Below are 144,179 nucleotides of genomic sequence, written 5' to 3' on the forward strand. Positions count from 1 at the left end.
TTATTACAAAAGTTAAGTTAGTCTTATTAAGAGAATGTTGTTTCAATAATTTAGATGTATGTCCTCCACTGATGCTTTTAAAATTCTGTGAGTTCATTTGCACATTTTCTTTTTTCATGTGAGTGCATACAGTGCATCAGAGAGGGGGAAAAGAGAGAGCAGAGGAGACAGAGAGCGATAGATGGCAAACATAAACAGCCACTCGCCCGTGACTCATCCATAATAGCTATCATCATGGAGCAGTATGGTGAAGGTCGTTATCTGACGCAGAGCAGAAAGAATGGACTATTATAAGCGGCAGAGGCAGCTGCAGGTCCGTGTTACGTCCTCGAGGCTGTGATGATGAACACGTGTATCACAGCCTGGCTCTCTGAGAGAAGGAGGCCAGGCAGGTAATTAAGCTCTTCGTCCCGCTTTATTAGGAAATTAAACAGCACCTTTGCAGATATGCCATTATTATATGCATATTTTATTTTCGCAGTTTGCTCTCCCGAAAGTATACTTGAACTTTGAGAAATTGCCTGTTGAGCATACATTACGGTCAACAATGACTGCAGCCGATGAACCAATGTTTTACTGTCAATCATAGACGTTGTGTAAGAAGTTGCTGCAGCCAATCTGATGTGACCAATATGTTTGATAAATGGGATTTCAAATGTGTTTCTACGTCGACTCTTTCACTCAGTGTCTCCATGAGTAACGGCAAAATTTGGTGCAGAAACACGACAGAAGTCCATGATGAAAGTCGTGATGATTCCAGTTCACGCTGTGTGTTTATGTGCTGATTGTCCCTTCTCCCCTACTGTAGTCTGCAGCTTTGCCCAGGTGAGGCTACTGATTGCTCAACGAGGTGCACCTGGCCTCAGTCCTTCAGGGTGTTTTCACACCTATAGTTTGTTTACTCTGGTCTGAATGATGAACCAATTCATGACATTGTTGCATAATTACCTTATGAAGATCAGTCTGTTTTCACATGGTGACATCAAGCGGACCAAGGTGTGTGATGCACTGTCTCTCCAGTTGGTCGGAATTTATTGCTGGAAAAATCCCGGACATAATCAAAGACTTTCTAAATGGCCAACAGGGTACCCTGTGCACAGCCTCCACATGTGCTCAGGTGAGCACGGTTGCAGGAACAAATCACAAAAAATAAGTCAAAAGTCTGTGGCACACTGAAAATAACTTTATGCGTTTCGCCTGTAGCTTCCTCAGGTTCCACGTGCATGGCGAACCTGAGGAGGCTACAGGTAAAACGTGTGGTCTTTATCACAAATTCATATATATTGCCCGTTTCCATCACTGCAACACCTGTTGGTTTGCAATGATAACTGGTGTCATATCTGGCAAACCGAGGGGCGTCCAAAACGGCCGTGTGTGGGGGAGATACCTTCTCTGGTGAAAACAAATACAGAATATTACAGACAGAAATCTAAACTTTAAAGGAGGACATACTCTCTGCTGCATTGTTGTCAGAGAAGCCAGCACGTCAACTCAGCATGTTTCCTTAATGTCTGATCATATAGTAAGGACATTTTATAATTTAATTCAGTAGATATCTTACATATTGCTCATTTAAAGGCCTGGGTGTTTGAACTTTCTTGAATTATTAATCGCATTGGTTCTCCTGTAATGTGAGACTTAAAACAATAGTACAGAGCAGTATGACACTTTGTATTACACTTCATATTTATTGAGGGCTTCAGAACATAACTCTCGTCTTGATATGATCCTGAGCCTCCGTATCCACAATTACTGCTCCATTCATGCGTCACATTTTCAACTGTAGTGATGACTGCTGCAAGTCGCTAGCGATTAAACGAAATATTTACACACTCTCTGCTCATGCCCATCAGCTAATAATGATGTTCTCGCAGCAGGCGACAGCGAGCGATAAATAAAAGGCCGCAGCAGAGAGCTCAGCTGCTCTCCCAACTTCTAACCACGCAGCGGGGAAAAGTGGATCAGAGATAGGTCAATGCCTAAAGCCTCTGCTGTTCTCTTTCTTCTTTTACACCCTGATATCTGTTCTCTTTCTCCTCTCTTATCTCTATCCCTGAAAGCTTTTCTGAGCCCCCGTGTTCTGAGCACTAAATCCTGATTTTGAATATGACAGCTCCTCTGGCAGTATCTGAGAATGTGATAGGGCGCTGGCTAACAAGTTTTTGATTCACGGCTTTAGCAGATTATGTCCTTATCTGACTGTTACAGTCTTTTCTGTTGTATAGTTTACACTTTTCAGTATGATGTGATAGCTGATGGGGGATGCTGGAAAGTTGCTCTTTAGCCCTTTTCAGACTGTCGTCATTACGACTTTGTACTTTCATGTTCCGCAACTGCAAAATGCATCGCGCCTTGAACGGGCAGTCCTAACGGGGTTAATGTTTTCCGTTCACCAGTTGTCCTTCTCCCCTCTTTCCTTGATAGCGTGACTATGTCAAACTAAATCAGCATCGCTATTAAGGCAAATAATGAGATTGTTAAAAATGTGTAATGCATGATGTCATTCTTGTAAGATTAAATCTGATGTTTTTTTGGATTGATGAGTATGTTGCATTTATCTGCTTATGATGTTCAAGGCTGTGTTCATTTTAACTGATTCATATACCATTGCCTAGTTTAGTCTACACTGACTAATGCGTCATAATATATAAATCTATTGTATGAGTAGTGTCACAGTTTTCCTCATCTGCTAATCTTCCCCTTCTCATTTCTTTCATCTCCGCCTGCCAGACATTCCCAGCTCACAGCGTCCTCAGCTCACCTGTGCACACAGCTGCTCCTCATCAGTAATCAAGCCAGTATATAAGTCTCTCTTGCTCACTCACTCTGTGCCTTATTGTCCTTTCTTATTTTCTTTTTTTTTTGTATCCCATGCAAGACTCCCTAGGATTGATTACCTGCCTGTAAACCTACCTACTGGTTTCTCAGACCCTCTGCCTGGTTCCTTCCTGCAGTCTGCCTTTCCCTCTCTTACTTTGGTACAGATGAGTTGTTGAATGAGACTGATATGGTTTCTAGCCGAAGCAAGTTATGGCAGACAATCCTTTCTCTACTACTGTTCATAACTTGGGTTTGAAGCAAACCAATTCTGTTACAGTTTATACCTGCAAAACAGCAGATTGTGGTAAATATTTGAATAATATATTATTTGGGGTCTAAATTAATCTAATTTCATTTTTTTAGTCCATCTTTGTTTGAGTTGTTCTCTAATAATTACAGCCATAAACTAAGTGATGTGAAAGTGATCCATTGAATGAATTCAGAGCTAACTTTAACTGGAGTTTAGAAGCTGGACTGTTTAAGAAGACAAGCGTGTTGCACGGATGAAAGGTGAAAAATAAACTCCATGTGAACACTCAAAAGTTCTATTTTGCCACAAGAAACCCAAAGGCTACTACTCGGAACCACATGCTAAAATCGAAAAAAGAAAACTGTGACTCTGATAACTTTTTTTCAGTTACTCGCTCACAGAGCAAAATCAAATCAACAGTAACAGAGAGGACGAGGATAATAAACGAGTATGTGTACAAAATGTTTTTACCCAAACTCCCCTCTCTCTCCTCACTCATAGCCATCTGTGTGGAACGTCTTAAACTTACTGGGGTGGCGTGGCAGACTGGGAGCCAGATAATTATATTGGGCAGATAGAAACCAGTTACTGGCGTCAGTTGTTTCCTGTCAAATTGAGTCAGCCTCCACCCATGAGCCTTCGTCTGTGTGATGTTACCACAAATAAAAATCAGAACATAATAAAAGAGTAGATGGGCTTAAAAGATGGGGATTGTGGTTACTATATTTGAAACACAAAACACTTAGATAAATATAAAATCTTTATCCCTTCATGCAGCTCAGTAACAGCTTCAGCTCCAGTGTGTGGAGTGTGTTTGCTATCGTTCAGGTTAACACACACACACACAGTGTGGTCCTTTAATACAATGCTGCTACTGTGAAGATTCATGTGGAGTTGACTGCTGTTCTTCCTCTGCAGCACCCTGTCAGGTATTTACAGGTGAGCAACATGGCGGGAGCCGACACATTAGCCCCCCGCCTGTGACATATTAACCACATGCCAGTCTGCTAGGTGAACAGCAGGAGTGCACCTACAGCCTGCTGAATGTTCATGTGTGTCTCTGGTTGCTTTATTAAGTGCTAAATCATTCAGCTTCAATAATCTATCTCCGGTAGCTTTGGGCCAAATACCCTCTCAAATATATTTTGTCATTTTTGGCTGCTGTTTCATCCACGCTGCACATTCTCGCTCTCAACTCATTCAAAATGTTAGCTTGGTCAGCTGCGTTACACTTCAAGATGTCACCGTCCATCGTGCCCCTGCTTTTTGGGAAGGCAGCCACTAACTACAAGCTTGTTAATGTGTCATTTGTTCCTGCCATGAGATACTTTAAGGGAAGGAGATCACATTCCTGAGTGGTATGAATAATGAAAATAGGTCCTGTCTCCTCCTGTGGAAAGCAGGCGGCTGAGTGACATGAAATCGTCCTGGCTCGTCTGGTTTCGACTCCCAGCCCTGGCTATCGTTGCCTGAAGAGCTGCCAACCAGGCTGGCACAGCTGATGCTCCTGACTCCTGCACTGATCCTGTGTCTCCAGCATGGCCGCCTGTCAGCCTCTGACTTCACTCTTTCCTTTAAGCTGCTAAAACCTGTGCCAGAGCAGCAGGTTATTATTCCAATTCTGCTTTCAGTGCAGTGAATAACTCAAAACATTATGGTCAGTGGGCCGTTTACTCAGTTATTCATGCCACCAGTTAGATTAAATTTAAATGGGGTCTTATTGTTTTAAATATGGTGGAAGTCATGGACCAAAAAACTTGCATTTGGCAGCAGTTTCCAAGACGTATCTGAATAGATTCTTTAATCTCTAGGTGTGATTTATATCTAAGATTGGAAGTTTACATAAAAACTGAAATTTGGGGGCACTAGTGGAGTAGTGGAGTAGCGGTTATTGCGCGCACCCGATGTACAGAGGCTGTAGTCCTCCAGGGGGCGAGCCTGGGTTAGAATCCGACCTGTTGCTCCATTCCCTTTTTAAATAAAGGTCTAAAAAGCACTGTTTTAAGACAGTGCAGTTGAACTCAGAGACCTTCAGTGGGCGCCAAAGTGTACCTCTAATTTTCCAAAGCATTGGTAAAAAAAAACAGGTATAAATGTACATTGAGCATTAAGTTCTTGATTAAGACTTGAAGTCTTTGTTTGCTTTTGCGTTGGAAGTATCTGACTCGCCAAACATTGTACCTTCAAGTTCCAGCTGTAAATCTAAAACCAATCTGCTGCGCCAGTGATGATGTATGTATCCTATTAAAAAAAGAGTGCGTGGAGATAATGAGTATTGTGTTTGTTTTAACTGCGATTACTTCAGGTCACGATAAATGGAGCTGAATGTTCTTTATTGGTGCTATAAATCAGTCGCAACTGAGAAACTGTACCTACGACTGCAGGGTGCAAACATTTACAGTGGATCTACATGGTTGTATATGAGGAAACCTACATGTCCTACACAGCTCTCTACGATGGGATTTATGAGCTTTGCAGTTCGTTGGAATCTCCTCTGCGGGCATGCCTCTTTTGCTCGTGACACACGGACACCTGCTGCTAAACTCTGGAGCTCTCACCTGAAATGATTTGGTTTGCCCTTGAGGAGCTTTTGAATGTGTTTTTTTTTAAAGTGTTTGGAAGGACACTTTCTTTCCTTTCAGCCTGAAGTAAGAAAAGGAAACAGCTGTGGAGCGCTCAGTGAGGCTGGAGCTCAGAGTAATGGAAAAGAAGAAGAGCTCAGTCACATTTAAGGCTCAGGTGTCATCATAGCTCAACTTTTTTTGTGATTACTGAATAAGTGATTTAAGTGATTTACTGAATAACAATTCAGTCAGCAGCTTATGTTCTCATTTCTATTCCCTCCCTTACTTTCTAACCCCCAAAAAACATGTTCAAATATTTGCTTTTAAGGAACAAATTGCAGACAGAATTAGGTTTTCTAATGTCAGTGTACTAAAGCAACTTTCATTGACTTAAGAAATATTGTAAAAGTTCGACCACTCCCACCCAAGCAGGATACTGAAAACTTGTTCATGCATTTATATTAAGTTGATTACTGGTCTTTCAAACTAAGCGAATAACAAACTATGATTAAGTTAGATCTGCTGCCAGGCTTTGGAACTAGAACAAGAAGAAAAAGAGAACATAGCAGCCCAGTTTGAGCGAGCTGACAGTAGCTGCCAGCGTCTTTGGGGATTCATTCTGGTGTTATTTTACTCATTGACATGGCTCTTAGTGGTTTGACACCAGCCTACATCTCTAATTCTATGTCCTTTTATAATCCTTCATCAGCTTCACAACAATCTGCATTCAATCGTTCAAATAACGACTGTCACAAAAATGAAAAGTCAGAAGCCTTAACTGTCACTTTGTTTTGTTCTCATCAATCAGAGATTTGTTTTGGAGGGGAGGGAGGGGGCTTTTTGTGCCTTTTATCGAGAGACAGGGCAGAGGATAGAGGAAGAAATCAGGGAGAGAGCGAGAGTGGGGAATGACATGTGGGAAAGGAGCTACAGGTTGGACTCAAACCTGGGTCGCCTGCTTTGAGGACTACAGCCTCTGTACATGGGGCGCACACCTAACCACTCGGTCACCGACGCCCCCAATAAGAGATCTTTGTGGGTTTATCATTATTCATATCGTAACACTATAACCAAAGAAACTGAACTGGCAAGTCACAGACATTTTGATAATAAATCAGTATTTTATTTTAAGGTGAAGTATTTTATTTCTTATGGTAATCTCGCCAAACACCATTCACTGGTGACAGTGGGGAATGACACGCAGGAAAGGAGTCGATGGTTCAGAGTCGACCCTGAGCCACCTGCTTTGAAGAATGTAGCCTCTGCCTCAAACAATCAACTGTGAGACCAACTAACACCCTATCAGTAAAATCATGTTAATATGACCAGCTGTGACCGCCCTCTGGCCTGTTTGGTTGTGCTTTCTTTTCTGTTCTGTTGCAGGTACATGTAATCAGTAACGATGAGCCAGAATCAGTGAAGGTCCAGGATGCAGAAAGGCATGGATTAATGAGGTGAGCACAGATCATTTTTATATCTGAAATATGCTCGTTATTATCTGGGAATTAAAAAAAAAAGAACATCAATTTTGATGTCATGTGCTTCAGACCCGGCCACCTGAGCCCCTAAAGCTCCGATCATCTTCCTCTGCTCCTCCCCGTTGGATTCATTCACCGAGGCTGTGGCTTCATTTCAGTCAAACCTCTGTGATGTATATCAAAATAAAGCAAAAAAAAAAAACCTTTGATTAGTGGGATGGGTTAATTTATTCCATTACTCCATTTCAAAGAATTCTCAGCACAGTCATTTCAATTAGTCAAGTTATTTGCTAGATATTGTGGAACCTTGTCTCTTTACTCACAGGCAGCCGGCAGCACATCGGCGGGGGGGCTGTCTCTCGCTGTCTCACATTGAGGGAGGAGGCGTTAATAGTTTGGCAGTGTTTCGTATTTTAAACACCTTCTTACTATACATCAGAATTAATCTTAGAACCTTTACTTTTTTAGATGTATGTGTTAATTTCTTCCACTCAAAACACCCAGTCGTAGTTTAGTTTAAACACTGTATTTATCAGTCAGGGGAACACTGTCACGCTTTGAGGAGGAGAGCGGCAAAGGAGGAGCTACTGTAGGCACTGGCAGATGAAACCCTGGTGAGGCGACAGGTTATACCAAATATCTCAGTCCATTTTCATCCATTGAGGATGTAAATCCATAAATGTTTTAATAAATTTTGACTTAGCTTCCACTAAAACCCGAGTAGATTTCTATGGTCATTTGATGTAATATCTGGTGATGTTATATCAAAACAAATAATGATGTAGTGGTTAAGATTTAGGAGAGTAGTTTAGTAGATTACAAACATTATAAATAGAGGACATGGTTGGCAGAAGATACTCCTTAAGTCAAAAAAAAAAGAAAGCAAACTGTATTTAAATCCATATTAATTCTGTTTCTTGAGATTTCACTAACATGCAAGGTTGTTGAAGGATGACTGTGTGAATGTGCATTAAAAAAACAGGCTTCCTGAGAGATTATATCTGTGCTGCAGTCAGTCAGCCTGCCGTTCACGTCAGCTGTCAGCTTTGCTGCTTTCACCTCCAAAGATGGAACATCATGTTTTTTATCCTGCAAGGACACACAAAGTCTGAGGAATTATCAGAGAAAACAAGAACATTTGAGTAGGTGTTTTGGTCAAAACCAAAAAAAGGAAAAGCTGTGCTGCACATTATGTTTAAGTCAAAACCACTAACTGAGACCAAGACATACCTGAGACCAGAGTGCTCCGAGACCAAGACAAGACCAAGACATTTAGGGAGTCAAGGCCATAGATATCAATGAAGTGTGCAGGGGGCGTGTCACTCATTTATAATAACACCGGGAAGGTTGTGGCCGTAACCAGGGAAAATAAGAATTTAAGTTATTTGTTGTTTTACAAAGGGGGCGTTTTGCCTCTCGTCGCAGTAATGACTGGGAACAATCAGAGGTGGTCTTGTCAGACCGTAAATTGATTTTCGTTTCCACATGTGCAGAAATATCAGGAGTCCTGAAACAATATTATGGAGGAATTCAGTTTTGTGCACTTTGGCGCCCACCAAAGTTCTTTGAGTGGAACTGCATTGTTGTTAACTCAGTGTATTTAGAAAGCCAGCTCGGCGACAACTTGCAACCTATTGTTTGTCAAAGCTCTGTCCAACGTGTCAAAGCCTGTCCAACATTTACTCTAGCCTGGCTTCTTCCTTGGTCACTCTCAATTTTTCTTAGCTTCATCTGTCACGGTCCTCTTCCTTCTCTTAGCCTCAGCCAAAGGTTAAAACAGGCTAACTGGCTTCTTTTCAGCTGAAGGCTGGTCTGTGAACTAGTGCCGTAGAGCCATAAGCACTTCTTATGAGAGCACCGCGGCCCGCTGCCAAAGGTTTTATGGTGCTGAAAGTAGAAGACAGAGGCACTCTATGGAAATGGGAACACCATTCTACCTGTTGAAAGTTATTTTACCAGAAGATCGCAACCACTATTAAAAGGTGGACAAGTTACACATTGTTGCTTTAAGAAGTTACTTCAGAGGCTAACTTCCTAACATCTCTTTTCTTTGGCACAATCAGGATACAGAACATGGAGTTTCTTTCCTCATGCACCTGAACAGCTTGTCATCGCTCTTCTCTTCCATCTGTGACAACCACTCATTTAGTGAGTGAGTGGTAGAGAGAGGGGGGGAGAGCGAGCGTTGAAATATTGAGCAGCAGAGGGAGATGTTACTAGGGAAGTTGTCATCTGGCCATACATTTACACTTAACATCATTTTAATGGCTTCATTCAAATGTGAGGCTTGCGTCAGCTTTGAACTTGGGGCCCATAGGCAATCACCTTTATCTCCTATGCACTGAGCCGACTCTGCAGCTGGATGCTGGGTTAGTGTTGGGGCTGAAATCAACACAATCATTTTTTTTTAAGCATTTACGACTCAACTATGGCAGGTTTCAATATTCCCCCTTTCAGCTAGTTACTATTGGACCTTTGTCTGGTTGATCTGGCTAACAAGTTTGAAAGCTCGCAAACTGGAACAGTGAAAACAATGGACAACTTTAAGGATCTTTACATTTAGTGGTTTACATGCATAGTTAAATCAAGCTATGGTTATAGCTGGATTAGAGCATTTAACTGGACTTCAGTCCGTGTCCCAGTATACATGCACCAGAGGAGAATCCATTTATTGACAGACGTATGTTTCACTCCGCAATAGGTGGTGAAATACCCCTCTTCAAGTAGTAACTGTTGGACCTACTTCCAATTTAACCTTACTAACAAGTAGGCAAGCAGCAAAAACCATTTTGGTCTGATTAAAAGCAGGTTTGGTAATTTCCTCCAGAAACACTTTTTTAAGATTTTGGGTGAAATTGTCAGTAGGACTAACATGTTTACATGCATTTTTAAAGTCAATTTTTGATGCATAAATCAACGTTTTCTATCTTCATGTAAACATACTGAATGTGAAATCAGTGCAGCTTGAGTGGCCTTCTTGAATTAGCTTGCAGGCGTCGCCTCAGTTCAGCATCTCACACTGCACCCTTGCTTCAGAGGAAGATGGCTGCTGTGTGAATATGACGAGCAGGAAAACTTGTCTTTGTGAATTTGTCTTCTGGTGAACATGAATATCTGTAGAAAATGAGTACTTCAAGATGTTTTATTTCCAACCAACTGAGCGCCCAAATTGTGCCATCGCTGGATCTGACTCCATTATGGCTTAAATGTCAGAGCTAAAATTATCAAATGTCTTTAGGCAGGAAGGCCCTGGACCGCCTTCCTCTGAAGCCAAAGGAACATCCTACTTCTCACATGATATCTGACATTATAATTTGCAGTCAACCAAATGATTTTATGCATTGAGTAAGTTGAGGTAATAACACCCAGTATGACCACCCAGGGGTGTAATTAGCAGCGTGTGTTCTACCGCTTTCCAGTTTGGGTCTTCTGTGAAGAGTGAAATATTTATCACATTTCGAGCACATCATAATGTGTGGAGGGGAAGGTTTTCAATCTGGTGTAAAACTCAGACAATTAACGCTGTATTCTTTAAAGTTAATATTCAAGCAGAGCCGGTCACACTCCAGAGGTGCGTTCAATAAGGTGAAATATTCATGGCTGCCTCACAGCCGAGTGTGAGCTGTTATAAATCTCACGCTTATTTTAATAATCTCATTGCTTATTGTCTTAACAGTACTTAAGCACTTATTACATGGGCTAATCTCTTTTTTATTGTTATTTATCATTTCATAATTTCTTAGTCAAGATTAAAATAATTATTAATCATCACCACCGTAATTCTAAAGAGGTTTTACAGCCCACCACGCCCGGCTGATTTCATCCTCTGTCCTTTGAATTGTTTTCTGGGCTTCTTGGCGTCTCCCTCCTTTAAAAGAAAACATGAACATCATCCCCAGGGAACCTTTACTCTGCGCTCTCCTTCTTCTGATGGAAATGTGGGGATGTCAACAGTGTGTGTGTGTGTGTGTTTGTGGATGAGGTAATGGTACACCACCTCATACCTTATTTATGCTGATGTCTCTGCACTGGCTCCACAGGCTCAGAGGGTAAAAGGCAGAGATGGATGGAGAATGCTCAAGACGTACGGTGGAAAAAAAAAAAAAAGAGAGAGCAGCGGGACGGAAGAGACAATAAAATGACAAGAAAGAAAAGTGGTGACTTAAAAACATCAGGAGATAAGCATGCAGAAGAGAGGAAAGAAGAGGAGGAGCGAACGGAGGAGGAAAAGGAAGCGAGAGAGACGCAGAGCAGCTTCCTCTGCAGCCATCCATCCTCATGAAGAGGAGCCTGTTGGAAGCTGTCTCATTAACCGCTGAACACACACATCCTCCCTTAGGTGCATCGCTATAACAATGATGAGCAGTGTATCATCGTAATCACTCTCTCTTTCTCACACACACACACACACACACACACACACACACACACACACACCTTCACAGGTGAAAGCTGTGACAGCGGTAACGAGCGAGCTAATCCTTGTTCTCCAATTCCCATGTAGAGATGTGAAATCTGTGTGGGAAATATTTGTGTGAAATAAAATGACAAACTTTCTCCATCTGTTAACAGCATGATGAGCCAGTCTGAAACCAAGAAAATGCATTCCTCATGTTTACTCGTGACCTCATCACAGCAGCTGCGGTGTGTGTGCGTTTGCTCCGAGCAGCTACAGCTTCCTGCTGAGCTGTCATGAAGACGCTGTGTGGGTATGACATGAAGGTAGAGGTGCTCACCTGATCAAGAATCTGACATACGTGTTACTGCTCGACAAGGGAGGCTTTCTGCTGGTGGTGTTAAGAGCTTAATTGTGCAAATAAAATACATTCTGGGTAGAAAGAAACGTACATTCATTAATTCATTTCTTTATTTGGCATGGACATCACAAACCAGATGCATTGTTTAAGTGTTTTAGCAAGCATGCTAGTTGTCAACACCTGTCCACAGGAGGCTTTTGAAAGGAAAACAATTAAGATAGGAAGGTAAAACAGAGAAAAACAATAAGCAGAGAACAAATAAATACACATAATACGCTATTCATGTGAGCACTGTTGTTTTGATTTTAGCCATTGTTTGAGTCATCTGTTAAAAGCATTACTGTTGCTCTCTAGTTTTATAAAACAATTTAAGAGTACCAAAATTCATAAAATTGTCAAAGGTGAAAAATTGTAACGATGATGAGAAAATAGCTGCATTTGCACAAAGAGAAAATGGTTCTGTGTTCTTGTTTATTGGAGAGCAGGGTTGGGAATTCTGGAAAGCTCGCAAGATCTGAAGAAACATCTCCTCATAGGGCTCTGTCTAAAAAAAACCCCACCCACTCCCCTCAGGGAGCCATCAAACGCCACGCCCTCCACACACATGAGTCGCTGGAGAGGACCTCAAGCAACTACAATTCCTCATTCAGGAGTATAAAAACACCCGACATTAACAGGCTAGGCTGAATGTGAAAAAAAAGCAAACACGGCAAAAGAAATGCAGCAACCCTTCAACTCCCTCAACGCCATCTGAAAAGCTTCATGAATGTTTACTCTAGTTTGTCCTCTTGCTTTATCTGAACTCATTCTCCTCGCCTTCTTCTCTGAGCTGAGCTTTTCCTGCTCCACGTGGTTTACCTCCAGTGGTGATGAAGCTTTTTCAAAGCACATGATTTATTGATAGCTGCCGGATGTAGAGACTGTTTTAATGAATGTAACAAATACTGTGTACTGGATAAAAATCCCAACCATACCTCAAAGAGGGAAGACTTCCATCTACGTTTACACAGGACTCCTGTTGTGAGCAATGATGGGAAGGTTACTGAAAATGATTTATAAAAGGAACTAGTTACTTGAGAAATTAACTTTGGGGTTACTTTATTTTGCTTCAATATTAAGCAGCGTCTTGGGTGGCAGTAGCCCAGTCTGCAGGGGCTTCCGGAGGACTACAGGTTCAAGTCCCGGTGCGGACCAAAACTGGAAATTGGTCTGGTAGCTGGAGAGGTGCCAGTTCACTTCCTGAGCACTGCTGAGGTGCCATCAAGCAAGGCACTGAACCCCCCAACAGCTCAGGAGCACTCGCTGTGTGCAGCCCCCTCACTCTGACATCTCTACAGTGCTGCATGTTCACAGGATCCTGTTTGTGCATGTGTTGCTGAGGCAGTGTGAGGGGAAACAACTCTCACATTCACACAACATTGAAGTCATCTTCAGTATGTATTTTGATAATTAGTTCTCTGAAGGCAATGTAGTCAACACTTGATATAAAGCACATTGTCATCAACATACCTGTCAATCAGTCTGCTTAGTCCTGGCTTACAGATTGTGAAACTGGCAGGGATTTCAAATAAAGCCTTGTGTGTCGCTGACGACTACTTTAATAGAAGTGTGGGGTTTAGCTATCAGCATCGTGGCATTGGAATAACCGCCCTTAGAAGTAGACACATTTTTCCTTCCTGCACATAGACAACAATAGAACGCTATATTCTTGTTGTTTAACACAAGTAAGGAAAAATAATGTTGCTATTTCTAAGACAGAAACAAGTGCACAAGGTCGTTGTTCCAGGACGCTACTGTGCGGACAAAATCAATGTCATAAACCTGAATCTCATGAAGTTGTCGGCTATGTCATGTAGTCTAGATTAATGAGTAACGAGTGCCTTTAATGTTTCTGTAATGTTTAAGTCATTAGATACACTAATTTCCCCAAAGTGGCAGTACATTAAGGCGTTTCTAACTAATGTTTTATTCCCGACACTGGTTGTAAGTGCATTCTTACAGTTACACTTTGGTATTCTGTCAAATGAATACTTAGCCATACCTTCCATGTGATAAATATTGGTGTTGAACTCGTGTTTCATAGTTTTGGATTATAAGGGTTACATCATTTTGACACATTTTAAAACATGTCATGTACTCATGACGGTGCTCTTCTTGTATGTAAATGATGTGAAAACTTTTTTATTATGCAGCCGGCAGCATCGACAGAAACTCTCTAGCATGAACTTTGCACACTCCCTGCTCGGCCCAATCCCCCAAAGTCACCTTAACCTTTTAACACAGATCAAAGAGGGGCAACACAAAAAGAAAAATACAGAGAGAAACACAAGAAAGCTTAAGTCACAGTTCAAAGCACTGGTATGTGTGTGTGTGAGCAAAAGAGAGAGAGAGTGAGAGAGATAAAAAGAGTGATGAGGGAAGAAATGGAGAGTCAATGAGGCACAGCACTGACTTCAAACACATACAGATTAACCTTACACCCCTCCCTCACAGCAGCACAGTAAAAAGCCAGAGACCCATTAATGAGTCCACGCTCTCTTTTGGTAGATCCTGACGCAGTTCAGCAGAATACAAATCTTACAAAGGAAAAAAAAGCCCACCTGAAAACTGTTGACATACAGCGGGTTGCAGCTGTGAGCATTAAGGGTTCAGGCTTGATTTGTACCGATGGTGTGAACCAGCTAGCCAAAGGTGAGAGAAAGAGGAGTCAGATCATCAGCGGTGTCATCAGGAGGTAAATATAACAACTGCTGTGCTGGTGGTGAAAGAAACACATGGACCTGTTGCTTGTTCTGTTTTTCAAACATGTACTGCATTCACTGTTTAAACCTTGTTTAAATATCCGTCTTGTGTTTGACATTATTAAGTTTGAAGAATAGCTCTCAGGTACAGCTAATTGGGATCCTAAAGAAATAACAACGAGAACCCTGGCTATAAGAAGACATATTGTGCAAAATGCGAAAATGAGAAGTCCATCCTCTCCGTCTTTTGCCTGCTCCACTTTTCGGAAAATGTGTGCTCAAACAGGCCATTTGGAGATTTTCCCTCTGTGACATCACAAAGGGCAGTAACCCCTCCCCCAGGTGGGTGACACTCCCACAGCTAGGTGTTTGTTCTGCCCTCTGAGTCTGCCTTCTCACCGTAAACAATAGGACATGGAGCGAGAAAGCCCGAGCAATCAAAGTCCTTCCAGAGAGGGGGGGCGTGGTCAGACACAGCTCATTTACATATTTAAAGGTACAGACACAGAAACAGCCTGTTCTGAGCAGGGCTGAAATAGAGGGGTTTATAGGTGTGATAACATACAGCAGGGGACCCCAGACTGCGGTCCACAGGCCGGATACAGCCGGCTAGAAACCTCAACAAAATAAGAAAAATGGCAAAAAGGTTATGGAAGAGAAAAATTGATTCGGAATGCAGAGCATATAACCCACATTGGACAAATAATTTTTTTGTACAATGCAAAGAAAAGGCTGTTTGTCTCATCGGTAGAGGCGGTGGCTGTGTTCAAAGAATACGATCTGCGCCGACATTATGAATCTCGCCACACAGACAAGTACGAAAGCTTGCAAGGCCAAATGCGAGCAGATAAACTGTCAAAACTGAAAAGTGGACCGTTAGCTCAGCAAACTACATTTGTACGCCAAGTTCAGCTGAACCAGTCATCCGTTAGGGCCAGGCCAGCTATCAGGTTGTGTTTTCATGAATTCATTCATCTTGATAATTTTATGGATATATCTTTGAATTGTGTCAACCATCTTAGGTTTATTCTTTTAGGTTTGTGAAGCTGTAATACATATGTGTAAGAGACCTCATAGCAGCAGAGTTATATTTGGATTGGAGCCAAGTGTCTGCTGTGAGCTGGAAAGGAAATGTGACTCCGAGACTGAAGAAATGTATATGTCTTATATTTACGAGTCAAGGTGATGTCTTCTTTCTAGCCTTTTAGAGATATATCCAAGCGGACAAGAATTTGTGGGCTGTACCTTCTAGCAGAATATAAGCAACACTGTGAAGATGAAGACTTTGTCAATGATTGCCAGCGATTGTGAGATCTTGGTCAGCATGGGTCAGCGATGGTCAGCCATGTGTGTTGTGTTTCTATGTTGTCTGACCATGGCTGAATAAATCCTAAGATGATCCACAGTCTGTTTCACGATTTCATCATTGTCCATTTAATACAGAAACAACCCCAACCTAACAGGTTGAGTTTGTAGAGAAATTTGTATGAGTGCCGTCGCAGAGGAGGTGTGCCCCAATAAGAAAGATGTCTTCAATGCAGTGAGTCTGTCAGTGAGTACAATCACTAGACAAATTGAAGAAATGGGGGTAATGTATGAGAGCAATGACTTGCAGGACACAGCACATCTGCTCATTTTTATTTGTGGAGTTGGCGCAAACTCTGAAGTGTCCGAGGAGCTGGCAGCCCTCCAAAGTCTCAAAGGTACAACTACAGGGGAGGATATTTACGGTAAAGTGTGCCAAGCCATGGAAGAGTTGGATCTTGGCTGGTCAGAGCGGGCCAAACTTTTTGGCAGCACTTATATCTGCGAGCAAACATTTTCACACATGAAACTACTGAAAACTCCGATGAGATCAAGGCTTACTGATGAACATGTGCATCAGTCTTTGAGACTGGCTGTGACTAGAATAGAACCTAACATTGAACTCCTCAGCAGCCAGATGCAGGAACACAGTTCACACTAGGGTAGGTAGTAATTATGGAACTAATAATGCTCTTAAATAGGCTACATATCTTTCTTGTTAAGTAATGCCCACGTGTCAGTAGGCTAAAGTGCATAACAAAATAATAACCTTATCCAGCATTAGGCATAATAAACAAATACCTATAATACAATATCATAAACTAATCTAGCATCATTAGGCATAGCAAATATATAATTATAATAAAATCTCCTGGGATAAAATCCATCTCCAAGATAATATCGGTAGTCACTCCAGCACGTTATTTTCTGTTACAGACAGACCCTGCCAGAGAAAAGGCAAATTTATGTGGACCTTAAAGAAACAAGTTTAAGGACCCCTGACATACAGGATCAGAGTGGATTTATAACAAGAAAAGTCACAGACATGTTTTGTGGAGCTCTGAGACTTATTCAAACTTGTTGGAAAGGCGGAGAATATGTAACCTCTAAAACTACATTTTGGAAGAAAAAAAGAAGCTTTGAATAAAACAAGCTGGGTTGTATTTAGCACCTATTAATCAAAGGAATTTTACTGTGTTTTAGATTAAATTGTCAGAGATTTACATTAAATACATTCATGATTTTTCATTTCTGGTAGACTATTATGTACAGTGACAGATGATGGCATATCAAAAAGTACATGTGTCTGGTCAGTGTTGCCCATCTGATCCAGCGGGTGTGACTGTTTGTTCCATGAAGCAACATTGAAGAGAAATTTAGTCTGATATGGTTTGGCGCTCATGAATGGTTTCTGAGTCTGTCGTAAAACACACATACAGTAGTGAATTGACATAGCCAGCTCGGCGTCAGTCTTAGCCTATAATTTTGCAAAGATCTGAACAATATGTGAAAGCCTGTTCCATCCCATCGTTTCAGCTACTGTTTCAAACAACTGAGACGGGATAACTGTCTTCTTTTTCAGCTGATGGCTGGTGTGTGAACTTTCAGCAGGAGAGCTGTGTCCAGCAGCTAAAGTTACATAGTGCTGAAAACATGCGACCAGGGCGCTCTGTTGAAATGGAATAAACCATTCTCCCTGTTGAAGGTTATTGTACTCTTAGATCAACTTTGATACATGTAACAATGTAACGTATAAAAACTGTTTCAGCCTTCACTTTACTGGGATGTTTTCTGACTGTGGGGCTGGATGAGAGTCTGTGTTATGTGGGGGAGGGGAAGGCAGGTACATTGTTCATGAGGCGAAGAAACTGTTCTTGTGGCGAGAGGTTTTGGTGCTGATGGACCGCAGAATCTTGCCAGAGGGGAGGTTCTCAAACAGTCCATGTCCGGGGTGAGAGGGGTCGGCCACAACCTTACCTGCACGCCTCAGGGTCCTGGAGGTGTACAGGTCGTGGAGAGACGGTAGATTGCAGCCAGTCACCTTCTCTGCAGAGTGGATGATGCGCTGCAGCCTGCATTTGTCCTTTGCTGTGGCTGCAGCGTACCACACTGTGATGCAGGAGGAGAGGATGGACTCGATGATGGCAGTGTAGAAGTGAACCATCGTGGTCTTTGACAGGTTGAACTTCTTCAGCTGCCGCAGGAAGTACATCCTCTGCTGTCCTTTCTTGATGAGGGAGGTGATGTTTAGCCCCCATGTGTACCAATGAGAGGTACACTCCCTTTACTGATACTATAGGTTCTGTCTATTGTGAACGTATATGGGCTTTTTAAAAGTCTGGAACCCCAATGTGAGACAACCCCTTTTTTACTGTATATTCTAAGGGGAATACAAAAAAAACCCTTGTATTTGGACCAATACAACATATAACATATTATGGACCTCTACAATCACTGAGGTATCTACTGACAGGGTGTTCTGAAATCTACAAAGGATACAGTATATATATATATATATATATATATATATATATATATACAGTATATATATAATTACGAGCTTAACCACACTTTCTTGACGTTGTGATTCTATTTCCTCCACTAAAAAGTTCTCTGTTTGTTTCATTCTGACTCTATCTTCATCTTCCTGCAGCCTGCGGGACTCCTGCAGGGCCAGGTGTCTGATGTGATCTGAGAGAAAAGCCGTCTTGAATCCACTCATGCTCCATGAATGTCAGATCAAATTAACCGGTAATTTAGTTTTGAAAGGCTGGAGCCAAGCAAGACTGCATTACCATCATCCAAATCGTGAGGAGAATCTTTTTTTACTGACTGAAATGATTTGGTTCTCAATTATAAATCATCGGAGGTCATCCATTAAAAAATAATGTTTTTTTGTGAACGAATCACAGCTTCTTCCTTTTTCTTTTTGCAACCCAGTTTGCAAAAAGGTTCTAGACGCTGTTTAAAATGTTTAAAAAGAAACTAGTGCTCTGGCACAGTACGAAACATGCAACAGGATTCACAGCCTTCTTACCTCAGTGGGAACACCAAATCTAATGAAACACTGATTGGAGGGCGGGGGGGGGGGGGGACAGATTGATTTTCAGGTAATTACAACACTAATGATGACAAATGTACTCTGGAGAGTCAATGAAATATTCAACTCCTGCAAAGAAACGGAGAAAAACACTTATGTCCCCGATGCATGTGAGATGTAAAATCAGGTCTGCAATTCATCTGAGGCACGGATCACGTTCATCCTCACAGATATGCACCCTGTGAAATACGTGGCTGATGTATTCCCCTTTCATACCCACCTACTCTTATATGTACGTGCACACACACACACAGTCCATTACACAGCAGTCCATCTCTCGGTGCTGCCTCTACTCCTGCATCGAGGAAAGGCCACTGTCACTTAGCCCCGCGCTGCCCATCTGCACCTGTCAGGCGGCATCTTGTCTCTGCGGTTAAGCTAGCAGAAAATAGCCTTGGGAACAGAGAGCACTGTGGGAATTGAAGAGAGAAGCTGACCGGGAAAATCATGCCCATGGTCCTGGAGACCTGATAGCTCTCCTGTGCTGCTGTGGGGACTTTTAAAACTCAAAGACCTTTAGCTGGGATCTTTTTGCATATTGTTGAACACCCATTGTACTGTACATACAATGAAAACTTTTAACCTCCTTTACCACAAAGGATTTGTATTGTTATAGGACTTTCATGCTCGTACACACTCCTGAAAACCCCCCTGATATTTGCAGGAAGAGATGTAAGTGTGAATGCAAAAAAATATTTCACTCTGACTTCACCTGGAGTTTGTCCTGCCAGCCCCGAAGTATTTATTACAGCAGCGAGTTTGAGTTAGCTGATGAGAGAACGCAGGATATAACCGCAGTGAAAAGGTCAAAATCTTCTAAAGCATCAACATGTCAGATACATCCTTTTGTTCAAAAGTTCAAAATTCAAAGTAATCTTGTGGTGGTGTGGGAAATCCTGCAAAGACACAATGTCAACGTAATTTATTGTTCTTTTAAAAAAACATTTATTCAGCGCTTTATGGGCTGTGCGGTGTTAACTAGAAGGTTCAGAGACATCATAAGTAGAGCAGTTATAAATATTCCCCAGAAGAAGAAAAAAAAAAAGACTGTGTATGCGCAAGTACTGAGGCTGTGCAGAGGTCTGACTGCTGAAACAGGATGCTGACAGTTATTTAATACCTGACAGGAGGAGAACCTTACAGAAACATCGGTAGATAGTATTGGACTGGCTGCAGATGAGACCAGGTCTAATCCTGCATGTGTGTTTTTTTATTGGTACAATCATTTTAGTTTCTATAAATGAGACGCTTCTTGAAAACGCTGAAAATGTGATGAATCTTGTGACAGACGCAGATTTCCATCTAGTCCAAACATAGTGAGAAACCTTTCACTTTTCAACATGTTTTTAAAGTCATTTTAACAGAAGAATGCTCACGCTCAGATCAGAGTAGCCATGTTCTCAGTTCTCAGCAACTACTTCAGAGATAAAGTTGTTAAAGGTTGATAAACTGTTAGAAATAAACATTGAAAAAAGACCCAGTGACTATAAACAAGTGAGTAAGACTCAAAGTTCTGATGAGACTGTCTCTAGCCTCATAGTGAAGCAATTTTCACATATGCACTACTTTTTTACGTCACGTTTTACCTCGCACCTGAGGTAAGACCAACACGGAGGTAGCGCACAAAGCAACAGAGTCCTCTATACGACGCTATTATGACAATATTTATATCCTTATAGACCTTTATATCGATAGAATCAGGATAGAATCGTCACTCTCCCTCCTATTGGCTCGAGCTGAATTCCCCGGAGAATATCCTGCGGCGTTCTCACATCAGCCCACTCAGACTTGCTGCAGTAAAGATACTCGGGGTTATTGCTCTTTGTGATGTCATGAAGGGAAAACCTCCAAACGGCCTGTTTGAGCACACATTTTCTGAAAAGTGGAGCAGACGAAAGATGAAGAGGATGGACTTATATCATAAGTAGAAAAACATCGAAAAGTGTATTTTTCATAATGTGACCTTTAACATTAAAGTATACTGTACTCTCAAAGTCAGAAGAACTGTATATTCAGGTCAACATTTTCAAGGGTGCTTCAAGTTGGCAGACACACACCTCTCATGGATGCTTTCCAAGCCTGCCTTTATCATTTTTTAATGAGTGTCCGTACATCTTTAATGACTTTCACCCCTACTTTTTCAAGCTCATCAGCACTTATTTAGAACATTTCCCCCAAGCCACCCAACTATTTTAGGTTAGTTATAAGAAGAATCTTAAAAATCTAAAAAAAAAACCTCTCACCTGTGAGGTAAATGACACATAACATAGGACCATGGCTGGTTTAACCTGAGCAAAAACCAGTAGCTGGGTTACCCTCAACTAAACACACATACTCTAAACTGTACCTAAGTGTATTTTATTCACATGAGGAAATACAATCGTCTCTATTTTTCTTAATTAACGTGATACAGGTTCTTCAAAATCCCAACAGAGAGTCTCATTTAGACCATTTAAATTAACAAACATTCCCAGACTGTTTTGTGTAACCCAGTTTTATCTTGGTTTGGGTTTGGTCTTGGTTTGGTCTTGGTTTGGGCGGCAGTAGCTCAGTCTGTAGGTACTTGGGTTGGGAACCGGAGGGTCGCCGGTTTCAAGTCCCGGTGCAGACCAAGTTTGGAAGTTGGTCAGTTTGGTCTGATAGCTGGAGAGGTGCCAGATCACCCTCTGAGCACTGCCGAGGTGCCCTTGAGCAAGGCACCAACCCCCTCTCCACCATCAGCTCAGGAGCGCCCACTGTGGGCAGCTCCGTCACTCTGACATCTCTCCATTAGTGCATGTTCATATGATCCTGTTTGTGTGCACTTATGTGTATACTCTTGCACGACTGCAGAGTGTAAAAACTGAAATTTCCCCTCACAGGGATCAATAAAGTAAATCTTCTTCTTGACACATGGGGAGATTCTCATGTCTTAAGGCAACATATAGGGCTTTCACACTTGAAGAAAACTCCTGAAAAACTCGCGGAGGAGCTGTATGTGTGAACGAAAACAGCCCAAGTTTCACCTGGAATCAGGGATAGTCTCCCGCTGTGAGGAGCATATGTGAACAACCAGGTCAGGAGAATCTCTGGAGTAATCCTCCTGAAATCATGTAGATATTTTCAGGAGTGCAAATGTGAAAACGGTTATACTGTAGATGGTTTCGTTATTAGTTCTCTGCAGTTCAGATGCAAAACCCCACTCTCATCTGTCAGGAGTGCTGATAAGAAATGCCTCACTGCCTGTAATGTGATGTGATTGTTTATTTAACCAGAAAAGTAACAAGAGTGGTCTGGCCAAGACAGGCGCAGCACAATTTCCGAGTTTCACACAAAAAAAATGAGCATCTGAAATTCATTCAGGCTGGCTATGTGACGACTCAAAACACAAAAAGGCAACCGCTGAAAATACTTGATCCCTGTGAAGTGCAATTGAGGCGCTGGTGTTGTGTTGAGAAATGCAAGCACCACGTTACTCATAATTCTGAGATTATTATCTCCTTCATTCAGAATAACAGAGTAGCTCTATAAGCCTCCTGAGACCGACAGGGAAAACATCTCGCTGTGAGACATAACCAAGGTTTCAAGTGCAGGCTGTCCAGAAATGTTCCAGAGATTTTCAGGAGTGCATGTGTGGAAATGTACGGTTTAGCTTGTGTGTTTAGTTTCTTTAATTTCTAATTCGCCTGCTTTATCGCCTGGTTATGGATTGCAGCTATTTGATAAAACACATTAAATTGTTATGTAACAAGAGCTGTAAACCATAATGAATTTTGAAATTAACATTTCAAGAGTGACTTTTTTTTTTTTTTCTTCTTCTATTTTTGTACTTGAGCTGCACATAAAAGTCTAATCAGCCTTCATGAGTCACATGTTTTACCTGTACTGTACGACTTTCCCAGAGTTCTCTACAAGTGCTGCTGTCTGCAAGACAACATCCCATTCACAGACGCTTTCACAAAATGTTCTGACACAAAACAGGTACTGTAAGAAATATGCTTCTTTAATTCAATCACAGCACGGTTACTGAAAAAAGAAACTCAAACTATTCGCTAATATAGAAAACAGACTCTCGTTTCACTCAGCACATACTGTACGACGCCTTGCAGATAGCCAACAATACAAACACATACAGTACCAAACCATCGCATCCTGCATCCACAACAATGGCTTCAAAATAATCTCTTAAACATGCATCGACAGACACAACTGCATTTGAGAACTTTAGCGGAAAAATATCAATGTCTGTGAAAAAAGTGACACAAGGGATGTTTGGCAAAAGGATAAATGAAGATGTGGGGTCAAAAGGATCTTGAAGACATTACAAAGAGAGTAATCAAGCAATGAAAACAGACATGACGTCTAAACAATGGTAACTAAAAACAGGATAGGTTGGTGGAAATGTGCCATCCCATAAAACATCTTTTGCTACATCTATTCTACAATATACTCAAAACTCGAATTCAAGTGTCAAAAAAACAAAATACATTTTGCAGTCTAGCTACAAAGAAGCAGCATTTAAAACATGACACAATAAAACGTTTCACAGCTGTGGGTGTGGGGCTGCCCCTGACCAAAGACGTTCCTGTTCCTTGTGTACTGATCATTGTTAGTATTGTTTTTTTTTTTTTGGAGCAACATTTTGACTTTCAGGGTTGTTAAAGTGTGTTTCATGTAACAGTGTCAACAGTGTGCTTCATTACAGAGAACTATAACAAAATGTTAAATTAGCCTTTGAATCATTGCAACCTAACAACAATGGTAATTGAATATCTCATTTTGGATGACCCTGGTGAAGCTCAGGAGCTGAAACGTGTCGGTCTAACAAAGTGAATAAAGGTGATCTTCATACCACAAGTGATGGTGGAGCTTCAAGCCGTCCACTCTCCATGCACCTTGTTAGTCTGTGAAGCTGTGCCAGGAAACCCTACTGTGCTTCTTCAACATTGCTCATCTCTAAATGTGTCTAAAAAGATTAGCCAGAGGATGGAACATTTATTTTCAACTACGATATAGAGATGCAACGGTTGTGAAAATCAGGGTGGGTACTGATTCCGATGTTTGGTGTGTTTCATTTATTTTTTTAAGGTGTTAAACTCCCTGCAGGCCGACATTTTCTCTCATGTTGGACCATGTCAGAGTTGGTCCAACATGTGACTTCTTCAGCCCAATAAAAGTCTCATGAACTATTATCAGAATCAGCAGTTTGGTCTACTAGATGCCAGAATTTCATTGATATGACATATTAGATAACCATCGGCTGCTGACATCGGTTCATGCCACCTTATTTGAAGATGGGCCAATGTCTGTCCACAGGGCCAAAATCTTCCAGTACTGATGTTAAACTGAAGCATCAGTACATCCCTACTCTTTTAAAAATAGAAAATAAAAAAGGCCTAGGCCTACAACCAACCAGTGCACAGTACAGAGAGAGTAAATGAGCACATACTAACTCATCTAAAACACAATGAAAAGCAGAAAAGAAAAGAAAAAAAAGAGTTAAGACCCATTTAAAAATATTCAATCTCAACTATCCCTCCTCATCCAGAACCTCTGTCTGTTATTTCAGATCTTTTCATCATGTAGACATTCCCGGCTGTCAGTCATCGTGTTGTGATGCGGAGCTCGTAGCCAACAGTCTGCAGACGGGACAAAGAACATCATCACCGTCTGTCTGCACCGCTAACGTAACCTGTGCGTCTTTATGAAATGACAAAGGCAGGTGACCACGCCTCAGTATGTGTTGACCTGTGAATGAGATGGTTTACTGTATGGAGGGCAGAACAGAGAGCTGAGAGGATGAAGGCTGCATGTTAACAGAATTCAGCACCTTACTGTAGGATACTGTGGAGGAGCCGAGTTCTTTAGAGAAGTGGTTCTCAAACGGTGGGTTAGGACCCAAAAGTGGGTCGGAAGCAGAGCCGTTTAAGGTGGGTCGCGAATGTTTGCCTGTGTCAGGAAAATCCGTGTAGCGCTACTAAAACATATTTTTTCCTTTTTTTTTTGTCACATTTTGCACTGTGTTAAGTCCAAACTGCACAAATGTTTCGTTAAATAAATCTGATTGTTGAAAAATTTGGGTTGGGATATTTCATGAATGAGTTGGGGGTGGGTCCTCTGACACATGAGAGCACTGCTTTACTGTGTAAGCACTGAGAAATAATCTGGGAAAATAATTATTGGTGGTCAGTTTCACCGCTTTTATAGGGTTCATCATTTCATTTTGTGTCACAGCTCAGGGACTTTCCAATAACAACCCGTTGTTGCTTGTTCAACTGTGTTCTGGTTTTGAACGCGGGTGGCAATAATAATAATGTTTTAAAATCCAATTCATCAAATTATTAAAAAATATAATCACCCAATTAATCTACAGTATTGTTAAAATAATCGTCAGATGGGCCTTACAGAAGAAGAAAAGGTGCAGCTCTTAGACAGAGCTTGTGGCTTTTTTCTGCAACTAAACAAATGAAGACAATTTAATTGTTCTTTTAAATCAACTAACCCTCGGTCGACCAGCAGGGGCAGCCCCGCTTCGTCCTTTGTTTCAACTGAAGATGCAACAGCTGAATTCTTCTGACCAGCTAGAAAACATTTCAAACTGTAAAGTGATACATAATGAATAACTTTGTTTAATCTAATAACCAGAGCTGGACAGACATCTGAACTATGTGGCATCATGCCTTCTCATAATAAAGATGCTTTAACACGTTCACATTCAAATCCAACTTTCCAGCAGCGTTTGAGAACAGCTTACTAATTATAACTTATGGTCACAGATTCACTCAGAACTTTAAAACAGATGTAATTTGTGTGACAATTAGAAAAAATCTTTTATTCATGCATTAAAATGGACTTGAATTATTTGTGGCTGCGTCGAGTTTGTCTTTCTTTCAAAAGGCTCATTCAGTATTCTGACTCCAACAATATTACCCATGGCATTCATTAAACCTCCTCCTGGAAACTTTTTGACACAACATGTACAGTTTCTAAGTCAACATCAGAGGTATGAGAGATCTATAACATAAGAAGGTAATGGCATGAATGATGATTGGCTGAAATCAGGTGGAAAAAGTTGCTTTGGTTTTGGCTAGTTTCTGCAGAATACTGAGGATGTAATTGAACAATTGATAGGGAAATGAGCCACACAGGTATCACACACATACACATACACATACACACACACACACACACACACATACACACATACACACATACATACACACACACACACACGACACTAGACAAGTCAGAAACATAAAAAGTCTCTCTATTCTAAAAAATCTCTCTCAACAGAAAAGCTACATTGCATACTGTAAAAGGTTAAGAATCAGTGTTTTTGACTAATACTATAGAAACATTATATATTATTTTGCACATAAATAAATCTGTTGATTTGAATTCTGGGAGTTTCCGTACAGACACGGTTTAGCTCTTTCTTTCTTTCAAAGGTGCAGGAAATAACATTTCCATTCAATAATGGCTGTTGCCATTGAGTTCAGACCCTGTGCTTCAAGTTTTTAATTTGTTTTGCAATTTATCCACTCAGTCTTTTATGTTTCATTTGGTGGCCAAAGAAACATGACCTTGCAATAGTTCAACAGCCATATCACCTGTGTTGGAAAAACTGAATTTCCATCATGATTGTTTGGAACAGGCAGGACTCCACTTCTGTGTTAAACTTGCACAGCAACCAACAGGAAAGGTGCTTGCCCTAGGTCCTGCACATGAGAACATCTGCGAAAGGGCCCAGGAGGTTCTTGTTGAAGATGCACCTCACCCACACCAGGTATGTGGTGAAGGGCTTAATGTTTTCTGAAAAAGTGTAGTTCTGTTGGGGGAGGATATAAGGCATATAGGTGTTCTCTCCCTGCTCCTGGATCCAAACCTCGTACTTGACCTCCCTCACTTTTAGGTACTTTAGATTCCACGGGATCTGCCAAGACACGGTGAGCTTCGCCTCGTTAGTGGTTTGTACTGAGGTCTGACACTGTGGTTCTCTGACCCGCCCTGGGTGGACTGTGCTTGCCGTCTTTGACTTCTTCATGCTGGGCTTTGTTTTCATTCCCTCTTTGAGGACTTCCAGGAAAGAAGGGATGTCCACCAAAGTGTCCTGGTAGATCCGGTAGAGCCACTCTGGGTTGCGGCAGCAAAGGTGCCTGGGGACATCTTTGCTCGCGAGTATTCGCTCTTGCTCCTCCTTCTCCAAGTGAGCGATGCCCCCTTGCTCCCACGGTCTGTCTGGGTGGGTGATGGTGTTCTCCTCCATGGTGTTTCTCCAGGAGATATAGTGCAGGTCCATGCCTGGAAGGGAGGCCAGGGTTTTATAGGGCGTGTACTGCTCCGGGTTCACAGCAAAAGGGAAGAGCTCCACAACAGTCGCTCGCCTGGGGAGGAAGAGCGAGGTGACCAGCTGAGCCCCGTGCATGCTGACCAGTATGGAAGCACCACTGATTACCTGGACAATACTGGGGAACGATTGTTCCTCCAGGGATACAGTGACCACTCTCATCTGGAACTCCTGGGCCAGCACCATGATGAGCTCTGCTTCATTCAGTATCAGCCTCGTTGTTGAACGACTAAACACAACGACGTATTCGTCCTTTTTCTCTTTTTCCTTCTCATCTTCCGCACTCGCTCCTTCCCTCTCAACCTCCTCCGCCCTTGTGATGTTCATTTTCTCCATAAGAGCCACGGCAAACTGACGGATCTCATTTCCCGACACCAGCATGTTGGCTTTGGGCCCCTGTGGCTGGACGAAACCATACTGATACCAGGTGGTCATCTTGGACAGACCGATGTAAGACTTAGTGAAACACATGAGTTTGCCAAAGTTCCTCAACTGTTCTTTGAGGAGAGGTTGCTTGCTGCTGAGAAGTCGGTACAGGTCGAAGTGTGGGCCTTCACCCCAGCCCTCCATGAAAACCAAACGTGCCTCATCATCCAAGTCTGAATACTGTTTCATCGTGTAGAAAGCTGGGATCAGGTCATCATGGAACACGTGCATTAGGTTGTCGGGATTAAACCGGTTAAGAATCAGTGTTACATCTGGTACGAACACAGGCTTAGGCATATACTTTAAAGTAGCAGCTGGGAGTTCTAAGAAGTTGAAGTATTGGGTGTTGTGGTCCTCTACTGAAGACAAGTCCAGCAGAGCGGGTTGGAAGCGCCTCGACCCCAAGTTAGGCAGCATGACAGAGGAGTTGGAGTGGAAGAACACAAATTCCTCGGCCTCTGAGCTGTAGCAGAGGTAGTCAAAACGGCAGATGCGGTCGGTGTGCATCTTCCCAGTGCAGACCATGTTGGTGCCGTGTTTCTGAAGAGCCTGCAGGGCCACATGGTAGTCAATGCGGGCCTGAGAGACTTCCTGGGACTGCCGCGTCATGTGAAGCTCTTCCTCCAGCAGGGCAGCGTGCTCGCTCAGCTTGGAGTACTTCCAAAGGAGCGCTGCGACCACAGAGACCAGCAGCCCGTTCAGGAGCGCGCCCACGCTCATCCTGCAGCCTGCCACTGAAGCGCGCATCACTGCTGAAGCCCAGGAGCCACCTCCCGACTCCAACTGGCCTCCGACCTCAGGCGGAGGCGACGAGACATCCACCGCCGGGCGACAACTTTGGAGAGGGAGAAGGGTGAAGCGAAAGAGGGAGGAGGCGGGGGGGATCATAAAGGGAATGGGGAAGGACAGGAAAGACAAGAAAATACAAAATGACATGAGTACAAGAAAATAAGTAATCATTAAGTTGACCTCCAAACAAAACAAATAAAGATATCATCATATTACAAGCACAGAGAAATAATAACACTGATATACTTATACAATCAATAGTGAAGCCTATGATACTGCAGTCCTCTTTAAGCAAGCAACACAATGCAGTGATACCTCAGAGCAGGTTTCAGCTCTCACCTTTGGGAATAGTGACTGTTTGCCTCAGCAAGCAAAAGAGACATTTTCCTAACCTTACATCTCCCATCACCCTCCCTGGATATGCCGAGACAAATTACACTGAGAGGAGGCGCACAGACAAGAGCAACAGAATTGCTCTCAAACTCATCTGCATACCGAGAGAACAAGTGAGTCATTGAGGGACTCTAAATCAACCAACGGTTAACGGCCAGCAGCTGCCTGCAAACACAAGACAACTAGCATGCTAAATACCCACCAGAGGGCTAGCTCTCTCTCTCTCTCTCACCTTGCAGCTGAAGTTTCATTTAAATTAATTACTTGACAACTACATGAGGTGTGTTCACATTTCTACATGAAACTACACACTGAGTGGAGGGAGAGGGGATTATCTGTCTGTGTTTGTGACGAAATGGGATTTAGGAAGCCAGTCTTTGTAACTGGCCTTCTGGCAAAAAAATAAAATCGAAACCAACACACATACACTACGCTGCACATATTCACATAATCACATAATCACATATACACATAAGAGACACCACACACAAAGTCGCACCCGGCTGTAACTCATCAATAAACTTGTTTTCTTTATTTCTGAGTCAGTCCTGGATCAGTAATGGGGGTGTGCAGTAAACTGGTTTCAGTAGGGTCACCTGTATTACGGTCTGCCACGACATGGACTTTGCCATCCTGTCATCACCGTTTGGTCATAAAGTACACAGGAGGCAGCACTCATTGCTCAACCTACCAGCCACGTTGGAGGGTAAATAGAAGTAGTGTTAAACAGTGATTTGTGACGGTTCACAAATCAGCTCCAATGAGTCCTCCGGTCTCCTGCATGTTTCACTCCTGCACTGTGAACAGAGCCATGTGGTCTCACACAAACATGACGGCTCCACCTGCTCCTAGAGTCAGAGTATGGAACAACAATCAGGCAAACTTGTATTCGCCCCGCTACACGTTTCGGCACATAATGTTAAGGTGGTTGTTCTCGTCTGTAGAGCTTCTCTTTTGGTCCGTCTGGGGCTTTGACACTGGCTATGTGCTGGAATGCCTGCTTAAAGGTTTGTATTTATTCCAATATTATTAAAAGAAGCGGACTGTGTCTCTGACTCGGAGTAAAAGGAGCGCTGTAAAGACTAAAACTGCTAATTACAGCTAAATCGTTCACAACAAAAGTCCACACTTTTCAAGCAGTTGAGACGCTTTTATTAAGATATAGTCTTATAAGGCCACATAGAGTCTTATCAGGAAAGTTTTTTTGCAGCAGATTGACAACTCTGCATGATAGAAACAACATTTAAAAACCACACAGATTCAGTTAGAAGCTACTGAGAAGTAAACACTTAAATAACTGATAAGTTAGATATTCCATCTAGAGCCCAACCGATTGATTGGCCGGCCGATAATATCAGCCGATATTAGCATATCACCCACCTCTTATCAGTAATAGTTCACATTCTACTAATCAAACTTTTCTCTAACATACTCTTCACTTTAATTTTAACTTGTTATATGTTCCATTTTAATCTAAATGACCATCATAAATGATTAACTCTGTTCTGTTCTGTTATTTTGCTACATAGTTGTTGTGCCTGTACTATCCAATGGCGACATGGTAACTCTCTGTGATCAAACCAATTGGCAACCACTAAGTGTTGAAAAAAATGAAGCCAATGTGGAAGTGCAAAAAAATTCCAGATCTGGGTGGTTCCACTTGAGGCTGCCTCCAAAAGCCCCAGAAGTCCCTTTAACGCCCAAATCCATTTTTACAGCAAAATAATCCTGTTTACAGATTGGTTCATTTAAAAAAATATAATTCTTGTTATTGTCACACTACAAAAAACATACATTTCTTAGTAACATTTTTGCAAAATCGAGCTCAAGAGAAAGAAGTGACTCTTGATAAACAGCTGAAACAAACATCAAGTAAAGCATGTATTATATATGCAAATAAATGCACTTTACTGAGAGAAAAAGTACATTTGGGTGAGGAAGATAAGAGAGAAAACATTTGTCCTCCATTCCTCAAAAATCAGTTGCTGCATTTCAAGCAAATGTACAAGCTGATGTTATTTTCCATGACAAAATGTCCCAGACGGCGGATGTCAATCAAAGCAACACAGACACCATGTACTGGAGTATCGCCTTGATGCTGACGCAGCACACGGAGGAAAGTGAAATTAAGTGTGAAGAGGAAACTGCCACTGAGACTAACATTAGGTCTGCATCCTGCATGCTCCTTCAGTCCACAAGGACAAGGGCAGTGCGAGGCCAACACTGCCAGCAGCACTGCTCAAATCCACTCACTGCACACACTGGATCCCACAGGGACATATGTGAATGCCCTCTGCCTTCGCCTGAGCCGAGCAAGCGAAAGATTCAAAATGTCAAAGCCGTCGCATGGCACCGCGGTACGCACAAAACACCCTCATTAGCAGCCCCTCGTTTAACGCGTTCCAAACAAGGACCTGGACACACGGAGCGGTTTTCTGGTACTGGCCAGATTGTTTAAACAAGCAGGTTAAAATGGAGCTCAAGGAGTGAACACAGTGTCTTATTTCCGAGTCCTGGGTGTGGGTGTGTGTGTGTGTGTGTGTGTGTGTGTGTGTGTGTGTGTGTGTGTGTGTGTGTGTGTGTGTGTGTGTGTGTGTGTGTGTGTGTGTGTGTGTGTGTGTGTGTGTGTGTGTGTGTGTGTGTGTGTGTGTGTGTGTGTGTGCGCACAAACACATAAGTGTATGTGCACTCGTTTAAGCTGACCTTGAAGACAAGTGGCTTTTGTATCTCGTCAGCAGTGTGAAGAAGCGAGCCAAGATACTCGCCGAGAATAAAAATGTTCAAATCAAGAAAAGGTCACAGCAGTTCCAAAAATAATCAAATGTGAGATGAGATTCATCTACTGAGCTATGCTAACACTGGGGAATGGTCTCACATCCATATCCAATTTCTAAGTGTGTATCCAGTTAAGTAACTAGCTGATACTGTGACCAGATCTCCCTATCCTGATCCCTCTCCCATCCTGAGCTTCCACATCAGCTCTGATACCCTTTTGCTAAACCTGGGTGTGACACAAAGGCTATGAAAAAGAAGTGGAAGAAGTCTCTTTGTTTCATACGTGGCAGAGCAATTTGTCACACGTTGTAAACCCACTGACCGAGAGAAAAAAATGACACTGCAGCCGAGTGCTAAAAAGACAACAAATGACTATAGCTAGCCAAAAACAAAAGATTTTAGCCTGTCAAAGGACCATGTTATCTATGGGGCTAAAGAAAATATGCTTTGTGATGCTTCTGGGATATATCATTTTATAAAACGTCATACACTGCACCTGGTCAGGATCACAATTTAATGATCATTTTAATATTTATATCCCCGTGGACCTTCGTAATTAGTGTCAATAACTTTGAATGCTGTATGAATGGTTATTTTATCTTTTTAAACAAAAGATGAGGAAGAGAACCAGCTCAGGGTTTTTCCTGCATTCAAAAACTGGATACTGCCGCCGCCGCCACCGCCTGATTTAGTACCGCCACCGGCCCATTGTCAAAGACCGATTGGTGTTTTCACAGATAACACAGTGGTCCAAGTACAGCACCTGGTGAATTTGTCATTTCTAACTGCACAGTCGTAATTTTACTTCTCTGGAACAGTGGTTGCTGGTGCATGACCTTTGTCACTGCCATTACAAGTAATCAGGTTAACGCTCAAGTAATCAGGTTAACTGATGAAAATAGATTAAGACTGGAAATGAGAGAATATGTTTGTCCAGTAATGTAGAACTCACATTTACATGCAGCAGTAAATCAGATTACTCCAGTATCACAGCAATAAAGCATAACTCAGCAAGGCAGCGTATTTCAAGAGAACATGGCATGTGTTAAAGAAAAAGGTTTTCCTTTTTAAATGATTGGCTGTGTGGGCTCTATAATGAGAGACAACTCACTTTTGTGGCAGAATTTTATAAAAAGGCTCTGACAACAGAGACTTTGAGGTCACATTATTATACTCCTTTTCAGCTAATTTAAATAAGTCTCAGAGGTCCCCAAAACCTGTCTGTGAAGTTTCTTGTTAAAAATCCACTGTATTGTATCATGCCTATAAACCCCTCTATTTCAGCCCTGCTCAGAACAGGCTGTTTCTGTGTCTGTAGCTTTAAATGCAAATGAGCTGTGTCTGACCCCTCTCTGGAAGTGGTTGTGCCTTCGGCTTTCTCGCTTCATGCCCTATTGTTTACAGTGAGAAGGCAGACTAAGAGGGCAGAACAAACACCTAGCTGTGGGAGTGTCACCCACCTGGGGGAGGGGTTACTGCCCTTTGTGATGTCATGAAGGGAACATCTCCAAACGGCCAGTTTGAGCTCACTTCTATTTTTTTTTAAGAAGAGCAGGCAAAAGATGGAGAGGACAGACTTTTATCATAATTGGGCGGTTTGTAGACGGACTAGAGATATTAGTGTTGGAAAAATATAGTTTAGTGTATTTTGCATAATATGTGACCTTTTAAAGTTTGATCCAAACTCATTATTTAGTGAGGAGTAAGGTCCGAACTATAGGAGTCAGTACTTCTATATACAGAGTTTGGTCTGAGAATAATTTCGCATTTTCAGCACTAAAAGAACTTCTCGTTTTCTGGGATTACTTTTAAACAAAGACACGCTCAGTCAGTTATGTCCTGCAGATGATGAATGCCTCTCCCTGTTTTAGAGTTTGGATAAATTAGCTTTTCAAACAATAAACTAATGGCAGTCAATGAAAAAGGGTTTCCTCATTTTACCAACTTACTCAAACAGTCCAACAAAATTGCTTAATTTGTATGGCTGTCAAGGCTGCTTATGTTATTTCTAAGGCTCTACAGCAGACTAACCTGCAGCTTATTTCCTCAATCTCTAAAGGGAGCCATCATCTACAAGGGAAAAAAACTTGTTGGTGCTGCTGAACTGCAAATTATTCTGTGTTCATTACTTTAAGAAGGCCCTTTCACATTGCTTGTGGTTGTATGATGTAAAACTGATTATTAGAGCTTTAAAATGCTTAATTTAATAATACACTTACAGCTTGTTTAATGATGAACATTTCTGTTCTAAAATGAATTATCTTAGATCAGGATCCAGATGTATTATGCTCAGCAGTGGAACAGCTGTTTGATCCAGTAACAACAGCATGCTCAGCCCCTTGTTAGCCTAGTTACATCAACTTTTGACTTTGTAATGACTATCATTCGTTACAGGCTAATAATTACAAGAGATTTAAAACATGCAAGGGCGATTTCAGTATGATGAAATTTATGCACCAGTTTTGAAACCAAATTCCTCAACATTTAAATAAAAAATTCAAAACCAGATCTGAGCACAGCCCCAGTGCGCAACCCTGTGCGGCACAAAGAGCAGATCAGAACATCGCCAAAGGCCAATGGGAAAGTTAGAAAGGAAGCAACCCAACAGACCGTCAGCACCTCTGCAGAAGGATAGCACCTACCAACAAAACCCTTGAGGCAGAACGCCTACATGTATGATGTTTACCCTTCAGATGGCTGAAAGTATGCAAAAAAACAGCCCCGAAAATAGTTCCAAAGCCGCCATGTTAAGGAGCATCCCAAAGACCCTACTGCTCAGAGGAGAGAGGATACATGGGAACAGACTCCACTGTAGTCTTTTTGCCAGCCCTTTAATCGGATTTCACTCAATGTCGAGTGTCCGCTTGAGGCTGGCTCCAGGAACACCGGAAGTCACAGACACACCACAGGCAAAAAAGCCATTTTTACAGCATTCAAAACATGTTTACAGCTCAGCTCCAGCTCTCAGCCTGTCATTAGGTTGACTGAAAGTTAGGCTGAGACAGGATTTCCAGCATGGTGGCTGCTGCAGATGAGCCTCCAGAACCCCCTGCAGGAACAGATAATCCATCGTCCTTTAATATTTACAGTCTATGGAAACACTGCATGAATTTACTTCAAACTCACGTCTACACAAAATAATTGTGAGAAAATAGTTTTGTTAATCAAATATGCTTATTGTTTGGAAGTCAAGTGTGTTATTTATGCACTTAGGGTTAGGATTTAGTAAACATCTCTCGAGTGGTAGCTCTACTTTAGGCTCAAGTCCACTGACCTGTAACTGTCGTGCTCCTTCACCCATTTAATTCCTCATCATTGTGAATAAAAATCCATTGAAGACCACCACAGCCCCCTCGTCTACTGTCTGTCAGTCACTGCTCTCTCAGCGCTGCTTCACATTGAAGCTCCAGCTTTCCAGCTTCCCCTGTGTTACCGGTTTAGCATATCTGTTTGCTCTGGAGATGATAAGCACCCCAATGATGTGGTGGAAGGCGGCGCAGGGCAGCCCAGAGAGTCTAATGCATTTTAATGAGAATCCTGGAAAGCCGAAAGCTAGAGGGAGGGGAGTGGTGGCGTTTGTGCTGTGCGGTGGCAACTCATTCAGACGCCCAGTGTTCATCATTCTCTGTCCTCCACTCTTCGGAGTTGATCGCTCTTCTTTCTCTTTGTTTCTTCCCTTTCGAATCACCTTTGCAGAGCCCCGACATGCCTGGTCAATAGAAAGAACCAAGCAAGAAAATAAAGACGTCATCAGTCCTTTTTCTTCCTTCCACTTTCTGCTTTTATTTTCTTTCAGCCTATAGCCACGTGATTGCTGATCTCCTCTGGCTGTAACGATGTGTCCTTATTCTTTGTCATCTTTATTCCGGGACCAAATGTGGCCTGTCAGTTTGGATCAAGCAGCCTGGAGCTCAGTGTGGCACTTTGGAGAATTAATGGCCCAGCAGCCATTATCGTGCAATACAAAGACAAGTCTCATGCCCTCTCTCTGACTTAGCATCTCTTTCTCAAACATGTTTGGACAGACAGTTACACACACACACATACACACACATGCACAGTTCTGTTAGCAGTGCAATGCCATCCAGTCTCGCAGAGGGAAACAAGGCTGTCTGCTCTGTAATGAGTGGCAGTGAGTGTGAGAAAATGCCCCTGGTCCGTGTTAAACATACCGCATGTCGGACTACTCGCCTGTTCCAAAGTGAGACTGATTACTCGCCTGATTGATAGCCCGTGCTTAATAACTTTTCGCCCTCTTCTATATCATTCACGGACAGCGGCCTACTATGCCTCCTGAAATACGGCAGAAATAAGACCCAGATTGTTCCCTACACCGACTGCCGTCTCTACTCCCAAGGGACTCAGGAGAAACAGAGGCTGATGTGGACATTCTGCAAACTGTGTGTGTGTTTGTGTGTGTGTGTGTGTGTGTGTGTGTGTGTTTGTGTGGAAGTGACAGAAAGACAAAGAAGAACAAAGTGAGAAGGACGTCCTTTAAAAACACCACAGCCCCACACTTCAGCCCTCCTCGTGACAACAGGCAATATTCCAGAGAGGGACGGAAATAGAACACCAAAGGTTGGATGTTCATACTAAAGCTCTTCAGTTGCTGCATCCCATCCAGTTTTGGAAATGTTGGGAAGCTGAGAAATTGCTGAGCACGCTCTGGTGAATAACTAGGAATGTAACAATCCCTGCGATACAATTACAAATATGGACAATTCAAATCAATTTCACAAAAAATATAAATAACACAATATTTGTTCTTGTTCATCAAAATCTGAAGCAGTAGCATTTATCAATGTCATTGTTAAAAAAAATGCATTGTTTTATGACCTTATATCAGCTCTACCATGTTAGCTTCAGCTAGAAGTAGCTTCACAGACTGACGGGATTTTTTTTATGTGCAGTGCAATGACAAATAGAGTCTTTAGATAATTCTTTCTTCAGAGTCTCGACTGTGTGAATCTTTTTCTGAGCTAGTGAGGAATTCAATCTGGAGTATGGAATTTTAGTTTCCAGGTTAAGAATAAAATATGAAATCACCCATCTTTCTTTACTACATCTTTACACCATGTGCATTAGGGTTTGTTTTTTTTGCACTGGCACTACAATCTCATTTTCAGAGCGCTTCTCACTGGTGCTAACTGTTGCTAGGAAACGAAAGTACTTTTGCTTCTCTCTGTAGTGTCCTTTAGCTCTGTTTTAGCTATGTCTGCTTTTATACAAATACATGTTATGCAGTAAACATGAGTAATGTAAAGGGGCCATGTCCTGGTATAAGCAGTAGCTCTAGATCTGGAAATGGTACCCTTGAAAATAAGAGTCAGACTAGTTTTACTGTTTCATTGTTGGTGACAAAGTTGATACCTTCTTGATGGCGATCTGTCAGTGACATTGACAAGCGGAGCGGTGTTCCAAAAGTTGAACTATTTTCAAATGTGATGCAGCGACAAAAGAAAACCCAAGCTGGAGCCAAGGGAGATTTATCACTTAGAGTGCTGAAACACTGGTGTGCAGGCCCTTAGCCTTACCAGGAAATAAATGAAATTACTTTTATAGTTCAAAATGGAAAATGATCATTGCTTACCAGCTGAAAATCACAACTCCTGCATCCCTTATACAAAGAGGCACGATACAGACATCTATCAGCACAAGGCAGGCGTGTGAGTGCCAGAGGGCTCAGCCCAATAAGCAAATATGGACATCTAATTAAAAGATTAAACTACAACCACTTGTTGCAGTCATGAAGGAATACACAAAGCCCAGACTGACAACAGCATGTTATTAGACGGACCTCTTTTAGTTCCCCTTTGAGGTCATTGTTCCAGATATCCTGCTTTGCATTTTTCCAACATTGGCAGAAGATTTACTGTACATGTGCATCAGCTCCTTCAAGAGCCGCGGCCTTCAGAACACTTTACAATGTATTCTTGTCTGTAGAGACATGTGCACCTTTGTATAGGTTGATACTTATGTAAGGGAGGGAGTGAATTCATCCACAGCGACACTGTTGAAAAGCCAAGTCGGTTCTGCTCAGCAGTCAGTGAATGTGGGAATAAATGAAAATCAGTTATTTTAGACGACTGCGAGTGTATTTTCCTCTCTAAAAATGCAAGGGTATTCACAGAGGGTTTACCCAGACTCTTCTTTTCCTGCATAAGTCAGCATTTCCGTTTTGTGAAAAGTCGCAAAGAATGGCTTTGAATTATTCCCAAAGAAAAGAGCGGAAATGCAGATTAAAGTGAGAGCATAATGGGGGAGAGCAACACGAGACCCTGCTGCACTTCTACACACATCGCAGACGATGAGAGAGGGCGGGGGGCGGGGGGGGGGAACAAACAGACATCAACACGTGTCGAATCACATGTGCTGATAAAAACAAGATGTGATAAAATCTCACATCAACATCAACTTACAGCGACGACTTCCTTTATCTCAGAACGTATCAGAATGGTGTGAAGACTAGTACAGACGGCTGCCAACATTTCGTACATTCAGAGTGGTCAGAAGATACTCGGGGGGAAAGCGTCCCCTCCCATCCTCTGCTCGTTGTTTACAGTCAGACTGCAGACACGTGGATGGAGTTGAGAGAATTAGGGATGGGGAGCGTTAACTTGTATTGGTATTGCTATCATTATCCTTAATGATCAGAGTCTTTATCGATACCACCTTGTAACTTTTCTATAACTTGGTGGTAAGACGAGAAAAGCTACTGATTAGAAAATAATTTATTGTATTTCATATTTGCTTTGCAAAATCTTGGCATCACTCGTTTTAAGGACACGTTTATTGGAGCTCCTGGTTGGAAGTTATTGTAGGTTGTGCCTCTTTTATATTGCTAAGAAAACAAAATAAAAGTCTCCTCCAAGATGTATTCTTTCAAGTTTCTCGCTACGTCTCAATCATCATTTTCTTGACGTAACATTTGAACCATACACTGTAAATATTAATGGACGAAGTCTGAGTGACGTCAGCCGTCTGTTACTGCAGTGGGGCTCATCTGCAGCAGCCGCCATGATGGAAATGCTGTCTCAGCCTAACTTTCAGTCAACCTAACGACAGGCTGAGAGCTGCAGCTGAGGTGGGTTTTAAGCCTCTTGACAAACTTTACATCGCGCCCACGTGTCAATCATGTCAGCTACTCGCCTAACTATGGGTAACACGTAACGTTCATAAAATCTAAACTGAGCCGTTTAAAAAAATTCTCCCCTGTACAGTGTGTTTCCATGATGACAATAACTATCAGACCTATTTTGTTTTTTGTACCAGGCTGTAAAGGTGTTCATTTAGGCTTTATAACAGGCTTTTTGCCAGTCATGTGTCTGTGACTTCCAGTGATGGAGCCAGCTTCAAAGACACTCTAGGAATTGCAGGATTTTGCACTTCTGCGTTGGCTTCAATGCTCAAGACCGGAGGTTGCCGCTTGATTTGAACACATCGAATTAGCTTTTTTTTTTTCCTGCTGATTGCATCACAGATTTCAACATTGGATTGCTATTTTCTAACTAACAGAACTTGCAACAAAGTTTGCAGGATGACTGTCCCGCAGCAGTATCAGCTGAATTTGATCAGGGGTTTTTTCAACCCAGAAGACAGCTAACAGTATTGCATTTTGGTGTAATGCAACACAATGTTGACTTGTGCATTAAATTACAGAGGTTGTCTAACCGCTTGCAAGAACTTATTTGGTTGATTACATTCCACTTTCTCCTTAACTTTTGCTTTATTAGACAATCAATGCATGTTTGTACACCGGTGAGTGAATTTAATGAAGTGACTTGGCTAGATTTACACTTTATCTTACAGGACTCATCATGACTTCTTTAGTCCCTCAAATTAAAAACATGGCTGAAAGACGCTTGAAAGACTCTGAAAGATCGATGACTTGAGGTTAGCTTTAACATGTCAAATTGTTAAGCACATCATCACCACACCTGTAGTACAAAACACATCAACGTCAATGGTAGTTTTTCTAAATGTAATCTATCATCTAACTAAATGAAGGAACACAAGAGGCACATGTGGTCTATAGGTCTGCATGGTCTGAGAATTAAAAATGCAATGCATGATAACATTGTGCAATAACACTATAGAGATTGGAGCTTTCACTTTCTGCGTCATTCTGCTGTTCTGTATGTTTTACAGAATCTCTTCTGAACCCAAAATCCTGAACCCACTTAAATGAATACATTTTCCAAAGTCCACATTCTTATTTAGTGATTCAGGATGTCTTCTGTGATGTGTTTAATTTTAGTCAGTGTGTATTTTAGTGTGCAACTACAATCTGGTTCATCATGAAGGTTAGATTGTGCTCAGTCAGATGATGTTTTCAGTACATGTTACATCTGCTCCATTAGTTTATAGTCATGTCTCTCCTCTTCAAACAGGCTTTTAATGTATGATTGTGATGTATTTTCTGTTTTCTGAAGTTTACCTTTATTGTTGTTCTCTTTATGATTTGTGTGTAATGTCGCAAAGTCTGTCCTTACTGTGCTGTTCTTTCTGTTTGTAACTAGTGTACAGTGTCTTTGAGTTTTTGAAAAGCGCTTATAAATAAAATGTATTATAATTTGTATTATTATTATTGTCATGTCAAGTCAAATCTATTCAATCACAGGGCTGTACTTGAATTTTAAACTTCATGATACCAGTAAAAAGCTCAGATATTGATATCTGTTTTCGACAGAGAAAGAAGAACTTGGCACCCAATCCTGGGTCATTTCTCATGTTTTCACTCCTGCACACTAATTCAATTGGCACATGTTGTTTGTGCAATTTTAAACAGGGATCTCTCTCTATCGGTTAAACCTAAGCCTGATGATCTAGTGTTCCTAAAGCTTTGGTACTTTGGTAACCTTTGGTTTAGGGCACTGGGTTATTTTAGCTGTCTGTTCACTCTGTTGACAAATATCATTAATTCAGTCTTTAACTAAAGTGAAGCCTTTATTTTATAGTGCACACAGTTTTAGAGTGTGTGATGTTAACAGTAGCAGTCAGAGGTCATTGACATGTATTGGATTCTATATTTTCTACACACAGAGATTGAGCTCAAAGTGTCAGTCAGCTGGACTCACTCATCTGTGAGATACACCGACGACTGCAAAGGCAAAAGCTTAGTGATAGTTAGCCTGACAGAATTAAATCAATACAACCCACAAAAACAAACATAAAAAAACAGTGTAATATTTCTTACCTCAGATCTCAGTGAAAATGTTGCTTTATGTCTCTGGAGACAGTAGAAAAAGGTTAGCTCATTTAGGCAGCATCAGTGTGTCTCAGTTCTGTGTACCAGCCTTTTTTTTTTTCTTTTGCAGAGACGGTCATGAACGGGAAGACAAGACATGTAGTGGGAATGAAAAAAAGCAGAACCCTGTGACGGATACCGAGACTATTTCTCAAAACAACGGCGTGTTCAGTCATTACATTCTCCAACACTACGCCGGAGCTTTTTTTTTTTTTTTTTGTTGGTGTTGTTTACCAGCTAGCCTAGCTCCTTAGAAAGGCAGAGAGACAGAGAGCAGCTGCCTGGATACCGACTCCACTCTGCTGTGTTGAGTCTCCGCCTACCTCCGAGGGAAATCCCGCGCTCAGATCTCGCGATGACACTCGACCTCTCTCATTGTAACATTTGCCGTTGATGATTATTACTTATCTTGAGCCTATTCACTTATTCAGACTTTTTTTTTTTTTTTTTTTTTAATTAAATTAATCTTGATAAGTCACATGCATGTACCATTTCACAAAGGCCAGTGGGTCTTCAGCCTTTTCTGCTGGGCATTTGAAATATTTGTAGATTCTAGATTCAAGATTCAAGATTTTGATTTGTCACATGCTCATACAGATGTGCAGTGAAATGTAAAGACTGTTCCGCAAAGGCCATGCAATAAACACTCAAATTGCTAATACACACATATACAGTAAAATAGAATATAATGTAACATTTAAAAAATAAATATTTGAATGTACAAAATATAGAATAATGTAAACAGTGTAAAGTGTCAGTGTGTAAAGTGTCCAGGGTGTCAAAGTGCAATGTGCAATTTGTATTTGCATACATACTATACAACATACTGTATATCTACATGCACGAAACGCACTGTCAGTCACGCTCTTTTCTAAAAAGAACAATCCTATATTTTTAGAACTATAGTTTGAAACGTTGTCTGTAAAAAGTGGAGAATAGCAACTTCAGTGTGATAATAAACTGAAAAAACTAACTTTAAAAGAAGAAGTAATTTAAAGTGATACTGTAACAGGAAACTTCCACATTTGTGACTTCAGGTGTAGATTAATTTTTCTGGATGTTCTCTTAACATTTTCCAGCATGCTTTATCAGCAGTGAAAAACAGTGTGCATTGTTTTAGAAAAAAATGTTAACTTTATGTTAGTGATATGTTTTTGATTTATTCCATTTTCCCCTTGTGATTACTTTTATTAAATGTTATATAATAATAATTATTATTATTATTATTAATTGTCTATTTTATCTGCATAACCTTTTTCTTGCTTTTAAATGTGTTGTCCTTGAAACCAGAGAACTTTAACTTTTATTCCTTTGAGTCTGTTATAAAGACTTTTATAAAAGGTTCTTTTTTGCCTCAGAGACGGTAAACGAGGTAGAAAATAAAGATCTAAATCTAGAGTTTCTTTATCAAACTCCCCTGAATCTCTGGGAAAGCAAACATAAATAAATTGTGTACTTCTTGAAGAACAGTTTGTACAGTGCAGTTTGATGACATTAAATACAAAGCAACACTCCCATCTTGAGTCTGAAAATAAAAAAGCAAGGAACACTGCCAGCATGTTGTATGAAGGGTGCACTGTTCCCCTGTGTACCACCCTCGGGTGAGTGCCGCACATACATGCTAACATTTGAGGACTAAGCTGCACGATGTTCCAACCAAAATAACTACTGACTGCAGAAGATTGATGATCTTAAATCCAAACCAAATAGACTTGTCTGCCATTCACAGTAGGCCCAGTAAGATCTTAACTGCTTAGTGTCAGCCATAAGCACCTATTGTGACTCTTTAGTCATTTACTGAATTTTCTTCTCTAAATGAACCTTATCATTACTTATGTCTGCATTTCAAAAAGTTGACCACTGCTATGTTGGCCTATGTATGCCTGCTTGGACACTGTAGCCACCATTAATGTTATAATAATGTTATAATAAGAGGTAACTATTTGTCACTTCTTAGAATAATTTACCTGTTATTAGAATCTGCATATTTTGGTATCTACAGGTCTTTTATAAAGTCAGGTATTTTAACTACTCTGCTATTGTTACCGTGCACAGTATAGGCCTGCTTAAAGGAAAATGCCTTCAAATTAAAATGTTTTATTCAATTTAAACCCAGTACAAAACATCATGGGCCAAACAACAAGACACTCTTAATTTGATAATTCATCATGTCATGCAAATATGTATTGTGCGAAAATGTGAAGCAGGTAATTACTGAGAAACAGTGAAACAAATCGTCTATATGGGTTCAATTTAGGGCCAAACAAATACTACTATTTTCTCCATCACTAGATGTCACTGCAGGCCGTTTATTAAGAAGACCAAGCTGAACCTGACAGGCAATGTATTGCTCGCACAATCGGCTGTGCAAATCTTGTAGTATGAAACAAAAATATTAAATGGTTATCATATGGTTATATATGTTGTTGCTTTGTAATAAAATAAGGTGTACTTATGTACAGGAGCGATACATTGCACGTCATGCAAAGCTTATGCAAATCTCAAAACTCGTCATTTTTAAGGTAACTCGTCCACATCAATATCAGCTATAGTTTCTGATATATTTCTAAGTGATGGATGACAATTTTTCTGCACGCATTCGTAATCAAAAGAATTGTTTGACGTCAGAGTCGAATGCAGTTGGTGATGCTCTTATGCTGCGTTCAAGAAGCCCCCGTAACTCCCAAATTATGTTGAACAACTGCGTTCAAGAGACACGTTTTGCCAAAGCACCAAAAGTAGACTAAAACATGATTGAAGGTTTGGGAAATGTACAGGAAAACAATAGAAACGACAACGCAAAATTAAAAACTGAAAACAGCTACATGCATGAACGACATTATGTCAGGGTCCATGATTATGCTCGACATTGTAAGACGAATTAAAAAGGCCATTTACGCCTTATTTCTCGACATGGGCAGTTCTAGGCAGGGGCCAACAGGGGCCCCTGTAACACTGAGCTTGGTCCCCCCTGTGGCCACCCCTCCAAAAGGAAGAACCCCCCTAGTACTCACAATCTAGTATTAAATACTGTTACTGAAAGAAATATAAATCATGGTATTTTATGTTGTGGTATTTTGTGATGTGCACTATTATTTGGCATAATATATGTATATATTTTTTTTTAAAGCGATCATCTTTGTCTATTTTTCACCTGGGTTTAATGTTCCCCTCTGACAAAACAACTGGCCCCAGTTTGGCCCCCTCAGTGAAAGTGGTCTAGAACCGCCACTGTTTCTTGAGTTGAGATAAAACCTTTAGAAAATAAATTAGGTTTTTTTTTTTTTTTTTTTACTTTCAAAGACTAGCAATTTTCCTGAAACAGTCAGAAAAAAATATGTATTTTCTTAATTTTAAAAAGATCTAAAAGCTCATTGTGGATTAAAAATAATGTTGTTGCACTTATTTTAAACATGACAATTTAATATCTGAATCTGAATCTCTAGGCGCAATTAATTTCTACATGATGTATGTTGTTCCAAGTCAAGTCAACTTTATTTAAATAGCACATTTATAACAGCCGAGGCGGACCAAAGTGCTGTACAGTAAATTAGGCAAAATACATTACATCCAAAACATCATAAAGACACACAAAAGCAAAAATTAAAAGTAAATTAAAACACAAAACAACAGTAAAAGTTCTAGTAGACACTGCTGCTGGGATAAAACACTCAACTGGAGATAAAAGCCAAGTAAAATAAAGGGGTTTTTTAAAATGACTTAAACTGTTCAGTTGTGGCAGCAGATCTTATATTAAATGTATTAACAGGAAATTAATTAAGGAATAGTAATGTATTAGCTAGGAAAGTGTGATTGACTTGGAAATTTCGATACTCTTTCGCAGCACTTGAACGCAGCATTTACAGCCCCACACCGCCTCGGCTGGGAGGATAGAGCGACTCCGATTAGGGGGGCTGCCGCTGCCAACGATGCAATGCCTCGTTTTTACAAATGAACTCTGAGCATAGGCGCCTTCCGAGTGCCGCTGTCACCACCACCATCGGTTTACTCCAATAAAAGCAACAGGCTTCAGTAGAGATCAACCCGAAGGACCCAAGGCAATCGGAAAAAGGAGCGGGACTCGAGGCTTTATGTTTACCGAGGAGAAGCTGGAGAGGTGAGCCGTAGTAACTTTAGCTTGCCACATGCTAACTAAGGCTAGTTGTTGGGACAGCTTCTGTGTTACTAACCCTCTTATTACACGACGAGCTTAACCGTGTTAAGAGTTAGCAGTTTACCGTGGAAACACGACGTGAAACGACGGTTACTTGACGTTTGTCAGCCAGTAAAGCTAACACTGATGAATCAATGAACAAACGAACTAGCCTCTGCTAACGTAAAGCTAACATTAGTTGTTGGGCCCCGTTATGCAGCTGACTTCTCGACTAGTCTAAAAACTTAAGTGTGATAGATGCACAAACATACTCAAATGGAAAAATACTGCATATTTATGTAAGTTATAGCTGTGCTGGTTTTAGTGTAGCAACACGAGGAAGAGAGTAGTTAACATGAGAGTAGCAGGCTTCCTGTCAAAACAAGCACAACGCCTCTGAAAGCAGGATAATTATGCACAAAGTGCTTATGTAAATATGTCTGCTGCTTTTCTTTGTTAGGACTGCATGACAAACTTTTTTGATATATTAAAGTATTACTCTTGCTCAATGCCTCACTCTGTGTAAAAGGAGGAGGCAGGTGCAGATCTTACTCTTCTTAATGTTTCACTTTTGATTCATTTCTATATCACTTGAGATAAGATAAGATAAGATATACTTTAGGTGTCCAGCAGGGACATGTAGGTGTTCCAGCAGCCAGCATGCATACAAACACACAACACAACACATATATACATGCATATCCCACCCATACATAAAGGGCCATACAAATTGCGTACAAAATACTAGCTCTGCCAGTGCATAGTGTGATAGACAAACAAAGAATTATTATTAAAAAAAAGCAGTCAAGTGTGCAAATATACAGGTGCAAAATACAGTTTGATATATGCAGCTCAGGCTAAAGTTTAAAAGTTTAAATGTCTTCTGTCCTTACTTAAAGGAGAGTCGTTATAAAGTGCAATTGCAGTAGGTAAAAAAGTGTTTTTAAATCTGTCCTTTTTGCAGCCTCCCACTAAAAACACTCTTTTGTTCACACGAGATTGTGTAAGTGATGCATGTTATTGTCCATAATGTTAAACAGTTTCTGTATCATCCTTCTCCCCATCACCACCTCCAGGGGGTGATGGGGAGAAGGATGATACAGATATAGGAGACATATTTTGGTTAATAGTCATCTTTGCCCCTTGATCGTGATCATTGTTGAGTGAAACTGTAGTCATTTTGTGTGTGTCTTTGTGTCCTTTAGGAAGCCGGAGCCATGGGTTTCTCCCTCAGCCTTCGATGAATTAAGTTAAGCTGGACCCACGCAACTCAGCCAACCGGCCCCTGCCCGCAGGGGGGTCTCTCCTGTCCCCGTCGCCTTCTCCAGCAATGGCAGGCTTCAAGCGGGGCTATGATGGCAAGATCGCTGGCCTCTACGATCTGGACAAGACACTGGGACGTGGCCACTTCGCCGTCGTCAAGCTGGCGCGCCACGTCTTCACTGGGGAGAAAGTGGCAGTGAAGGTGATCGACAAGACCAAGCTGGACACTGTGGCCACTGGCCACCTTTTCCAGGAAGTCCGCTGTATGAAGCTGGTCCAGCACCCCAATATTGTGCGCCTGTATGAAGTTATTGATACTCAGACGAAGCTCTACCTCATCTTGGAGCTTGGCGATGGAGGGGACATGTTTGACTACATCATGAAACACGAGGAGGGCCTGAATGAAGAGCTGGCTAAGAAATATTTTGCCCAGATTGTCCACGCTATTTCCTACTGCCACCGACTGCATGTTGTGCACCGGGACCTTAAGCCTGAGAATGTGGTTTTCTTTGAGAAACAAGGACTCGTCAAGCTCACCGACTTCGGATTCAGTAACAAGTTTCAGCCAGGGAAAAAGCTGACAACCAGTTGTGGATCTCTGGCGTACTCGGCACCGGAAATACTGCTGGGTGATGAGTATGATGCTCCAGCTGTAGGTATGCAAAGAATTTAAGCCACGTAATGTAATGAGTCACACTGTTAATTAGAAAATGCCAGATATTTACAGTGAAGAACTAGCAGACAGGATGTGGGCTAGATGTAGCAGAGTCTGCTGCTTGCACACAGGCATGGTTTTGCCTGCTTTTGTATTTAATCCATTGATTATCTAATAACTGTTTTTTTATTCATCTCCACCTTAAAAGCCCCTCACTGTGTCATGAAACAAGACATCTCTTTTTTTTAGTCACATTACAACCTGGCTTCAGCACAGTGGTGTAATGAGGTCGGCAAAGTGGCTAGCACCTGTTTCACACATTTTTGTGTCAAACCCGCTGTAACACCTTGCCTGTTAGTGTCCTTGTGGGGCCTGAACACATGTTCAACATTGCCTCTTTTTTTTTTGTATTTAGAAAGCCTCAAAGCAGAACAGTCATCAGTCACATGCCAGAGCCCTTTGTAGCACAGTGTGCATGGTAGGACTTGTTCGAAATATCAAACTGTGTATTCCAGTTGCAGTATCCTGTGAAAAGCACTTGACACTGATCATTTTGTAGGCTGCCATAGGCCATGTGCTACAAGGTCAGCACTACTAGTACTGATGTCTGTGGGTGTCCCATTGCACTAAATTAACTGGCTCATTGATTTTCTATGAGGGCTGACAGAGTGCAGTCAGAAAGATTGTGTGTCCGCCCATGACTGATACCTTTCATATCAGGTAGCTTTAATGGTGGCAAAAACATTGGGCAAAGTCCAGATGGATGATCACAAGTGCCCAATTAAGCTAACTTTCCCGCTGTTGGGGTTGTTTGGAACGGATTGGCTGAATATTCATGAAGGAAATACTTTCAGAGAGAGTCAACTGTTTGTTTTCTGCTTCCTCTTTTTTTTTTTAACCATGGTTCTCACAAACTTAAGAAGTGAGGCGGATGCATTGAGGAAACTGCGGCCACTTTCTATATGTAATTATACGCACACATGCACACAAACCCACACATAGTCGCTCATCCTAAGAACTTAGGTATGGTATTTTTTTACCCTGCATAGTGACAGTGAGGGAGGTAGATAGCTCTGCACAACATCTCTGAGGGGAACATTGACCATTAACCAACAATCTTATAAAGTACCTAATGTCTGCGACCCCTCCATGAAAAAAAGAAGAAGCTTTTTTTTAAAGAAATACGCAAAACTCAGAACATTTTAAGAAATGTTTGGGTTGATCTTGGGGTGAACGTGAAAGGCTGTTTTTTTTTTTCATCTCAACTTAACCCAGAGTTTTTCCTGCCCACCAACTAGTAACCTTTCTGTGTGAAATTGAGTTGAGCCTGCAGCCTGAGAGCCCCCTCCCTCCTTCTCTTAAAAGGCTGTCTTTTTAAATGTACAGTAGAAGCAACAAACAAATGCACATGAAGATGTACCTATCATTTTTAGGCTACACTGTGAGCTTAAATAGACATTTGGCTGTGATAGATGAGGGAAAAAAAAAAACACCGGCCAAGCATATTTTTAACCGATAAATTGTGTTCTTGTTTCGCATGCACATTTGTTACTGTACATTTAATTATGTACAGTTTAATTGAATCACAGATTGAAGTCCTGGGTTAATACTCAGCATAGTTTTTATACATGATTTATAAATCTACCCGCATTTGCAGCTGCTAATTTCAGACCCTTGCCTTCAACTGATGCCCTGTTTGTAGTATTATACATTTATTTACATCCCTGAACTCCTGTGTATACAGCTCTCAGGTCTCTGATCTTATGTCTACTTGGTATGTAAGACAAACAAAGTCCTCTGAAGTTGTTGTGTTAGCTGTACTCTTGGCCATTGATGGGATTGCCTCTGGGGCTGTAATATTAGTCTGCCCTGATCTGTGTGCTATGATGCAGTTCAGTGAAGTTTTGCAGATGTGCATTGCTTGTTTTGGTACTTATGCTTCTCTGGTCAATGCCATTAGCCTTGTTTGTTTGTTACTGTGATAATGAGTGTAATGAGGTGACGGTGCTTATTGTTTGCACGTCCACATCCCTGGCCTCAGAAAGAGATGCTCCTGTTCCTGAATCGAGAGAAGCTGTATTTGTCCTTGGACTTGTCTGAAGTTAAAACAGGTATGCATCATAAGGTAGACTTGTGTTTTTGTTGTGTAACTCAGTTGCGAATTGCATTTCTTGACATTGCAATTTATCTTCTTAATGGCAGTGCAATCAGGATAAAAAGCAATTCAATCAACGCGTGTTAATAAGGAGGGTGACATCTAATCATGATGTTCCAACTGATAGTGGAGAGGTTAAAGCATGGATTTAGAGGTTCAGCATGTGTGCTCTTGGCATACTTAAGAAGATGATGATGATGATGATGATGATGATGATGATGATGATGATAGAAAGCCCTTGAATTACAAAATCTTTTCCTTGTACAAGTAGCCATGCAGAGCTGTTTGCCAGGCTATGGTGTCTGCAACAGGAGTGCATCAAAGCTGTGTCTCTAGAGAGCATTCAGATGGGCTCTTAATTGCAGCCGTGGTTACTGTTGCCTGCTGCCAGTGGATGAGAAGAACAGTTAATCCATGCTGTTGTTTGGACAAGGCCAGAGGGATGTACTACTAAGCTAGATAAATGAGTTAGCAAGGTATGTTGAGCTGAAAGCCAAAGTTTCAATGCCAGAAGGATGGCTGTCTTTCAGGTTCTACTAATAGAACTGGGTTTTAATTTATAAAGATGTAAAAGCTTGCCTCATCAATAAAGTTTTTATTGTCCTTACAATAATCTCTATGACAAATATAGATAGGTCGTTGAAGAAATAAATGATAAGCTTGCTCAACAACATGCTAGTATTGCCCCCAAAGATGTGCAGTCATAGCAGCGCAGACTAAAGTCATCGCTTTCCATTTAACCATCTAAACCCTTATTGGCTCTGTTTGATTTTTCTTACAGTAAGAGGTTATTCAGTGGAGCTACAACAGTTCAATAAATGTACATGTGTAGCTTCAATATTTACAATTCTTAATCTGACTATGATGGTTTCTTAAGCAGCACTGTGTTGAAAGTAGACTTCTGGTGTAATCCAGAGCTGACAGTTCATTAGTACAACAAACTGTTGATGGAGATTATGTGATGTAATATAACCACAAATTCATATTTCAGTATTTTATTATTTTTAGCTTTTCCCTTTAACGTTAATATCACGTCATTACAGTATTACAATGGATTGGCAAACACATTTTCTCACTCAGTCCCCCTTGTCCCCCTCAAAGTAACCTGTTTATTGTGATATGTAACTCATTTCTGTGCATGAGACCAGAGAAAGATGATTTTAAAAGTGGTTCAGATCTCTGGATCTTCTGACTGAATGTGTGTTTAAATTTAAAATCTCTCCGTCTGAGTTGGTGTTAATCTGCTGCTGAAAACACCACTATCATTATAAAGCGTCTCAACTACTTGAAAAGCACAGACTTTTATCGTGGAAGATTTGTTGGAAATGGAATATTAATCATATTAGCTTTAACGGAGATACAATAAGCGGAGAATTTTAGTCCTTTCACCACGAGTCAGAACCACACTCCGCTTCTTTGTGTGTTCCAGCACATAGCCTGTGTCGGAGCCCTAGACAGAGTGAAAGAGACGTGCTACAGGCGAGCAGGTAAACTTAATGTTTCTGTTAATTTGCTGAAACTTGGAAAGGGGAGAATACAAGTTTAACTGCTTGCTGTGCAGTTCTCTTTCATTGTAAACACAGACACCCGCTCTGACACTGGGAGGAGGCGGAGCCCTTTTATCAGTGTTTGGAGCGTAACATTCTGAAGACCGGGGGACTCATCTGAGCTAACCCTAACCCTATGTTACACTACTTTTGATTATCCGTCATTGTGGCTAACATGTGGAGCAATCTGTGTTTTCTCTTGTATTCTTGTAAGTGTGTATTTAAACCGGTGATGACAGTACGGCAAAAATCCGCGTCTTGGCAGATTTTTTATGCCGGTGGCGGTATTGATACCGGTTTACCGCACACCCCTATTGACCTGTTTTTGTGAATGAAAGGTAATGCTGACACATTGGAGTTTGAATATGCAAAGAAACATGTATTCAAATTCCCATGGTGTGTTAGTTTTGTGAATGTAACACATTTCATTTACACTCTAAACCTCTGCTCTTCTTGTTGAACTCGGGGCTTTGCTCTGTGCCTAAAGCATTTTTTAATGACAGACCAGGATGGAAAGGTGTGCGTGCACAGACGCACACAAATGCACAGTTTAGAACAGCCCTTTTCTAGTTACGCACCGTTGCTTAACACAGACAGGTCATAGACTGATGATCTTTAACATGGTACATGGAGGAACAGGTTCATCAGGAAGGCTGACATTAGGCAGCTGGATGAAATAACAATGTGCAGATCTGTTCACAATCTTAAAATCCTCTTCTAAGGAAAAAAGTCCTACCTGTAAAAATATATATTTATATCACTTAAAACATACACTTTACTCATATATCGTTTTGTTTTTTTACCACTTCAACTGGCTGTCATACAGCCCTTTTATTTGGCACTGTGTTTTTTTAAACCATACAACAGTTTCCATAAGAGAAACAGTAAGGGGTGTAGTGGAAAAGACAAAGTGTTTTTTTTTTTTTTTTCGGGGTCAGAGCAACTTTTGCAGAAGGAGACCAGCTGAAAAAAGAGGGTACTTGTTTGTGTGATGTTGCATGTGTTTTTTTAGCGTTGTCTTTCCACATAGTTGGGTACAACGTTGCTTTTCATCAACTGTTAATTTGGCAGTTTTTTGCTTTAAGATAGCTGGAAACAAAGTCTCAGTGTTCAGTGTGTTGTCGATGATTTGATTGAGTGTAGCTAGCTCAAAGCTTACTCAAAAGTGTGACTGTGACTCAAAAGAGAGCACAGTCAAATATCATGTCAAGGACTATTTTTCACTACTTCTTATCCGCTTAATATTTTGTGGACATCCGGTAGAGGTGGGTGATATGTCATCATGATTCAAATCACTCTATTCTTTTTGCTTTTTCCCATAACAGTATATAAATATCGCAGTAAAGGAATTGAGCATATGAATACATATTCACACACTCGGAGCCCTTCCTCCCGCTCTAAGAAGCCAGCTGATGGGACATCTAACTCATTTCTGTGCATGAGACCAGAGAAATACGTTTTTTAAAAGTCACAGTGTGTAGATCTTGTGTGGGTTTAAGTTTTGTTTCTCCCCTGCAGAGGTTTGTTAAGCTGCTGCCGTAAACAGCACATTTCCTGATAGGACTCTATCATAATTAAGAGTCTCACCAGCTTGGAAAGGGTGGACTTTTATTGTGAAATTAGTGCACGATTGTGATTATTGCAAATAATTAAGTTGTGCTTGAAAGATATTTGGTCACACACTGGAGCCCTGCTGAGCAAGAAGTCTTGAGTTGTCTCACTCATTTTTGACAGTGTGAAAATCTGAAAATAGATGTCATCCATTTGTTGAACCTCTTTGAACCCAAAACTTTCAGCTGAACTTTGATCTTCAATGAAGTTGGTCAGTTCTCAGTTTCCTTTTTGCTGTCTTACTCTTTTCTCTGACTTGTCTCTCTTCCTTCCCGTTTTTGCTTCTGAAACCCTTTAAAGATTACAAATTTAGAACAGAGAAGGAAGTTCCACCTTTATTACACCCTTGCACTTACACAATGTGTCAGCAGTGGCTTAATATTGGTGTCCCAGTTCGTGGTTTTGCATTGCATTTTCACATTGCAGAAGTGCAAGAGGCCTGTCGTGTTGACACACAGTGAGAGCTTCACACACACACTCAGACATGCTCACAACAAGAAGAAATGTGCAAACTCAAACTACGCCTTTCATTACATTTTTCCAAATGGAAGCCTTTTTAGTTTGAAAAGGCTTTTTCAAAAGCTGTATGTATTTTGTTTTTAAACACAAACATTATTTTACTAGAAGCAAGAGAGTACCCTCTCCACTTTATATTAAATCTAATACCATTGAATTAAACTACTAGGCTCCTTCAAAACATACAGCACTGAATCATAGCACAAGTTAGATATTATGATGCTCTGGACCTTCACTTGAGGACAGTTTCTAGAACCTGACCTTGTTGAAATGTCCCTGCTCTACACTGTATCTGTTTTCAACCTAAGTGTGAGATGTCTTCTTTTGGCACACCCTGTCCCACTGTCATCTTCTCTGTTCCTTTTCCACTTCCCCAACAGCAGTCCAGGTTGAGCTGGCAGGTGTGAGGTCTGTTCTGGATCTGACACATCTGCTATTAATACTCGCGCTGAGCCACTCTCTGGCTGACTTTTCCAAAAGTTCACATCTTAGAAGAAACAGCCAACACTGTGCTGTATCTGACCGGCACATAGTGAGCCTGCTAAACAGTGAGTCAGTCAGAGCAGATGTGTTCTCATTTGTGGTCTGTGTCTCTTTCCCCTGACAGTTCTCAGGAAAGTGTTGAGGATTGAGTTAAAAATTAAGTCTTTATTTTAGGTGCCAGTAGCTGATGAACTGATAGAAACCTACGTTTAACTATGAGATATTTGTATTGAATGAATTTAACTTCATTATTCATATTTTATGTTATCTTAAGGCCTATTTTTATTGAAAACATACATAATTGTGACAGCACTATCATGACAGACACAGCATGTTTTTCCGTTGCCATGGAAACACCGGGTGTTCCGTATAAAGACTGCATAAGGAAGGGGGAACTGCTACTGAAAGCTGTATGTGCTGCTGTGATTAAAAAAAAAACTTAATTGATACTTGAATACATTAGCTCGTCGGTAAACATATTCTCTTCTTCAGGTCAGTTTCGCCCGTTCGTCTTCACTACGGCCAACTCAGAGTTCAATTTCAATGGGGGTGGAGTAGCAGAGAGCAATTATGACGTTTTCTCTGAAGATTTAGCCACACAGCAGTTTTTGAATATCTTAAAATAAGCCCACCTTTACTCGCTTTGACATCGGAGTAAAGCTACATCTCCATATACCCTATATCTACAATGATCTCCCTTTTTCATGTTTCTAGCTGAGATTCAGCGGTTTGGGGCGCCGGATAGCCTAGTGGTTATGTCGTGTGCCCCACGTACGGAGGCTCTAGTCTTCATCGCAGTGGGTTCAAATCCAACCTCGGCCCATGTCACCCCCCCCACTCTCTTATACCAGCATTTCCTGTCTCTCTTCAGCTCTCTAATCTAACAAAGGCAAAACAAAGATTCTCTGGGTGAAGTTTTGTTGTGTTGTTGGCCTTACAAAAGACGGAGCTGCAGGATTTACTTATATCATAGTATGACCCCAGTGTAGAGTAAAACATGGCTGATGATGAGGTGTAATTACTTCATTCAGTGATCCAAATGAGAAGTAGTGCTGCTGTGTGCAATAAGGCTCATCATTCTGTATCATCACAGGCCACTGGGCAGGCCTCGCTGGCTGTTTGGCATGCTAATAGACTGATGAGCAGGCTTATGTTTGATAACTTCAATTAGTTTTCTAAAGGCAAAAGGTAGATAGTAAGTAACCACACACTTATTGTATTTACTTTTTCTGGCTGCTTCTTTAACATGTGTTAGTCAGACAAAACATAAGATACTACACTTAAGTTTTGAATATTTTAAGTTGTTTTGGGCCTAATAAAGTGCTCTGTTACAGAGTTTGTTTGGATGAGTTTACAGCTACAGCAGGCTGCTTGATATTGTTAAAATTGCTTGTCAAATGCAACCACCAGCTGATGCCAGCATGATGAGAGAAGACATGGTGAGAGAGAAAAGTACAGCTTGATACAAAGTCGCCCTACACAACGAGATGTCAACACTTTTTGACCCGTTTCTGTGTGAAAGTCTGAGAAAAAACTTGAGTTGTCTCCCTATTGGACAGCAGATCTTTATTCCTTCACACACTACCTAAATGTTGCCCTCTCTTCAGCGAGACTGAAGCTGTAGTTCCCGGACAAATGAGCAAATTATTTCATTGTGTATTGTGATAGAGTAAATCATAGGGAGGTTTCATGATTTAAAATATTCAAATCAGTCGTTCATTGATAAGAAATGGAAGTGTTCATGTGACTTTTATCTCATCTTGAAAAATATTTCTTATGCTAAAACTGTTTAATATCAATTTCCATTATGTGTTTACCTTAAGCTAACAAACTAAGTTGTACATCCATATCCATTTGTTAGAAAATCAGTCACTGGCAATAATTACAATTCTATTCAAATTATTGCCAGTGACTTTAAAATAATACCTTTAATTGTACATTGCTAGTAAATAGGTTTCTAGAAAATAGAGAAACTTGAAAGTGAAGAAAGGGTAGAAGTTGCACCACATCAAAATGCTTGGACCAGGCTGATTTTTAGTGTTAAAACAAAGAAAACCTTCATTTGAAATCCTTGAAACTGTAAGTAATGGAGTTATTTAGTACAGAAATGACCCAGTGTCTTCAACACACTCCCCTGTTATTGGTACTTCGGTTTCTGTCAATTCAAGCTGCTTCCTTGCTTAATCAGAGCAAAACGCCTGAATGCAGAGTAGCAGAGGAAACGATGCCAAGTGACAAATCCCACCATCACTAATTAAAGCGTCGCTGTGCTGCTGTAATGCAGAAAAGGGGGATGTTCAGGAGGTGCATGTTTGTGTGTCTGTGTGTTTTAGGGGAAAGGGGGATTTTGAAAGAGGAGGATAAGACGATTGGAACACGGTGGTCTTGAACAAATCTTTTGGAAAGATTACTGGATTTATAGATAGATGATCGCAGGAAAAAAAGGGTTGTGGTGGTTAAGGTTGAGCTTTGTTACTCTGCTGATGAGAGTTTGACACTGAATCTGGAGAAGTTAGAGGGATCTGCAAGGAGTGCTGAAGCTGGTGTGGAGGACAAGAAGGATGCTGGTGCAGGATGCCAGGACAATAGTGACTACAACTAATAAAGAACACAAGTGGAGGTGCATGAAATCCATTTTTGGCTCGGGGGTGGGGGGATCCCATCCTTACAAAGAAATATTGCTAAACATACCTGGTAGCCGCCAAATTGTGTTCTATGTGTGTGAAACTTGTTGTCAGACAGTCACCTATGTTATTGACTGCACACCTGCCCAAATGGATTTGTGTATTTATGTTTGTTGGACGACAGCGAGCTGATGTGCAAGTGATACTGACTTATGTTACTCATTCTTTTTCTGTGTTTTTGACCAGTCTATCCTGCACTCAGCCATCCAAACTTTTGCTGTGTGACAAACATTGTGTGAACATTATTGTACATTTAAGCAGGATTTTTCCTCATTGTTAGATCTTTTGTGTTTGATTCCTGCAATTCTCCCCAAAGTTCAGGCCCTGGTGTATAGTTGTAGGTTTAAAAGAAAATGAACTACACAGTAGAGTTGTGTAGAGGAAGGGAATTTGACAATTAAAGGGTGTAGTTCCTGTTTCTTCATACTGCATTGTTTGTTCTGATGGAGATGGGGATAAAGAAGGACGGTATTGTTTCTGAAGTGTCTTTAAGCACACTGGAGTTAAAGTAATTACTGTTATGATATTGAATTCAGACTCCTTTATCATGTAGATCTCTTGGGAACACTAAGAACTTGAATTTAAATGTGAGTCTGCCTGAAAAAGGGCATGTTTCAGTCTCTTTTTGTGATACAGGTATTGTTGCTGTGGCAACGCGTGCACGTGCAGGTGAGCCAGGTGGGAGTTAGTACTCCTGTAGTCCCTAGGGGTCTCTGCCTCCACTCTCCTCACTCCTTCATCTCTGTAACAGGCCAAACTTGGGAAAATGTCTACAAATGCAGACTCACACTAGAGAGAGTTTTGACCAAAAGCACAAATAGTTAAAAAAAACTAAGAAAACCAATAACTGATGAATGCAAAGTGTGTAGCAATAAAAGTTTTTAAACTTACCCCTGAGGCTATGGGGTAAAGATGGAACTATTAATTAATTGCCAGCACGTGAAGGAGTGTATTTGTTACAAGTCACGCCTGGGTCAAGCTCCTTGAACTCGGTATTTGGAAAGGGATTGAATCCCGGATCCATATTGACCTGGTTCTGCATTTTTCAAAACCTGAAAATCAATAACAGTTATTGTATCGAGTTAGTGCACATCATTAATATCAAGTCACTGCTGGACAAACATACATCTATCTAATCTGTCTAATTACATTTTTGAATCAAATGTAATTGAAAGAAAACAAGCACATCAGCATTGTGAAAAAACTCAGTCAGATCCAGCTGCTGCTGCAGGACAGTCATCCTCCTCCACTCAAAGCAGCCGTGGTAATCCAAAATAATTAAAACAATGAATTAATCCAATGTTGAAACCAGTGTTTGAATTGTCAGGATAAATCAGATCAGTCTGTACAATATTTAGCAAAGGTAAAGTAAACATCCTCATGATGTTTAATTGTGAGGTCAAAAAAAGAGAAAGTTTAGGGGCACCGGTAGCACAGTAGTGCACGCACCCCGTGTACAGAGTCTGTGGTCAGGCAGCCCTGGTTCAAATCCAACCTGTGGCACCCTTCACGCATGTCATTCCCAACTCTCTCTCTCTCTCTCTCTCTCTGATTTCTGACTATATCCACTGTCCTATCTTGGAATAAGTCATAAAAGCCAAAAAATAAAAAAAGAAGAAAGAAAATAAAAGATAGAAACTTTAGGTTTTTGGCAGTATTTTTTGTTGTTGTTGCTAGCAATATATAATAGATATACCAGTTCTGTAATAAACATTTTTTATTTTGTGTATTTCAACCAAATGTTAGAAAAAATATCAATAGTGGTAGTGATGAGTCTCAGAACATTAAGGAATTGTTATCAATTTTAATATAAATTCACTGTCCCCATCCTTTTATAGAAACAATACAAGACAAACTGAATTCTCCGACACATTGCCAGTTAATGTGCATCACATACCAGATCACACGTTCTCATTATAGTCCACCATCCGTCCAGTGTGGCTACCGGTTTACTGTTGTAAGATAGGACACAAAGATGACCACGAGTAATGACATGTTGTTTGGTTAATTAGCTGCGCAGAGAAGAAATGATGGATGATCCCTCTGCCTGGAATCAGGTTTGCCCTAGTTTACTGTGAGTTACCAGTATGGAGGAAGGCCTATAGAAACACCATTGTGTTCCCTCAGTCAGTGATAGATAGTGACTACACAGACATTTATTCACCTGAAAATCTTCTTGAATATTAAACGTAACGATACAACCCAATTAAAATACTCCATTAGAAGAACTAACCAATTTGAGAAATGCCTATTTAAAAAACATTTAGTGAATCCCTAATTTAAAACTTTCTTTTAATCATAAACATACATATCTTTTTTTACCATGTCAAACATTGATTGAAACTGTGTCAACACTTGTCCAACTTTAATTAAACAAATGTATGATTTAGAGTTTTTAAAAACCTTTTAAGTGGCCTCAAGTTCACAAACTAGTAAGGCTACAAAGACTCAAAAGTGTCAGACAATGTTGGTATTTGAAGTCCAGATTACTTGTGTGTTCCCAAAACACTATTTGAAGGCAGGGATGTTTTTAATGAAGCTTCAGACAAACCAGCAAAGGAAGGCCAAGTGCTCTCCATCCTGAGTACAGTTAGTCACTAACAAAGGCTTTGGAACTAAAGACCATAAGAGATTCTGAGTTTCCAACAGTCAAAGAAAAAAGCTCTTTTGATGTGGCCCTGCCTCACACTTTCCGATGAATAGCTGGATATCGGCAAGGATCTCACACTACAATACATAGGTCTATACGGTGCATGGGTCATCATGAAGGGGCAACCTCCAGTGTTGAAAAATCAGTCCAATGAGGGAGTGCAAAAATAATACAGTTCGTCGAGTGTCCCCTTGACTTTTTGATTCTGATTTTGAAATCGAAGACCTTAGTGGGAGTGGCCTGCGGTGCTGTGCATTCTGGGATTTGGTGTCTTTCATCCACATGAGCCAAAAAGACACTTTCTGCCTTTTCTCGGCGAAGAGGGCACCAACTTCAAAATGTATTTCACATTTCTACTACATATATGACCCAATGTCAATACAGATTCATGTTTCAACAAAGTATTAACTGCTATTGGAAGAGGTGATGAAACAGTCCAGTAAAAGTGGTGTCTCAGTTTATTTTCTCTCATTCTCCCACTCATGTTCTTTCTGTCTGTCTGTTAAACTCTTTTAAAAAAAAAGCTTGTAGGGTAGTAGGTTGCATAATACTTCTGAAGAAGTATTTTTAGAATAGTATTCTGCTTGTTTTATTTTCCTCAATGAAGCAAGTGTATTAGTCATTCTGAGCAAAGTCTCATATTTAGAACTTGATTCATGGGTTGTGATCTCATGGTTCTAAATAGCCACAGATATCATGGACGGCAATCCAGGAACTAAGTTATATTTCAAAGACAAAACTTAACATTTTTGATAGCTCAAAGGCATTGCGGCGGATTTTAGTTTTAAAAAAGAGAGACGTCTTTAGCCTCAGCCATTGTATGGAACAGTACCTAGATGGGCTAACTGGCTTCTTGGCACTTCTTGTGAGAGAACTGCAGCCTGCTGCCAAAGTTACATAGTGCTGAAAACAGGCGACCAGGGTGCTCTGTGGAAATGGGATTAATGCCATTCTCCCTGGTGTAAGTTGTTTTACTGCCAGATCAAGCTCTCAAACTACTATTTTACGGTGGAAAAGTTACACGTTGCTATTTTAAGGACCTCTTTGATTTAAAAAAAGCTGAACAGCAGGGGCGCAGTTGGCCAAGTGGTCAGTGCGGGCGCCTCATGTACAGGTTGAAAAGGCAGGTTGTAGTCCTCCAAGCAGGAGGCCCAGGTTCAAATCTGACCTGTGGCTTCTGTCCCGCATGTTATTCCCCACTCTCTCATGTCTCTGATTTCCATCTTATGTCCTATTTTTACCAAACAAAGCAGAACAGCAGTGTTAAGGGTGCAGCTGCTTCAGGTCTGTATGTGACAGAAAGAGAACTTAAGCATATCTAGTTGTCACCCACAGTGCTCTTTCCACTCGATCTGCCTGCAAATGACAGGACCATTTACGTTGAAGTGACGACAGCATGTGTGAGGGTCTGAAGGCTTGAAGAGCTCCTCTAGTTGACTGGTCTGGTTAATGTGACCATGGTGTTTCTGTGTGTGGATTGTTGGTTTTATTAAATCTGTAAATGTAATATTAACATTGAAAATTGCTGTCTGAAGTAAGGCTTGGTGATGGTCAAACTAGAGCCAATGGACTAATTTTTAATTATTCAACTGATAGATTTATCTGTTATCTGTCTTCCCTCTGCACCCTCTCCGGGTTACACTAATTAATAATATTTTTTATCTTTTACCAGCTATGCCAGTCCACTGCTATGTTTAAACTGTAATGTGGCCAACTCAGTCAGAAGTGAAGCATCAATTAACAAAGTCTTCTTAGCTTAGTAGTTTGTTTAGAAGCCCTCAAAGACGCCATCACAGCTGGGGGGGGGGGGGGGGGGGGGGGGGCTGCACTAGAATTAGTTAACAATTAATAATTATTTGTACAAAAATCTGAGAGAAGTAATTTGCTTTAGAAAGCATCAGTCTTGGTATCTTTGGGTTAGCAGTGCAAATCAAAGTAGAAAGGTTCATTATTTGACATATTTGAGATAAAGAAATTCATATATTCTGGTCCATACATGAGATCTGTAATATAAGCAACCTCTGACAGTTTTATCTGTTAAAGATGCACCGATCCACTTCTGATCTGATGTACCGAAAGTGATACTGATTCCGATTTCTTTTCCCCATAATTAATAGTGTTGTTGTTGTAGTTAGTATTTTGAGTAAGGCTGTACTCTACGTTGTGTTGGCTTCACCTACAAACAGGAAGCATCAACATCTGTAAGGTTTTCATAGTAAATATTTTAATCTCAAGTGTAAGAATTGTACTTTGGATCATATAGAAGAAGCTGTTCCATCTCGTCTGAACGTCGTCATGGAGACAATTTTGTGGGCACTTCTTACAGTTCAGTCTGAATATCTTCAGAGTGAGATTGTGTGAGTTTAGTATGTGCCCAATGATCTTTCTTGATCAGTGACGTAGATCGGCTCTGTTCCATCTCTAGTATCGGTCTCCAAAGTCCTACACTGGCGGGGCACTACTTCCAATGAAATGTTTGTCAGTTAATCCTTAAGAGTCAGATTGCCAGATATTATTTGCGTCTTCAATGGTGATTTCACGGGTCATAAAAAGTTCCAACCGCAGATTCCTCTGCCGGCCTGCTTTGTTTTAAATTTAGTTTGTCTGATGCTGTTGAGTGTGTTCCACTGATATAAACTAAAGTTCTCATGACTCTATTTTAATCCTGCGTTGAGTTGCACATCTGTTTGATCAAATAAACAGTTTTGGGAGCTGCGTGGCATTTGATGCTGCTTTTTCCTGTTTATACTTGCCATTTTTTTGCCATAGTTGTGTAACTCCTTTTTTTTTCTAGTTGGGGGAATGTCCACACACAATAAAGAACCATTATTAAGTCAATAATTATAGTAATAATAATAATCATCAATCAATTCATCTTCATTTGTATTCAAAAAAATCTAAAAATCCTGCTGCTGACACTACCACTCACTTTCACTATAACAGTTTGGTCACGATATCCAGACGTCAGGAGTCTATCCTAAGAAGTGTCAAGGAGTTCAATATACAGAGCTAAGCAAGCTACTCTCTGAGAATTCAAGAGATAAAGCTCATATTTAAACCATGAGCAGAGTTCAAGTCAGAGTCAGGCCATAAGAAACGGTGTGCATGTGACTGTCCACACTGAACATCAAGTCCATCATTTATGAGACTGCAAGCTTAATCGAATCAAATGTCCTTGCTGAAATACTCAGCTAAACACATGCTCAGCTGCAGCCTCCCTCAGTGTGAGACCAGGGCAGAGCCTGATCTGTGTTTGTCAACACATTGCAGGGCCCTAATTGGTACACTAAGCGGAGAGTTGTACACCGATGTCATGCTGAGTAACCTTTCTCTAAATCTATGTTTGTGTAAAGAGGAGGGAGACATCAGTACAGGCTGGAAGATATTTATTTAGAGGGTCCAAAATATAATAGTGATGGAGATGGGTACAATAAGCACCTGAAGTATTTCAACTGATATTTGGACATGTTTACATGTTTCCTTACCTTTTATTCGGGCAGTGGTTAGGTCTAGATTCATTTCACTGATAGCCATTACACACTGAAGGGCATATTCAGACATCAACGGTTTCAAAATGTGGTAAGCCACATGTATGTTTAAAGCATTTTTTATTTTAGACCATCAACGGCTTCTGTTTTCCTCGTAACACCCCATTTGCTAAGCTTTAGCAGTGGCTCTGTGTTACTAATGTCTTTCACTTTTTCCTCCTCTCAGAACACATGCCATCTGGATGTCTGACAGAAAACAAAATGATCCTCTAAACTGCTACGAAGCCTGTGCTTTGCTTGTTCAAACTATGCTCTCATAAGATGAGCTAAAGCCTGCCTCAGCTAGTATTTATGCATGCAGTGTCCAGCCTTTATATTGCCTTGTTATTTCAGTCCTGCTGAGTGAATGTAAGCAAATGGAACTGGTATAAAACATGCCTCGGGGACAGTCGTTTGCTTTTCCGTGTTAGGAGTGATGAAGCAGGGACCTTGACCCTGGATGCTGTGAGAGACGGGATAAGAGAGACTCTCAAAAGCTGGATCAGAGCCACGCATTGCTATAAAGCCAATGTGCTATAGCACTAGTATGTTGATGGCGTACAGGTGTGTCTTAAGATGAACTTCAATGGATTGTTTGGGGGGTGGAAAGGGGGGGACAACCTTACCATCAATTGGGGAAATAGTGAAAATTCCCAGATTTAACATTTGTTATGTTGTCCTTGTGCTATTCTTAATTAAATATGGGGTTCCAATGTTTTGCCAGTCCTCGTATTTCTATGTACAGTAAGACAATATCCCAGCTTTTATTGAACCAGCATTCTAAGAAAGCTGTTCCACACTTTTTCATTTATTTATTCAGGAACATTAATCCATTTTGCTGATCCTTTCCCTCAAACAAGTGCTGTAAAAAACACTGAGCTCCACTTCAGCTCATCTGCTCACTCTACTCTAATTAAGCACAGCAGTGCTTAGCCTAAAGCTAAGTCCTTCAGTGCTACTCACCCAGCAAAGTTGGGCCTATATATAGGAGTAGCTTAATTCGGGAATGCATCTGATGGCTAACTTGGGGCTGCGCTTGTGGCTAAAATCATGTGAAAGTCTTTATCTTGCTTTTCCAACTAAAAAAAAAAAAAAAACAGTTTTCAGAGATGGATTTTTTAACTTGTCTGCATTTTTTCACTTGCATCATCATGGCTCCATTCTGTCGACCCACTAAGTATTGAGGGCATCTGAGCTTTAGAGCTTAATTAGAAAGTTACTTACAAAAATCCTCATCATGGTAATTACTTCAGAGCTGCCAATATTTGACTGGAGCTGCTGTGATGTCTTTTTCCTCCCAGTCAGAGTCAGTTGGCTCTGCTTCTCTACTAATCAGGGGATTGTAGATGGAGATATTCAAACCAATTCTCAAGTGTTTCAAAGCAATAATTTGAGTAGGTTTGGACATGAAATAGTGTTACTAAAAGAGAAGTGCTCTGTGCTTTAATGAAGCTCCTCATTTTTCTGTCCTCATGTGTTTAAGAGAGAAGGTAAAGGACACTGCAAACTGTAGTGAAATGATCGTGATTCAGTGTTTCCCACAGGTTATTTTGAGTGTGGCTTTAGTTGTATATTACTTTGAAATAAATATTTTTAGACTTTATAGTCACCAAAATGAGATCTAAACTTGATGACAAAGGTGTGCATTGTGTGTTCACATTTTTGTACGCTAAAAACATGTTAACAATTTCATGAAAAACACATATCACATCGTACAAAAAGAAATGGAAATGACACAGCCAGGGTTGTCACTATACCAGGGCTGTGTCCATAATCACTCCCTATTCACTATATAGTGAAAACGCTATTTTGTAATGGTGTGTGAATTCTGAGTGTGCATTATTACACCCTAAATAGTCCACTAACCCTATTGTAAAAGGACTTGAGAACCGTCTCTGAAAACTCTGGACATTTTCTGGAGTTTCTGTATGAATATGGCTCTAGTAAAAATTCTAACCACTGACTGGTTGAATAAACCTGACTGACTGTAGGTGAGAGGTGCTCTGCTTAACCAACGGTGTACAACATTTGTCATATTTGATGAAATTATGAGAAGTTACATTTTTGTTAGGGCTGAAAGTATACCATCCATTACAGCTTAGGTTATTAATGGTCAAGCTGGAGGCTGTTTCACACCCTCCTGCTGTTAGTCGTGTTGCCACTGTCCACACTGCTGAAGTGAGATGTGTGTGTATGTAGGTACAACATGCATGTGTTTTTGGTTGCATAAAGCCTGTATGGCCCAGTGCTTCTGCAACATACTGACAGGTTGCTTTCTCAGGGTGCAACCAACAGATATGCACACTTGAATGAGCTTACTGTACATTCACACGGTTGAACTGATTCGACATCCATTGCACAAACATAGTTTTCCATGATAACATAGTACAGCTTGTTTTAGATTTCTAAGAAAGGGACACACTTAGCACTCCGCCCCTTCTTTTGGTATACTGCCATTCCCTATTCCAGCTGTTATGAGAACGCTGCGAGCACAGGCTTGGTTTAAATACCATGGGAGAAGAGAGACGTAATTAAAGAGAGGACAAGAGAGAGCTGACATTTACTGTTGTACATTCCTCTTCTGTTAGGCCTCTTCCCTGTTTGTGAACCAACTCTCTGAGTACATCCCACTTCTCTTGCTTGTATTCTGGTTTTCCATTCATGGCATCTCTGCCATCTCCGTCATCCTTTGTTAAGACCAACGGAAAACATTACAGGAAAGAAACACTGAAGAAAATCATATTTGGAAACCGAGATGTTGTTTCCGCTTAAGAATGATGTGACATAACTTCAATTAGTGATGACGTCTACACAGCAGGATCAGCTGTCAGTGGGCTTTCACTTCTCAGTAGCAATGATCGCTGCCTTGGAGCTTGTATTTAAAATCATAATAAAATCTATAGACCAAAGAATTAGTGTACAGTAAATAATATTCTAGATCCTGCAGGGTTATTGTGTCATATTAAGAAAACTAATGAGAGTGGGAGAGGAGGCTGATCTGAGCTGCCTGAATCTGCAGCACTGTCTTTTCTTTTTTTATCCTAAAAATGTATCTAATGATGATACTCAATTCCATAGATTTATTATGACTCTCAAGTTGTGTGAAAATGACTCAGTCTTCTGTCCAAAGGATAAAGGATTCTTTATTCTGACTGTATAGAAATAATTGTAGTATCTGCATATTGTTTGAATATGTATTCTGTCATATGAAGTATTGATTTATTGATCGATTGAGAATATATACAGTATGTACATATAAATGTATTTAAATTGCTTTTGTTCCCTCCTCCTCAGATATCTGGAGTCTCGGTGTGATCTTGTTCATGTTGGTATGCGGCCAGCCCCCCTTCCAGGAGGCTAATGACAGTGAGACCCTCACCATGATCATGGACTGTAAATACACCGTACCGGCCCACGTCTCCGCCGCCTGCAAAGAGTGAGTGAAACATACGCAGCATGAAGTGCTTTGTCTGCTCTGTTGATGACTGATACTAGTGGGAATAAATCGGAAAGACTGAAGGGACTCTCATTTTACTGGAACATCGAATATATTACAATAGTTTTCTTCTGTCTTCTAATGGACAGCCTTTGAATTCAGAGTATTGCCGTTATGAGGTAGGACAAACAACATACACTTAGAATTGTAACTCTGATTTTTTTTAAAGTGTAACAGGCATATACTGTATCTCACTTTAAGTCATAAAGCATATTCCCGCTGATATGGACATTACCGGTACTTTTTCTGAAAATGATGCTGCGTTCCATTTACCTCGGATCTCGGAGCTGGGAATTTGCAAGTCGGAAAAGCAACATGGACGCCTCCAGGAGTAACTTTTTTTGGTAGCTAATACCAGACGATAACACCACACTACGGGATAGTTTCTGACATCTGCATCCATAGATGTGTTTGCATGGAGTGCATGACGATATAATGCCATATCAATTTTTTGAACACAGCCCTATATTAGGACTGCAACAGCAACTGAAACAAATAATTTATTTGAATTGAGTTTGTTTAATGGCTGTGATGGATTGAGAAATTGATATACTCCTTTTAAAATGGTTTGAATAAATTCAGTTTGAAACAGGCATAGTGAGGAGAACACAGACTTCAAGCAACAACCAGGAACATTATGAATGTTACTCTATGAAAAACACCAAACAGTAGACACATATTAAATATTTATACCTTTGTATGTCGGTTGTAGCTAAACTCCTTTTCTAAATTATCTGCACCGTGCAGATAAAGGCACGCAGCAGCCACACTGATTTATTCCAGGCCCTGTAGACCAGGCTGCTCCTGTAGCTGGCACAGACCAAAACCCTTCAAGCCTTTTGAGCTGAGCAGTGAAGTCCAACTGCAGTCCAACACAAAAACACGTTCCACACTCAAAATAAGTAACAGTAAAGCACACAAACTGGCAGTTGTATCATTTTCTGTGTTAGTGAACCACACTCTTGATTTTATGCAAATGTGTTCTCTCAGGATACACAGCGTTCATTTTGATTCACTGTAGCATTTTCTGTGGCTATAATTATTCAGGACAATATTAATGATGCTGTTTATTTTTTTTAACAATCGTTTGCCCAGAGAGCTTTTCTTTTTCATGTTAATTAAAGAGACTCTTTGGTACCTACTATTAACCTTTTGATTCTAATCTTCTTGAGCATCAGCAGTTCATGTGTGGGTTTGACAACATCCTTAGCTCAGAAGATATTCAGAATTTGTTTTGCACTCATTTTGGACTGATATCATTTTGAAACTTTAACTGAAAATCATTGTTGATCAATTCTACTACTGACCTCTGTGTGCTCAGCTGTGATGCTATACAACTTTGCTGTAGACAGAGCTGAAAGCATTTTGTTCAGAGGAGTTGGAGTGATGTCTCTTGGAAAAAATATGTGACTTCACCATTTTTAATCCAGCTGAGCATTGTTCTATATGTCTGAAATTAGCACCCGCCAATCTTCAAATGCGGGAAAAACTGCTTTGGTGAATAAAATAAATAAGATCAGGCTTCAGTGGCGGTTGATCCCATCAGTACAACATATACTCTAATTTGATGACCAGTTTTTGATTTCAATGCGTGTTGCTACTGTGTGACTGTTAATAGTTGTATTGCACTTCTTTATAGATCCTTGTGGTCCACCATCAGCTTTACCTTGCCTCCTTTTTTTTTTAGCAATCCAGTGTTTTCAAACTATCTGTTTAATGCCAGTTTACATTTTCACTGGTTGCAGCGCTGCACCTATTATGATGCAGGTTACAAACAGAGCAGCTGTTAGAAATGGGAGCTAGTAGTTGAAATCTTTTAATGAATAAAAAGTTTGCTGTAATCCACAGAGGTCTTTTTATTAACGCTCTGCAACCTGTTTTTTGTCTGAAAAATATAGGAACATATATTTTACAAGACTGTAATAGCAGGGGTCTACAGTACACTGCCGTCTTTCACGAAGACTTTGCAAAGGGATTTAGCGCTAGCATTTATTAGGCCTATAGGCTACACCATGTTTATACATTTTCCATCGATCCACGGATCAAGCTTTATCCATTTCACCACTACATTAAGTCTTGTGACCAATTTTAAAATCCTTTTTGCCATAAAATGTTTTTGCCAAAAAAAGCCAAAAGTTAGCTTCAGACCCTGGTCTTCCCTTAATCTTGGCAACCTGATACAAAGGTGGGGCTACAGCTGTGAGTTATCACCTACATCATTTTATACATTTAGCAAATAAACAATGAGTGTGTTCCATGGGCAAAAGCAATAAGACCCATACGCTCAACATGCTGTGAAGGCCAATTCTTTGTTTCCATTCTGACTGCGCATCTGAGTATTTTTAGACACAGGAAATAAACGCTTATCTCCTCTGAGTCGAAGGAAAGATCTGACTAGATTGAAGTGTTAAGCTGAAGCAGCTGCAAGCAATCTGATGGGCTTTGACTTCAGAGCAGAAGAGCTATTTGTAACATGCTGTGTCCCAAGCTTATATTTTCACCATGTCAGTAACTCCATCCAACCATATCCCAATTTTACAACAGGCATCTGCAGTGACTCTACTTTCAGAATTGATTTGTCTTACTCCACCCAACTCTCTTTACATCGCCAATTAAAGAAATGCTTGTACAAGACTCAGGCAGAATCGACCACATGAAAGTGCATCATGCATTTTCATGTGGTCGATTCTGGTCATGGATAACAGGGGAGGTAGGAAGATGAATAGAGGCTGGATGTCACATGAACAGCTTGCGATTGAAATTTTCTGTATGTTAAAGCTACTTTTCATGTCAGTGGCCCAGTAAAAAAAAACAGTTGAATAGAACTTTTTCTAGTCTTTCAACCACTTTAACTCCCATATTTATAGACCATGGTAGGGCCATGCAAGGCCGCTAAACAGCTAATCATTCATGCACATTCATGGACTGTAGGCTTTGCTTGAGAAAGCAATCTGGGTTCAGTATCTTGCCCGGGGACACTTTGACATGTAGACCTTTGATTGGAGGGTGACCTGCTCTACTTCAGAGCCCAAGCTGCCATATAACAACTATCAGTGCTTATCTGTGACAAAATGAAAGGACAAAAATAAGGTTTTGTCTGTATGGCATTCTCTTATTGAATAACTTCATAGTCACAATACTTTGACGACACTCACGCTAGTCTGCAAATGTAATTAGTCGTTGGTTAAACTAAGTATTAATGTTTTATTTGTTGGCCCACATTACTGTTCAAATGATGTGCACGAACTTTAAGGCAGCCATCCACTCCTTGCTGTAGCGATAGACTGGATGTATCCCCAGCTAATGGTCCTTTTTCTCTAGTCCTACTACCAGGATGTAAACAAGCTAAGTGAAGAGATGACATCTAGCAGGAGTAGCACATCTGGAAGTATTTTGATCTAGAAAATGTAGATGAAAATGTTTTAACACGTGTCAGGTTAAACTGGCATATCGTCCGGAGTAACACATAACCACATTTAGCTAAGGCATGTGGATGATGAGCACTGCTGACCACACTCACTTGCAAGCCAGTGTTATCACTTGCACACAATTTTAGATATATTATACTCTATTTTGACACTGCTGAGGTGCCCGGCAGTGCTCAGGAAGTTACCCCTCCAGCTATCAGACTAATTTCCTGACTTGGTCTGCACCGGGACATGGAACAAATGAGAAGTTCATGGACCGTCATTATAAAATCCTGCTATGACCAGGAACAATAATTGGCACAGTAAAAACGTAGATCAATATAAACGTTTTCAGCTCGAGTTCCATAGCCATGTTCCCAGGCTGGAACAACACAACTCTTTCTCTACATGTATGGGTGACTTGTCTCTGTGTTTGAAGATGTGTCCGGTCTATCTGTATCTGCACCCTTTTTCCTGTTGACTCACCAAAATGCATTCACACAATTCATTTGAGTAATTATTTTGCAATTCTTTTTGCAAACTCATCTCCCTCCTCTTTTGGACTTTTGTTTGTGTATTGTCCTCGATTTTAACTTCTAGGGATCAGACAGGATTTAAAATGTTTGTATTACATCCACCAGCCCTCCCTGTCAGCAACACCATTCACTCCATACACAACATGGGAACACACAAATATACTGTAGGTCTTTTTGAACCATTCAGAACACTATGTTCTTTCATTTCCTGTTATTACTGTAATCACACAGATACACTTGCATAACAGTGAACTGTTCTGTATTTGCATCAAACACATTACTGACACTGGATGTTTCAGAGCTGAGAGTTAGCCAGTTCGTCACACACTGATTGTCCTAATGTGAAAATGTCTTTTTCTTGTTTGGCACTGACTTGTAGGTTGGTTGTTTCCATCACACATGAGGGTACACGCGAGGTTCTTAGAATGCGTAGACAATAATATATTGGGAAAATGGTGATACCTTTACATCCCTAAATAGACAAACTGTGTGTACTGTTCAGCCTCTGTCTGAATTGTTCCACATGGAGGGAGTTACAGAGGGACCAGACAGGAGACAGACAACCTTGTGAGTTAATGCTGTACCACCAGGGAATAATCATATGTTTGTGACTTTACAGAGGCGCACTTCATTTTCTAGTCGTGTCGCCAACTAATGTTGGATTTACTCTACAAAGTAATTAGGCTGATTTGGGCCTGATTCCCTTTCGGACAATCCTAAACAAAGTCCAGATTTCTTGATGGTTTCTAAAGATTATATTGCCAGGTTTTTCTGCTGTGTTTGGTTTGTTAGGAGAACTCTGAAGAATGTTGAGCGGTACGGATTTTAATTTGTAAATATGAAACAATTTGTAAATACATTTTGTTAATGCCGAGCATGCACTCTCTCACGTGGAACGAAACCAAAGCGGATTGGGAAGTGATCTACCTGAAGAAGGAAGCACAACAACCAAACCAAAGTGTGGTAGTCTCTGAGAACCAATCGTCAATAGGCTCATGACAGCCCAGCCTCGGGGGGGGAACGATCATATTTTTAGCCATACCTTTTCACACGATGCTGATTAAAAATTGGTATCCGCGTCTCTATTGAACCAGCAAAGCTGTGCCGTTTTCTGTGTCCCAACACTATGCAGATTGTCAAACCTTTCCTGCTTCCTCTGTCTCCCCTCCACTGCTCCTACTGTATATGCAGTTTCTGCTTGTGGTCCTCGGGGAGCCAGACTAGCTCTGACTAATCCCCGGCATGACTGTCAGTCAGCAGAGCACTGTTCTGCCCAGCCTGTTAGTCTGTGGCATTCATTCCATAGTCTGCTCACACTTACGCACAAACACACTTGAGGATTGGATAGAGTTGGAAAAAACTGGTCTGAGTAGAGCAAACATGGACATGCACAGGCTCAGTTTCACAGGCTTTATATTGGATGTGTTTGGATGGTAGATGGATGTGATTGTATGTCACTCTCATAATACCTATGCCAGTAAAGGCTGCCTGTTAGTATTGTGGATCACTGATTTCAACAAGGACAGCACCATGAGTATAAGGCTTGGATTATGTAACATGTCATACATTTTTGTGTCCTCCTGTCATGTAGCCTGTACATGTTATACATCAAATAATCCATATATGTCTGCCTTTTTATGCAGATGACAAAGATGACTTATCGCTGTATTCATGATGTTTTTATACTGTATTAAAGTCAGCCTTTTGCTATATTTTATATCCTGCCTAATCCCATGAAATTGCAAGCTCAGCTTTCAACAGTGTCATTTGTGTGGAATTTAAGCTGCAAGATGACCAGCTGTAATTTCTGCCCTCTGCCCTGTCAAAGCAGATGTATGACACAGCCTGTGATTGTGCATTATACACCATATTTTCAATGCATCAATGCCTCCCTCCCCTTCCAATAAGGTAGATTGCTCTCAAACAACAAGTCCCTGCTCAGCAGACAGCCGAAACACAACAAAAGGATGGATCCACCAAGGGAGATTTAAGACGGATTTAGTGAGCCTCTTGCAAATGACTATTTGAGCTTTTCAATTTAAGCAAGGGTATTAGGAATAGATACCCCAAAGTGATCCTAGAGAGCCGTATGGTGGCCAATAGAGGCATATTTGGCGCATCAACAGAATCTGATCCTTTGATTACTTTCTTTTTTTTTTGTTTTAAATTCTTTAAGGATTTATACATGCAACAAGATTAGGCACAGGCAATAAACAAAACAGGTGTAAGGTATGAATGAGTATCACACTGTATGAGGACTATGATCAATACCAAAACTGACTATAGATACTGAAACATATTCCATACTACAATAATCATGACATCAAACGATATGAAGAGATTAAACCTTGTTTTTTTTTTTTTTTCATTACATTTTTGGCTTCCACTTGACTGACGTTGGCCATCATATTTTAAAATGAGTTCTTACTCTGTCCTGAATTGATGAATTGGTAATTGTTGCGCGGTAATGAATGAAGAAAATGTTTTGTGTCTGTGGGGGTCGAATGGGTTCAAACAATTACACCATATTCTGAATTCGTTGGAGGTTGTTTTATTGCAATGAAGGAAAAGTTATGAAAGCAGTAAAAACCATAAAGTTTATAAAGTAATTATAAGTACTGAATTGGACTCAGTATTGTCAGATACTTATTAAGTAATGACTCACATAAAGAACAAGGCTTAATAGCTTTTGCCTAGGCTGTCTTTGATGTTTACTGAAGTAATTTCTGTCCTCTTCACATATGAAGGAAACCTTTATGAGATGAAATTGCAGTAAATCAGGCAAAGCAACAAGCAACCTTCAGCATCTGCCTAAAAAACTGCAATCATCAAATTCAGAAAGGTTTGTGCAATCGGCTGATAGACTGCAGACAAAAGTTGTTAAAGAGGCTAATTCCTTCTGAGTAAAAGCATGCATTCGAACAGCTGCATTTCCGTATTTTATTTTTACAACCTTAAGATAGGAGTATTTTGCATGGCTGGTTTTATTCATTAAAATTGCAGGAATATGTGTTAATCTGTTTTGCACATCTGAAGGCAAACAATCAGATGTGACCAATGTGCTCAGACTCCAGCATAAAAAACAAGCTGAAGGAACATTTCAACACGGATAGGGCAAGAGGCACACCGGTCACTCGTCAATCGTTCTGACAACATGGTCCTGACAGGTCTGTTCCCCCAGGCTGAAGGGGTCAGGTGGTGGAGCAGGTTGAGACCTTCTAGCACCTGAGAAGCAATCAGACAGATTCTCTCCTTCCCATGCTTGAAGACATCCAGCTGCTAACTACACTAACTACCTGTCACTCATCTAATATTTTCTTAATGAGATTTAATTTAGTTTTAATCAATTGATTCACGTTTGTGTTTTAGGACATTACTATTCAGAGCTGTCAGTGTTTCCCTGAGCTCCCATAGCTCATTGTAACACAACAGTATGTTTTAGATACAGATAAAATGTCAGCAGCATGCGTTCGCTATTTATTTTTAAAAGTGAGGTGTTTGTTCAAAAACCATGCGCATTGGTCGACACTCTGTAAATTCTGGTGATTTAAAGCTTGTCTAAAGTCCATGGACACTAAAGCAGCAGCTTTCAAACGGAGGCATGCAGCCTAGTGGGAGAAGTGTTGTTGCACAACACACCTGCTGTAAATGAACTGACTTGAGGTGCTTGGTGTGAGGTTTTTTTTTTTCACTATTACTTTCACCCTGAATTCTTCACGCCAGCCCACAAGTACTTTTTCCGCTTCAAGTTGGAGTGAGCTGATGTGAAAACACAGCAGGAAATATGCAAGAACATGCACTGCAAGCAAGCAAGCAGGAGTGGGTGGTGACGTTAATATCCTGTGACCGGCACAGGACCGTAGACTGTATCCACGATACTGGTTGATCTTAGTGTACATAATGAAACTGCTTCTTTGTGTTTTCTGTTTGACAGTCTGTTATTCTCTGCACTGTTTTAAGAATATGTCTGAATACATCTAGCATTTATATAAAGGCAAAAATTGGCATTATAGCATTGAACACTGATCCTTTCTCCCCTTTTTTTATTGTAATGTCTTGTCTCCTGAGACCCCACCTGCTTACAGGGTTGGTCTCCCACTCTAAAATATGGAAAAGCAACTCAGGAACATTTGAGTGGCATGTCTAAGACAAATATCCTCAAGGGGACAATAAAAAATGTTGGAGGAGTGAAGTGAATGTAACATTTGTAAAAGTTTGTGTATTTTTTTTCTCTCTAATTCCTCGTCCTCTCCTCGTGTCCTCAGTCTGATAGATCGAATGCTTCAGAGGGATCCGAAGCGACGGGCCTCCCTCGAGGAGATCGAGACCCATGCCTGGCTTCAAGGGGTCGACCCGTCCCCAGCCACCAAGTACAACACTCCCCTGGTCTCCCACAAGAATCTGTCAGATGAGGAGCACAACAGCATCATCCAGCGCATGGTGTTAGGAGACATCGCCGACCGAGAGTCCATAGTCGAGTAAGTGTTACTTTTGTCTTTCCCTTTGGTGTTCAAACTGGAATATAGAGCTCAAAGACATGCTTCAGGTATGTTAGATATGTTGGTATTCGTAGTTGGAAATATGCTGTGACATTTCTTACAGCCTTAGTGACACGGCCCACCCCTCCCTCTTCAATGAGCACCTTCATTGCTTATCAATACATCTGTGTATTATAATAGTCACGTCCGGCACCAATGCAAGTATTTTCAAATCCTCAATACAAATTCACTAAACAGAGATCATCTATTCATCCAGCTGACAAAATAAATGCAGCCACATGCACTTATCAGTGACAGCTATACCCTCAGCCTGCACGCAGATGCATGCAATTACTGTGATGGCAGTCGCACTGTTTAAGTCTGTGCCTCCACAAAATGTGAATCAACCTGTTTCTCTTTTGCTGCTCTGACGTGTGAGGAGACATTTACATTTACACAACGCCTGAAGAGCGTGCAGACAAACGTTGACTTGAAGGAACGTCTCATCTTTTCCCCTGCAGCTACTAGAGAAACACACTGTGCTGCTACACGCTGAGAAAGAGCGAATAAAGGAAATAAGCGCTTTTTAATTCAGTCATGGCTTCTAGTTCACACTTGTTCCTCTTAACCTTGTCTCACATTTCACCTTACTTTACACGCAAACACCCACACACACCTCACTAACAGGGGACTTTTGTTCTACACTATACAAGTGTGGACTTCTCTTTCTGTGCCACATTTACTTGTGATGTCTTCAACCATAATATTACTTCAAATGTGTGTGTTTTTTTTTAAAGAAATTGCCAAGAGGGGACTTGCAGGCTCACACACACACACACACACACACACACACACACACACACACACACACACACACACACACACACACACACACACACACACACACACACACACACACAGTATACATAACACTTAAAGTGCTGACATCCCTCCTTGGCACCAAAGACAAATTCCTCATACATGTAAATGTACTTGGCAATTAAAATAGATTCTGATTCTGACATTCTCCATTTGCTCCTTTCACACCTCCCTTTCTTTCAGAGTTACAACACCACAACACATCCACCATCATATTTCTGTGTGCACATAAATGGGGACTGTTGTGTTTGCCTGTATGCCGACAGATGGGCATCCTCGTGGGCCTCCTTCATAGATACTCTGATCCAGTGTGTGTAATTGATACGATGACATTAGTGTCTTTTTCTGCCACCATATGGATATCCCAATACCTTCATTACATTGATAAAGACACTAACACACATACATTCACACAGAACAACAACACAAGTTATTCTCTTCTAATGTGCAGACATTATCTACTTCAACGTTATTCATCTCTGTAATTAGACTGACTGGTCGCAGAGCGTCTTTCAATGTTAGTGGGGATTTTCTATGCCAGCCTAAACTAACTTCACTGTCCTGATCTTATACATTTAGTCATTGAGACTCATCTCTCTGTTGTATGTTAAGTTTAGCTTGAGTTTAGACGATCACATTTTATCATGTTAAATAATCGTTTTCTGAACACTTGAACCATTCAATTCAAACCGGTGTACATTTCAAAGAAAGCTGACAGCAGTTTGCCGTGGTGCCTCAACATTTCCCTTATGTGTTATTGAGGTCTGCTCACCCACTGCGTTACACAACTCTGTGTTCTCCCTAATCTAAATATTGTGGTTAGATAATAGCTGCCCAGACTGTCAACCCCATGTGTTGCTTGTTACAATAACCTGCCAGACAAGTCTGACTTTTGACTGGTAGGCAGAACAGTTTTGGGTCTTCTTGTGTGGGGTGTTTTTCTTTTGGAGGATTCTCAGCAGCAGCGCTTGTCCATCACTTGTTGAGTCTCCAGTCTGCTGGTTGAGTTTAAGTAAAAACTGAACCCACATACAGTATGTACAATAAAGACATAATTAGTTTTTTGCTCTACATTTTAATTTCTGCATTAAAAAGGGAACTTTGAATAAAAGCTTGTGCAACCTGCCTCAAGTGGACAGTGGAGGTACTGCAGTTTTCTGTGCTTGGTGTCTACAACTTCCACATTGATTTCATTTTTCAACACAGGAGTTGTCCGGCCTGGTTGCCACAGAATAACCCTTACTTGTTTTGTCCTGATTTCCCTCCCTATATGTTCCTAATTTGACTTGTGGTTTTTCAGAGCCCTGGAGACAAACAAATACAACCACATCACAGCCACTTACTATCTGCTGGCTGAGAGGATCCTCAGGGAGAAGCAGGAGAAGGAGGTCCAGACCCGCTCGTCCAGCCCCAGCAACATTAAGGCACAATTCAGGTAAAACCCCACCCTGCAGAAAACACAGTCAGAGCAATAACAAGATGCAGTGACAGCATGAAATTATAATAGTGATGTGCTTGCCGCCTGTGCAGAAATATTTTCTTAAAGCAGAGGGTGAGTAAGAAAAATCCCTGCTCATCATCATAATGACTATCTGAGTCATAATGTAGGCAGAGGAGAGGGTAATTGACCTATCTCGCTCCACTGGCTCACACTGCTGCCTGTCTTGCTCCACTTTGCACAGCTCGCCCCATAGTTACCTAAGACTGTGTTACATCTCTAAAGGTTTCGTTTCCATTTCTGGGTTCACTGAGCCTCAAACCTGCTGGGCTCAGGGGCGATGGAGCAGATGAAAGAGGAGTGGAAATGGTTTGAACAATCAACACATTCACAATGTTTTTATTTATCTGAGCTGTGTGCACTCTCAAAGAAAGTTTTTTTTGCTCTGCTTCGCTTATGCACGTTAGAATCAGGGCTTTCAACATTAATGCATTAACACATGCAAATTAATATCATGATTTTCCAGCTTCAAATGCCAGTTACCACATTCCTTTACCCCTGAAATATCTTTTAAAATACATTAAATGATGATTCGAAACCGTGATGCAGAACTCTGGGGTTTTAATCATCACATTGATTTTTGCACATTCGAACTTTGCAACTTCGAAGTGTGAAAAATTGATTTCACTTGTATAAGATGCACTTTCGAAACCTATCTAGAAAGTTGGTTGCGTTCGGTATTCCGGTACTGGCGCACCATATACCAGTGTAAAATACTAAGGCACACACGGTCATTACCATGAGTGCAGCCCTCACCATCACACACTGCATGCGACAAGAAGCGATTGAAAATACACTCCCATTTGTTGTGTATTGCACAGTGTAATAAACGGGGGTAAACTCTAAGCATGTGGGATGCTGGTTTGATTGAAACACTCATCAATTAAAGTCAACGAGTGACCAGCAGAGGTTGGCAGCACGACTCGAGGGACGAGGGTCTGTAACTCACAACTTTCCCCGTAAGCTGAGAGCTTAACCATCAGTGTGTGAACAAGTCTGAATGTGAAGGCGAGACCTGCAGTGTAAAAGAGCAGTCGGAAGACTAGAAAAGTGCTATACAAGCTCAAGTCCATTTAACTACCGTACTGTAGCTAGTAGGAGTGCAAACTCAGTGAAAACAGATGGTATTAAAAGAGCTAAAGAGTTGTACAGAAACTGCACATTGTAGATGTCACTGAATGCACATAATACTATTGTCCTGCAGGAAGACAGTTTGAAGTCAAATTCTTTGTGTCTATAAGCAAACCTGGCAGATAAATCTGGTTCTGATACTCATATACCGGTGTGACTTACAGTCCGGACTTTACGCTAAGTGACAAAGGTTTCACTCCAGTCAAGAGTCAAATCGTTAAAAATCATACTTTATTCCTTTAGCTGTTAAAAGTATTTAGTCTTTAGTCTTCGCTTCCTTGCCAACATGTTCTTTCTAAAAGGAAAGCAGAGCTGAACAGTGCACAGACATAAAAGGAGCGACAGAGGAGAGGAACAAATAAGGAAGAGAGGAGTGAGGAGGCTTCAGCAGGACAGCTGGCACGACTCCCTCCACAGTCCTCTCTCTGCTCCTCAGAGGATGTGTTTTACTCCAAGAAAACCTTTAAATTAGCCAAAATAAAGCACGATGGCAAACAATTTTTGATAGCCAAGGTTTATTTCTGTGCTTGAAAAGCAAGAACAGAAGGGCTTTAGCGTTAGATTAATCTGATATCAAAGGAAGCACTTAGTGAAGGCAACACAAGTGCTGCTCGTCTGAGATAGAAGAGAAAACGTAAGAGGAAACACGGGTCCTTACAAAGACGGCTTTTACATAACAACAGTGCTCTGCAGAAACACTGTGATTGGGCTTTTAATACTTGAAGAAAACTGAAAAACTCCAGATTTTTCCAGGAGCTGTATGTGTGAACGCAGACTTCACTCGTAGTTTCTCCTACCAGACCCCTAGTAAAGTCCAAGTGAACTGATGTTAGAACGCAGCAGAATATTCTCTGGAGAATTCACCTCGAGCCAATATGATTGTGACTGACATTTCTATACTGTGACTGCTTCATGGTGCATAAACTGAACGCATGCTAACTCTTGTTCTCCGCTTTTTTGTTGATATTGCGATTGCTCTGAACTACACGTAGCATTGATAAAAAGGCAAATACTCTCATGATAACATTGTATGGTGGACTCTGTTGTTTCAGCCGCTACTTCTGCATTGTTTTTTTTGCGTCACGTCTTACCTCACTAGACCCCCCCCCCCCGCCCCCCTTCCTCTCTGAAGGGGATATTCTCCCGCTGAGAGGAGCATATGTGAACAGCCAGGTCAGGAGAATCTATCTAGATATTCTCAGGAGTATGTGAAAACTGCTCAAGTGTGCTGATGTTGAGGTCTCTGTGGTACCTGCATCAGTTCAGTAATGATAGATTTAACAGTTTTGTTCCTGTAGAGAGCAACAACATGATCAACGCAGCACAGATTAACGGATTGAAATGACAAACGAATTGAGTCCTGACTCTAAAAACGAAACAAAGAAGAAGGACAGATCTGTTGATTCATTGGTGGAGATTGCATGAACATGCATGTGTATTCATCATGTGTACCTGGTCTGAAGATGATGTAACAGATTGATGAAGACATGGTGGTGAAGGTTATATTTAGTCAAGTGTAACTGGCATTTCAGTGCAGAAACATGACAAACAAGTGTAAATGTATGTTTATTTTACCAAGAAACTTTCCACTTCACTTTTATCTGTCTCTGGTTGTGGATTTAGTCTTAGCCGTGTGCCTGTGTGTGTATGCGCAACACATGCTCTCTATGCAGATGTTAGTTCAAGTCAGTGAGGCAGTCATGCATGTGTTAAGCTAACAGCAGTGCCTCTCATGTGATTAATTGTTTTCCGATTCTCGTGTGCTGCCAGTTAGACGTTCTGTTTCAGCTCAACATGAACTCTGCCAGTCCTGAACAGCATGTGTTGTTTCAGAAGGAGGTGAATCACCTGAACAGTGTGCAGTGTATGATCACCTTTTGGACACAAATGATGTTTTATCTTAAAGCGCTTGTGTGGATTTTGGCGCCCCCTGTGGACATAGCCGTACTTCTTCTCTATTTGCCTGTCATAGGTACAGTTTGTGACAGTATTGAACTCATTGTGAGTATTTGCTTTGGATTTACTTTGATGCTGTGAATCATCTCAGAGTCACACCTACCTGCTCTTCTTTAAACTCACTTGTATCTGATAGCTTTGATGGTATGATGATGATAATAATAATAATAACTTTTTTAATTAATCCATCAATCATTATTTGTATAGTGCCAATTCATAACAAGTGTAATCTCGAGACGCTTTACATAAGAGCATATGGGATAATATGCAGGAAGGATTTCTCCTTTGTATTCCTCGCGTTGCTGTTGTCCACACTTCCTTCCCGTTGAGGTGGAGGTCAGAGCAGGTCATGCATTATGAGGACGGCGTGGGGGCGACAACAGTCCGATGGTGGTGGCTGGGCTTCAGACGGTGGGTGGTAGTAGTCCCAGATCACTTCACTGAAGGTTTGGGGAGCTCTGTCTACTCGAGAGTCTGACTTCTGCTGCTGGGATAAGGCCTCCTGGGCTTCTTTATGTAGTACCTTGGAAACCTGTGTTTTTAAAAGTGCTTTGACAGCAAATGCATAAAAGAGAACAAGGCAAAATAAACCAAACACAGAAGAACATAAACAACAGCAAGAATGTAGATGATGCAAATTAACCAGAACAGGAAAAGACAATCCAACAGCAAAGAACCGAGACAGCAAAATACCCAAACTAATACATTTAACCCACACATCATAAGAACCATCAAAAGAACCCAACAACACGAGCTAAGACGCACCAAAGAAGACTGAAGGTTTAAGAAGATGTAAACAACTAAAAGAGCTTAAAGCAAATAAAAACAGATAACATCAATAAAAAGTTCAAAGCAATGAAAGAGGTGAGAGCAATAGAAACCAGTAAATACATAATTATGGTAATTATAATTAAACAAAGTTATTAAGATAAAAAATGACTCATTTAGAACATGAATAAGAGCAGTTAAGGGAAATAAAACAGTAACTTGAGATCTAAGCATAAACAAAGAGACAGTAAAAACATCAAAAGCGGTGGTATGAATGCTTTCAAATAAATGTCAGTCTCTCTTTTTTTTTTTTTAATGAGTCCTAAATCTCAGGGTATTTAAACTGTTCATATAATATCAATAGGGTGTACAATCATTTGGTTTCTCAACACAGAACTCAATCGTTTTTACATTTTCCTTCATGATGATGAGTCTTTGATGGTAACCCGCCTGGAGAACTACCTCTGACCGCCAGCTGCTGGGTTTCAGTGACTGTCCTCAGAGTGACACAGTCTCCTCTGGTCCTCCACGTCTCCACTGTCTGGATCTAATTGGTGCATCATTTACTGTCATTAGATGGAGCTTACATGCTGATGAACACATGCAATGAGAGTTTATACAGCTGTTCTTGCCTTATTTTTATTTTTAGATATTTTGACCATATTTGTCTTTATTGAAAAGAACAGCTGAAGAGAGACAGGAACTGTTGGGAGGAGACAGGGGGGATTTACATGGGACGCGCAACACAACCACTGGACCACAAGCGCCCCCAGAAGCTGTTCTTTCCTGTTAACATAAATTAATTAAATGTGCTCTCAATTGTGAGAAATGAACTGCTCTGTGTGATCACATCAACAAAGTGGACAGTGGCAGCAGCCAATGAAAAGCTCTGTCATTGTGTTGTGTGCCTTTACAGTTTTTCTCCGGAGTGAGATCCAGTTCACGCAGAGCCGATGCCCCGCTGCGTGTCTGTTCCTCTGTTATTATTCGCGGTCTAGTTTTGGGTATGCACGCCCCAAAGCGCTGTTTAAATTGACTCTGCTAACACTGCCTATGTTGTAAACAAACGCCGCTATCACTGCACGCCTCCAGATATGACTCCTCCGCTCGCCCCCTCGCTGTGCGCTAGAGTTTTCATTCTCCTTCTCTCTTGCGTCTGTGACTTTGGATGCCTGTATTTTATTACTTTTTTTTTTTTCTCAGATTGGACCAACAATACTTTTTTCCCCTGCTGCTCTACCTTATTAATCTGCAAGCTCAGCAGTACATACGTCTCCCTACTTTCAGACATCCACATCTCTGAAGCGAGGGGTCAGAATGATCAGGAAGAAAGGATCCGACCAGCCTCTTCTGATTGATGTCGTTTACATTCTGATCAGGCTGTTGTTCTGAATATTAGACGTCCACACAGACGTAAACATAACAATCAAGCCATGGACGTCATGAATGACCCGTAAACTGAATCATGGATGTTTGTAGCAAAGGTCATTCACTATTTTTTTAATGAGAACCAGAATTCTTAACCTCATCAACCAAAGAAGGTTGATGTATTCATGCCTCCTGGGTCACACATCACAGAGACGTTAACATATTTCCGAGGACCAAATTATAAACAGCGTCTTTGAAGTCGTGTGTGAGCTCCCTCCTCTCTCTCCTCCCTGCTCCAGTCTACATCGGTCTGTATAATTTACCATGTATTTATCAGGGAGGAGGTTTTTAGAAGCTTCCGCAAGTCACTTAAAGAGGGGACGACAGTCACTGTGAGTCTTGTGTGAGCTGTGCAAATTTCTTCCAAGGACACAGCAAACTTTTAATATTCAAGGTTGTAAGAAACTTTCACATTTAAACTGTGAATCCCCCCCCCCCCACAGGCAGTCGTGGCCGACCAGAATGGACATGCACCAGGACATAGAAGACAGTTTGGCGGCCTCCTCTATCTCCCACGCCGGAGGCCCGCAGTCTCCCGCCCGCAGCGCAGAGAACCTGCTCAATGGACATCGCTCCAAAGGCCTGATGGAGCTGGGCCGACGAGAGGAAACGGTGACCGACTCCCCAGCACCGCCTGCACAGGTAGACTCATCCTCAGCACAAGTGGATGACTGACATCATGTTTCATTTACCTGGAGTTCATACAGACGGTTTATTTCTGCCTCCACGCAGGACACAGCCTTAGTCATCCATTTAGTCTATTTAGTGTGACCCGAGTTTTAATTAGAAGATGCATCAAACATCAAGGAACACCCTCAAGTCCTGTTTTGTTCTGCTGTCCTGAAAGAGGAGAGACAGAGATAGATGTTTTCTGGTATAATGTACCTGCTGTAACTCTTCTTTTGTTGTTGTTTTTGTTTGGGTAATCCATCATTTATATATTTTTGATACATAGATTTCCCCCGTCCTGCACCCACTTAACTCTAAACAAACTGCAACACAGTAATTTAAGGTTTGTTTTTGATTCCTCCAGGGAGCCTGTGCTGCAGCCTCGGGTTCTGCGACTGGTTCTGGGTCCATCAGGGCCGCACCACCACCCACCTCAGCAGCAGCCAAGCAGCGAACCTGCCTTTTCAGGTCTGTACATTCACATTCAGTCTGTATTAAGAAGTTTCAATCGGAGTGTGATTCATAACGATAGTCTGTTTTTAAGGAAAGATACATCATTTCATTTTATATATGGAAAAATATTTGATGGTGACAGTAAAGGTTTGTTGAGGCCCTCTGATGAATGCATATTAAATAAAGTCTTCTGTGTTCTCAGGGTGGAGGAGGATGAGGAGGAGGAGGACGAGCAGGACCCGTCCCCCCTCTCCAGCCAGGTGATCCTGCGCCGCAAGCCTCCATCCATCACCAACCGCCTCACCTCCAGGAAGAGCGCCCCCGTGCTCAACCAGATCTTCGAGGAGGAGGGCGAGTCGGACGACGACTTCGACATGGACGAGGGTCTGCCGCCCAAACTCTCCCGTCTCAAGATGAACATGGCCGGGAACGCCGGCAACCTCAGCTCCGCGGCCGGCACCTCCTCGTCCCCGGGGTCCACGCAGAAGCGCTATCACCGCCGCAAGAGCCAGGGGAGGGGGTCGTCCTGCTCCAGTTCGGAGACGAGCGATGACGACTCGGAGAGCCACCGGAGGCGCCTGGATAAAGACTCTGGCTTCGGCTACGGCTGGAACCGAAGGGACAGCAGCGAGGGGCCGCCAGGTAGCTCGGGGGGCAACGGAGGAGGCAGCAGCTCGGGCCAGGGTAAACCTCCGGGAGAGGGTGGGGGGACTTCTGGTCCAGACAGGAGTCCTCCTGGAGGGGGTGAGAATGGAGGAGGGGGAGGTGGAGGTGGAGGGGGGAGCGGTGGAGGAGGAGGAGGAGGAGGAGGAGGGGGGAAAGGACAAGACAGCCCCTCCAGTTGTTGTAACAACAGTAGCACGACTAACCCCTCCCTCAATTCAACGTCCCGATCATCCCGCACGGCCAGCCGCAGCACCGAGCTGGTGGAGAGCCTGAAACTCATGAGTCTGTGCCTCAGCTCCCAGCTGCAGCACCACCGCGGGGGGCGGGGCAGTCGAGGAGGGGGAGGAGGGGGAGGAGGAGGAGGAGGGGGGGGTAAGTTTATCATTGACCCTAACAATCTCTCAGGAGGGAGCGTTAAAATCCATGAGAAATCAGCTTGGAGAATGTGCATCGGCTCCACAGGGAGCCTGGACACCATCACCCTACCCACCACCACCCTCCCTAGAACCCACTCGGCCCCGCACCATCACCGCAAAACAGCAGGGCACGGCCCCCCCGGCCCGCCGGGCGGCAGGGACTCTCACAGCAACCTGAGTGCTTTGAAAAACAGCGTGCTTCAACTACCTCTGTGTGAGAAGACCATCTCTGTCAACATCCAGCGGGGCGGGGGCCCCAGGGACGGCCTGCTCTGTACCTCAGCTCCTGCCAACTGCTGCCAGGTCATCTGATTCCTCCCCCAACCAGCTGAACACAAACCTCCTCCCTCCATGTTCTCCTCTCAGACCCTCCTCACGTTCAGATCATCAGTCTGAACACTCTGCTCCTCTCTTCTTCTTCTTCTGGTGTTTATTTGCAGCAGGGGTGTGACCTCGTGTCACGTCTCTATCAGCACATCTGCCTCCAGCTGTTCCCTTCGCTCCCTGCACGTCTCCACTTCACCTGTGCTCTGTGCTTCTCTTACTTTTCACAACAAGCACTACTTCATCCTTTTTTTGTTTTTAAAGTAGTGAAACTAATACATATAATTTTACTATAATGAAACGATCTGCTGGTTTGAAGGGAGATAGATAACAGCTGTAAACTTTGATGAGATAAAACGATTCAAATATTACACAAAAAAATCTAAGCTTGATCCAAATGCAACTGGATCAACCATATCTTCAACCAGTCCAGTTGCCTTTGGATCAAGCTTCCATTTTATCACGACCTGAATGACTGAGAACCTACACAGACATATTACAAGAAAAAAAAAAATCAAATACGAGCACAAGATTGAATATTAACTAATTAATTAATTTTAGAAGAAATTGGTAAATTTTAAAAGATTGTTCTACTGTAAAAAAAATATATAGTATAATTAAAGAAATAAAGGTTGGGTCATATTTTTTTTTCAAATTTAAACACAAGATTACACATTCTTGTTATTGATTTTAAATGAAGTCAGAATTTATTTCTGGTTGAGTACGAGTCAAGTCAGAATTTTTAATAAAGCACTAAATTAAAGAAATTACAACAAAGTGATCTTGAGCTCACCTCAAGATGTCAGTGTCTGTGCAGGTGTTTCTATGGAAGCCCTAAGAGGACATACATCCAAACATTTTATTTGACCCATGATAAGTTCATTTCTAATTTAGATATTTTCAGAGTAAAATCAATTGTATTGATGCATGTCTGCTTAGGGCTTCCGTAGTTTTCTGAGATAGGTGGATATCAAAATTCATTATGAGAAACTGTCATACGGACAACAACGCTCAGGCTGTTTTCACCAGGTAGTCCACTGCGCTCCGACTCCATCATTGACACTTCTTCTGGATGAATTGATCATATCTTTAAAGATTCATTTAGAAGTTATCAGTCATAAAAACACAGCCCTCTGAGAAGATGAGAAGACGTCATATTGGTACACGTTTCACATGAAAATGCTTTTTTTAAATTGAAATCTCTCCATTGACAGCCACACTGTTATCTACATGTTTCTCCTTTCAAATCAACACAGGCATCAGCCACATTAGAATAAATCCAGTATTGATTTGAATGGCTTCACACTGCACACACAGAGGAGCTGTGGACTGTCATCCATAAAGATACCACCGTTTTAAAGTGATTGCTTTTTCCACTTTTATGACTCCATCTTTGAATATTAAAATTTGAATCTCTGTTTTCTGATTTCCTTGGAAGAATGACGACTTCAAGCTCCTGTGAGGAGTTTTTGGCTTCCAGTGAAAGCGACTGGAATTAATGTTGATGACTCTTTTTAAAAGAGCAAACGAGTCCGATTATTTCTATAGGAGTTATTTTAAATACCGGAAAGGTTTTATATAGTTCCCACGGCAATGATAAGCTCTTAAAGAAAGCAGAATTTGGTCTTGGAAAAACACAAACAGGACAAGATCAGCAAATGCTACGTTGTCCTCTAGGGGGCACCAAAACCCACACAAACCAAAAGTTCCTAACAGGAGCTTTAACTCTTAACATTTTTGCTTTTTCTTTCAAACTACTCAAACATGCTTTAATATCTTAATTCTTTTCCTAATGGTTTTTAATCTATTTGTATTCTGGATAAGAACATTTCCTGTTTTTTTTTTTAAATTGTCCTTACACTGTGTTGTGCTCGGCAGTAGCTGGTTGTCGAGCAGAGAGGTTGAAGGTGGAGCGCTCTTAAAGAACGATGAGGAGGAACAGTTGGAGTGCTGTGCTGAAGCAGGCAGCTGACAGGAGGAGGAGGAAAGAGAAGCATCTCCATGTTGATACAGACAACTCACACTCCCCACCATCCTCCACCTCTTACCTCTGAATAACTCATCCGTCAGATGGATTAGAACCTGGATCACATGTATGTGAATCCATGCAGACAAGCTTTTACGTTAGACTCCAGTCTGAACTCCATGTTGCACTCAGACAATCTGTTTTCTGTTTTTATGTTAAAAAAAAAAAAAAATTCTACTGGTATGGATTCAGCATTCAAAGCAACTGGCACACCTGTTATCAGTCAAAACCCTTTAAATTTGGAAAGTGTCTCCGTAATGAGGTAACCCAGTGTTTGCATTTTAAGCTGGACAGAAGCTAAAGTTTTATCAGCGTGTGTGTGCACTCCTTAGTGGCAGCAAAATCACATTTCTACTGTAGCGACTTAATGCTAATCACCAACAGGTCTGAAGATGTTCCTGCTGACCATGTATTTAAAATGTTATTTTTTTATTCATATTTCAATATGTTGCTGATAGACAACATTAGTTGCGTCGCACCACCGATATCCGAGTGGTTCGTTTTCCGATTTGACCTCCGTTGGCTTCTTGGCGGTCGCACCTGCACCCGCATGTCACCCAAAGCTCACTGCACATGCGGGTGCAGCGTGTCGACTCGACGTGTATCAAGTGTGTATATACAGTACATGTAAAAGTAAAGTTTATTTTTTAAAACTTGTACATTTTGTTGGAGTGATCTGCTGTTTGGAAACGTCGGTGAAGTTTGGTTGAACTCACAATGAAGCTCCAGACTTTGAGCTTTTTAAAGGGGCCGGCCGAGAGAGAAACAACTGATCGATAGGAAAAGGGGGGGTCGAGAGGAAATTCTTCAAGGGCATTGGCAATAAGCTAAACGTGTGTTGCAGCTATCTGTACAGAAACTTTTTTTTTTTTTTTTTTTTTAATTCCTTTTAACGGCCATATTGGACTGTAAAGAAAAAAAAAAAAAAGGAAAGCCATGTTTTAAATATTCTGTTCGTCTTTGTTGTCTGACTTTTCTTTTGAAAGACGTGTAAATACAGATGTAAATATGGTGCTCTTTCTCTAGAACAGCCGAGTGAACCCTTTGGTGCATAGCTGTACAGTAATAGCCTTATTATAATAATAGTAATACTGTATGGGTGTCTCAGCTAAAAATCAAGCCGTGTGAGAAAAAAAAAGCCGACACGGTTCTATTCATACTGTCGGGTCTCTTTTACTGTCGTCTTACTCAGCTGTATCCAGGTGAATGACGTGCATGTGTTTCAATGTTTGACATTCAGTGACACACAGGAGAGAGAGGCAGCCACCGAAATGTTACTGGACCAAAAAAAAAAAAATGAACAGATTAAAAAAAAAAAAAAAGAGGTGAAACTGAGAAATATTCAGTGTATTATTCTGTAGTTGATACCTGTTGTCAGAAGTTACATATAGCTATGGTAATATCCAAAAATAAAATGTGGAATACTGTCTCGTGTGTGGAGTCTTGGTTTTTCAGTCAACTGGAAGGTGGAGGGTTCGATCCCCAGCTCCTGCAGCCACATGTCCGACGTGTCCTTAGGCAAGACACTTAACCCCGAAGATCTCCCGCTGCTGCGTCTGCGGTGTGTGAATGTGTATGAATGGATTAGCTCCTTCTGATGGACACTTAACACAGCAGACTCTGCCATCAGTGTGTGAATGTGTATGAATGGATTAGCTCCTTCTGATGGACACTTAACACAGCAGACTCTGCCATCAGTGTGTGAATGAGTAGGTGTGACCTGCAGGGTAAAAGCACTTTGAGTAGTAGAACACACTCAACCATAGCCTCATTACAACACCTATTGCTTAAGCGTATTTACAATGCCTTCCCTAGATGGGCCTTTAAATGCATAAATCAACAACAAACACAACATGTATTTATGTATTTAGCTGCTAAATGTGCCGTCACTTTCACAAGCTATGACATCTTTGTCTTGTACTTTCTGCTGAGCAGTAAGTGTAGAGTAAAGATTTAAAAGATTTTATGAAAATATTTGCTTACTGCTGCTGCTAGAAACAACGCTGGAAAGCTGTTGGGAAGTAATGAGTGGAATGATGCTAAAATTATACATAATGTTAAAATGTTACATAATGAGAACTATGAGGAGTTTGAAATTATCACCCGCCATCTGCCAAATATGGGTGCTTTTGTGCAGTGTTAATTGCCTAGCCCCTGTTTGGTGTAGCAGCTACACCATAGACTATAAAAAAGGATGTAGTCTCAGTGACATCACCCACTGGCTTCTAAAGTGCACTTTTGAAGCCCATCGATGGAGGTCAATGAGCTCTTATCCTTCATAAAATCAAAACAGATGAGTGATACAAAAATTCAACCTCCCTACAGTGTATGCCGATAAAGACATGAACTATTCTGGCCTAATTCCTCTGCAGCCAGTCTCAAGTGGACACTTGAGGAACTGCAGGTCTTTGTACTTTTGCATTCATGTTGTCGCTTAAAGGTCCAATATGTAAGATATTTACTGAATGAAATGAAAAAGTGACCGTACTATATCATCAGACATTTAGGAAGCATGCTATGTTGGAGTGCTGGCTTCTCTGACAACAACCCAGCAGCGAGAATGGTTTGTTTTTGTTTTGAGCAGAGAAGTAGGCAGCACCTCTACACAGCCGTTTTGGACACCCCTCAGTTTGCCAGGCAGCGATGAAAGCAGGCAAGCAAACTGGTTCAGATAGAAAAACAATCTAAAAGTTTATTTAGGTTGTTTTTTTTTTTCTAATGAGCTCAACGAGCAGAAACATGTTAAATCTAGGATCAATATTGAAGATTCTTTTGAAAAATGGAGAGGTTACAACGCAGGAATGGTTTCAAGACCGATGCAGAGCTGGATAAACACTGAAGCTTCAGTGTGCAAGACATGGCAACCTGTGTGCACATGGACTCTAGAGAGGAGGGGGCGGGGTCAGACAGCTCTCTCCAATGTTTTGAAATAGGACTGTAGTACCCCTTTTAATAACTAGGTGTTACATATTGCTCCTTTAACACAAGTCATGCAATTGCAACTGTGATATTTCACATTGCAGACTGAGTGGTAGTCATATTTTATTATTCTCTCACAAGGTGTTTAAGATTGTTTAATAACATAAAAAAAAAACAAGGGTTGAAAAAAAGGTAATTTCCAAACTGTGGTGTCTTCACTAATATTTGGATTTTTTGAATATATTTATTTAATAGGGACAATGCAATTTAACATTGTTTGAATACAGAGCAGGAAACTGATGTCTAATTCTTGTCCCTCGTTGGGCCTTTGGGTAAACAACATTTGATCTCATAAAACCCCATAGCACTATATGAGGATGCATTCAAATACATGTACAACAATATGACAATACAACATCCTATAAACTAATTTAAATGTCAGATTTAAGATACAATTTAAAAGTGGGTACAGCTCTGGTACCCGGCTTCTCAATCCCTTTAAATTTACAGCCAGTTGACTGAGCTGCTATATAAATATTCATTTAATCATTCAACCTTTCTAGAAGAATCAGTGATGTCATGCCCTCATTTTCAATGACGTTGAGAGAACAACAAAAGAGAAACAACATGCACAAACAGAATAAGTGCAAAAATGGCGGCAACACAATTAGAAGCTGTTACCTACAAAGGATGAGTACTTTAATCAGAGTTTTAAATTGACCCACAGGTACAAATGTGTGAGGGTCTGAAGTGTTCCATGTGATTGCAGCAGAGGAGTGTTAGGACGTGAGCATCAACCAGTAACCAGGTTGAGATTTGACTGAGAGTGGTTTAATGAAGTAGTTATATATGGTGGGATTTTTCTAATCAAGGCTTTATAAATGAATAAAATATTGTTTCCTGCAGCTTTAAGTCCAGCCCAGAGCTGTGTGATAAGACGGTGAGCCATGTGGCTCGGACACATGAGGCTGGGATCCAGGTCTTTAAAAGGTGTTGAAATGCAGTCTGTGGTGATTTACAGGTTATACGACACTCGGGAGGTTTTCCTCTCAGCTGGGCAGCAGCTCCACAAGCTTGAATCTCTTAGAGTTGATCTTTCTATGAACTGAATTTCCACAAACACTGCAGAGCTTCAACCAGGAACTGAAAGTTGTCTCTGACACTGTGTAAACATATAAACATTCATAAAAAAACACACACAGTGGACACACATTTAATTTCCTTCTATATTTATTTAAGGTACAGAGAGCCTCGTTGGTTCCATTTGACTTTATTCTTCATAACAGTTTCTGTACAATAAGTCATGTAAATACGCAGGACTGTTTTTGTAGAGCATATAAAAACAAATATTCTGATAAGACTTTTCACTTAAAGGCACAGGGGGCGTAACAGGAGTGCACAGTTTTAACCTTGAGTCAAACTGAAGGAGCTACAGATTATATTACTAGTTATATGATAATACCCTGTGTAGGTCACATGCTATGATAAGACAGCCAAACAGAATCAGCACATGTCATCATCTCTGTTCTATAGAAGTGCAGAAAAAAGTCAGCTGAATACTTAATCGTGAAATTCAATCACATATCAACACTGTGAAAAACCATTTATCAAGATGTTAATGTCTAAATGTTCGACACTTCTCAGTACCACGTGTTTGAACATGATGAATTGGGTCTTTTCTTCATTTTAATTTAAAAATATTGCAAGAAAATTCCTTGCTGTTTCTCTGGTGGCAGCTTTTGGTTGAATAAATTACTGAAGATCAGATTTTTATTTAAAGATCACATATTATACTCATTTTAGACAAAAAATTAAATATGGTCTCAGAGCTCCACAATACATGTCTGTGAAGTTTCTTGTTCTAAACCCACTCTGATCCTGTATTTGATCATGCCTTTAACCCCTCTACTTCAGCCCTGCTCAGAACAGGCTGTTTCTGTGTCTGTACCTTTAAATGCAAATGAGCGGTGTCTGACCACGCCCCTCTGGAAGGGCATCGCTGGCTTGGGCTTTCTTACACCATTCCCAATTGTTTTACGGTGAGAAGGCAGACTCAGAGGGCAGAACAAACACCTAGCTGTGGGAGTGTCACCCACCTGGGGGAGGGGTTACTGCCCTTTGTGATGTCATGAAGGGAAAATCTCGAAACGGCCTGTTTGAGGCCAAATTTTCTGAAAGGTGGAGCAAGCAAAAGACGGAGAGGATGGACTTTTCTCATAATTGAGGGGTTTGTAGACCGGCTACGGACACATTAGTGTTTGAACAACATGGTGAAGTGTATTTTGCGTAATATGTGACCTTTAAAGCTATTGCATTGCGGTTGTTTAGTTTTACAACACATGGTACTGAAAGCATCAAAGTATTACAATTTTGAAATTCAGGGCCAAACCAAACTGACCTTTCATTACCAAACCAGAAATCAAACTGCTTTATTCAGTGTTTAAACAGTTTTTATTCGCAGGTCTGAGTGTTCAAGAGAGGCGTATACCTCTGCAGATAGCTAAATAAAAATAGTTTTCAAGGTCAAATATTGAATTGTTTGTTTTTAGTGGTGATTAAAATCAGGTTTTCTAGAGGTGAAATGTTAAGGCCGTCATTTTTCCATACTTTGAGTGTAGAACTGGAGTCAAGCATACAGAATGTGTTGTAATTAAAGCAGCTTTAGTACTGAAGGATAATCAGCATCATTCATTTTAAGTCAGTTTAAGTCAGTGTGTTGTTGCATGGAGGCTTTGGAGAGGTAACTTTATGTCGTGCACACCATCATCCTGTGGAGTGAGAACTCATAACTTGTCATTTTAGGTGAACAAACCTTTACAGTTGCATAATCCCAGACCACCACAGTACTCAAAGAACCCAACCCTAAGTGACTACACAACAAACTCCTTCCATCTACAGTCTCTGATATAACATCTATATTTGGTAAAGTATCGTCGATCATAATTCAGCATTCTTACGTGATTCTAAAGGTCATTTATCCCGTTTAATCCCACCGAGTGTCCCCTGAAATAACACTTCATTACAGTACACCTCCTTTAAATACAAACTCAACACACCAGTTATCACAGCTGTGTATCTGACACAGCGGTCCAATCCTAAACTCTGAGAACAGTTTACCGTCGTTTCCTTCTTTAGTGATGCGGGGGAGATATTGCATTTGAACACCATGGACATCAGCCACATAAACCCCCCCAAAAATAACACGTGGCTTTGTCTTAATACATACATGTGATTGCGTATCAGCACAGGGGTGTAAACAACAAAATGATGTAGCGGTCCGTCAGTATCTGTACAGCTTCCTCTCCTCCTCACTTACTGAGCTCCGAGGCTTCCAGCATTTTCTGAAACACACAGAGAGAGAGAGAGAGTCATGATTCATTTCACTTTCTGTGTCTGTATGTGTCACAATGCTGGTTGTTGAGGTGGGCATTAAGCAGCTCCAACTGTCCACCAGAACCCGGCTGTAAACATATTGATTTCTCATGTAGAAATGTGAGGTTTAATATGGGATCTAGTGGGGGTTCATTGGCTTTTGCAGCAATCCTAGACACTCAAGGAACTGAAGTTTTTGGCACTTAATCATTGGCTCCTTTTTCCGCAGCAGAGGTTTTACATTGGCTGCAAACATCCTGCTTTAAAGTTTATCATCGTACTGGAATAAGGCTGGATAGCATCACAAAAAAAACTCATCTTATCAGAGCTAAAATCCAACAAGATTTAAATCGCAGAATTACAAATGTTTATTCATGAATTCTTAAACCTAGATAAACCATGAGTCATTTTCTTGTAGTGCTGTATTTCATTAAACATTTCTGTTTTATTGCTTTCAACAATAATATGATAATAAGAGCACTTTTGGATTCAGTGTAAAAGATTAATTTTTCACTTTTCTCTCTTTAACTGAGAGATTTTCTTTTGCCCTCTTATTATTATGAGGTAAACGCCACGTGTCTGCTATCATAAACTAGTTATCATATACTTTATATTTATTGTTTAGGATGATTTTGAGACAGTAAACCTCTGTCCTCTCTTTAACTTTGCTTGTTAAATTACGAGGCAAACGCCGCCTCCCTCAGCTCCCTTGGTTCATCATCTTGTTTTGAAAACAGGCTTTCCTCAAAGTAAGGACCAGAGCCAGAATAATCTAGGAAGGATAAAGTTTTGGAGTACGTTTACACTGATGTTTTTTTTAGCTCTGCTTTTCTGAAAATGAGGTAAATGACATGATGACAAAGCACCTCGTCTGCAGAGATGTAGAACCTAGCTTCAGTGCAGGCCCTCCAGCCGGTCTCTCCTTTTAAGGAGCCGTGCTGACTGGCATCTCCTGTGGCTAATATACTTACTGTTGACAAGTTCCTTTTCAAACCCTACTTCAAAACTACCAACCTGTCACTTTAATATAACAAAAAACAAAGCATTGCTGATGCTGTCTTTAGATTCACTTCACAGCTAAGACCTGCAGTACGAAAACATTGTCCGTTAGTCAAAGGCTGTACAATCTTCTCCTGAAGATACCACAGAGGTAAACAGCTCCTCTCTGGCTGTGTGTTACCAGTTCTGTGTGTCTCTTACTGTTTCCTAAAAGGACATGAAGTCCTGAGCAGAATCTGCACAGACAGTGTTCACTGTGTGAGAAGAGGTTCTGGACAGTCTCTAGTCGGGGACTGAGGAGGACAGGGACGGCTCTCTCTGGATCACACAGGGACATGAAGCAGAATGTGAGGCAGGTATTGTTTGTAGGTGCTCTGCTGACAGCACACGGCTCGGAGAGGATCATGGGTCATCAGGAGCACGACGGCACAGCTCAACGCCTTGGATGCGGGCTGGAGTTACAGTGTAAGCAAAAACATGATCCTGAAACCCAGATCAGATCTTTTCACAGCTGTCAAAACAGCAGAGCTGTGTGCACTGGGATTTTTCCACAAGGTCAGACAGGAGCAAAGAGTGTGTGTGTGTGTGTGTGTGTGTGTGTGTGTTCACCATGCTGCTCTGGTTAATAAATGACAGTCGACGACTTTGAACACGCCCCTCCTCCCTGGATGCTGATCTTGGCAGAGTCACTTTTTAATCAATTAGTTCCTCCATGCTTCTGGCAAAGCAGGCAAATTGGAAGTTATTTAAGTTTCTGATCTGCAGACTGATTCAGAGGAGGGGGGGGGGGTTCTGCTGATGCAGCTTTTCAGGCTTCAGAGCGGAGTCTTCAGGGGGCAGCAGAGGGGCTACACACAAACCCACTCCCCCCAGGAACACAAGGGGGCAATTCATTTATTTCAACTAGAGGCAGAAAGATAGGAAACATCCTCCAGAGCAGAATCCAGAGAATTAATGAGTTTAAATGTCAAGACGGTTAACCGACAGGATGTCTTCAGCGTGGGGGGGGGGGGGGGGTTAACACGAGAGAGAAAAAGACGATGCAAAGACGCAAGAAAAGAGACGGACCAATTAGTGATCTCACCCCGCTGTCCTCAGAGGCTCGTCTCTGGAGTCCACAAAGTTTTGACATTCAGATCAACCTCAAGAAAAGAAACATTGTGCAGCTCTGTATTCACAACAGACTTCACATAAAGCATGGACGTAGTCTCAGTCATGTCACCCAGTTCACTTCTGAAGAGCCCAACAATGGCGGGTGACATTTTGGAAATTGGAAATAAAATCTCCAATTCAAATTTGATCAATCCAGAAACATGCAGAGAGTTGGAGCTGAGGTCGGCCTAAAGCCTCCTGGCAAACAGCTGAAATGCACCCGCTTAGTCAGATCAGTCACGCCCCTAACTGTGCATCACTCTTATTCCCAATTTTCCACATACTCCATGCGCCACGGTCCGTCACTACCACTCTGATCATCGCTCCTGTTTCCACGGCGAGCGCCGCGGTCCGTATCCAGAGCGTGCCAGCAGAGCCACTCTGCTAGAAGCACGGGTCAAGCTGAATGGAACAGAACTTGAAGTCAAAGAAACGCACAGTGTCCCTATTATTGTGTTTTATTTTGAAATTGACCGGAATGATGATCGTATTTTACATCACTTCATCAAAATTACGTCAAAACAGGCACCCAAGCGAACAACAAATCAACCTCAGAAAAACAAGGCAATATTTTGTTTACATGTTTTTCCTCTTTATTCCAGCGTGGTCTTGTAGTTCTCGTGATATGGATATTTTGCTCCGCTCTTGGTTGTAAATAAACCTTCCAGAGAGTGGCGTATGACGATTGTACATCCTATTGAGACACATATTGTAATTAGTTATATTGGGCTACATACATCAAAATGGATTTGTCAGCCTCCCCTTCTCCCCGACTCAAACAGCCCTGTTGGGAAAAAAGTCCTTCGCTGTCAAGGTGCCAGAACAGAGATCTAAGTTCTGAAAACTTGTCCGATCTGCTCAAATACCAAAACCTTTTATACTGCCTTAAACACAGAACATCAGCTAGACACAAAGAAGACTTAACTGTGACAATCTTTTCCTGCTAGCAACGTTTAGAGAAGAAATACAATCACTCCTAGGATGCTGATTTATTTGTATAGTTTCCTGTGTTAACGACAATGCCCTTCTTTTCTTTTCCATGCTTTGGGGTGACCTCTGAAAGTTCTCATCTCATGTTCTTCTGTTTTCCCCGTCTGATGAAGTCAGTGTTACGGTATGAAGTGAATTTGTGCTGTTGTGCTGTGACTGATCTGATCAGATGGCTCTGCAGGGGAAGGAAGGGGACTTGTAAGCTGCACGAGTTCAGCCAAGAAGGTCACCTGTCCGTCTGATCGAGTGTCTCCTGAGGGAAACGTGAGATCTCTGCACAAGTTTTCCCCTCTCACCATTTTAATCCTGCATACTCTGCTGCGACTGCCAGTGTCTGCATGTTGGTGCAGATTTCACTCAGCTGCATTCATATTCTCTCGAGCACCGCGGGGGGGGTAAAGGGCAACTTGTTGAATTTCAATCAAACACTTCTGACTAATTCACAAACGTAATGAAGAGATGATAACACACAGCATCGTTACATTCCACAACACTTCAGGTGGTTCTTTACCTTGCGCATGTTAAACAGCTCTCCTGGCTGAATGCATCACCTCTGTGTTTCAGTCACCCTGCTGAACTTCAACCTATTTAAGGGTCTAATTGACTGATATCTACATGAACGTTTTGAAATAGCTCCAGAAGAATCCTCAACTGTAGCTGTAGTAAAGACTTGTAATGGCTGCAAACCACAAAGGCTGAGTTTGTTTGTGTTAATTGGTGGTTTTCACATACGCACAAAACTACAACTCTACCCTGAAATGTTCCTGCCAGCCCCCTAGAGAAGTTGACACATGAAGTTAAGGTCAACAATGTAAGAACGCAGAGTCCATCAACTATCTACACCGTTGTTTCCCCGTTCGGGGTCGCGGGGGGGGGCTGGAGCTGATCCCAGTTGCCATTGGGGGAAAGGCGGGGTACACCCTGGACTGTTTGCTAGTCAATCACAGGGCCGAGGTGTTTGTGAAAACGGCTAATGCTTGACTTTAGTGATGGTCAAATGGTTAGTTCTGATGCACCAAAATACTTGTGCAACACGCAATAACAAAACTATCTCATCGAGGCAACAGTAAAAAAGGCAACTAAAGTGTTACGCATGGTTGGTTCATGGTTGTCATCAATGGAGTCTGGTGGATAATGGAATTTTAGTATATAGAGGGCGCCAGATAGCCTAGCGGTTATGTCGCACATGTAGTGTCCCACCTGTAGGCATGTATTCATAGTCCTTAGAATCAACATTTATACAAAGTGGTCATGAATAATCATAATAGTATTTCAGTATAATAATGAACTAATAGACACATATTATGCAAATTAGATAAATAAATAACAATAGTGTGAGGGTTGCATATTATAAACACAACATAATCAACTAAGGATGAAATGCAGAAGGGCAGAATGAATTCAAACTGAGCCTACAAAGTGAAACTCATCAACGATAGAGTGAAAAAAGTCAATGCTTAGATGAAATTTTGCATGGTCAAAAAGTGAGGTCTCAAGTTTCATACGAGCTCGCTTTTGGGGTAATTAAGTAATAAATCTTAGGCTAACCTGACATTTACGAGAGGTGAAGGAGAGACAAATACAAGAAAACCTGACATACATGCTATGTTGGATAGCAGATGGTTGGCCAGATATTTACCCCCATTTATCAAGAAGACATGACATTGCAGTAGGTTTTTTTGACCGCTAACTTCTGAGAATAGCATGTGGCGATGTATGGGACATGGCTGGGGCTGTGAGGCCCATGTGGGACATAGATAGAGATATGAAGCCTGTATATCATGAAGTAGGAGAATCTAATGGTGGAGAAGGCGGATACCATCCTCACAAAAAGTATATATTGTGTGATATTCTTTGTCTTGGTCAGTTTTTTCAGCTGAAAGGCTCAGGCTTTGATTTTCTGTACGGATGAATAAAGCCTTATTTTGCGCTCTGTTTTTTTTTTTTGGTTTCCTGACTCATGATTTTGAAGACTGCTCTGCAATTTGATTTGAATTCCATTTTGAAGATAGTTAGACTCAAGAAATTGACTGAGTGTTCAAAGACACAGACAAGACTAAGGCAACACCTGACCAGGTCTGAGTCGAGGGTGATCCGAATTTGACACAACACACACCTCATGTATAGAGGTTATGATCCTAGTCACAGCGGCTGTGAGTCCGATCTTGGCCCTTTGCCGCACGTCATCCCCCACTCATTCTCTCCCAACGTTTCCCTTCTCTCTTCAGCTCTCCTGCTCTCCTATCCAAGAAAGCCAAAAATGGAACACACACACATATATAAGAAATGTCACTATAAAGACCTGTTGACAACGTGAATCTTCTGTCCGAGTACGTTCTGCATTATGATGTATTGTTCCCATGATTATGGGGAAATAACGATCGACCAAGAGCCTCAACCTCCTCCCGCTGTAAACTGAGTTACATTAGAACAGACGATCGAAGGTAGTTTTTGTTTCTTGTCCCTCCACTTCTGTGTGTGTAATGGCACTCACGCTCCCTTCACTGTTTCAGGTTCTGTCAGGCCAACTTCAACAAAAGCCTCTTCAGATTGCAAATCTGAAACATCGCCGCAAGGACGCTCCGTCTTCATTAAGTCTTTGTACATTCCTATTGATCCTGCAAGGGTGCAGAAGTGGTGTCTTGGTCTGTTAATTCACATCGCGTTACGGCATGGCGGAAGCACAACCTGTACAGAAACAGCGGGAACTCCAAACACACACACACACACTTATGCATGCACACACACACTTAGCGCTGTTCTCCCCTGCTCTGCTTGCTGATCCCATCTTGCCCCTGTAACGCCTCTGTTACTACCTTGGCGCCACAGACGCCTCTGTGACTTCCAGAGTGCAGGCCAGGGGACGTACACATCGCTCCTTGAACAGGCAGTTTGAATAAGGCCAGAGCTTAGCTTTGTAGAACAACCCTCTGTCGTTGATGGTTAAGTTTTAGATCATGCTGATGGTTAAATCCCGAAAGAACTTGTCCTAATCTCGGTTATGACTGTTGATAAAAAGGGGTCCCTAACTTTCAAAATGAAGCCATGTTAGATTAGAGATTCCAAATCAAACCAACAGAGTTAGGGTAAAAAAGATGAGGTGTCAACAATGTAACGGAGACACACAAAACCTTTGAATGATTTGCACTCCGTTGTTAAAAGAGCTACTCACCCTCCTCGGTGCTCTCTCTGCAGAACCAAGAGACCACAGAACAACACTGATCAAACCAAACAACACTGGCTGTTCAAAGAAAGAGAGAGCTAAAGCAGGCAGCAGGCAGCAGGGTTTCATCATGTCTGAAAATGAACACCATCAGCTGACTGTATGCAAGCTGCAGTTTGTCATACATCGATGTAAACATTGCAGGGTCTTTTGGTGGAAGGAGAAACTGTAATGTAATGTTTCCTCAAAATGTACACATACTGTGCAGCAATAGAAGTCTGACAACAACTAAAAAAAAAAGAGCACGAGAGACAAATGATGAAGTGAAAGCCAAACAGCTCATCAGAGAAGCACTCAGGCCCGTCAGCCCACATCAAACAAATGGCTGCGGTGCTGAGAGAGCTAATGCTTTACTGTGGAGCCATATCAATACTATTAACATAACGCACACCATTTATCTTCTGCAAAGTGGTCTGGGACGGACATCAAGAGCTCACTCCCGATGCTAAATGGGAAGCTATGGAAAAGCATAAGTAATGGCCACATATGTGAGATCTTCACTCTGTGTACATTGTGTGGGGAGGATGGTAGTTTGGAGAGTTACAGCATCAACAAGGCCACAAGTTGTGTGTACATACATTTATAAATGTTTATGTGTGTGAGAGTGAGAGTTTCGATACTATATGTCATAATGTATGTTTGAGAAAATCGTCTAAATAAATTCCTAATAAAACTGTAAAATCCATTTCATGACATCATCTAGGGCTGGATTTGATTTGAATCTCACAAGTTGGGAAGATGATTTGACTTATTATTGACTGGCTTATTTAAGAAATGTAAGAAATATCTCATTAAGTAAGTAAAAACATTATGTGCACCATCCTTCAACAAACTACAGCCACTATTTAGTAATTATTGATGCATCATTTCCTGAGTGTCCCTGAATTTTTGGAGATGGTAATTTTGGTAACCCCTAGCAACCCATACAGCATTGAAATGCAAAGATGTGGCAAAGTAATGAGGTAAAAAATGTATTTCAACTAGCAAGAAGCTCCATTTTATATCAAATATAAATGTGAAATTAGAGCTAAGAAAAGCTAACCTAGATGGAGTTTGACTTAACTCTTTTTAAGAAGTCATAACTTCATTCACTCCTTGCATGGGGTATATTTGAGTCTACAGCTAATAGTCAGAAAGTCAGAATTAATGCTTCTAATTTTAAAAAAGCACAAAGACGTGCACATAAACAATGTTAACAGACACTTCAGTCTGCGGTTTAGCAGTTCGTTTATACTACAAATGCTGCCAGACTACTAACTTTTGAAAACTGCACCGCCTCCATCGTCTTGGAAACTGGAAATATGCAGTTCCTCTGAAAACAGAGACATTTTATACATGCACACTGTGTTTCAAGTCAATAGCCGTTGACTACAACAATGGCAGACTCCCAAGATCTGTCTGAGAAAATGCCGAAGGACTTAACTCTGAGTCGACAATTTCTTAAAAGTGTCTCGCTCTTCAGTTCAGGGTCACTACGAGTATCAAGCCCCACCTCATCATCCGTACACACAAACGTTTGTGTGTTTGTCATTTTTGTATGTTTACACCTCAACGCTCTGCAGAAGGACGAGTATGTGTGCATGAGTGTGTTGTTTCATTACAAAGTCACACTGCCAGCTACTGGCCTGGCAGCGTCGTATACTACAGCGTCTAGTTGTTGGTTTCATAATGTTGTCGTCTGAATGCGGAGCTTTTATAAAAAATAAAACTGAAAAAGATCAAATTTTCAGTGGATTGTGTTGGTGTTAATGTGGTCTAAATAAGAGTTAACCTTTGTGACACCTCAAAGTTAAGATGCCCAATAAAGTGTCCTTTTATCAGAATATGTGAATGGACTGTAAACATGAGCAGTCTGCATTCTTTTCTGATTGTCCTGTTGTTGCAGCTGTTGTTTGTGCTGTTATCACTATTTTGTTCAGCTAAAAAAAAAAAAAAAAAGGTTGGTTGAATCTTGGCCCATAGAATGATAAAAATGTGTTTTACCCTCTTCTTGAGCGCCTCCAACGATTCGTACTCCAGGCGTGCCAGTTGGATCTGGATGTGTTTGGGAACATCTGGGATGAGGAAGGCCAGGATGAACTTGACGGCCAACAGAGTATGCTGAAATCACACAACAAACACACAAAACAAAACAAAAAACAGGGATTAAATCCTTCAGATGAAGTTTGAATGTTTTTGCTTTGAAAACGTGGAATGGGGAAGGTGCAGTGGAAGAGAGATTTTTAAGTTTTCTTAATGGGAGACTTTGATGTTCAATAAAATGGTTAATGGACTTGAGCTTGTATAACACTTCTCTAGTCTTCTGACTACTCAAAGCGCTTTTACACCGCTGGTCACACCTACACATTCACACACTGATGGTAGAGGCTGCTGTGTAAAGTGACCATCAGAAGTAACTATAGTAATCCCATTCATACACACCACCAACGAAGCAGCAGGAGCAACTTGGGTTTAAGTGTCTTGCCCAAGGACACATCAGACATGTGGCTGCAGAAGCTTGGGATCGAACCCCTGACATTCCGGTCACGAGACGACAGACTCTACCAACTGAGCCACAGCCGCCACCAAAAATCAATCTCACTGTGTCTGTGACTTGTAAACCGGGTACACCCTGATGCCAGTCTGAAATCAGGTGTTTTGGGGTGAATATGCCTGTCGGTCACAAACTTGTGAAGGAGCTATTTATAAAAAAAATAATTGGGGCCCTTTTTCCATTGCTTTACCTCTCAGTGGTGATTGTAACAGCAGGAACTAAAAACAATTGTAACGCCTAAATGAGAGATTCACCGGTTGTGATTTTTTTTGGCTGATTCCAGCTGTGCACTCCTTTTCAAAATATTTCAGGCAGTCTGCCTATTAAATCTTCCTGAGTTTGTGATACACATAGCAGGACATGACGTAAATAGAACCACTTGGAAGTGTCAGACAAAAGCAACAGAGTCAGAGGCTATGATGACAGTTTTTGCCTGTATGCAGTACCATTGAAGGGTAGAGAAGAACACACTGGCATGCAGAAAAACTGAGGAAGCAGTTTTATTATGTGGGGAAACACTACGGGTAAAGTCTGGTGAATAAACCATTCATTTGTGTTCACACATTCAGTACAGCCCAAAACTTTCAGGAACTCAGAGCTCAGGTCAAACAGACGACCTGCACACATCAGGGTGTTGTTTTCCCCCATGAAGATGATGGAACACTTTCACATGCATGCACATACACAAACATATGAACCCACACAAACACACTAAAAAATGGCCTGCCATGCACACACACACACACCTGTGCCAGTCCATCTGGAGGACGGCCAACTGCCATCGGCTCCTTTGATTCAGTACCTTTTCCTCATCATAGTAATTGAGTCTGGGGTGCTACTGTAGATTGAACAAATGGTGTGAGGGCACGCTGCTCCATAGAAATGAGCTTCAGGCTTATTGAACTAAGTCATTTGGGTAAGATGAATTATAACAACGTTCAAGTGGTAATAGGCCTATATGTTCAGGTCAAATATATGTCTATAATAATATATGTTATTATTAGCTGCCATCTAAAATGGTCATCGTAAACTACATCCACTCTATAACATTTATGTATTAAAGCAGCCAATAAAACTGAGACACTGGTCAGTTATTGACCTTGTTTCAGTTTTCTGTTGGACATCTTAATATGGTCTGTGTAAGGGACTTCTGAGTCTTTTGGAGCCAGCCTCAAGTGGCCTCAATTTCTAAGTGCCTTGCGATGAATCTTAACATCCCTACTTCTTGATTTCACCCTGTTTTTAACATTGAAATCACAGTAAGTGTTTAAATGTCATGCTCAGGGAACGTTACATTTAAATAAAGTAGTTTATTATTTGGTCAGTTCCAAAGGAAAGAGTGGGGGAAAAAAATAGGTCAAGGTCCTACAATTTAAAAAACACCAGAGCTCTCCTTTAAAGAAGCAAAAACCAAAAAACATTTTCATTCCCTTCAGGACAGAAGCTCCTCCTAATTAAAAAGCTAAGAAATCTCCGATCTTCGTGACATATTGATTGAAAGTGCGCAATAAACTCGCCAGCCCTTAGTTGATTGCTAATGCAATTCTCGGATCATTTATATTTCTGAGTGTTGGCCAGCGCAAGGTTAGACTGAGAGCGAGAGGACGCCCCGTTAAGACTGGAGGGACAAAGTGACTTCTGGAGTGTTTTTTTTTCTTCTCTTCAAGGTCTCACTATAAATTATTTTCTGTCTGACAAACTGAATGTGATCAAACTTCAAATGCTCGTTGTCATCATTACACTGAGAACACCGTGATCTTGACGTATGATGCCCTTCTGTCTGCTGTGTTTTCAAGATGACGACGGATGTGACTCCTCTGGACAAAAACATCAAGCTTCTAATTGCGGCAAAAGTTAACCATCCCAAAATGTTATTCCAGACATTGTATCAGGAATAATGACCCAGCTTGTGTCCTTACCTCAAGACCATTTCCTTAAAACATGAGAGCATCAATGATAAGACGAGCACAAATCAAGAAGGATGCTGCTGCAACAGCCCCCCCCCCCCACCACCACCACCCACATTATTCAGTATTCAGCTCTTAATGCTGTTACCATAGCACCCCTTCACTGTTAATTGGGAAATTAGCATGTCAGTCCAACTGATGAGGAACTGCTAATTCGGCCTTTTATGTGATTTGACATGAGCAGAATGTTTCAATATAACTGAGACACTCTGCTGCATTTAAAACCTTTGCTTTAAAACGAAGGTCTTCACTTTACATCATAATACTGATCGCAAAGCTCATCTGAATAACTACAAACCAGTGTGTCAGGTTGAAAGCAGCCGGCAACCTCAGATGTCGAATAATGAAACCGATGCAGAAGAGCCAAAAGTTTACAGTTCCCTGAGTGGCCACTTGAGACCGGCTGCAAAAGCTGGACAATCCCCATTATGTCCAATGTCTAAATGACCATTTTTACAGCGAAAATAAATATTTTTGCAGCCTGGTTCCAGAAAAAAAAAAGGTTTTTCATAGCTCATTCATTTATTAGTTGAATTGAGCGAGGGGTTAATAGCTTGTCTGTTTTGATTTAATTAAGTTGAAGAGTTATACATATTTTTCATAATAACGGACATGGCTGAGTTGACTGACATGTTATAGCTGCTCTCTTTGTGCTTCACAACAGTTCTTCATAATCCAATGTGGGGCGTTACTGAGACTACCTCCATGTTTTATACATTCAATGGTTTAAAGATGGCAGCAATCTGACAGTTAAAGACAGGGTTGGTCATTTTTCGACAACAAGCATGATTTTGAAAGTAGCATTCCCACAGTGCTCCGTCTGCACCCTATACCTCCCCTCTGAACTCCCTGAAAGCCACGCCCCCTCACTTACATGCACAAGCGCCATTGGTCCAGAAGCGAACCTCAGCTTATCGCTCACATTGTGTAGAAACTACGTCGTCTCACGTCTCATTCAGCGGTAAGTAAACCCACAGGATAAACTCCGTCATGGAAGACACACTTGAGTGTGGGCTGGTGAATAAACAAGCAGGGAGACAGGGAGGCGTCTGATTGGTTCATCAGATTGGTACCTCGTGGCAGACATAGGTCAAAGTTTTTACAGGCTTACAACTGCTACAGATGACGGATTTTCTTTGTTCCTTTTTCAGAACATGAGTTATTCATTTCTGTCAGGACCTAAAGACAATTTCAACCAAAACCTTAAAAAGTGTGTTTGGAGAAAATGACCAACTCTACCTTTAAGTTCACTGGGCCTACTTTCGGAGAGGAAGGGGTTTATGTTTCTCTAACCTCCGTGGGCCCTCCCCATGTTTCTGGGACCCAAGAGCTTTCCCTTCTCTCCCACTTTTTGGGTGGCCTTGCACATTGGTGGTCTGCTGTAAATTACAGTGGAGAAACACACAAATTGACAAATCCACATGGTAGCGGGCTGCTTATTTACAAAGTACAGCTCCACTAATAGATAATAAATACTGAAATTAAACGGTATCATGATGCGTCTGATTTTCACAGGATTAGGGCGCAAAAGCTGCAAATCGTTTTTGTGAATCATGCCCGGGAAAATTGTCAATCATCTACTGCACAGTTTCTCTCAGCTCTACTGATCAGTTTTCAAAATCAGCGCTTCTGTGTCTTCAATACCTTTTTTTCAGCACTTTCATTAACCTCATTCAGAGGAGCACCAGGCCGGTCTCAACAAAGAGACCAGCTGGTGAAGCGAATGGTACTTTTCATCTTTGTTCGTTGTGTCATTTTTTTTTTTTACATCTTTTTGATTTAATTTTACATTCTTTATTAATATCTGAGGGAAATTCTGGTTTTACACTCTGTTGTTCAGGGACATGAATCACACACATGCACAAACAGGACCTGTGGACATGCATTAGTGGAGAGATGTCAGAGTGGGGCCGCTACAAAGGGAGCACACCAGAGCTGTTGGGGCCTTCAGTGCCTTGCTCAAGGGCACTTCGGCACTCCGGGACCTGGCACCTCTCCAGCTGTCTGACCGCACTGTTATGTAGTGGTTTTAAACACAAGACAATATAAAACCCTGCCAACCATTTTAAAATGTTTAGTATATTTGAGAATCAGTCAAATGAATATTGTGTCAAGCTGTGATGTGTCTGTGTTGTGTTTACGAGGTTAAGAATGTGTCTTTATAAGGGTCAAATAGCCTGAACACTGATGGAAAACAATCTTAATAATAATAGTCCTCCTGAAAAGATCTAGATATTTTCAGGAGTGCATATATGAAAACAGCTTAAGACTTGTGTCAGGTGCAGATCTTAAGATGGTCATGTTTTCTCGCCCTGATGGAAAAACAAGGATGAGAAATAATGCTTTGTATTTTTAAGACTGGTCAACAAATTGTCTCTAAAATATGAAATGTTACCACACACACAACAAATGCATCATTCAGTTCAGGATCTGTGTTGTTCAGGGTTTATCAAATTACAATTCATCCACAATCAAACAGACAAATCCCTCACTGCGCTGCGTTTGCTGTAAGGTGCGTGATCATGCCTGCGTTCATTTTGGGGCTGTGTGAGCAGATCCCGTTCACAAGGTGCCTGCTCTGTTGTTCTGCCGTAATGAAATAGAGTAGATTATAGCAGACAGACCCCCATGACTCTGAAAGAAAGTCTCTGTCTGTTTCTGCAGCAGGCTGGCCAGTTGCCTGGTTACTGCTCACTGATGTGTGTAAGCCCTGTACAGTAATTACCCAGGTATCATAGCACCGCTGCTGGAAAGTGACGAGGCGCTGCCCTCCCTCTCTCTCCCGCCCGCCCGCCCGCCCGCCACAACCCCAACCCCGTATCCGAGATAAGAAGAGGGGCAGAGTGATTTGATTAAACATTCAACTGTTTGAATCATCGGCTTTCTCTTTAAATAATTAAAAGATTAAAACAACTGCAGAGATTAAGACTGAAGTTTGATGACATGTGTTTCTCCTCTGTCCTCCTGAAGCCCCCCAATCCTTATAGAGTCAGAGTTAGAGGTTCTATTCCCAGCAGAGGAGCCTGGACTTTAATATGCATGCACTCGCTAGACTATTAAAGGCTTTAGATTGGAAAAAAAAGATTCCCCTCCGACGGCAATAAAATAGCACGCCGTGTCAATAAGCAACATCTGTGTGTATTGTGTGTCCCCTTTGGCACAGTAAACCTTACACAACGCCGCGCTCATTATTCTCGTTGTCCCCTCTTTTTAAAGCCTGCTTGCCCTATTCTAGGAAATGTGCAGGATGGCAGCAAGGAGGAACGTGCTCAGATGTACAATCAGCCTGTGACCTGCACTGCTTTTCTCTACGTCTTTCAGTCCACCTTCTGTCTCTGCCTTTCCATCTGATTCTGGTAAAAGAAAAAAATCCAACAATGTCGATACCACGGTTATAATATTGAAGTCCAAGGCGTCCAATGCTGGACAATGTCTTGTTTTTAATTACCAACAATTACAAGCAAACATAAGCACACATTCTTGATAACTCCAATAAGTTGGCACGGTTTTGGTATGATAATTAAGTGTGGAGGCGGGGGGGGGGGGGGGGGGGGGGGGGGGGTAGGCGGAGGGGGATCTGAGGCATTAAGGAGGAGTGTCTGGTCTGGAAATCTGCTCTGAAAGTCATAGAGGAATCCTTTCAGCCTTTTTCATCTCATCTAAAGTCTGGAGAACCAGGTACCCAGATTGTGTGGTATTGTCCCTTCAGACAACCACATATTTTCCTGGGAGACCCTGAGGTCTTGAAGGTTGCTCTGGATTCTTGGTGAGGACGGCTCGCTGCTATGGAACCCCCCCCACCACCACCTTTCCATGCCAGAAGCCCATGATGCCTGGCAGCAGAAGTCAGGCTCTCGAGTAGACGGAGCTCCCCAAACCTTCAGCGAGGTGATCTGGCACTAACTACCACCCACCGCCTGACGCCCAGCCACCACCATCGGACTGTGTCGTCCCCAAAACCATCGCCGTCCTCATAATGCACGACCTGCTCTGACCTCCACCTCAGCAGCAAGAAAGTGTGGACAACAGGAACTCGAGGAATAAAAAAAAGGAGAAATCCTTCCTGCATATTACCACATATGCTCTTTTGTAAAGTGTCTCGAGATAACACTTGAATTATGAATTAGCACTATACAAATAATGATTGATTGACTGACTGATTGATTGAGCACGCAGTAGTAGAGAGTCTGTTAAACTCAGCTACAGGAAATACAAATTTGACTAATGTGATGGATGCGTCTGGGTAGATACAGCAGACGAAGAACAAGGCCTCATCTGTAATGGTGACTGTTTCAGATTAGATCAACCATAAAGACAGAGGTTTTATAAACACACGAGGGGGGGGAAAAACAGACAGGCAACTGAGGTTAGCAGAAATATATAAATATACAAGCAGCAAAATGAAAATTGCCATTAAAGGGGTAATTAAGTCTCTCTACTGTGGTACTGTTGACTACAGAAACGTGTATCTAAATAGATTGTTTGGTTGATCACTTATAGATCCCATGTTACTGTATACTCATCTTCAACTTTAATGTCAGTCTGTAAAAATATATAGAGTAGCTTTGCATGCTTTGCACCTGAAAAACTCCTTATTAATCTTATACTGGCATCTGTTAAAATTCGTATCAGCTGTTGTCTTTTTAAGGCCCCCGCTTGCACTGCCCACTTTGTTCTGATTGGCCAGCTCTGTGTAAACCTTCCACGGGGGGCAGAGCGGCTCGAAACCGTCTCGTTAAAACTCTCGTGTGATTAGCAGAACAAGCTGTTTAGCGCCCTCTTCAGACTTAACCTGGGATAACTCCAACATATGTTTACCTTATCATCTGAGACGTTGCCCACATTGAGTGTGGGCATCCAGCATTGTAACACTGAATGTAAGTTTTTATAATTGGGAACAGCATGATAGCTCACCTGTAACAACATTAAGTTAAATAGATCATTCCTTGCTTTATATGCGCTACATTCCCCGCCTTGTGTTAGTACCTCATTAAAACCAGCCACCGGTTACAATAATGGAGGGAAAAACAAATTCTATAAACTAACTATAATTTCTAGGATGAGATAAAAGTCACATGAACACGTCGATGTAACATAAATTGTGGACTATCCTATATTTGAAAATCATGACCCATCCCTATTTTATAGTCCTCTTGACGAAATTTGTCCTGGACTCCAAGTGCTGCATACATTTAGCTGCATCCACGGTCGTTTCAATAAAAAGAAATCAATAAAAGGAAACGACAGTCCACATGTAAACAGAGAAGCGCATCACCAATGAACCTACACAAACAAACAACATACAGCATATTGTACGTGTAATAGTTTTTTGACATACAACTACATTGCTGCCTGTAGTCATTTTAAAGAATGCAGGTCTGAGGCACTTTAGTGTTGGTTTCGTCCATTTATTGCATACTCTTTATCACTCCTCCTATTTACACTTAGACATGTCCATGCATACGTTGGTATGCACTAAGTTATAAGGAGTGTCTTCACGTCCCAGGCCACAGCAGGATGGATCACACACACAGCCACACACATAAAGAGAGGGTAATATCCAAACACATGCTGAGCTGCACCAGAGCTCCACTTCTCCCCTTCTCCTTATTCAGGTGAAGAGGGGGCAGAGTATAAGTCACTGAGAGAAAATCATCCCCAGGGCCTGTGCGCAGACTATGGCTATAAAAAGTCATGTTCATTTCTACTCCGCCCAGGAGACAGTCTGAAGGAGGCGAGGATGGATGAGAGGTGGCAGACTCCCTGTTAGCACCGGAGTGCAGGACTCTCCTATGTCTACTTAGCTGAGGTTTAAATCAACAAGACTCAGAAGCTCTGCTCGTAGCTTCTAACAGTGTGGACATGAAACTTACACCGAACATTAAAAGCCCTTTTGGAAGGAGTGTGTGTATACATGTGTTAATCTAAAACAACATCCACATGTACACAGAGAAGCTTTTCACCTACACAAACGTGCTGCACGGTCTGAAGAGCAAAGTCGTCATCAAAATACTAATCCAAAAGAAAGTCAAAAGTCAAAGAAAGTCAAAAGAAAGATACAGGAGGTCTTTCTTATACCTGCTGCAATCAGACGTATGACACATGCAAACCTAACAGACACAGAACTGGGCTAAATGTCTTCAGTATGATTAACTATAACAAACTTTTTCCTCTTGTAACATATCCGAAAATACCAAATGATATTGTTCTTCTTCTTATTATGACTTTACATTTCAACATGTTTCTAGAGTCTTATCCATCTTATATTAAATTACAAGTCCTGTACATACGTCCTTATTGGTATTAATATGCATGTATACAAGTTGGGGCTGTCAGCGTCGATCGCAAAATGAATCCATTATTTTTAATTGAATGAATCGTGAGCCGATTCGTCCCATCTTCCTGCAGCCAGAGTGATGGAAATAAACGACACCACAGCACCTTTAAACGGCTCATTACACTTTGAAAGAAAACGCCAACAGCTCAGTTAATGAGTCCAAAGTAATATTCACCTCGTGACATCAAACATTTCACTCTTTTAACACTCCCCTAAGCTTTGGATCTGTAGTGAGGTCCTTTATTCACAGTTAAGTTAATGTTGCAACTTTTGATCTACTGGAAGTTCCTAATATTCTTTCAAAATAAAAGCAGGTTTTTATCCAAAACAATCTCAGCTTAAGACAGTATAAAATACAAAATAAAAGCATACCAAAAAAGGGTTAAAATGGAGATGACTCACAAACTATCTAATATAGATAAAAATATATTTCTACTACTTTATACTGAACACATAGCCTACATATATTGTCATCAGCGACACCAGGATGTACATCTGAGTTTGTTAGCTTAAAGAAAACACATAATGGAAAAGACCATTAACATGATAACAGAATTAGCATCAGGATCATTTTAACTTCAAAATAGTTCAAAGATGCTGCGTTCATTTCTCTGCATCGCTACACCTGAATCACTGGTTGAACCTTCACAACAAGAACTTCTAAACTCCATTCGATCTGCAGAGTCACTCTGCACCTTTAAGAAAAAGCTAAAGACCCAGCTCTTTCATGAATACATGACCTTAATGATGATGATGACGACGGTTTTGTTTGATAACGACGACTTTTAAGATGGTTTCTATACTGAGTAGAGCTCTCAAGAACTGCTTTGCCTCTGGTCACTTCCTGTCAGCACCTGTGTGTCCAATCGGACTCAAAGCTGTTTGTTTGCACTTGCTGACATTGTTTCATTTTTTCTAGATCCTTGCTTGTGTTGTTTTAACTCTCTGATGTACGTCACTTTGGATAAAAGCGTCTAAATGATCAGCAAATCAAAGTGTAAATGAGCTCCATTACTTTTAGAGTGTAAACGAGTGACAGAGGACTGTGCTTGTAAAAAAAAAATATGCCCATTTAAAGATATTGCATGTTTTTCTTGGGCTGTAACTATGAGGTTCGGTTGCTACTCCATCAAGATGTAAAACAATCTGTAAGTTTGATGAAGAAACACCAGATCACAATGAAAAAAGAAATATGGGGTTTCTCCATGAATGTAAAAACACCAGTGATGATACAAGCTGTGAGCTGCTGTGGATAAAACACCAGTTCACTGTCATCAAACCTGTGGCTGTCACAGGGGAGTCTGTTGACGGTCTTTTATCAAGGCCTTCAGGGAGTCTGCTACTAAATGAGGATTATCTTAAACTCACTTTGTTGATCATAATTACTCCTTAATAACCATTCATCTCTCCGCCTTACAGCGCAAACAGTCGGTAATTAAACGCTCATAATAATAAATGTTTGTAGGACGGAGGAACCAGGGACAAAATAAAGAACCGTCTATATCTCTCACCTAATAATCCCACCAAAGGGAGGTTTAATCAGATGATCCTGTTGGCTGCTGAAGCAAGAAGAAATATCACACCGTGAGCATCTTTCCCACGATCGGAACAGGAGTTTTATCATTCAGCTCTGTGTGAGCAGACCACACATTCAATCAGCCATGCGGACGATCAATATGACCCAGTTTCTGCCTCAGCATCAGCAGAGACCCACCGCACACAGAGGTACAGTACAGCTTTATGGGGCCTTTTTTTTTTTACAGTCTGAGACAATAACTGGATGGTTAGAGCAGTCATCCCTCAGGAGCTTGTTAAAGCAACACAAACATGCTCGTGTGTTTTCTTTTCTCCATGAATGTCCTAAAGAAGCCTCTCTGCACAGCATCACCCCCCCTGTACTCAGCACAGCTTCTCATTTTCTCTGTTCCTGCTGTTATTTTGAGCTTTTTCTCTGGAGGCATGATGCGTATGTGTGTGTGTTTGTTTGCAGTGTTTTTGTCTGCGTTCATTCCGGGTGAATAGAACACAGAGGAAAGGATGATGCTGATGTTAATAGAGGTGTGTGTGTACTCAGGGAGAGGAACAATCTGGAGGGGAATTGTTGGATTTAACGCAGACACAAAAGCTCAAACAATGATGTGCTGACATGTACACACAGCAAAAAAAAAAAAAAACACTCTTGCACACTCACTTATGCACACAAAATCTCTCACATCCTCCCATAGTCTCTCATGCACTCTCTCTCTATCTCTCTTTCCCATCTCCATTAGTCGCTGTTCTCTGTGGATCTAGTTTGGACTCTAGCTCCATCTAGTGAGTAAAAGTCCTCATCAGCCCCTTCGAATGTGTGATTCAGGATCCCTATCCCAATGCCCCCCCCACCCCCAAAGGCTTTAACGGCATCAGGCGTGCAGTGCGTGAATCTGTGTGGACTCGAGATGGTATAAAAAAAAAAAAAGAAGAAGAATGGGAAACACTATCAGGACATCACACGGTGCCATGAAACAAGATGAGACATAAAAATAAAATAAAAAAGCAAACTATTCAGAAAAAATATACTTTGTGAATATCTGATTGAAAAACACAAACAACTCTTCAAATGGGCTTTAAACCAGTTGTTGCCGACCTATTTTACTTATTGTCCCTCCTGCCATTCTTGAATATAAGAAAAGCCTGGACCCCCAAGGACCTAATCGAGAACATAAAGATGCATGGCTGACAAAAATCAACATCACTTTTCAATAGTTTTCACTGATACGATCCAAACAGAATAGAATACACACATTGGTTCTTACCAAAAGACCTTTGAATAAATGATCTAATAAGTGTTTTATCATGACCGCACCCCCCCCCCTGAGAACTTTGGCGCCATCCCAAAGGCAATGCCTTTAATGACATTTAAAGTGATAAACTACATATTTTGTCACTTAAACATATTTTAAAGATTAACAAATCACATGCATGCTTGTTTTGTTTTCATTTATTTTTTAGGCAAAATCATTTTTTTAATGAATCACTTTTTGTTAATATTTAGCGAAGCTGAACAATGACGTCCTTTCACAACACCAAGCTGGCAATAAACTCCCGGCTATCTCCCACGGGAAATCCTGCACTAATGCTGACTCACTCTAATTTGCTGTTGTAAACTCTGCAACAAAGCTCTCACACAAATCACACTTTTGATGACTTAACACTGAGACGGCACTAAGCACGCATGTGCCGCAAAAATCTGTAAAGTCGTCGTCACATTTACACAACTAAAAAAAGTCAACTTTTCAGACAGGCGGTTCTTGAAACCTTTTCCGAGTTGTTTATTCACATGTATGCACCTCAAAGAGCGAGGCTGCTTCTGTGGGACGGGAAGGGGAGGGTTCTCATGAGGAAATGACATGACATCAAAAAAGAAAATGTGGGACAAGGAAATAGACTGACAATATGATGATTATTCAGCCTTTATATCAATGCTGTGAACAGTACAACATAGTCACAGTGTGAAGGAAAGAGCAAAGCAGCAAAACATAAAACATAATGAAGCATGCCAGCCCACTTGAGGTGAATTTTCCTACTGTGTTTTCACATCGTAACATTTATGAAGGGGCTGGCAGGGAAAAGTGCAGTTTCAGGAGTTTTGAGCATACTGTATGTGAACAGAGAGAGTCTGTGAGTGTGAAAATTGGAAACTAGCCACTGTACATCAAGAAGCAGGGCTGCACCTCTGGGTTTTATCTATAAAGCCATGTGTACCAATAGTATACCTACAGACTAGTGCTGAAGTCAAGACCACACTCACCGAGACCAAAACATACCAGACCAGAGCGCTCCAAGACCGAGTCAAGACCAAGACCAAGGCAGGGCGAGACAGAGACAAGACCAAGACCATAAATATAACTGAAAATCATCATCTTGTGTTCAGCAGGCATGTCCCTCACTTAGACCGTAACACTGGGAAGGCTGCGGAAATCAAACTATATGAATTGAAGATATTAGTTCATTAATTATAAAGGGGCATTTTCCTTCTTATGACAGTGATGACGTGGGAAAATAGCCGATCAGTGGTGGTCTTGACGGGATTTGATTTAAAATCCAGAGTCTGCCCAGGCTGAGTAAAAATGCTTTTTAGTCCAAGACCAGACTGAGACCTTCAAAAAGTGGTCCCGAGACCAAGACTGATTTTGAATACTACAACTCTACAGACGTTTCATTCTCCCTCATTCACACACTCATTTGACCTGATCTGTCCTCTCAAGGTGTTGTCAAATTGTGTTGCACATCCATCTGACTGAGGAGTGGACTGAGATGTATTCACACCTTCCACTCAGGATCTAACATGTTTCAATGTCATGCTGCATCTGTTCAGGCAGGACGACTCTTACCAAAGCTTTTAAATTGAACACATGTAAAAGGCAGATGGACTTGTAAAGTGCTTTTGTAGACGTATGACTCCTCAAAGCACTACATGTCACATTCAACCGTTCACTCACAAACTGCCATGCACGTTGCGTGCACAGGATTAGCTGAGTAGAGCAGAAACCGCGAGAGACAATGCAGCGAACACCATGTAACACTGGTAAATAATGTGTCACTCTGCTATACTGTAGTTAATCTGCATCACTCTCTGCATTTTTACTCAGTCTTGTCTCGGTCTCAGGCTGGGCGGACTCCAGATTTTAAATAAAGACCGGTCAAGAACACCATTGACAGGCTATCTTTCCACGTCATTAACGTGATTAGAAGAAAATCGCCCTCTATAAAAGAACAATTAAAGAACAACTAACTCATTCATTATTTGATTTTTATCCCCCGATTACGTCCACAACTTTCCCTGTGTTGCTGTCTAAGTGAGTGACACGCCCCCTGCACTCAAGATGATGATTTTTAAGAGATATTTATGGTCTTGGTCTTGTCTCGGTCTCGGAGCACTCTGGTCTCGGTTAGTTTGGTCTTCACTACAACACTATAATATCCCTACAGAGAGAAGTGTCAGTGTTGAACAGTTGTGTGAATACATCCTGTCTGACTAGGGACCATATGTTTCCCCATGTGGCTGTAAACCACTGTGTCATTGTTGATCCAGTGGTTGTAATACAGCACAATAAAAGGGAAGACAAAGTGCAATACGAGTAGATAACGATCAAAAACGGTAAGAAGAAGACCAGTGTTTTGTTTTTTTGGTCCTTGATCGCCTCCTGCAGTACGCAACAGTCAAGTATTACTGATATACAGCCAAAACTACCACTGACACGTGAGTGCCACATAAAGGCTCACTCCACTGTGTTGTGTACAGAATGAAACTATTGGGCTCATGCATGAGAGTGTGTTTGTGTATGCATGTATTACCTCAACAGCGACTGTCCAGAATATAAGCTGCTGATCTGAATCCTGGAAGTAAGCCTTGACTTGTGGAGACATGCCGATCAGCGAACAGTTGGTGACCACAGCGATCACACTCATGGCCTCGAAGGCAAGCTGGACAGGGACACAAAGAGACGCAGAGGTCAGTGACTTTTTTATAAAGAGTTATTGATCCTTGATCTTCATCGAATGTCACTAATAATAAAAGAGTACAGATACGAGAAAGAGGATTTTGGACCTCTGGATGTTATTAACAGTGTACTCTGATGACATGTGCGTCATTTGTTTTATCTTAAGTTGTTCTATTACATTTAAAAGTTTGCTTAGGTCTGCACTTTTAAAGTCACTGATCATTATTTAAACCTTTGATTATGTGAAAAAAAAACAAATTAACTGCAACCTTTGTGCCTGTTTTATTTATATATAAATAAACACAATGTATTTGTGCCCTAATGAAGCGCTCAGTGAAGACATCCCTCATCCAAACGATGCCCCATAACCCACCCTATGGCCCTCAGTTGCCACCAAAACATCGACATCTTCAACAGACCCAGGCTGTGTTGATGCGAGCTCCAGGTAGTGACAATGTCGATGTGACCTCCCCTACCACATGGGTATCAGTGAAAACTCGTTTAATCCATAAAATTGGCCAGAGGAAGTCAACGTGCTCGTTTTTCTGTCTTCTCTGTCTCTTCTGTTCTTGCGCTGTCTTAATTGCACAATCATATCGTCAACACTTAGCAACAATTAGATTCCAATGTATTTTGAGAAGGTACTTTTAAAATCTAGACAGTGTGAAGGAGTTTGCTTGCAATTTGCATTAATAAGAAAAACAAAATAACCAATAATGGGCGCCTAGGACTTCTATTTTTATTGCTGTGGTATCGATGTCATTTAAATTTGACCAGGAACATATAATCCAAATAAATCTACTCTTCCCCTCTGTGATCCGTGATCACCTTGAAGGACCTCTTAATATGACAAATGTTTCCTTTAACTCCTCCTTCTTCCTTGTGCATCTTGCTTCCTTGCCTCCTTCACTCACGTCTCATCTTGGTCGGACTGAGTCACAGGTGCGGGAGGTTCATTCATTTAGAAACTACAAATTGAAAAAAACGGGACGAGACCTTTGTTTGTCTCACCTGCCAGACTCCTATATTTGCTGCTGGGTCAGAGAAGGGTCGTTTGAACACAGAGCACATCTTGAAGGCATCGGAGTAAACCTCTGTGATGTTGTTCAACACCACCAGGACGGCAGCCAGAGGGTAGACACAGGAGAACAGACTGACGTAACCAAACAGCAGGAACAGCTCCAAGTAATCATCGAATGTGCCCTGAGAGAAGAAACACACACACACACACACACACAAATGGAGACATGACACTCCTGTGTAAGTAAGAAAGTCTTGTTTGTTTGTCCTTTTTTCAGTGAAGAGACCCTCAGAACCCACCAGGTATGTGCTCATGTCGGCCTCCAGTCGGACCTGCTCGATCAGAGGCAGCTGTTTCTCGTCCAGAGTTTTTCTCTTCTGGACTTTGCGGGTCATCTTCTTGTTGCGTCTCCTCTGGAGCCAGTAGGGCAGAAAGGCCTCCATGAACTGATTCAAGATCTGACTGGTGATCAACAGAGTGGCCAGACTCTGGACAAAGGATGGAACGAGAGATGAAAAATAAAGCAAGGGAGAAGGTTGGTTACATGGAAAATGACAGTGAATAAGAGAAGAGAAAGTAAAAAAAAATCCACAAAGAAAGATAAGTAGGGATGGAGGAAGAGGGGTAATAGAATAATTCAGGTGCTTTTCCCTGCCCCCCTAATATTGTTTTTCCATAAATTACCTCACGTGTGTGTGTGTGTGTGTGTCTACACAAGAAAGTTTGAATGGCCAATCATGTGGGTGCAGGCTAAAGCAATATACAGAAACTATTCCAAAATATTTTTAACCTAAAAATAGGTTTAAAAAATATCTTGTATTGGTCCAACTATAAGAAGAGGTTGTTTTCCCTTAAGTACTTTGGAAATAATATAGCCTCCATATAGGGGGTGTGACCTGACCACTAGGCCAGTGGTTCTCAAACATTTCACAATGAGTACTACCACATCAAATATTTGTACTCTCTAAATACCACCATTATGGCCAACATTGAAATACAGTAGCATAGGGCTATTTATCTACATATACAGTTTACACAGGAGGCCATTTTATTCCTGATATGCATATTATTTATTATTGACCGCACATCACGCACTGCAGGGGGGGTTGCTGTATATTCAGGGTCGCCTTTGGACCAATAAGGTTCATGTATTACAAAACTTCATATCTTAGCAAAGAGATTTGTCAAATGTGACTATACCTAAATTAAGCCCCATGCACCTGACAAGTCCAGATAAACACTTTTTTTTTCAATACATTTAAAGCAAAGAAAAAGGCCTAAATTGCTTGTATTGAGTTTTTTGAAAAGTTGCCAATGCAGCAAGCAAAAAGTACTTGTTGCGTGTTTTTTAAGCTTCTTGAAATAATAATAATAATAATAATAATCCTACCTTCAAAGGCCTTCTTTTTGCTGGTAATGTCTTGAAACAGGATGTGTATCTAGACTTGTCAGGAGTACAGGATGTCGCTTCTATTCAGTGGAATTACTTTGCTAAGATATGTGTTTTTGCAGTGTATACGGGGGCAAAGACTTTAACAGAATACATAAATTCTGCATTTTTTTGAATAAGTGTGGGAAATCAAACAGGCCTACCTGTCTGAGCAACGCCATGTCATGCATGACAAAGGCGATGTAGAACAGCGAGGCGAAACAGTTGAAGAAGTTGAACTGTGGGTAAAAAAATAGAGACAAGTAATGATGCATGACTTGAAACGCTTCACTGATCATTGAAGGGTGAGATTGTTGATGTAACAGAAACATTTAAATGACATGTATACTCACTACTAAAACTTTAAGGACCAAATGATTCTGATATGAAGACTCCAGCCTGTGGTTCTCTAAAAACACACAGAGGAGAGAACAGATGAGGAGGATATTACCAATGTAGCTGCAGCGTTTTCCATTCTAACCACATTTTATAAAATACATTCAAGTCTACAGTCCATCACGAGCAACCTGCATTCAACTCTGTATTCATGTAGAGTTGGAATAATCAGAAAATTCTGACTCCTCAAGGCAGTCCTCAAGGCCCCTTACCAAGTCCAGTTGCCTTTTTTTCATCAAGACTTGAGCAAAGTGTTTTAGAGAGGTTTTGACACAATCAAAGTCATTGAAGATGTTTAGGGGTGGCTGTGTCTCAGTTGGTAGAGTCGGTTGTCTCTCATCAGGAAGGTTGAGGGTTCAATCCCCAGCTCCTGAAGCCACATGTCGGATGTGTGCCTGGGCAAGTCACTTAACCCCGAACTGTTCCCGCTGCTTCGTCGGTGGGGTATGAGTGTTCATGAATGGGATAAGTTACTTCTAATGGACACTTCAGCCTCTACCATCAATGTGTGAATGTGTAGCTGTGACATGTGGTTTAAAAGTGCTTTGAGTAGTCAGAAGGCTAGAAAAGGGCTGTACAAGCTCAAGTCCATAATCATCCTGTCAGACAGAACAGCAAACTGTGTTTCTTTAGAATTAAGAGTTTTAGTTGATCATTCTATTGTTAACATTAAAAAAAATCTTCTGAGAGAGAGAAGGGGCAGAGGTAATGCAGACGAGCCAGAGGAAGTCTACGCATAGGGGCGGAGAAACAAAAACATCACTTGTTGGTTGGTCCTAATGTAAGTCAGTTCATCAGTGTGAAGTGTGTGAACAACACTGCTGACTACAGTCTCTATAAACAGATTGTTGCTGACTCACATTAACAGCTCCAGCTTCTTTAGTGCTCACTGATAAGCACACATCTGCTCGTCGCATGAATAAAACAAATGTATGTATATATATATAAATAAAGATAGCAGGTCCAACTTTTCTGTTTTACAATCGTTTCTTTCAGCTCACTGTTGAACAGCCACATCTTTTAATCCCCACACCTCCAGTGTGTAGCACAGTTCTGTTGTAGAAATATAGTACCTCTGAGACCCCCGACAGTGTCCTAAAGTTAGATGTTTTCTCAGACTTGTTTTCACAGGAAGAGTAGTTCTCATCGTGACTGGTAAAATGACTGAGATGTATAAATGACAAACACTTGCTCTATGGGCTGAAACTTTCAAGCATGTTACATGTTGTCTTTATCAATCAGGTAGTGTGTTAGTACTTTAAATCGGTATTGGTTTCAAGACCGGTCTCGAGGCCACTTTTTGAAGGTCTCGGAATCTAAAGCATTTTCAACCGGCTTTGTCTCGTTCTCAGACTGGGCAGACCACGGATTTTTAAATCAAGAGTGGTCAAGACAACCTCTGATAGGCTACTTTCCAAGTCATTACCGTGATTCAATTAAAATGCCTTTTTCTAAAAGAATGAATAACTTCAATTGATTTGTAGTTGGATTTGTATCCCCCGGTTACGACCACAACCTTCCCGGTGTTATGGTGACACACTTCCTGAACACAAGATGATGGTTTATCAGTGATATTTATGGTCTTGGTCTTGTCTCGGTCTTTCCCCTGTCTTGGTCTTGGTCTCGACTAGGTGTCTATCTGTAGATGTCCTGGTCTTGGTCTCGACTCTGTCTCGGAGCACTCTGGTCTTATGTCTTGGTCTCCGTTAGTGTGGTCTTGACTACAAACCTACAATCAAGTTACGTCACTGCAGGTATGTTTTTCTTTTGACAGGTGATTGGACTCATTACTACAGTCACACTCACCACACAGCTTTAGTCAAATCCAGGTTTACTTAGCATTCACACCCTGAAGCTCACTGTAGATGGCATTAAGAGGATGAAGGTTTACTCTACAGGTCCTGTAAAGCAGGTTTTTACATTGAGTAGAGCACTTCACAGTTTGAGGGTAGTTTGAGCTGGAGGCTTAAAAAGTCACCAGATGTAAATTCAAATATTTAGAGTTGTCTCTGCCAAACAGGTACAACGAAAGTTACATAATTTACAAGATAATCCAGGATACATCAGTCAAGCACAGACCGTGTATTCACACGTTGACCTGTAAAAAAGTCGAATGACTTCAAAATATATATGTCATTGGAAAGCAATCATTCCCATTCCCACTAAGTTTGATTGCCACATTTGATATCGATATAAAAAACTGTGACTAACACAGTGTCTGTTGGGGAGAGGTTGCTTTATTCTTTATTTTCTTTTTGGTACCGCTTGTTTACAATCTCTGTTAATATAATTATCGATAGTATCAGAAAGTCCTGAACTACTACTTTAATACTGCTTTAAAAGAATGTTTTATACCAAAGCTGCCACGTGCAATTTTGAGAGTGCTCTCTACACTACATTGGCAACCTTTCCAAATGTAGTCAGTGTGGAGTATTTTGCCTGAAATCTTTGGTACTGTAATTAAAAGCTAGAATTTACCACAGACTGTAAGTAGTAGTGGTCGAAGCCTGAGTGATGTCACCCGTTGGTTACTGCAGAGGGCTTAGGAAGCTTGACGATGGCGGTTGCCATGCTTGCAGTGCTGTCTCAACCTAACTTTGAGTCAACCTAACTACAAGCAAAGAGCTGGAGCTGAGGTGAGTTGTAAGCCTCCTGATAAACACCGCCGTCGGTGAGGGCTGATTGCTCGGCATTCATTCAAACATCTCCACCTTTGACCCTCTCATTGAGATTAAATATTGCATTGATGCTGGTCTGCAACTTAACATCGTTTTCATCATTTTCAACAAATCATTGATATTTATGAATGTATATCGTTGTTATCTTAAACTTTCACATCTAGCAATGGAAGGCATGACAATCAAAATCAAGGACTTAAGGGTGACAAGTTCAAATAGTTTTCTTCTAAAACCCTCTTAACCCCAAAAAAAGTTGGGATGTTGGGTAAAATGAAACATGAAATCCTACATGAAGCAAGGATTTTAGAACGTTCCACTCTCATCATCACGCTTACAGAGTGTTGTCAGAAGACGAAGTGATGCAACAGAAGGGTAAACATGAGCCTGTCCCAACTTTCTGCGAAACATGTAGCTGGCATCAAATTCAAAATGAGCACACAATTTCCAAAAACAGAAAAATGTCTCCGTTTCAGCTTTGGATATGATATGTTGTCTTTGTGCTATTTTCACTCCGATATGTGAGGTTTCATCACGTTCTGTTTTCATTTTCATTTTAACCCATCATCCCAACTTTTTTTTGGTAAAGGGGGTTCTAGTAGAAAACTAGACCAGTTCGACCGAGACATGGCACAATAAATTAAGCGGCATCTGCCAGCAGGGGGCCAGCGCCATGTACCACTCATACTGTATTTTACTCCAGAATCGCCAATCTTCCACCACCATAATTCAGATGTACATTAGTCCCAGTGTACTTGCTTTACTGCCTTAAATGTGTACTTCATTTCTTTGTTGACAACGTGAGTAAACATATTAAATATGTTTATATTGTCCTTTTTTTCATGTAGGCTATGTTGAACGTCTAATTGTCTGGTATCTCTGTGATGACTGTAAAGTCATTTCATATACATTCCATTTCCAATGATTCAGCACCAATCTCACCAAAGAAACCTGAACTTTATGATGAAGAAATTCCATCACTTGATAACATTTGAATACCTTGAAGATTAATCCCAAAGCTGTTTTTGAGACTGTGTTTGTCTTCATGCATAGGTTCTTATGATATAACAATCACTGCTACTCACCCCACTCGGTGAGGAACTCAGCAGCGTATCTGTAGATGAGGTTCAGAATCTCGATGACCACGGCGTAGATGATGCTGGGGATGTACAAGAGAACTTCGGTCCAGAATGTGGGCTCCTCAGCGTGGACCGACAGCGCCCACCCCTCCATCAGAAAGTAGATCATCATGATGTAGAGGGACACATAGAGGCAGAGCAGGACGAAGGGCACCGACACAAGGTAGACTCTCAGCTGCCTCTTGACGTTGGGGTAGACCGGCTCCTCGCGGCCCGTCACAGGGTTGAACCCTAGGACGCCGTGGAAACCGGGCCGAGGCTCTTCAAAGGCCTTCTTCCTGCTCAGCGTGCCCCATCGGTAGGCTAGTGAGGCGCTGCAACGCTTCCAAAACTGGAGAAGGGAAAGATTCAAGTACTCAAATAGAGTTTTTATTTTGGTATGATACCGTATATCATACTCCTTTCCTGCACTATTTGTTAGAAACTGATTACACTCCATAACTTATGATGCTCTAAAAACAAAATTTGAAATCATTTGCTCGTCCTGTGCAGATCGCCATGACGATTATTTGGAGGACTGAAAACATCTCCCTCCACTCAATATATGAGCAGTCTGTTCTTAGGAAAGCATAGAGTGTAAAGCTTCTAGAGCTGCCTGTCAGTGCCCGACAGATGTTCATGTATAAGATAATCTTGATATTGATATAAAACCCAGAGGCCTCTACAGATAAATTCTTCATAATGGGTCATGGGTCAAACTTTGTTTTACTCGTGTTTTGTAAGAATTGGAAGCAGGTCGAGAAACCGTTCATACCTCCAGGATAACAGTGCACCACACCAAGTTGAATGCAGCAAAGATGACATATTTATCGTAGTCCTCCCAGTCGAACAGGTAGTAAGGCACTCCGATGAGAGCCATAGGCATCAGGGCAAAGGTGAAGTACTCCAGGAAGCCAAAGTAGAGGGCCTGACCCTCCCCGTAGTAGTGTCGGATTTCATCTGGTGGTGAAAGTGGAGAAGGAAGTAGTGGGTAGATGATGCATACATGGAAACTTTATTATACAACACCATTTCCCAAAAAGTTGGGACATTGTTTAAAATGCGAATGAAAACCGAATTTGGTTCAAACATTGTAATCCCATATTTAATTTGAATTAGCACAAAGACAACATGTCCAACAGAAAAAGACTGAAAACCCATGCTAGCAACATGTTTCAAAACAGGTTATGCACATTTTAGGCCTGCATGATATTAGCAAGTTTGTGTACTTTGTTCACTTTTCTATAACAAAAGTAAGTATGGTGAATCAAAATGAAAGAGTGCATGTTTGCTATAGTTCACAGACTTAATTAGTACTTCTTCTACTTACCTAACGGCTGCAGGGACAACTTCACCCTTTTGTACCAGGAGAACGAAAGTCTCTTGAGTTCCTCATTCTCATGGAGAGGGAAAATTTGGATCAGGATCCCTTTGGACTGCAGTCTGCGGACTAGAACGTAACAAAACATTTTGACTTACGTTTTTCTGCCATTAATAAACTTAATTTAAAGTTCAGCCGGGCGTTAACTTTCAGAACGTCGCATGATGGTCTGCCGTTACAATCCTTTTTTTAAAGCCCAAAAATAAATAAAAAAGTGTGGCACACAAACATCTCCCATGTCAAGTCCCATCACTCAGAGGTTGTCGACATACACAGTATAAAACATGGACGTAATCATAGTGACATCACTCATTGATCGCTGAAGCGGAGTATTCCCTGCTGTGCTTGACCAATGACGCAGACCCCTCCAAGTACGAAGCGCTCTCCTGAGACTTTTCCAAAAACTGACTTCAGCCTAGACACATGCAAAAAGGTGGAGGTGAGGCAGGCCTTTAGTTTCCTGTCAAACAGATACAACTCCCTCCAGTCAGTCAGATCAGCTGCGCCACTAATTATGGAAAACTTAAGTTATTTCCACCAACTTTTTGTTTTCTTAAACCAGGCTGTAAATATATTTTAATTAGGTGATCAAAATGGGCATTTAAACATGTTAAACATGTGTTAAACGGACTTCCAGTATAGGCAGCCTCAAGTGGACAGTCGACATTGGCTTCATTTTTAGCCCAGCTTGGTTCTCATCCAAAAATCATACAGCACCTACCACAATATGATGACATCATCAATATAGGTTCAACGTGATGAAGCATAAGATGGAAGTCTTAGCGTTCATCTTCAAAAAGACAGAAGGCGTCACTTTTTGAAATCTATATTTAAGATCAATTTGTACAGGATTATGCAAACTAAGACACTCCATGGCTGCATGTCCATTCTCATAGAGATATTCATACCATCCATGATGAATAAAAATATTGATCCAGTAGGGAGCTGGGTGAAGCTTTTACTGCTCGAGGTCTGAATTATTTGCAAGATGTCTCACTTAGTTTTGAGTGACATGAAAACATCCTCGCTGCATTTTCATCCCTTACTGTTGTTCGTCTGAACACTACCAACCGAGTAAACATGCAGCTTCATTTTTTAAAGACAAGGACAGGCAAACAATAGCTGGGAGCCAGCCATTGTGTTCAGTACAATTTCTATAGCAATAATCCCTATTGTCTAATACGGAATGACTAAATACAATCACATGAAAGCTCTATCATTTCATCTGCAGTTTTTCTTTTTGAGTGCATCATTTGTCCATAATGATTACATTCTTCTTTAACACGGTTTTTCAAACACAAGCGCTGAATAGAAGCACACTATCTCCGACTGCGACTTCATTTCTTCCTTATCTTACATTGGGAATATTTCTCTGCATTTGCATATTGATTGTTTCCATACTGCAGCCACAGAGAGAGAGAGAGAGAGAGAGAGAGAGACGGAGGTAGAGAGGCAGCGGTGGGGGAGACATGCTGTGTTCAGGCTGCTCCCAAAGAGAGGGGGAGGAAGAATCGTGCTGCTTTATTGTCTTGCAACTTCAGAATTTACCTACTACAAAATAAAAAAAAGTACCTTTGGAGGTAAACAACCAAATGTGACAAAACAGCTCATAAAATATTCAAACTTTCTGACAAGCTAAAAATGAAGAAAAAAAAATCATCTGCAACAGAGAGAGGGACTTTTGCATTAATTCATTTTAACCTCCGGTTAAATGTACTCCTGATTAGCTATTGTTCTTGTTAATTGGTTACTATTTGTATAATGCTTCCAATAATTAGCATGAGTAATTGGTGCCTATTCACTCAGCAACATTAGCTCTGGGGTCAGATATTAAAGTGATTCATTCAGAGCAGGATTCAACAACTATTTTCATTTTCAATTAATCTGTTAGTTAAACTGACAATGTATGGTTTGTTCTATAGTATGTCCAGGAAATGTGAAAAAATAGCTATTACAAATCAATAACTTTAAATTGCTTTTCCAAAAAACTGACCAAAACCGAAAGACGTTTAATATATAAAAAAGAGCAGAAAATCGTGGCCGTCTGAAGGACAGTTCTGTGGAATGTTTTACAATAATGTAGTAGGTGTAAAACGCTTCATATACCTTTGAGTCATTACATTTATTGGCCTGTTTTTATTTCTAAATGACTGAGTGAGAGGCGGATAAAGTCTTACCGATAGATTTCCCGGGATAGAGCTTGGCCGAGTCGTGTCCCGGTACATGCGTCTCATCTTTGGCTCTTAAAGTGTCCAGCTCGTGCTTGATGATGTGCTGACACTCGGCCATACTGAGGAAGCTGTCTCCGTCCCCTGGAGAGACAGAGAACATCGGACACAAACGTCAAACACAGTTTTCACATAAAAGGTGTGTTAGATAACACTTCATCAGCTCAGAGGTGGCAACAGCGTGGCCACCACAGTCCAGTCGAGGGCTGGACAATATGTCTACTTCTTAAAGACATATTGATAGATTTTTGAATGAGATAAAGTGTAATTAAATCAACTCTGTCTTTCCCTGATCTAGAGAAGCTTATTCATGCCTTTGTCTTTTCACGTTTGGACTACTATTTTTTTAAACAACTTTTAAAACACAACACGGTCTAGCCCCCCCCCCCCCTTACATTACAGAACTTTTAACCCCTTACGCTCCAAGCCGAGCTCTTAGATCATCAAGAGCACCTTTATTAGTCGTTCCTAGATCTAGGCTGGTTACCAAGGGTGACCAGGCATTTGCCATCAGAGCCCCTAAGCTCTGGAACTCCCCACCCGGAGAAATTAGGCTGGCAAACTCTGTTCCTATTTAAATCCTTGCTCAAAACACATTTTTATAAGAAGGCCTTTTTAACGATTGATTAGTAACTCATGTCTGCTTTAATTACATCCATTTTTATTCATATTTATTTTACTCCCAATGTTTATCCTGTGTATTTTGTGAAGCACTTTTAATGTATTTTTTTTATTTTGCTTGATTGTATGCATTCTGTAAAGCACTTTGTAACCTTGTTTAGATAAGTGCTATATAAATAAAGTTATTATTAATATTATTATTATATAATATTAAGACAATATAGTTCATAATGATATAGTTTATGTTTATGTTGAGGACTATTTCTCCTCTCACAGTCTGTTCCTCTTCACTCTGCTCCACCTCTCTCCCTCTCTGAACAGATTCAGGATAGGAACATATGTTTCCTTTGAACTTGGACGGGTTTAGACTTGAACTGACTTTGTTTTTTCTTGACAAAATTTTCTTCCTGCAATATAGAACATGTATCCCCATTCAGCTTAAAAACATATCAAAAAAGGAATTTTCATCCATATCACCCAGTCCTAGTCCAGTCAGTCAATTACAAAAAGTTCAGGACTGGCTCTAAGAGTGAAAGTTTTCTAAAGTTTCTTCAAATCTGTTTATGTTAACTTTTCAGCAAGTTCAATTCATGCACATTTCTGCACCCATGTATCAGCTGAACATTGATATCAGCCCTGCTGACAAACAGCGACCATCTGCACATCATGTGCCTTGCACCAATGTCAGAAGCCGAGGTGTATCTGTTGAGAAGAGGTGTTTTATCTGGCTGAACAAGTCACCCCCTCCGTTTATATCATAGTGAAGTTGATACTGTAAATGTGTCCAGCAATTCATGACATTGATATGAAGGTAAAAACTTGCATAGTGGGGGCGTCGTTAGCCTAGCCATCAGAGCTCTCGCCCCATGTACTGAGGCTTAATCCTTAAGAGGTATCCACTGTCCTATCTCTAAAAAATGTAAAAAGCAAACAAAGACCCCAGACCTGGCAGACACCGCCTTGTCCACAGGGGAAAATTCCTCCTAGCTTCATGCAGCCCCTCCTCCTGAACTCTCTACCTTCAAAGTTTTTGAAGTTGTGTTTGTTAGCGCAGGTGAAGCCTCTCATGGATCCATCTTTGTACTCCCTGAAGAGTCCAATTTCCTCAGCGCCAGCGAGCAGCCTCTGCCACGAAGCCCCGATCAGGAACATGTTGGGGTTTTCTTTCTCCTTGGCCACTCCGAGGCCCATCTGCTCCACCAGCAGCTCAGCACCTGGTGGGAAGCATTTGGATAAATAACAAGAAACATTGAGGCTGTAGAGAAGAAGATCTGCTTTGATTTTCCCCACCTCCATTCTGTTGTCTGTCTCTTATCCTGCTCAGCAGCCATGCAATGGTCTCCTGGTTGGTGTCAGGGGCCAGCTCCGCCACCACCAGAGGAGTAAACCTGGAGCCACTTCCGTCTACTGATGATTCCTGCAGCATCTTCTCCACTCACAGGACTCCTGTGCCAAAACAAGAAGGGAGAAATAAAAGCCAGAGAAAATGTCCTCAGAGGGAAAGACAGGGTTTTATTCAACAGCTGATATTTTTATGTTTACGGAGCACTTTTTTTATATTTCCTGGGTTCTTTGGTTGTATCTTCATGAAGAGACTGAGCAGGATGCATGGTTTTCAAAATTACTAGTTGTCTCTGAGTAAGAATTTTGCACATTACTGTATGTCTGGCTTTGCTATCAGGGAAAAGTTCACACTCAGTAAAACTGTCTGATAGGCTTACAGGAGCTGCTCGACCACAGTATGCACAGTACACCCAGCAACAGGCTGATTTTACATGTTTTATTGCTCAAACGATCTCATGTACGAGGTGGATGACTCTGTTCCACATCTATGAACTGTAGGCGAAGCAGCCTGGAGAACAGAGAGTCTACTGACAGAAACAGCTGATCGACCATCAGAGCCAACACACACACACACACAGAGAGAGAGAGAGAGAGAGAGAAAGGGAGGGGCCTTTTGAAGCAGGGACACGAACAACTAACAGAGGCTTGAGTTGAAAAGTATCGCTGTAACTAATCTGCAGAACTGAGGGTGAGGAAGGTTTCTGTGTGCTCGGTACTCACCCAGATCTGTGTCCGTGTGTCTCTGCTGCAGCCGGGAGGAGGAGGGGGGGGCCGGGAGCAGATCTGAGAGCGGTCAGATTAGATGGTTACCGACATGTCTGCGCAGCCTGACCGGAGCTGCACAGCGGTGAACTTTAGTTCAGTTACACGTCACGAAGCGGCGCAGTGAACTTCATCTGTCACACCCACCAACGTTACCGACAGTCCTCCTTTGTGGACGTCATGAATCAGTACCTACTCGAGCCCTCTTTGACTTAAACTTGCGACCCCTTTTTCCCTAAGTAGTAAAAAATAGCGATCGACGAGGGAGAGAAGTCTATTGAGCCTTATGATCCGAAATCTCGAGAACAAAGTTGAATTTTCAATATTAGTGGCATGATTTAAAAAAATAATAATAATCAGAGAAAAATTAAACGATAGGCTAGACCAGTGGTTCCCAAAGTGCAGGTCAGGGCCCCCTGGGGGGTCGCGAGAATTGTTCCAAAACATATTAAAATGAAAAACTACCTAAATTTACATATTTTAACCATTATTGTACAAAAAAATATATATATACAAAAATAAAGTATTTCAAGAGATGACTTATGTTCTACATCTAGCATTTCTTACAATTCATTTCTAAAATACTGTTTCAGTGTTGAGGCTGTTGTATTCTTTAGTGGTGTTCTAATCCCAGTGTTGAATAGACTTAAGTGTGCAACAGTAAATGTTTTAACCACCTCCACAGACAGTGGGGGTCCCCAGTCTCTAGCGCCCATTTTTGGGGGTTATGTGCTGAAAACTTTGTGAACACCTTTAATATACGACGATCAAGACGATATTTTTTGATGAATCTGCTAAAATAAATAGCCTATAAGAATTATAAATTTTGTTTTTCTTAAATTCAATGTTAGCTTATTTTCATCAACCAGATCTTCATCCTCTTCAATTCCTTTTCCATTGTATCCAGAAGTTGTTCCAAGTTGTCACCACAGCAGAGCAAATTTGTGTCATCAGCGAAAAGAAGGTTTTGACCGTTTGTGACACTTCACATATATCATTGATAAACAGAATGAATAGTAAAGGCCCCAAAACTGAGCCCTGGGGCACCCCACATGTAACCTGCAGCAGTTGTGAGTTATAGTTTTGTATTTCGACATATTATTTCCTTTTCTGTAGGTAGCTGGATAGCCATCATGCCAGTGTTATGCCTCTAATACCATATCTTTGTAGTTTTTTAATTAATAGCTCATGACATACAGTGTCAAAAGCTTTTTTTTAAGTCCAGAAATATCCATACCGCATATTCTTTGTTTTCTATTGCCTTAGTAACTTTTTCTATAAATTCTATTATTGCAAATGAAGTTGTTCTCTTTGCCCTAAAACCACATTGTTGCTCATACAGTACATTATGTTTAGTGATGAATTCATCCAGTCTTGTGTAAAATATTTTTTCCAGTATTTTTGAGAACTGTGGAAGCAATGAAATGGGTCTGTAGTTTGAGAGTACAGAGTATCTCCTGTGTTATGTATTGGTATGACTTTAGCTGTTTTCATTTTGTTAGATAGATAGATTTTACTGATAGAGAATTTCACAGCACACATTTTAATCAAATTCAGGAAGGCTATAAGCGAAAAGCTGAACTAAGTGATAAGATTTATTAGTTTGGCACTTCCTCATTTTAACAGACGGTGACAGTAATAAGCCCTGATTTGTTGCTTTTCATTCTGTGAATCACATTTTGCTGCTGTAAAAGGACAAATTTGGTCTGATTGGTCAACAGATTTTACATTAAATATTAAAAAGACTATCTTAATTTTAAATATTTTCAATAGGCCTACTAAAAAAATGTAATGGCTTGTTTTAATATATTTGTTAAAGCTCTTATATGTTGTTTCTTTCTTCATATTGACATGAAGTAGACTACTTTGAATTGCCTTCCTGCTGAAATGTGCTCGTAAACTTACCTTAGCAATAATAATAAGTCACACAATATAAAATATAAAAGTCGACAGTTAACTATGTCTTTCATCGTAATGTTATAAATAAAGCCATTTTGATTCTTTTAAGCAAACATTTTGAGTTTTGTCACATTGGTAATGACTCATTGGTAATGACTCAAGTGCTGGTGCTTTATTTACAATGTAACATTATAGTGCACACCGGAAGCTGTCAGCGCAAACCAAATAACCCTGTGTCTCTGGTGGTACACACAATATATTTGTAAAAAGATAGCAATCTTGTTATTTGGCTACTTACCAAAGCTCTCTCCTCTACTGGGGAGCAGCAATGTTTAGATACTTGACAGAAAAGCCACTTCCGCATTTCATCTCGTCCTGGAGCTGGGTGCGCTTGTTTTTGAGTTTCAGACGAGATGCGACAGGCGGGGACTGAAACTTCAAAGGATGCACCGCTCGACTGAGCTGCACTGAAATCAAAAATCAAAAATAAGAAGAAGAGCCCCTTCGATGACGTCAGAGTCCGTCAGTCCACGTGACTGGAGTAGTTTCTCAAAGGTGTTGTTGCAGTATGGCCGAGCAAGCGGCGACAGGGAACAGTGGGTAAGTAAACCCCGTATCCTACCTCACTCGCCGTTTTGATACAAGTGTGTCCAATTAAGGAAGCGGACTATTAATGTCAGAAAGCAGCTGTCGTGACGATAACGTCAGTGTGTGTGATTCATGAGTAGGATAACTCCGGATGACAGAGGCGTGTTGTTGTTGTCAAACATTAGACAAGTTACAGGTAGACAAGTTTCCAAGAAGCAGGCACACTACACTGAAGTTAGATAAATAAAGTACTTCCATGTCGTCTTTCTACACTGAGAGAAATGTGCTGTCATAAAGACTTTCTGTACCGAAACACTTCGACAGGAATATGACTTTTTTTTTTTTTTGTCAAATTACACTCGAAAGGTTAAACTAGTTTCTTCCATAGATAATTTGTCCAGATAAGATATGGTTTAGGCCGATATGTTGTTGTTAGAAACTACTAAATGTCATAAAGCAATGTGCTACATGTGTCACCTACTGACAGCTGTAATACAGAGCAGCGTTTGTTTCTGTCTGTCATCGTTATTCGCCTCCTTTAACTTCTTCTACCTTCTCTTTTCTGTTTCGGTTTGATTTGTCTGCAGGGCGGTGCAGAGGTTTCTGTCTGTTGTTGGTGCTGACAGTGTGGTCAGCAGTGTGTGGGGCTACGTGGACACCACAATAAAGTAAGTCTGGTTTCTCACCATCCTCTCATAGAAATATACATTGTAACATACATTGAACACAGGCTTACTATAGCAGTATTTATAACAGTATTCTATGACAATGACAAAACAAGAAACCTGCAGAGTGTCTGTCTGTCACCCATTGTGCAGAAATGTCATCCCAGCCTAAATGAATGTTTACAAGCAACACAGTAGAAAAACTATTACATGATTGAAACACAAAAATAATTTGAGCAAAAAGCTGTTTGTGATTTTGGATGTTTGGGGTCGCCAGAATTTTGTGAGGTCAAACCAAAAAAAGGTCGGGAACCACCGAGCTACTGTGGGCGCTGGGCGATATGAACCAAAAAAATCATATAAGCTTTTTTTTTTTTTTTTTTTTTTTTTTAGCTGAACGCCGATGCATGATATATATCTCAATATTTTTTTTTTATCTGTAAACAAATAACAAAAAAAGTCAAATCCACACGAGCCAAATGTCACACAGTCACTGTTATTAACAGCCAGCTGCACAAGGTCAACCTGTACACCTTATACCTTTAAATTAAATAAAATGCAATATACAAAAAATGTCCTGGTTAACAAAACAGCTGTGTTGTTGTTGTTGTTGTTGTGATTCAGGAGGTTTGTGAGGTTTGCTCAGAGAGGGAGAGAGGCGGAGATGAGTGAAGACAAACAGACTGTGTGAGAGGAGAAATAAGCCGAGTGGAAGAACATATAACCTCATTTTAACACAACATAAAATTCATTCAAATAAAGCATATTTTCTTACCCTATATTTCGTTAGATATATATATTTGTAATAAAATGTTATATACATGAAGATATTTCAAAAGGAGTAGACTACCTTTCCATCTTTTTTTTAATTGTATGTGGAGGGGGGGCGGTGGGGGTCGTCAGTTTTATACAATGGTAAAATAGGGGTCCCTTAAGAAAAAGATTTGGAACCACTGCCCTACACCACGCCGCATCAACAAAGCCTGTCTTTTCAATAAGGAGAGTTCCCTCTTAACAGCTGATGTAAAGGTCATCCCATGCTCTCATAGCACTCCAAATGCCAGTGTTTAATTAGCTTTTTACTTGAAACATATGCAGGTTTATTACTCTGTTTATGTCTCCCTGAGGTATAATGTCTTTTCTGTAGTTTAGTATGCTCATGTCGGGTTCTTCTGTCTGTGCAGGTGGTGCTGGATCCCTAACTGGCTGCCGTCATGGTGCCCCACCTCTCAGATTCAGCTACAGACTGCAGAGACAAAGATGCTGCGCTGTAAGCATCAGCTTTCTATTACTCTGACTTTCCTCATGTGACGTTCAGGAAGTGGGAGCGTTGTTAAACTAAAGATCCATAATGAGAACAAACACTGAGTTCAACAGATTTTTTAAATAGATGTAGGTAAATATAAATGTCTTAGTAGTGCAGTAGGAAGTATCCTCCTGCTGTGAGGTGTATGTGTAAACAACCATCTCAGGAGGATTTCAGGGGCAGCTTGCCCCAAATCTGTGCACTTTTTCAGGAGTGTATATGTTTCAAACATTTGTATTAGAAATAGCAATCGTAGACTCACACAGCATGGAATTAAGTAAGTAAAAGCCAGTGTAAGGTCATAATAAATGTACGTATGTGTTCATCTTTTCTTGGTTAGATAAATGTCCTCCTGCTTCAAGCTTCTCACTCACTGGGAATCTTTGCTTTTAAAATTGTAAACAAAGTCTGTCTGTGCGGCATGCTGTTAAATCAGCTGACACCGACCCGCTGCACTGGTCTCAGAGATGAAAAACAACTAAATAGAAATGATCAATTCTGTTCCTGATGGTCTTGTTTGCTTTTGTAGCTCATAAAGAGAAAGTATCATGAGGTTTCTCAGGCCTCTGACATGAAGAAAGAGATGGCTGACGAAACAATTGGTCCTGACTAATAATCAAAGGTTCAGGTTTTTTGAACACATTCATTTTTCCATGCGAGACAATTTCCGATACGAGAGGTTTTGAGTCGAGTCAAGTTTATTTATAAAAGGCGATTCAAAGTGCTTCACGGGACATTAAAAGAATCATGATAAAAGGAAACAGCATCCATTATCGTTACCACTTTTCTCGTTCAGAGTCGGAATGGGCCTGAGCCAATCAGCTTTCATTGGGGCAATAGGCGGGGTTACACCCTGAACTGTTCGCCAGTCAATCACAGGACTGACATAAAGAGACAGACAACCAGCCACACTCACACCTACGGGCAATTTAGAGTCACCAAATAACCTAACAAGCATGTCTTTGGACAGTGGGAGGAAGCCGGAGTACCCGGAGAGAGCCCATGCATGCACGGGGAGATCATACAAACTCCCACAGAGAGGCTCCTGAGGGACAGGGATTCAAACCAAAATATATCAATGTATGAGTCACTTGAGCTGAGAGGGAGGTTGTGCAGACCTTTTTAATTTTCCCTCACAGACTTTCACAAAACTATGATGACATTCCTTTATTGAACTTTCCATTCCTCACATTTTCTTGTCTTTCTCTTTTATTTTTTTGTGTTCAGGCGTCGACGGCACGTTCTCCAAACAGTTTGTCCCCATCTCAAACGCAAACCGGCTGTGGACCCTGACTATAGGCAGTGACCATGCCAAACACAGAACCCCCATAGTTCTGCTGCATGGGTTTGGAGGGGGCGTTGGTCTTTGGGCTCACAACCTGGACGCTCTCTCCCAGCGCGGACCCGTCTACGCCCTGGACCTGCTGGGCTTCGGACAGAGCAGCAGGCCTCAGTTCTCAGCAGACAGCCAGGAGGCAGAGGAGCAGTTTGTGGAGTCTATAGAGCAGTGGAGGGCTAAAACGGGTCTGGGGTCCATGATACTGCTGGGGCACAACCTGGGCGGATACCTGGCTGTGTCGTACTCTATCAAATATCCACACAGGTATGTGCACATTATGCACTTTGTCTTTCCTTACAGCTTATGGATGTGATGGGTTTTTATTATTCTTAGGTGCTGATCATGGTGCTGCTGTACCAAATGCCAAACGGCTGCAAATAAATGTTTTTACCGCTAGCCAGTTACTTACACTGAAAAAGTGTAATCATCAGCTACTTGAAAGTCCCCCATTTAATTTGAATCATCGCACAATGAATGTCGGGGTATGTTGGGTGACGAAGAATGTACCAGATGGACCCTGAACAGGGAAAGTGTAGGACACATTTGAAGGAGACTCTGAATTGAGCAGGCCTCAACATGCTGCAAATGTGCCCTTTGAAATATGCAGCCCCTGAATTGAGACGCAGCTTCAGTGTCATGTTTACAACACATTCAAGATGACCGACGAATCAACAGAGTATGACGCGATGATGACGATGTTTGCCTTTATATCAATGCAGTATTGTAACGCAAGTACCAATAAAAGTGTAGAAAAGAACATGCTGTCCGGACGAAGAGAGAATGAAGCTTGAAGAAGAAAAGAGAATGTAATGCAGGTCCACCGGTCGCTGCTTACAGATTCAGATTCAGATTCTTTATTGACCCACAGGGGGGAATGTGCTTTGCAGCAGGAGCACACAGAAGACAAGAAACACAAGGACAAAATCACCATAACACATAGATGAAAGCAAATTTAAAATAATCATACATCGGCTCACCACAACTTCTTGCAGACAGGAAAAAGTTGTGGTGAAAAATGTGTCGGTTTGCATTCAAACATGCATCTCAACCAGATCATTTGGTTTCATTTGAGGAGTGCAGAGCATGTTTAAAAGAGATGTAGTGGTCATGCATGATGGCAGTTCGTTTTTTTTAAAGAATTCAAATTAGAATATATCAGTTCAGATTGAAGTTGGAGGCAATCATGTACATATTTAAAACATAATTCCTGAGCAAGCAAAGAAAGAAGAAGAAACAAATGTGTCCACCACAGGTTGGTGGTGACCATAACAAAAGAGCAAAACGAGAGTCAACACTCGGGCGCAGATGGCCTGGCGGTTAGCTCGCACCCCATGTATGAAGGATGTGGTTCTCCAAGTAGGTGGCCTAGTTTTGAGTCTGGCCTCTGGCTCCTTACCCGCATGTCATTCTCCAATCTCTTTCTTTGGTTTCCTACTCCGCTGTCCTGTCCAAATGAGGCAAACAAAAACACATTTTTAAAGAGAAAATTAAAGAGAGCCAGATGCAGCTTTAATTCATCCGTTGGACAGAAAAAAACAAAACTTTGCATTAATGAGCGTACGTTTGCAAACAGCTTCAACATTTAAATGACAAGGTAAAGTGATGCGTCAATATTGTGTTAAAAACCGGTTTCTGCATCCCCCATGTGGCAAAAAAACTACATGACTGCAGGCTTAATGTGCTGAGGAAGGACATTTAGTATTCTTTATCCATTAGTCAAAAGAACTCTCTTAATGTCATGGTGTTTTGAATAATGATTGTCCCCTGTAAGTGTTAGCATGATTTTATGTTAAAATGTGTGCAGGATGCAGCTGCAGCAGTGTGCCTGTAAGGTGCAGGCAACGTGTGATAACAGCTGTGTCCTCAAAGCCTCTCTCCTCCCACCTCCCACCACACTATCTCTCCTCAACCATCTCCTACTGCTGCGTCTCCAGCTTTGAGCTTCCAGCGGGCGCCCAACTCTCGCCAAAGGACGTCTGATAAAATGTCCTCAATACCTTATCGGCCTCCTTCATCACTAATTCTAAAAAAAAAAATTATCTTGTCCCATTATTGTTATCTCATTGTTCCAACGGGCCTTTAAGTTTAAACACGGCATGCTGTTAATCAGAGACGTAGTGTGTGTCCGTCTTTTAGCTGAGCCGTGCTCGTTGTTTATGTTGTGGCCAGAGGGGAATGTTTATTAGTCAACATAGCAGATTACATAATTTTGGATGGTTGAAAATCATTGGGTTCTGTGTTTAATATCAGCCAGTGTGATGCAGTCAGCACAGCGTGTGGACAGTTTCATGTTGTCACCCAGGAGAAGGAGAACGATGATGAATTTGCCTTAACATAGAAAATGTGAACTTACTGGTTTTGCAATGTATCCCAATTCTGCTTCATGTTGTCCCATGGTTCCAGTTTGGGGACGTTTAGACTCCAAAAGCAGTCGATTAAGTTAATATGAAGATGTTGCTTTGGCTGAAATAATTATCGTAGTAATCAGTTGTGTAGTGCTGCCTAAAGAAGTGGGTATACTCTTTGTTTGTATTTGTTCCCCCAAATTTTTGTTTTTAAGTGTTCTGTCCAGCAGAGGATAAAAAACATTTGATATTAACAGGGACATTTAAGACAACATATGCATATTTAGTGAATGTGTATTAGCCAATTAGAGACAGAGTAGGGACAAGGAAGGGCCCTTCAACATCCTTGGAAAACAAATTGCTGCAAACTACTGAATATGGTCAATCAATGAATCACTTAGAAGTGGGTAAACTCTGTATACCTGTGTTCACCCTGCACTACACCACTGGTAGTAACACCTCTTGTGTATTGGTTTCATGTGGGACACATTTGTTTCTGCGAAAGAGAAAACGGTACTTTCACAGACACACAAAACTCTCGAAAGCTTCCTGAAATAATCGGGGTGAGCTGCAGGTGTGAACACTGGTAGCCACATATTTGAACCTGACTTTACCTGGTTATTTTCCTGCCAGCGTCCCAAAGAATTATCTGCGTCTATGGAGTCTATGTGAGAACACAGCAGGAAATGTACAAGTTTTGTTCAGGAAAATAAGCCGTGAGCGAGCAGGTTGGGCTTCATCATGATTTCTGTTTAGCAGTACGTTCCTCTCAGCTCTTCAGTTAATGGAATGAATATTTGTCGAACTACGTGCAGCATTGATATAAAGTCAGAAATTGTCATCACAGCTTCGGACTCTGTTGCTCTGTCCACTTCTGTGTCGTTCTTTTTACATCATGGAAACTCCGCCCCCTCCAATCTGACAGGGAAAGTGTCCAGCTCTGAGGTGCGTGTGTGAGCCAGCAACTCCTGAAGTTTAGAGAAATTCTCAGAAGGACATGTGAAGACGGCGACTGTGACAGTCGTGCCTGTGGAGCATGTGCTGCTGTGTCCTTCAAAACCACAAACATCTGATGGAAATTCAGTCCTTCTTTCAGTTTTCAATTCTAGAGAGAAAAAGTGCCAAACATAAGCCTGTGTCAAACAACAACATGTCATTTCTTAACTTGGTTTTTGTCTTTTTAAAGATGAATGCTTTTTTCTCAACCATAAAAAGTGTTGCAAGGCAAAACTCATTTAGAGTAGTAATGTTGAGTCATATTTGTGTGTCAGTTTATTACGTTTCACTTGAATAAATCAGATAGGAGGTGAATTTGTATTTATTGATTTACTTTTTATTTGTTTCTGGCCCACAGAGTTAAGCTCATACTGCTGGTGGAGCCCTGGGGATTCCCTAAGCGACCCGACACAGAAGAGGCCGACCGTCCCATCCCCGTGTGGATCAAAGCCCTGGGGGCCATGTTCAGTCCCTTCAACCCCCTGGCTGGCCTGAGATTGGTCGGACCGCTCGGTAAGACTCCGCCCATCACTCTTGCATTGAGAATGATTACTGGTGATTCCTTTTGTGTCTGTTGTTACTAGTTAAGAAGTAAAAACAAAGACGTTTATGGCTCCAGTCTTGGCGTTGACATCAGAGCATCCCTCCTCTCTGCAGGTCCCACCCTGGTTCAGACTCTGAGACCCGACTTCAAGAAGAAGTTCTCCTCCATGTTCACTGATAACACTGTATCTGAGTACATCTACCACCTGAACGTGCAAACCCCCAGGTCAGTCTCTGTTTCCCTGTCCAGCTTCCTGACTGCTGATTGGGTTCAGATTTGTTAGAATCATTTAGTTTTCATTTGAGAGGTCTAACTGTCCCCTGAATTTTCTTAAGGGCTTCTTTGACAACGTTGTTCTTCTGTTGCAGTGGGGAAACAGCTTTTAAGAATATGTGCGTCCCCTACGGCTGGGCCAAAAGGCCGATGCTGCAGAGGATGGACAAGCTTCATCCAGACATCCCCCTCACCATCATCTACGGCTCGCGCTCCAGCATAGACAGCAACTCAGGCAGCACCATCAAAGAGATGAGGCCCAGCTCCCAAGTGGAGATCATAGTAGGTTCTTTATTTTGTCTTTCTTAGGGCTGAATCTAACTCTAACGCTTCTTTACCTGTCCGTCACTTGTGCCTGTAAAGCCGTTTTCACACATGCACTCTGGATAATATCTAGATATTTACTGGAGGACTTCTCCAGAGATTCTCCCGACCTAGCCGTTCACATATGCTCCTCACAGCGGGGCACTTTCCCTGTCAGAGGGGAGGGGGGGCCGGGGGTCGGAGGGATTTCCTGAGGTAAGACGTGATGTAAATAAACAACTCGGAAGTAGTGGCCAAAGCAACAGAGTCCGCTACACGATGTTATAATGAGAATATTTGTCTTTATATCAATGCTATGTGTAATCCAATGGAATGACAACATCCACAAAAGAGTGGAGAACAACATACTGACGGGTAAAGTCTGCGCTAAAAATGCGGCTGTTTGCGTTCGCACATAGCCTGAAGAACCTCCGACTAGCCAAATCTTTCAGGAGATTTCGGTATGTGTGAAAAGGGTTTAAAACACTCGCTTTTCACACATTCAACGCAGCGGACTGATCTTTTAATGAAAGCTGTTGTGCTTTTAAATCGAACTTTGAAAGGACAGTTTTAGGTGGAAAAGTCACCGATTGTTGCTTTAACTCAGCAGTGTAAAAAGGACTCTAACCTGGGGGGTGGGAATGGTTTATATCGGCTGCTTCGTTAACTGTATGTGTCTCTGTGATGGGCTGAATACAGTTTGTATTACTGTAACTGCAAGGCTTCTCTCTGTGGCATTACAAACTTAACATTACAATTCCAACAGTGAAACAGAAAACTCTGACTTTAGGCTCGACAGACCTGGCAAACCTGATAATCTCCCTTCATTTTATCCCCCCTGGAATCAGTTCTTCAACACTCTTAAAGTCGTGTTGGCGGCAGCACTCCTCAATACATTCAACATGGCAGGTAGTGTAGTAGGTAACTGTTGCATACATACAAGGCTTTATCTGATACACCATATTTTATTCTAGCTTGATCTTTTTTTAACTTTCATGTCAAAATGTATGCCCAGCTTTGGGTGCCAGTTGGCCTCGTGGTTCGGTCACACACAGGCCCTTTGTACAGAGGCGCTATGGGGTGCTAATGAGTTACAGAATCTGGCAAACTTGCCTGTACCCATTTCACATTTGAGGCTGTAGTAGAGTCATTTGTGATACCTGTGTCTGCATCGGAGCTGTGGGTATCTCTTCATTGGTGCATGTCCACAGGATCCTGTTTGTGAATGTCTGTGTATTTCAGCTTGTGTGCGTAGCATGTTCAAAAACAGAGTGTAAAATTCAATTTCCCCTTGCAGGATTAATAAAGTATTTCTTACTACAAGTTTTGTGTTCGTGTAAAAAGCCTACAAAAAAAATTGTATTTTAGGGCTTTTTATGCCTTGATCTGAGAGATAGATAGAGTCAGAAATTAGGGCAGAGAGAGAGTGGGGGAATGAAATGAAAAAAAGAGCAACAGGTCTTGTTAAAAGCTGCATTAATACATTCGTACATGGGGCGCACACACCGGTGCCCTCCAGTAAACATCTATTTTAAAAGATTTAATTCACTTCCTTTTTACAGTGATTGACCCGTTGATCACTGGGGGTTAGTCTGAACCGAGTGGTTGGATGTAGAGACGCAGTTCAGTTCTTTTCTTTCAGTTTTTCTTCTAAAACTGTTGTTAAAGTGGAGGGTGCATGTTGTTCAGCCAGCCACCTTAACGAAGAATTTCTTGGCGAAACAGTGATTAAAAAAAGTATTATACTAACACGGTCCTCTAGCAGCCGCAGGATTCAGTTCATATTGGAGATGTGCTCCAGCCTGATCTATGATAAGACAATAGTTGAAGAGATTTATTCAAATGAAACTTTTCTCTCCAACTTTGTTTAAAAAAAAAAAAAAAAAAAAAAGCAGTAAAGAAAGGAGACAGGAGAAAGTCGATACTCTCTTTTTATGGCCTCTCTTTGTCTATTGCCTCCTGGTTTAATCACCCACTTCCCTTCCTGTTTCTCCGTCTCCTGTTCTGCAGACGATCCGTGGAGCCGGGCACTATGTGTACGCCGACCAGCCCGAGGACTTCAACCGCAGAGTTTTGCAAGTGTGCCAAAAGTTGAACTGAACCCGAGTCCGGGGTTCTGAACTCAAGAGAAAAAAAGGGGAGCAGGACTTACAGACATCACTTTAGCATGCAGCTCATGCAAGAATGAGAAGCACATAAAGACTTTGGAAAGAAGCAGAATTATGTGATTGTGGCTCATCCTGATACGCTGATGTTCACATGTTATGTCATCGCAGAGTCAGTGATTTTCCGTGTAACTCGGAGAATAAGGACTCTGGGCTGGCGACATCAATAAGCCCCCTTTTTAACGCGATTGAGTGATTTATTCTAACTTGATCAAATAGTGCCTGTGGGCCTGCGTCACACGCTCCTTTTACATTACAGCTGCAGCACGCACATAGAGTCGATGGTACTGCAGCCTCTTCAACACTTGATTGAAGCATTCGTTATACTGGCTTTTCTCACAATCGCCTCTCTCAAATGCAGTCAAGAAAAGAGGTATATTCAGATATTCTGCAGAACACACAACCACAAAGCCTCAGTGTTCTGTGAAAGTACAGCATCGTTCATATGCAGCCTGAGTTGAAGTAGCTCCAAATCAGCAACAAACGTGTGTTTTTTGCAAACTAGTTTGCTCTTTGGAATTAGCCTCAACCCAAATTCCTAAACATTTGGGACGTTGAGTAAGGCCCCATGTCCACCTAGCGTTATTTTTATGAGCACCAGCATCGTTTTAAAATAGTTTTCAATGAGGAGAGAACAGTTGCAGCAGAAAGCGGTTGCCTGGAGTAAAAGCGCATCACCCAGCGTCTTTTCCCCCCCCGAGAGCTGTTTACGTTAGCGGCGCTCTTTTCCAAATGTATCATGTTCCCTTTAGTTTTGCCATCTGCAGATCGTGGCATGTACCCAAATCCTCCTCGCTCCTATGTCTGATGATCTAAATAAAAAAAAAAACATGCAGTAAAAAGTGAAAGAGCTGTGTCGGTCATACAGCGACAGGACAGACGTGCAGCGCTTTTCTTTCTTTTCTCAGCGCACAAACGCTTCATGCTAGCGCTCCCTAAAGGCACAGCAAGAGCCCGGTAAAAAACATCAGGTGGGCCTTGAAGTATAGATAAAAAGACAATGTGATGATTTTCATAAGATTAAAACCCAACATTTGATTGAAATTAGCAAATAGGCAACATATGACATTTTCAATCAAATTGAAAATAGATTTTAAAGCATTCATTTTTCCCACTTGTGACATGTTTTTTTTTTTTGCTATTTTCAGTCAAGTATTAGACTTCAAAGTTTTGCAAATCCTTACATTCTGTTTCTTTTTTTACATCTTATTCGACGTCCCAGCATTTCTGGAATCAGGGTTGTATTTTCAGACATGCGACATTGCTATCATATTTAGTCTTTCTGTAACAGAGTCGGTGTGGCTGCAGTCAGAAGGTTTGGTAACAGTGTCATGTGTTGAGTATTTCCTGTGCTAAGCTGTTCTGTGGTTTTTTCATTTGGTTTCTGATACAGACAGGACGTGTACTCTTTAGGACATCACTGAATCAGCACCACGAGGCGGTTTTAAATTGATCTGCAGCCAATAATCAACTTTTACAGGCTGTCCTCTGTGCTTGTTGGTATTTTTCTGTTTTATTTGTTACTAGAAAGATTTCAGATGCATTCATTTAGAAAATGCTCCAACATCAGCTCTAGTCAAATCAGTGTGTGTTGGTGTGGGGGTCTAGGAGGCAAGCCATGTTGTTAAAAAAAAAAAACTGCTGACTCTATAAAGACAGTTTATACGAGCGTTTGGACCAACGAGTCTGTTGGGACCCTGACAAGCAAAATTCACTCTGTGCCCTCCAACCAGCATTCATCAACATTATGATAAATAATAACCTGACACCAGCGACTTTAAGTTTCATAGGAATATTGGAACGCTGCTCATGCAACTGCTCGTGGGGAGTGGGGGGGGGGGGGGGGGGGGGGGGGGCTACTGGCCAGGCGCCCAGTCTGCTTGACTGTTGCCAAGCGGCGCCTCTGGTTTGGACATATTTAAAACATACAAAGAGTATGAAGCAGATTTATTACATGTATGACAATCGCACCTGTCGATGGTTGTGTGATATAAACATCATCACCCATGCCCTCCTTCACAGTGACTGTTCAGGCGTCAAAATGCAGCTCACCCTGAACATTTCAGGAGTTTTGTGCATGTGTGAGAGTCAAACTATTGTCAATATCTAAAGCATATAAACTAATGATTTCATTCTTTGTAGAGGCCTGACATATATATTTATAGTTGCTTTTTTTAACAGTCTTTGTTTGACTCAAATACAATAGACTGTGTTCTTGTGTGACAGTGTGTCAGCACTATGTTGTGTCGTAGATTTTCTCCCGTGAAATGCTAATCAGTGCAGTATTATTACAACAATGAGCATTTCCATAAGATAAGACTTTGTTCATGTACATGTCAAGATTTGTGTCCCCTGTCCAGCAAAAGTACTAAAGACCTGAATAATGGAAAGCAAGTATTCATTCTGGTTGCAGTGTTCTCACTGGTCTAAAATGTTTTTGCGCCTGTGCTTATCACTAATGCACTTTAATGCAAGGGGGGCTGAAAGGGGAGTAGTTGAAATGATGAATCATAGTTCATTTTAATTTATTTTTTCATGTCCCGAGATCCAAATGATACTTTACAATTTGTTGTCCTCTTGGGTAAATTTGTCTTGGACTGCCATAAATAAATCCTTTGAAAGACTCTTCTTTAGCCTTGAAAAAACAATTTTCCCCAAAATGTTTTACAGGAAATAAATTTCAGAGCAATGCAGACCAAACATTTTTTCTGTTCTCTTTTTTTTTTTTTTTTTAGTGAAGCACACGCACGCAAAACCTTTTCTAACTAGTCCTCAGTTGAGCAGAGAAATGTTTTAAGGCTGGATGTAAGAAAACTGTGTTTTTTTAAAATGCCAATGTGGGTTTTATTTGTTTTTCTCTGGTACCAGTAGCTGTGGGGCAGCTTACTGAACTCTGAACATATCCACCTTTATCCTTTTTCTCTGCAAATGTACAACTGAATGTTTGTACAACACACAACCGAGCTGCATATGAAGAAGTGAGGATGATTCTGGAGCTTGTTCAACACTAAAAGTTAGGAGCTGCGTTGATTCTTAACATGTCTTTGTAAATATGTCTCCTGTAAGTAACTTTAGGAAAGATGATTCTACATCACTGTGTGTCCATTAAAACATGAACGGATTACTTTAAGAGCCGACCTGGTTCAGAACAAGGGTGCAAAGGAGTCCTGGACCAGACGGCGTCCCTGCAGATCCTTCAAAAGTAATTAGATTCTCATCTTTACGAGCTGGGAGCGTCTACATTACTAGACTACTACTAGACAGCAGATTTACAGAGAGAGACATATCGAGTTAGAGTATTTAAAGTGTTTGATGAACTTTGTGAATTTGCTTCTTTTATGTGACAATTCAACAATCGCAGAAGCATTTAGGGCGCTGGTATTATATACACATTCTACAAACAGAAGAGAGAAATGGAAGAAGATGTGGAAATGCACATCCAAGGGGATATGGTTTGATG

At 41.2% G+C, this 144,179-nt stretch overlaps 4 protein-coding genes across 9 annotated transcripts in view; 2 read left to right on the forward strand and 2 right to left on the reverse strand.

The window, feature by feature from the left end:
* Positions 1-22,976: 22,976 nt before the first annotated feature.
* pomgnt2 (protein O-linked mannose N-acetylglucosaminyltransferase 2 (beta 1,4-)) lies at positions 22,977-41,335 on the reverse strand. The gene is made up of 2 exons (XM_020637028.3): positions 40,921-41,335; positions 22,977-28,602 (listed from the first exon to the last, which is right to left on the reverse strand). Exon 2 carries the CDS (start codon positions 28,512-28,514, stop codon positions 26,706-26,708), a length of 1,809 nt encoding a protein of 602 aa, XP_020492684.1. The 5' UTR covers positions 28,515-28,602; positions 40,921-41,335; the 3' UTR covers positions 22,977-26,705.
* Positions 41,336-44,842: 3,507 nt separating this feature from the next.
* Positions 44,843-87,773, forward strand: snrka (SNF related kinase a). The gene is made up of 8 exons (XM_020637007.3): positions 44,843-45,088; positions 46,330-47,043; positions 65,510-65,651; positions 73,920-74,132; positions 76,312-76,446; positions 82,236-82,434; positions 82,826-82,929; positions 83,117-87,773. Exons 2-8 carry the CDS (start codon positions 46,455-46,457, stop codon positions 84,306-84,308), a joined length of 2,574 nt encoding a protein of 857 aa, XP_020492663.2. The 5' UTR covers positions 44,843-45,088; positions 46,330-46,454; the 3' UTR covers positions 84,309-87,773.
* Positions 87,774-90,477: 2,704 nt separating this feature from the next.
* ano10a (anoctamin 10a) lies at positions 90,478-130,588 on the reverse strand. Of its 4 annotated transcripts, XM_065957661.1 has the most exons (16): positions 130,494-130,588; positions 128,255-128,317; positions 127,481-127,636; positions 127,210-127,404; positions 125,519-125,653; positions 123,291-123,410; positions 122,736-122,920; positions 121,928-122,312; positions 118,125-118,180; positions 117,936-118,010; positions 116,642-116,830; positions 116,333-116,524; positions 115,176-115,304; positions 100,985-101,101; positions 98,951-98,967; positions 95,350-95,482 (listed from the first exon to the last, which is right to left on the reverse strand). In XM_065957661.1, exons 3-16 carry the CDS (start codon positions 127,614-127,616, stop codon positions 95,365-95,367), a joined length of 2,049 nt encoding a protein of 682 aa, XP_065813733.1. In that variant the 5' UTR covers positions 127,617-127,636; positions 128,255-128,317; positions 130,494-130,588; the 3' UTR covers positions 95,350-95,364. The 4 variants fall into 4 exon arrangements, with proteins under 4 accessions (XP_065813734.1, XP_065813735.1, XP_065813733.1 ...); XM_065957662.1 differs by lacking the exons at positions 95,350-95,482; positions 130,494-130,588 and adding an exon at positions 90,478-92,606 and having other exon boundaries at positions 128,255-128,412; XM_065957660.1 differs by lacking the exon at positions 130,494-130,588 and having other exon boundaries at positions 128,255-128,412.
* Positions 130,589-130,656: 68 nt separating this feature from the next.
* abhd5a (abhydrolase domain containing 5a) overlaps positions 130,657-144,179 on the forward strand; it is a 28,922-nt gene continuing 15,399 nt past the window's right edge. For 2 of the 3 annotated variants that reach the window (XM_065957664.1, XM_065957665.1), the window contains exons 1-7: positions 130,657-130,795; positions 131,371-131,451; positions 132,633-132,718; positions 133,982-134,357; positions 137,793-137,947; positions 138,092-138,203; positions 138,347-138,533. In XM_065957664.1, the coding sequence (XP_065813736.1) occupies positions 130,764-130,795; positions 131,371-131,451; positions 132,633-132,718; positions 133,982-134,357; positions 137,793-137,947; positions 138,092-138,203; positions 138,347-138,533 (1,029 nt within the window). In that variant the 5' untranslated portion in view covers positions 130,657-130,763. Of the gene's footprint in view, positions 130,796-131,370; positions 131,452-132,632; positions 132,719-133,981; positions 134,358-137,792; positions 137,948-138,091; positions 138,204-138,346; positions 138,534-140,564; positions 142,418-144,179 lie in introns of those variants that run through there. The other variant, XM_020637037.3, reaches the window with a different exon arrangement.

This window comes from Labrus bergylta, chromosome 8, assembly GCF_963930695.1.
Source record: "Labrus bergylta chromosome 8, fLabBer1.1, whole genome shotgun sequence".
NCBI classification, from domain to species: domain Eukaryota; kingdom Metazoa; phylum Chordata; class Actinopteri; order Labriformes; family Labridae; genus Labrus; species Labrus bergylta.

What these genes read in the sequence shown, in the direction of transcription:
- pomgnt2 (XM_020637028.3), bottom strand. Translation starts at nt 28,514, where the DNA reads ATGCGCGCTTCAGTGGCAGGCTGCAGGATGAGCGTGGGCGCGCTCCTG.
- snrka (XM_020637007.3), top strand. Translation starts at nt 46,455, where the DNA reads ATGGCAGGCTTCAAGCGGGGCTATGATGGCAAGATCGCTGGCCTCTAC. An exon ending in GTCTCCGCCGCCTGCAAAGA is followed by an intron (nt 65,652 to 73,919) that starts GTGAGTGAAACA and finishes TCGTGTCCTCAG; the next exon opens with TCTGATAGATCGAATGCTTC. An exon ending in GACCGAGAGTCCATAGTCGA is followed by an intron (nt 74,133 to 76,311) that starts GTAAGTGTTACT and finishes GTGGTTTTTCAG; the next exon opens with AGCCCTGGAGACAAACAAAT.
- ano10a (XM_065957661.1), bottom strand. Translation starts at nt 127,616, where the DNA reads ATGCTGCAGGAATCATCAGTAGACGGAAGTGGCTCCAGGTTTACTCCT. An exon ending in GTTGTCCCTGCAGCCGTTAG is followed by an intron (nt 122,921 to 123,290) that starts GTAAGTAGAAGA and finishes TTTCACCACCAG; the next exon opens with ATGAAATCCGACACTACTAC. An exon ending in TCTGGACAGTCGCTGTTGAG is followed by an intron (nt 101,102 to 115,175) that starts GTAATACATGCA and finishes GTGTGATTTCAG; the next exon opens with CATACTCTGTTGGCCGTCAA.